This window comes from Ammospiza caudacuta, chromosome 5, assembly GCF_027887145.1.
Source record: "Ammospiza caudacuta isolate bAmmCau1 chromosome 5, bAmmCau1.pri, whole genome shotgun sequence".
Lineage (NCBI taxonomy): Eukaryota > Metazoa > Chordata > Aves > Passeriformes > Passerellidae > Ammospiza > Ammospiza caudacuta.
In genome coordinates, this window is record NC_080597.1 from 39,368,781 (window position 1) to 39,498,370 (window position 129,590).

At 38.5% G+C, this 129,590-nt stretch overlaps 1 protein-coding gene across 4 annotated transcripts; it reads left to right on the top strand.

The window, feature by feature from the left end:
- Positions 1-7,481: 7,481 nt before the first annotated feature.
- Positions 7,482-120,515, top strand: PPP1R12A (protein phosphatase 1 regulatory subunit 12A). Of its 4 annotated transcripts, XM_058804530.1 has the most exons (25): positions 7,482-7,784; positions 52,100-52,230; positions 70,727-70,845; positions 76,965-77,124; positions 78,921-79,065; positions 81,236-81,310; positions 81,745-81,833; positions 81,962-82,119; positions 86,226-86,347; positions 88,828-89,043; positions 89,828-89,922; positions 90,905-91,027; positions 92,390-92,551; positions 92,992-93,168; positions 96,797-96,887; positions 98,320-98,517; positions 98,694-98,862; positions 100,841-100,959; positions 101,616-101,681; positions 104,850-104,866; positions 105,628-105,769; positions 106,424-106,528; positions 107,419-107,466; positions 111,903-111,953; positions 118,365-120,515. In XM_058804530.1, exons 1-25 carry the CDS (start codon positions 7,548-7,550, stop codon positions 118,449-118,451), a joined length of 3,102 nt encoding a protein of 1,033 aa, XP_058660513.1. In that variant the 5' UTR covers positions 7,482-7,547; the 3' UTR covers positions 118,452-120,515. The 4 variants fall into 4 exon arrangements, with proteins under 4 accessions (XP_058660513.1, XP_058660511.1, XP_058660510.1 ...); XM_058804528.1 differs by lacking the exons at positions 104,850-104,866; positions 105,628-105,769; positions 106,424-106,528; ... (1 more) ...; positions 111,903-111,953; positions 118,365-120,515 and having other exon boundaries at positions 98,694-98,814; positions 101,616-101,705; XM_058804527.1 differs by lacking the exons at positions 104,850-104,866; positions 105,628-105,769; positions 106,424-106,528; ... (1 more) ...; positions 111,903-111,953; positions 118,365-120,515 and having other exon boundaries at positions 78,921-79,062; positions 101,616-101,705.
- The last annotated feature ends 9,075 nt before the right edge of the window (positions 120,516-129,590 follow it).

Here is a 129,590-nt window from a genome sequence, read left to right on the forward strand (position 1 = left end):
AATGCACATAACTAAAAATCAAGGAATGCTTAATAAAACCAAGCCAAGTGTCTGATCTCAGCAAAATCAGTGCTTTAGATCTCAGTTAGAGCTTGAAGTAAAAGCACACCCTAAGTGTTTCAGTCACAAAGAAGTATATGGTATATACACTATACCTGTGTAATAGGTACACTGTCCCAGTGCTGTAACAGGGAAGTGATCACAACGCAAACACACCTGGGAGGAAGAGGCAGGTGAGCATGGGAGATGAAGAACAGCACAGCCTGGCTGTGCTGGGGGATGTTTCTGCTGGGGTCCTGGCTCACTTCATGCCACCATCGCTGTACACTCAGGACTAAGTGTCTGCTAAGTGTGTGTCCCCTCATGACTGTCAGTTTTTAAAATTAAAAGACTGCCAAGAATGAGAAAGCTGTTCTTATAATTTAACATGAAAATGATCTTGCCCTGCACTCACTGCCATGTTTGCACAGAATCCTTCTTTCTGGCTGCTACATGGAAGGAAAGAGAAAGTCACATGAAACAGGTACATTACCTCCACAGAGAAGACAAAGACTATGCTCACTTGCCTTACTCAAGTTAGTGCATTTATTTTCCACATTCCAGAATCCAGGTCCAAAGGACACCAAACCATTAAATAAATGTTTCCATACGTGCAAAAATAATGGTTTAATGGTCACAGCTAAAACTACAGGTGAGATTTCTTGTGATGGTTGAGCCCACATAATGTATTCCTGCTTCTGAGAGGAGTCATTCTGTCCTTCCTCAGGCCTGGTCACATACTCACAAGTCTATCTAGCCTCCTGTCACCCTTTGATGCATTTGTTCTGTTTGCTAGAGCAGCAGAAAACTAGCTGAGCCAAGAAGTAAATAGTCTGTTAGTGTAGCCAACTCATTCAGGTGCCAAATGAACACCAAAGCCTGGGAAACAATTGGGAAGGGCATCTGTGCATCCAGAGGTAGGGAATGGGCAGTACAAAAAAAAGACACACTTTTGTGTGTCAGAAACCTGCCTGAATATCTTCATTATCTAGTGAAACTTAGCCTAGGTCTCCAAGAAAATGCTGGATGACATGTCTTTCTCTCAGGCAAAGAGAAGGCTGAGTCATATATCCAAATTATTTAGGGAAATAAAAAAAAAAAAAAGGCTAAAATCTAGAGGTTACAGCCTTTTCCTCATCTTACACTAAGTGGCTAAATAATGCTTTGGTGAAAAGAAGATGGTTTTGAGTTACACAAGCATCTGCTAAAAGGAAAATTCATTTTACAGGTCCCTTCTCAAGTGTTTTGAGTTACTGTGATGAATGGGTTGCAGGCCAGCACGCCACTACTGGAATGGTTAGGAAATGTAATTTCATCAGATGGGGGTTGAAAGTCACAAACCTAGAAGCCATTTAAAAAGATCTTAAAGCATACATCTCTGCATTCATGATATAGATGTTAAAGTTTCTGGAATACCTTAGTGTTACATTAGCAGCTGTTGTATTTTGCCTCAGATTATTGTCTCAGTTAAGTAACTCTTCTTTTGAACTTACAAGATGAAGCAATTCAATTTCTTAACGGCCTTGCGCTAAGGAAAAATAGGAGGCCACCAAAGAAGTCACTTGATGGTTTGGGATGAAGTCTGATCAGTTGAGCTGTAGTGTGAGAAGTTACCTACAAAAGTAGATTTCCATGGCAAACAAAGGGCTTGTAACAAATATGGGGGAGAGAAAACCAGTAGAAATGTTTATTAGGACAATGAACTGCTAGAAGAAGTGATTTCTGAGCAAGGAAACTGCTTTCAGTTGATTGTTTCTGTTGTATTCAGAGCCACGGGTCTTTCTGAATATTCTTATAAATATGCATTGCTACACACTAACAGCCAGTCCTCTTTCTTTAAAAAATCCTATTTTAGTGGCTGTCTGAATAGACCAAAGGATGACATTATTTTTGCAGTGATATAGGTGTGTCACTTCTGTTAGTACGTGGCTACGACTAATCATGATGTGAGTGCACAGTTATGCCACATGCTGTAGGCACCCTGAGCAGCAAGGCATACTCCTAGGATCCCAAAATCCAAGCCAAGCCAATTGCTCAGCCACATATAGATTTCAGTATTTTTAATTTAGAGAAATAACACATTCATACACCAAAACAAATATTTAAAAGGAAATTCATATACCTTCTGGTAGCAGAAAGGCAGAAATGTCTAGGATGTCACTAACCCTTGAGTGCATGTACATTTGCATTGCGAGTGAGAAGCTAGAATAGGATGTCTTTCCTTTCTATTTGTCCAAAACATTCTCCTGCAGTCCTGGAAGTATGTTTCCCAGCTGTGATATGTTCAGAATGCAGTTCACAGGGAACAACTTGAATGCATTTCAGAGGGATAGGTCATTCCATTCCCCCTCAGTATTTGAATTGTATGTTTCAGCTGCATGCTCCTTGACTCAAGCCACACACAAGTGGGAAAGAAACACTTCACCTTCAGAAAGGTGAACAGGGGTTCATAAAAGCTACTATAAGGTTATGTGGCCTTTAAGACAGCAAAATAAATCAAAGATAGTTGTTTTCAATATCAAGAGGACAAAATGGACAACGGTCACAGCAGTGTCAAACACTGTGTCTGCATCCATACATTTGTATAGATTGGATAGAAACAGAGCATCTATATTTCTGTTACACAATGTATGGCTCAGTTCTTTTTTTTCATGACATGACTAGACAAAACTTAAATTTAATTGAAAGTAAGAATGATTTTATAAAGTCAAACTTATAAATAAGTATATTTTCCTATTTTTAAAGGACATGGTGTTACTTTTTACTAGCCAAGAGAACTATTTTTAGCTTAATCCATGTACTGTTGAGATTGTCCATAGAACAAATGCTAGTTTAACAGATGGGTACAGATAAAAATATGTGAAAGCATCTCTATGTGAATCAAGTTTAAATGTTAGCTTGCATTGCCATTCAGGAATACAGAGACACCAATCTGTGTAAAGCTCATGGAAGATGCTGGGAGAATAAACCCCTGCAAATCCAATTCAGAACTGCATAGTTTATAAATCTATGCTCTGGTTGCTATGGTAGTTTTAGTTTTGGTTTTGGTGACTCAGGATTATGCAGCAACAAAAAGTAACCCACCTTGAAATGTGAGGTTTCTGTATAAGAATCTTACTCAGAACTGACTAAGACCCAGAAGTCTAATTCTTATGTAGTTTACTTGAAAATTTTGATAGCAATTTGTGCATAGTCCTCTTACCTCTTTTTTTCTGGATGAGGATTGTACCAGAGATTTCACTGTTATGTGTGTAGGTGTGTCACACAATTAGGGTAGAGAATGCACCAGATTTAAAGACAGAAATGACTATGACTATCAAGTAAAGCAATGAAAGAAATGCCTTATTCTTATGATAGGTATGTCTGTCATGGTGTTTTCATGTGAAAAGGTATTTTTATATTTTGTTATCCCTTCTCTCATTTTACCATCCAGAATTCTTTATAACAATCTCTTAAATTTATTAGAAAATTTTGTGTCAATATATATGTATGCAATATTTGTCACTCTCCTTCAAACTACCCTTTTTTCCCAGAGCTGGAATTAATGGCATTAACTTTGATATATTCGTTTTCCTTCAATGGGGAGAGAAAAATGTTAAGACAAAATTTTTAGAAGCCTCACTGTGTGTAATGCTGTTCAAAATGAGAGACAAATCAGCAATTAACCAGTTGGAGGTCAGAACAAAATTCTACATCCCAAAAGATGATGATTTTGGGTAGTGCAAAAGCTTCATCTGAGAACATCTGTTGTCTAGGATGAAATAGCTTTGAATAACGGTTGTTTTGCTTTTAAGAAAAGATAGAAAACCAGAAAGCACACTGATAGTAATCTCATTGCTAAATCATTGTATTGATCACTTGAAGCCTGTTGTTAAATTAACTGGAAATATGTACACACATAGATGCTATCTCTGTAAAATGTTTACATCATTACCTCTACAGAAAAGTAGCCCTACTGAATTCAGTGCTAATATTTGTATGTGGAAAATTACATACTTAATCACCTTTAGTGTTGTGTATATACATGCAAACAAGGGATTTAACACCACACCTAGTGTGTTGAGTAGTCTGGTAGGAATACATCAAAAAAGCCTGATAAAACTAGGTCTAACTTAGTATGTTCTTAAGTTGCACATATAACGTAGCTCACATGGTTAAGTGTCTCTTGCTAGCATGCTGTGATCATTGTACACACACATGCACACTTATGCAGTTATCTGATTCACTCTTGTGACTCTTGCAGTACTGACTCTTTCAGAATTAATTTGATACTCACTTTTAATATGGTCTTCAAAGACAGCTTTAATACATGTTTGCTCTAACCCTCTGCACAAATGAATTTAACACTCCATGCTTAGATAATGGGAAAACAATTTCATATTTCTACCAAAATTATTATTGGTATTTACAGATGTTTATCTCAATTAGTATGGAATTAGAAGCTGTAGCCTGTCTCATCTTCTCTCAGCTACACTGAATTTACAATGAAATGGAATGACGTTAGACACGGGGTAGAATGGCATAACAATGGGGTAAAGAATATGGCCCAACATGCCTTTGCTAATGAAATTACAAACATTTATGGGAGATTTGAGATAGGAAAAAATTAGAAATTAAAAATATTATTATAAGTAGTATTATTATTCCTGTCTTGAAGAGTGAACACTTGCAGAGATTAACTAGTTTACATGAATGACAGCTCTACTTTTTGCTTAAGGAAGACCATATGCTTTCCTAGATTTAAGTGCTACATATAATTTCCAGCAGAGCACACAACTACCTCCAAAAGACATTTATATTCAATGTATATGGAATATGTGAGTTTCAGCTGACTGTACAAATGAATTATATCTTGCCTGTAGTGTCTGCAAAACCCTTCAAACATATCATAACTCCCAACCATGAGGTGCAATCCAAAAAATTAAAAATTCAAGGAAAATAATGTCAAGAATGTGGAACATACAAATAGCTGCAGTGCATGGAAAAATATTTGCTGAAGTTCTCTGAAAAGCTGGAGCTGAATCAGTGCAAAAACTTTCCTGGAAAGAAGAATAAAAGGAAAGTATGAGATCTGGTTTTTAAAACCAAACTAACTGCATGATATTTTAGAACAAAACTGAGCTGTAGAAACTCTGCATTTCACTAACAAGCCAAGAAGAGCAAGTTGGAGTTAAAAGAGGATCCATGACCAGAAAGAAAAAGCTGAGCTGGAAAATGGAAATCAAGGAGTGGGGACTGGAACTAATGAAAACTTAGAAACCTGCTCCATGACATTGAAATTCCTGAGAGAGTGCATTTTGAACATGTGCCTATCAATTTGTCTAGAATTACTTTGTTGCTAATAAAGCACTCTATTTACATATTGTGTGCTGAAATCAAGCATTCTTCAGATACGAGGATTCTTAAAGAGTCAAATTTTCAGACAGCCAGCTGAGAGAGCAGCAGCATGATGGGGAGGTGACTTGTAAAATATCTGAGACATTTGGGGCAGGGGAATGCAGCTTTTAACTTGCATTACCTTTTTCCAGGTTATAGTTTCCAAGTTCTTAGGAAATGGCTCTGGGTTGAGTCTGTCCCCAGGGACTTTGCCCACAAGGACAAGACCACAGCAGGAGGCTGGAACCTGCACAAATTCCCTCCTTAGACATGAGTCGGGTGCTGCAGCCAAGCTGCCAGCCATGCTGTCCATGCCATGCTGATGGTACCAGTGCAATGCCAAAGCACAGCTAAACCACTCGTGGCAGTAATAAACAAAGACTGGCTTTGAGCTGTGCTTTGCAGCCAGCCACATTTTCAAACCCAGGAATGTAACATGTACCCCTGGATAATCACACAGGCTGCCAACGGGAAGGTATAAATTAGGTGCCAGGTAATCTTTCATCCACCTACTTAGACTGCAATTCTTTCTCTGGCAAATCTTTCATCTTGACTACCAGATGTTGTCTTTTGTTCTCAATCACGTTACGCCTGCAAACTGTCAGTGCATGTATCCCATGCACTGCTGTATGAGTAAGTCTGATGGATATTATGCAAATATCTCCAGATGAAAATCTGTTCTGAAAGACATTAAGAACAGCACGTTGCTGCAGGTACCTTGCAACTACTACTTCTTGTGAAATGTCAGACATCTTTATCAATATCAATGGAAATAAGAGCCTGAGCCGGCTGCACGACTGCCCACCATAAAACGGAGAGATTGAGAGATTGCAATTAGAAAAGCACAAATCATGCAAAATTTGAAGTGTATGAGGTTTGGTGATCCTCTCAAACTATACTTTGTTCCCTATAATTAGTTGAAAATAAAACTTATTTTCCAGTAGATTCAAAACCACATTTTATCCCCAGAGATTATTCCATTTAAAGCAAAATACATATTGCTTTTAGCTAAAGAAAACAGGCTGTGCATAGAAAAAACTTTATTATCTGTTATAGCTTGGTTACTAGAAGTTGCAACTCTGAACAAAAACATTTTAGTCTTCGTATCTTCAAATGCTGCGTGGTTTGTAACTATTTGTTTTCTCCCAAGAGAAAGGATGGCTGTGCTACCCCCCGGGTTTTGACATCATGGAAGTGAACCGTAAGTGAAACGGACAATAAGCACAGGGCTTTGTCCATTGCCATGTAGAATGACAGAATCATGGAATATTATGGAGTTGGAATGGATCTTAAAAATCATCTAATCCCAATCCCCTGCCATGGGCAGTGACACCTCTCTAGACCAGGCTGGTCAAGGCCTTACCCCAACTGGCTTTGATCACTGCCAGGGCTGGGGCATCCACAACCTCCCTGGGCAGCCTGTTTCAGTGCCTCATCACAATAAAGAATTTTTTGCAAAAATATCTAGTGTAATTTGTACCCATTACTCCTTGTTCAATCACTACAGTTCCTGACAAGGAGTCCCTCTCCAGCTTCCCTGGGGCCTCCTGAAGTGTAGAAGCAAATGGTAGTTGGTGACTTCGTACATCAAGCTGGTCTGAGGTGGTCCTGTCTAACCTCCCAAAACAAAGGACCCTCAAGCAGGTTGCTCCATTTATTTCCTCTTTTCCAGTCAAGTGGCTGCATGTTGGCGACCGCAGGCGGAAACACCGACCTCGCCGCAGGTGACAGAAGTCGCAGGTGGGAACGGGCAGCGCGTTCGGCGAAGGGGACAGGAGGCGGGGCTGCACTCCCACCCCCACTGCCCCCTCCCAACTCCCATTCCCCCCTCACAACGCCCCCTCTCAAATCCCAACTCCCACTCTCCCCTCACAACTCCCATTCCCCCCTCCCAACTCCCACTCCCCGGCCCGCCCGGCCCGGCCCGGCCCGGCCCCGCCCTGCTGCCCGCCCCCCGGCAATCTCGCGGGATTATGCTAATGAGCCGCCACCGCCCCGCCTCTCCGCTCCCCGCCCGCCCCGCGCCCTCCCTGGGCGGTGAGCGCGCGCGGCCGCGGTGCGCTGTGGGATAGTGGCGGTATAAAGTGTACGCTCGGCGCGGCCGTGGCTGAGGGGGCCGGCGCGAGCGGGGTATGAAGATGGCGGACGCCAAGCAGAAGCGGAACGAGCAGCTGAAGCGTTGGATCGGCTCCGAGACCGACCTGGAGCCGCCCGTAGTCAAGCGCAAGAAGACCAAGGTGAAGTTCGACGACGGTGCCGTCTTCTTGGCCGCCTGTTCCAGCGGAGACACCGAGGAGGTGCTGCGATTGCTGGAGCGGGGCGCCGACATCAACTACGCCAATGTGGACGGGCTCACCGCTCTCCACCAGGTCGGTGCTGGGCCGATCGAGGGACCCCTAGCCGGACTGGGGCGGAGGGGGGGGGACGAGGCCGCCCGAGTGCCCCCCCCAGAGGAGGAGGTGGAGGAGGAAGGGGCCGGAGGCGGCTGCGCTCCCTCCGCTGGGGGGTGTCGGGGCGGGGAGGTGGCGGCAGGGTCAGCCTGGGACCGGCCGGGGGCCGCGGGCCGAGTCCCGGGGCGGGCGGCTGCACCCCCTCCCCGCGGGCAGGGCGTCGGAAGGGGCGGATGGGCCTCTCCTGCGGCGGGAAGGAGGTGCCGCTGACCCTCTTTCGCTTTCCCCTTTTGGCAGCGCTTCCCTCGGAGGGCTGGGGGGAGCGGGCCCTGCCCCGTGTGGGCTGGGGGGGCCGGAGGCAGGTGCCCCCGGCGTGGGAGGGTGACCGCAGGTGAGGAGAGCGGGCCGCCCTCGGGGGGCGCTTCAGCCGCTGCCCCTTGCCCGGGATCCCGGTAGTAGTTCCGTGCTTCCCTCGGATTCCCGGTTCCGCAGTAGTTTAGCCGATTAAAGCCCGCTCCTGTGTGCGGGCGGCCGTGTTGAGAGAGGGATCATCTATTTCTCTCCGGTTTCTAGGGGAAACCAGTGTTTTCTTCAGTATATAGAAACGCGTATCAGGAAGGGGCTGCTTGTTTTCGTTACCGATGGCTCCCGCCGCAGTATGAAAGCTTAACTTCAAGGGGAGCGGGGATCTTATTTTTTTTTTCGTGCGTTGTAAAGTAGTGAAAAACCCAATCCATATTGCTTTGTTCTGGTGTGGGTATGTGGGACGGGAGTTGGTGCCGAGGGAGGTAACTTTCACTTGGGCCGGGGGGGGAATGGACGGGAAACTGGCTGTGAAGTTTCCTCAAAATGGATGCTTTGTGCATGTTGAACTTCATAGCAGTCTGATTGGAATCTCAAAACGTTAGCCAAATAAGGAAAGGCTGTGGCAATCCGGAGATAATGCGGGTTTGCCTGAATGGTTTTTTCTCTAGAAGGCCAAAAGCTTCCACACAATATTGGATTCACTGAATATCTGGAAAACAAAAAAATATCTCTGACAGGCTAACTTCTTGTTCTTAAGTTTAGAAGTTGTTCAGTAGTTTAAAAAAATATCTTAATGGTTTTGTGTTGTAGGTTAATCAAGTAGAAATCTTCCCAAAATGGTTATGTGAGGTGGTTTCTTACATTAAAAAAATGAGGTGGTGAATTTGTTTTCTTCATCCTGTATAGGTTTTTTAAGGATGTGAGGCTTTAGAAATTCATAAACTGCCTTGCAGAGCTGGATAGAATCCCCTTTTGAGCATGGGGTATAAAATTTTATGACTCTTAGCTCTGTTTGCTGTGTCTGAGTTGTCACTTGCTCCCCTGTATAGGGTGTTGGTTTACTTTCAGTTGTGAACCGAGCTGGAAGAATGAGTGTGTGTTGTGGTTGAGCTTGTCAGCGTGTTACTGCAGCACGGTTACCTGACTGCAGGCTAGCCTGTCACTTCGCTGCAAGCTTTTCTGTATTCATCCCCCTCTAATGAAGTTATGGTCGGGTCACGCTGCCAGGGAGCTCGGTGTGAGGAGCCATACCTTAACTGGTTAGATCCTTGGCTCTGCAAGTGCTGCGCTCCAGCCATTGGTAGGGGAGGATGACGCTTAGTTGAACTCTATTGTTAGAATGAGAGGTGGCGTTCTTGCCTTCTGATGTCCAGAAGGCATTTTCAAAATGTCTCTGATACTGTACACCAGAAAGCTCTCATCAGGGTAATTCTGAGCATATTCTCCCCCTTTTTGTACATTGTAGACAGCTTTCAGTTTGGAAGGGCAAAGTCTAAAAGAACAGAGGTAAAGATTTACATCTGCTAAAATTCTTGCTCACACTCCTCCTTCCCCCTCCCCTCCTTTAGTGATACCAAATGACCTTTTCTGATTTTATGATACTGGAAGTAAATAAGATCAGTTGGGAAGTTATAATCCTCTTGAGGCGGTACAGTAAGTGGAGGTTACCTGTTGCTATTAAAAAAGCCATAAAGCAGATCCATGCCTGTGACGACTCTGAAGGGTTTCACTTCATTATTAACACAAACTCATATTTTCTTCTAATATGCCATATAAAAGGTGCAAATCACACATGATGCAGTCTGTAGCATGAATTAATTTCATCAATTTTGGCTGCAGCATGAAAAAGCTGTATCTGTTCTCAAAGGAAGCTCTTCAAAAACTTGTCGTTCTTCCTGACACTTTTGACTGACTGATGGTAGTTGTGTTCAAGTCCATATTATTGTGTTTGAGATTGCCATGGAGTGCTGTTGCTGTGTGCTTCTTTGGTTTGTTGGGGTTTGTTCTGTGTTGTCTGTCAGATCCCATGTAGAAGACACTGCTCTTCAGAGAAATAAATTTATCTCAGCCAAGGTAAAATTACTGTAGGTTTTTGGGTTGTATCTTTTTTGTCCTCCATCAGTTTTTTCAGTTACTGACCAAATGCTTATGTCTGAAATAGCAATAGAATTAAATATTTAATGTAATATTTAGCCTTTTTTTCTGCTACATATGGCAGTTATAGGGAGAGACTTCAGCTTTTATTTTTCGCAGCACAGGTAGTTGGAAATGCTGAGGGGAAGTACCATCAATTCTGAAATTCTGGTGAACTTCAGATCTGGTCTCTAATGGAGGATCAAGCTTTGTTGCTGAGGCCATTAGCTAAGCTTTTTCTCTGAGTGGGGTAGAGTGCCATCCCCATCAGAGAGCTGCCTGTAGAATTGTTTCTGTTCATGCGTACGGGAAGGAAAACAATTACTTGACCTGGTAGCTGAGGGGAGGAAAGCAGGGAGGATATATATAGGTACTTGCTGCAGCCCTTGACAGTGCCAGTGAGCAGATTTTGTTTTATATCTGCACGTGCACGAGTGAGTGAACTTGGGTGCATCATATCTGAGGACAGATGAATTAAATTCTTTGGTATCTTACAGAAGAGGAAAAACTGTCATTAGGTTGTGGTTATTATTCCTCTATGGAATTTTGAGTTCAAAGCTTGTTTTAAGAACTTTTTCTACACAAGTCCTCAGGTTAGGCCTTCAGCACAAAGGACAAAAGTGTTATGTACTGTTTTCCTATCTGAGATATATGTGCAGTGTAGGATATTGCAGCAGGATACTGTGTTGTGCTGCATGATATGCATTATATACATATTGTGTGTGTGTATCTGTAAGACCAGAAAACTTCTAGATGAGAACTTTAAATTTACAATCAGATGTCAATGCCATTACTCCAGTGGAGGTGGGAGTTTTGAATGTTGCAGTCTCAGACAGCTGTTATGCAGAATGAACTCTAATTTGAAGTGCAGCTTTTTAATCTGCCTTAACAATGGAATGTAAGGGGAACTTGAGAAAAGAACGAAGCTCAAAGGTGAGCTGTGACCTTGCAAATTATTTGTGTCTCCAGAGTGGGGGGATAGAAGTGACATATTCCAAAATAATCTTGAGAAGAGGCTATATAATCTTTTTAATAAAACCTGATCTCGTCTTAGGCAGACATACTTTTTCAGAGTGGGATTCAGTTCTCTCGTCCCGAAAGCTTAACACCTGTCATTCCTCAGAGTTTGGACTCTCTTCTGCTTTCCTTGGCTTTCATGGAAGAGAATTTAGTTCACTAGCTCTGACTGGAATTTATTGCTTAAATGGCTGAAAGTAGTTTGTCTAGAAGTTCCATAGAGCTTTGTACAGGAGAGTGAAGCCCACCCTTTCTGGACAGCACTACAGAAAGGCTGCATGCAGTGGGGAGGGAGCACGATGTGGCCGGTTTCCTGGAAGGCTGCATTTCCTGTGCACGTTGCTCCCCTGGGAATATCAGATGTGCAGTGTGCAGTACCTGCACACACCTCAGCACTGGCTGAGATTAGGCTGTGGTTAGGTGTCACAGTTTGTGCAGCCTGCTTTTTGGCTGCCCTTTTTCTCTGACGCTGCTCAGACTAGGGGATGGCAACCTTGTTTTTGGCCTCGTTCTCTCTGGGTGAGGAAGGTGAGTGCTGTAGCCCAATTCCACCACACAGCATGGAAAGAGCATGTCCTGCTGTGCTGCTCTTACCTGTTCTGGGGAGGGCGCTGCTTTTGAGGTAAGATAAGGGGAATTGTCCTGGCTCTTTGTGCCTGGGGATCATTGTGTAACCCCAGGGGATGTTGTTGGTGAAGGGCCCAGCTCCTGTTGAAGGATTCATGTTGTCTTTTTTTTGTCTGTGACAACTACACTTTAATCAAACAAAGTTCCTCAAAGGCTATCTCTCTGTTTCAAATTGTGGCTTTTTGCAATTCTTTAGGTGCTCATTTGAATGTGAAGGTGAGACTGTTTTACCAACATTATAGTTACATACTAGTTTGCAGATAGAGCAGTATGTGGTAATAAATAGAAATTTTGATTTGCTGCCACTGTTGTAGGACTATGCTGTGTTTATCCCTGAATACTAATTAAGATTGTGTGTTTCACAGAATGTTTGCTTACCCTTTCTGAGTAAGGACAGTTATTGCTGTCATTGCCCGTGGGTTCTATGAGATTTATTTCCTAGATAAGAAGTACCTTCCTTTGCAGAGGTTTTTGCAACCGTTTATGTGAAAAATTCTGTCAGGCCTTTGGGTGGCATATTCTCAGTACCTGACATGGTAACAAGTGTGGATACCTTTGGCACCAGCTGTGTTCTTGTTACAACACCCTTTCAAACTGCAGCCAGTGATGCAAAAGGAACATAAAATCTCCCAGCACTGGTCCCTTTGCCTTAGAATTTGATAGAGGGTGTTAGGGCTGCCCTGTGTTCCTTGTGATGAGTGGTAGCCCAGGTCATGTGTTTGAGCTGGGGCTGCAGCACATCAAGCTCTAAGAGCAAAGACCAGGTTGCCAGTCCTAAATATCTAGAGTGTTTGCATCATAGCAGCAGCACCCAAAATCCAAGGGTAAGGGAGGTATGGAAATAGCTCAAAGCTGTCCTAGTAACCTCCTGGCTATGACTTCTGCCATTACTGTTTCAGAGAATGAAAATACTGGTGTATATGGTAAACTTGTTAACTTTTCAAAACTGTTGAGTAGGAGGACTTCATTTCGTACTGAAAGGTTGGTGCTCAGTTGCAAAACTGATGTTCAAGTCTCACTGTTTGGATAGGAACCAAGCTGCTAATCACCAAACCTCCTAATGCTCTCATGGTGGATGGTCTACCGCTGAGAATTTTGGGGTAATTTGTTCAGCTTGTTTTATTACTCTTTTATAGTGGCTTTTTTTTTTAATCTATGTTTTAAGATAAACAGAGAAAATGAGTCCAGAAATAAATGTAATGTTGACTTCACTCAGTGATCAGACTACAGAGGCATATTTGTTTAAATTCTCTTTTGTGATTGGTTCTTGTGTGGGCCACAGATCTTTCTGTAGTTACAGTAGCTAGGTTCAGATGGTACAGTAAGTACTTGTTAACTTCCTACTGATGTTGTCATCCAAGATTTTAATTTTTTTTTTTTACTCTTTGAAAGGGAGGCAAGAAGAGAGGAAAAAAGGTGTGATTTTCCATAACATACTGTGAGTGTAATAGTGGATATTTAAATACTGTATTCAAAAAATTGTATTCTCCTTGGTGTTTTATGAAAGAAATGAGTAACAATCTCTTTACCTTTTTAGGTTTATTGTTTCTGTCAAATATGAACCTGGGATTTCTATGTATTTTCATTGCTATGGATATTTCTTGTGCACAAACAGAATAACCCAAGTGAATTCTAGCATATAGAAATTACTCAAAGTATTTAAAGCTAGTTTTCATGTTAGTGTAACTGACAGGTTGCTTAAACTTGCTAGTCATGGAGGAAGAGTTCTGCATTCCAATGTAAGGATGAATTCTTCAGGTAGGAGTTTAGTATTTACTGAAGCTAATATTCAGGGACAATTTGGTCTCTAAATATGAATTTCACTGTAGCATTAATGCTGCTTTTACAGTACAGCTTTGTCTGTGGTTTTCTGTGTGTTCTAATATATTTTTGGTATTATTAGAACACTTTCTCATGATAGGTCATCAAAAAGCACCTTGTAAAAGTAGATGAGGTGTGCTTTTATATGTATGAATAAAATGGATATGAACACACTTGATTTAAGGCCTTTATGATTTTGACATTGTAGTAGCAAGAATGCTGTTTTACTAAATTATTGAATTTCAGTTGTTAGCTATATCTGAGGCTAGGAGACAGAAGCAGTCAGTATAAATCACTAGTAGATTTACCCCTCTGGAGGGATCTGTATTCCAGGCTTAACAATATGTGCTGTGTTGTAGTTGGAACAGATGGTTTGACAGGCTCTTGTGCAGTTCTTTACTTGTTTATCCCTTTGCTCACGCTCTCAGTTGCTCCCTTTCTCAAAGTTATTACTTAGGCTAGTAAGACACTTAGTGCAATCCTCTCAAAAACTGAGAGCCCAGCAAATTGGTTCTCTGTCAGTGTAATTGTGTTTCCTGAGGCTGCAATCAACAGCATGTGGAATTGAGGAACATGGCCTGTCCTAGCACATACTGGTATTTTATCCAAGGATACGTCCAGATGGGTTAGACTTAGATCAATTAATATGCTCTGAACGCAGTGTGGAGGTAGTTTTGAAACTGTGGCATGAGTACATCACCTTTCTGGGATTCTTGAAGCCAAGAATCTGTAAATTATATTAAATACTGCTGTATAGTAGTGTAAATATAGATCATACCAGGTGAGATATGTAGCATGTGAGGGCATTTGCCTAACAAGTGCTTTGTCAATGCCCAAGAGTATATTTTTCTTCATTGATCTTGACAAGTGTAAAATGCAAACTGGAATGCAGCTGTAAGGCAGGGGAGCCGTCCCTAAGCTGGTCAGCCTCTGATGCTGCTGCCTGGGTGGAGACATTCCGAGCTCCTTTACTTTCCTATATGCATTCCTGAAATGACAGTCCATGGAAAGCACGACGTACGGCGTAAGAGTAGCAGCATTCCTCAGCTGTTTCCAGTCACTTCAAGTCTGTGAGACAGGATACAAAAAGGCAAAAGATGATCGCAGTACTTGGTGGGGGGAAGCATTGTTGAAATTTTTTTTTCCAATGTATTGTTTTGTCAAGACCTGGTACCCAGGTCTTGTTTCAGTTATTGAGCACTGAATCAGCCACTGTGCTTATCCTGGAAACCGAATCTTTGCTGGCTCATTAACAAAACCAAAATTAGAGCAATATGATGAAGTCCTTGAACGAGACTGTTTCCCATTTATGCCTGAGTGGTGTTAGCACTTACCCCATTAACAATATATTTGTCAGGCTAATGGCTTCTAAAGGTCTGTTAAACAGAGAGAAGGGTGGAGTTGGCTTTAAGAAGAGGGTGAACCCTCTGAGAATCAAATGTAGCCGCATTTTGGGCCTACACATTTGGGCCTAGGTTTATCTTCAAGATCGCAAATAAATAGTTCCTATACTACTGTAGTTTCTGAATGCTTAAATTTGGTCTATAACTGGCACATGACCATTGATTCTGATACTAAATTATCTGTAAGCTATTGTTAGAAATGGTTGTAGCCCTAAAACATTCAAAAGGGCCATGTCTCTCACTGATTTTTTTTTTTAATTATTTTTAGTTCAGTCTGAAATATGCTTTGATTGATTTTCTCATGTTATGATTGTAGTTCAGGGCCTTGAGTTGGGACTGACACCTTGCTTTGGTGTGATCAGATAGCCAGCCAGTGGTGATTATTAGACAAGTTTTAGTTCTGGGGTGATTATTTAGTTTTGGAATTTGTTTTACTGCCCTGATTGTGAAGCAAGAAGAGTAATGGGAATCATCTATATTGATCACTTCTTGAGTATTTGAGGTTTCTTGTACATCAGAGAATTACTTGCAAGTGTTAGCTTTGTGTTGTGGATCTGATAGGGTTTTCTTTTTTTTGTTCTTTCACTGAAGGACTGAGGTGAACGTTAACAGGAAACCTGTTTGTTAGTAATTCTAACAAATCTCCAATCTTATAGGATGAACTTACCTTACTAGTTTTTCTTAAAATTCACACTTGAAGCAAGTATTTATATTGGGCAAAATAATATCTTCATCTGGTAACCAAGGTGAACAATCTGACAGGCACGTACCCTGTATGTGTGTGGTCAGTGCTGCCTTCTGGAGCAGTTCACTTGGATGAAGCTTGCACTGAGGAGCTGCATTCCTCTGCCAAAGCTGGGATCCTTGTGGGCCCCTTTGGAAACTGGAATACCATCTCAGGCTTTGAAACTTTCAGTTTACAAATGTCCTAAAATTTGCTTTAGTGCTCTTGACTGAAAACCTACACTTTTCTTACTGAAGTGGAAAAGTTGTTATTTTAAGGCTGCAAAGCATGTTGTCCCAAGTTTTAACAAAAGTGTTGTTGCTTACAGTGTGTTTGCAAATAGATGCAATTATGCTTGAATAAGTAAGCTTAAGTGAATAGATTTATTTTGATAAAATTATTTTCTAAAATTGTATCTCCCCACCCCAGAGATGAAACAATCTGAAACTACTTGTGTTATTTCCTCAATCAATGTGAATTATAGCTACTTGTCCTGTATTCTAGAAAATGTAAGTAACCCTGCTTATTGTTGTTGCAGCATTAAGTTATTTTTTTATTTTTATTTGTATTTTTATGAAAAGTCAATGCTCTTTTACTTGTTTTTCTAGTCTCTTTCTTGGAGATGTTTTTAAACATGGTGCTTGAACCTTCTGAAACTTTGGGCAAAATGAATTACCTTAGGTTTTATCCAAAATGAAGACTGAAAATTGAGGTGCAAACGTTGTGTCTGCAGGCCAAATGTGCACTCCTCATAAGTAATAATCTCATTTTTATCCACTCATATAAAACAATGTCTCCAGAAAGCTTGCCAAACTTCACAATTTCCCACCACCTTTTATTCAGCTATTGTAGCAAATTGAATTAAGTCCTGTGTTTTTGAGGAGCCTGCACTTGATCTCCTCAGTAGAAAATAAGTTTAGTGCTTACCTCTGAAAGAAGAATTTTTGTGTAATGTCAGTTTCTTGGTTTCTGAGTGTAACAGAGCAGAGGGGGCGAGTTGTGCTAGCACTGGCACTGTCAGTGGCTTTTTGTTCATGAACCTCCCTGGACGTGGCTTTTGGTCACTCGTTGTCTGCTTCCTTGCAGACAGCCTGGCCTGCTAGCACCTGCTTGCTTGGCTCTCTGGGCCTGTGTGTGTACGTGTTTAATAGCGATAGTGAATGCTAATGCTGTATGTCACAGTGCTTATCAGGTGTTTGTGCACTCGGGAAGAGAAACAGCTTTCCTGCATCCCTGCAGAGGAGTAACTTAACAGGTCTGGTGTCTCTTGTGCTTAGCACTTCTAATAGACTTATTCAGTATTGAAGGTGGACTGCGGCCGGATCTGTCAAATGTGACTCCTAAGAAAGCTCACGAAGTTACTGTAGAAACCAGTCTTATCTATAGCTCTAGGTAAATACAGCACTGGTGATTCAAAAGCTACCAGTTTTAAGGAAAATGGGGAACATCTTGATGTGAATTATATATTATAAAGCGTTTTATTGCTTACTCATGTGGGATCTGGGAGTGGGAGAGCTCTTTCTCAGTTGTTTTCTCAGCAATTGAGGAGGTTGCTGTACTCTGTAATAGTAAAATCATGTCAATTGTATTATATTAAATAGCATTTTTAAGCTCAAGTAGCTGTTAAGATGTGACTGCTGGAGATGAGCACTATTAGAATTTTTTCTGCAAGAAGCCTAATTTTGTGAGAATCGCTGTAACTTTCTGGAGCCTAATTGTTAGTAGGTTCTATGGCATGAGGAACAGGGAAACAAGAGTTTTTCTGGATGTGTATGGAGCAGTTTCCAAGGGAAGATAACAGCTTCAGTTTGAATTACAAAGACTTTGCAAGAGCTAGGAAAGCCTACTTGTGATTTTTAAGATGTCAGGCTTCAAAAGCTGTTGCTGCAGTTATGGTTTGGCATCCTTTTTTAGGCTAAGACACCTGCTGTGTTAGGTGCATATGCTGGATGAAAACATAAAACCAAGAAAGCTCTGGCATAGAGAAGCTTGCATTATAGTAGTCCTATTAAAAATACTTTTCCTTCAAGTTTGTTTTTAAGATTTTTGTTACGGCATCTTGTGTGTGTTGTGGATTTTTTTTTTTTCCAAAACACAATATATAAATAAAAGCACCACTGAAAGCTGAAGGCAGGCAAACTGGAGATTCAAATAAAAGACTAAATAGGACTTAAAAGTAACTTTCTGTTAAGAAACCTTGGCATCAGAGCCATATCCTCTTCAGTGACATCATTTATCATCAACTAAACAGAGATATGACTGCAGTGTTTGCTTTAAGAGCTGATATGTAATTTCTCCCTTTTGGGAGATCCTCCAAGGGCTTTGTATCTCAATAGTTTCTTACCTGCACATATTTTAACCAGTACTTTGTCTTTTCAGGACAAGCTCTCATGACAACATTTGAAAGATGTTGTTCTTTCATTTCTTGTAAGAGTTTGGGCCCTTTTGATTTTTTTCTCTGTAATTATCTAATTTTATTTTATATTGCCAAGTTAAATGACTTAAATATGGGAGAATTTTTGTGGTGCTTTTTTCTCCTGTTCATTTTGCCTTGTCATTTTTCTCTGCTGATAATGCTGATAACATTCTTTGAATTCTGTTATTACTTGAAGGGTGCTTATGCAGAATTTAAACAATTGACAGCCTAAGTCAACTGATTGGACTGCTTCATTGCAGCTTAGCTGCAAATATTACTTAGGTTTTAAACTTAAGTCAGAATCCTCACTTTTTAAAACAAAAATGGCTTCAGCTGTTCTGCTGATGAACTCATAGTAGGCTGTAAAGCTGAGGAGTGTCACTTAACTAGGAGTGACATCACTAACTGTTTATCAATGCACTTCTGTACTTATCTTTTTGTAGCTGTGATTCGTGAGACCCATATTACTCCACACAATTGCATAAGTTTCTCTTTTGAAGAAGTTCTGTGACCTAGATCAAAATGGGCATTGGGAAACTCAGGGTAAAAAACAATCTTCTGATCCTAAGATAGAACAGTGATGGAGATAGGAATTTTTTAAATCCAGGTAAATTGCCCCTCTTTCTCTTTTTATGTCCTCCTGTCTCCTTGGTCTACTCATGTTACAGAACCTGGATTTTTGACAATCAAATCCATCTGCCTTGTGGCTTTTATTAAATAAGAAGCATTGGTTGGTTATTGGTGCTTCTAGATTTATAAAAGCAGTGTCCAAATTCAGGTCTTGCTCTGTAGAGACCTTAACAAGGTGCTGGTGTTTACAGAAATCCAGTCTGGGCTCTGCTTTGATTTCTTTCTCCAAGAAAGGCTGATGATGGTTGGTTCCTTTAGTACTATCAGCATCTATTGAGACACATGATGTGTACATGTCTGCTTTTTCTCCTCCTTGTGAGGTTACCTAAGATGACTCTACAAACACCCAGACCAATGAGTGCACTATAAATTTCTCTCTCTGGAATGTTTTAACTTTGCTTAATTGCAGAATACATGGAATTGTTCCTGTAAAGCCAAATATGTAAATCAAGGGTTTCCATATACTTTGGCTTTTGTCAGCCTCAGAGTGTAGATTGTGAAATGCTTCTGGCACTTCTGATGACTCTTGATTGACTGAGAATATTATGACTCTGTTAAGGTATTTATCTCCTTAATCCCAATTATTTTTCGTATAATCATAGAGTATTAAGGGTTGGAAAGGACCTTAAAGATTATCTAATCCCAGCCAAACCCGTGCCATGGGCAGTGACACCTCCTGCTAGATCAGGTTGGTCAAAGCCTTACTAGAACTGGCTTTGAACACAGTCAGGGCTGGGTCATCCACAACCTCCCTGGGTAGCCTGTTCCGGTGTCTCACTGCACTCACAGTAAAAAAATTTCTTTAAACATCTAGTCTAAATTGCCCATCTTTCTATTTGTACCATTACTCCTATTTCTAGCACTACAGTTCCTGACACAAAGTCCTTTTCCAGCTTCCCAGTAAGCCCACTTCAGGTACTGGCAGGTTGCTGTAGGGCCTCCATGCAGCCTTTCCTTCTCTGGGCTTAACAGCCCTGATTCTTGCAGCCTGGTCTGCCAGGGACGTGCTCCAGACCTCTTACCAACTCTGTGGTTCTCCTCTGGGCTTGCTCCAACACTTCCATGCCCTTACCTTGAGAGCATCAAAACTGTACACGCCACTCTAGGTGGGGTCTCACAAGAGCAGAGGAGAGGGGGAGAATCTCCTCCCTTGACCTGCTGACCACACTCCTTTTGACACAGGGTATGGTTTGCCTTCTGGGCTGTGATCTCGTGCTGACAACTCATTCTGAGTTTTTCATCAAACATCGCCCCAGTTCCATTTCCACAGAGCTGCTCTCAGTCATCTCTCTGCCCAACCTGTAGGTGTGTCAGGGTGAAGTCCAGTTTTAGTAATGCTCTGGCTTTAGAAGTGGCATATGAGAATCTTTCTTAAAGTCTTAGGTTGAGATGCAGATAGTACATCCAGTTTAAGCACAGTGAGGTGGTGGGGGGTTCTGCAGTCTTCTTGCTTTCTGCATGTAGGACTTCAAGTTCTAGACAGTGCAGTGGTTTGAATTTTATCAATTGGTGTGTGGGAACTCAGCACATCATTCCTGATGTGCAGAGTCACCGAGACAACCCTTGGGGGGGCTCGGAAGTCCTGGAACGTTGCCAGAAGTGTTTGGTGGCTGGACTTTGATCCTGCACAGGACGCAACACCTGTATGAGGATGGGAGGATCACATGGGGATAAATGGTGAAGGAATAGGTTAATTATAGAGTGAAAACACAGGTTTTGGAATCTTGGTACAGGGAGGTTCTAGGAGACAAGATGGAGGAGTTAGGGCGTGTCCTGTCCTTCTTCTTCTTGTCATCCATCTTCGGTGGTGATGGTGGCGCTTTGAGATCGGTTCTTACTGAATGTGCACTTGTCAATAAGGGTGAAAGGTATTGGGGAGAAAAGGTAAATATCTTACACGTAGTTTTTGGTATAAAAATAAGCGGCCGCCCCGAGGGAGTCAGAGTGTGCTCATGACTGGCTTGCTGTGTGGATCTCTGTCGGGCCGGGAGAAAATATTGTAGATAAGAATTAATAAACAACACTGAAGAATTGAAAAACCTGAGGACTCCTTTCGTCCTTTGGAGCGCGGGCTGCCTCAAGGCCATCCAGAGCCTTACCAGGCCATTAGAACAGCCGAGACGGGACATTGGTGGAACCTGACTCTATGATAACAAATGCTTGGAAAGAAGTTATTAGTCATTGTAGTCAATATTGCAGGAATTTGTCAATTTCTTTGAGGATAAATATGATTCTCTCCTTGCCCAAAACACTGTATGCATACAAAAGCAATAGTGTTGCCAGTTTAGCAGAGAATGAGGAGTGAAGTTCTTCCTAATATATGATCACAACTAGGTTGGAATCAACTTGGTTGGAAAAGACCTTTGAGGTCCAGTCCAACCTATGACCTTAAGCCACCTTGTCAGCTAGACCATGGCACAAAGTGCCACATCCAGTTGTTTCTTAAACACCTCCAGAGACTGTGACTCCACCACCTCCCTGGGCAGCCCATTCCAATGCCCAGTGACCCTTTCTGTGAGCAATTTCTTCTTAATGTCCAACCTGAACCTCAGCTGGTGCAGCTTGAGTCTGTGTGCTCTTGTCCTGTAGCTCCTGTCTGGGAGAAGAGACCGACCCCCACCTGGCCACAGCCTCCTTTCAGGGGATGCAGAGAGTGGCTGGGTCTCCCCTGAGCCTTTTCTCCAGGCTGAACATCCCCAGCTCCTGCAGCTGCTCCTCCCTGGGCTGGTGTTCCTCACCCTTCACCAGCCTCACTGCCCTTCTCTGGACTCGCTCCAGCATCTCAACATCCCTCCTGAAATGAGGAGTCCAGCCCTGGGCACGGCACTCGAGGTGCAGCCTCACCATGCAGAGTACCAGGGACAGTCACTGCCCTGGTCCTGCTGGCCACACTGTTCCTGACACAGGCCAGGGTGCTGTGGCCACCTGGGCACGCTGCTGGCTGCTGCTCAGCTGCTGTTAATCAGCACCCCCAGCTCCCCTCCTGCCTGGGCGCTGTCCAGCCACCCTGTCCCCAGCCTGCAGTGCCACCTGGGATTGTTGTGGCCAAAGTACAGGACACGGCACTTGGTCTTGCTGAACCTCGAATCATTGGATTCATTCCATGGATCCAGCCTGTCTGGGGCTTCTGCAGAGCCCTCCTACCCTCCAGCAGATCAACACACACCCCCAGCTTGGTGTTGTCTGTGAATTTCCTAATGGCAGACTCAATTCTCATCAGTAAAGATACCAAACAGGGCTGTGCCCAAAGCTGCTCATGGGGGATGCCACCAGGCACCATCCAGCAGCTGGGTGCAGCACCATTCACCACCACTCGCTGGGCCCAGCCATCCAGCCAGCTCTGACCCCAGTAAAGGGTGCCCTGTCCAAGCCATGGGCTGCCAGCTTTTCCAGGAGTGTGCTGTGGGAGATGGTGTAGCAGAGTGATGGGGTCTTCTGGAATAACTAGGGAAAGGTAATGTGTCTGCCCCGATCTCTGCAAGGGGGATGGAGGGAATGAAGGTAGCTTTTAATTTGCAAATTACACTGGGCACAGTGTCTAAACTGAAAAATACAGCAGGGCTGTAATGTACTGGCTGAGTGGACTGGTCTGTCATGATAAGAGACTCTTCCCTCTAGCCAGCAAGGGGTGAATTTTACAGTTGAGTCAGTGGTGTGGCTGCTTTGCTGTGTTGGATTTGAATGTGTACTCTGAGGCTTGTTTAATGTGAGACTTTTGACTTGCCTTCAAGTGTACCCCTTTGTCTCTGTCTCAGGTAATGTCCAGAAAAGCAAGAATCAAGAGGAAGTGCTGCATCTCATCAAAATAGTGCAAAAGATCCAATTGAACTGGTTATAGTAAAGGCTGTAGGACTTGCAGTATTGAGGAAAGCTTCCTGGAAACCTCTTGCTGGAGATGCTAGTTACAAGCAGCTGTGGTCAGAAAAAGTTGCATTTTTGCTACAGGAATAGCTGTTATTTATGGGCAAGTATCAAAAGGTTCTAGATTAGAGCAGCCTCATAAGGGCTTTGTTTGTCTACTTAGCTTTAGAAGTATTGAGATCTCAGACTTTTGTATCTGTTTCACTTAAACAGGTTTTCATTTCTACCCCAAGGAGTGGTAGCCTGTTTTTAAACCAGGCTGCTGTGATGGCTGCTGTCTAACTCTATATACTTTTCTCCCCTGCCATTTCAAGTGTAATTTATATTTTATGGTTAATAATTCTTAACATTGAGTGGCTTTTCTTTGCAGCTATTAAGAGGTGTCTTCATGTCACATAGTTTCTGTTGATTGTTTTGGTGTCCCCTGTGTTCAGGATTGAATAGACAGGTGTGCTCTAGAACCTTCAGATGTATAGAAGTGATGCAATTAGTCTGCAATATCACCATGTCTTCATACTGTTTTTAGAGTTACTACAGTTGCTTAGCTGATTGACACTGCTCTTCAGCCATAAAACAACAAGCTACAATTTTGGCTTTAAATCTCTGAATCCTTGATGCAATGAACTTTTACAGCATTCTTTTTGAGCTTGGGAATTGAAGCCAATGTCAGTAACTTTTTTCTTTTCTTTTCGAAGATTGTTCAAATTGACAAGCTTTAACTTTCAAGTGTCTACTTTAGTCTTAGTGTTGGGTTTGACCTGTGATTTCAGTGTAAGTGTCACATACAATTAAATAATTCTGAATTTTCTGTATTGCCATAATCCTTTCCTATATTTTGCCAGTAGTTGTAACTACTTGTACTTCCACTAAGCACCATAAATCACTGATCCTTTTTTTCCCCTGATTTCCTGCAAAGGACTCTGGGGAAGGAGAAGAATGGATGTTGTGCGTTTGCTAATTGGTAAATGTATGAGTTGTTCGTGCCGCTGAATTAGGAGATAGAGAAATCTTTGAATGCATGAAGCCGAAATCCTGGCTCTCCATCACTGTGATATGGGCTTATTTAGTTTGTAATTTCATCCAGCATTTGAGCTAAAACTGCTAGTAGATATTAAATTCTCCACCAGCAGTTGAATCTCAGGAGTAAGGCTCAGGGCAACTTTTGCCTCAGTTGATGAAGTTCTAGTAAACTTGCTTTGATGAACTTAGATTTTATTTTGTGCATGTACTGGCACAGGCAGCTCCTTCAGCTTGTAACCAACTGTGATGTGTAATCAAGTATAGCCAGATTGCTCTGACCTCCTGCAAGCTGGTCTCCTAAAATGGAAATTATCCATTTTGCAGATGGAAATTGGAGCCAAGCAGCTGTGAATTCCAGTAGACAAATACTGAAGCAAACTCATAACTTTGGTCTTCTATTCAAAAACCAGATGACAGTTGAGCCTTGCATTTGCCACTTGCTTTCAGTCTTTTCCCAGGAAGTTGGGGAGTATTTGTATGAAGGCACTGCTTAATAGACAAAGTTTTTTGTTTCTTTTTTCACATAAGTCTTTTCTTTATAATACTTACTTTCCCTCACTTCCTCTCCTAAAACAACAAACTCTTGCTATTCCCCAACCTTTACTTCCATGACTGCTGTTTTAGGGAGTTAGTGATTATTTGCACTGAATCAGCTTTTACTGATTGAATGGCTGGAAACCAGGCTAGGTTGACAAATATGTACATTTTCATGCAGCAGTGCTGCTGATCACCTGCAGTTGTAGAGGTTGGTGTGGAATTGCTTAGCTATATAAAGCCTACTGAATGTAGAAATGATAAATTATATGGTTATAAGGACATTTCCATGAATCTGTGGCTCAGAATAAAATGTATTGCCTGGATGAAAGATCTACTGTTTCATCCTTAGTTTAGCTTTGGAAATTGAAGACAAAAACTGGGTGAAATTGTAATAATTGCTAGTGTTCTGTGCTGTTCCCAGGGGGCTACTTATTTAAACCTATAAAACCATAATTTAACTGTTGTAGAAATTTTTAGCCTGTGTGAAAGCTTGCTGCATATTTTAGGTTTTTGTGGAGGCTTGCAACTAGCACTACTTCAGATTTAGTTTTTGACAAAAAATCTGACTTGTAGGCAGAAGCAAAGCTGGCATTTAATATATGCAGGCAAACCACAAACAGTTCTGTTAACATGTTCCCAAGGGTCCTACATAAACTGGAAGAAAAATTATGCAGCCTCCTTAATCTGTGTTCCTGGTAGCCGTACTGAAGCTTTGTCTTTAAAGAAGAAAGGCTTTTGTGGTTATGCCCTAAGGGTGCAAAAAACCCAACTAATGCATTGAAAGGTGCAAAATCATAAGAATCTTTCCAATAGCCAGATCACAGTAAGAATTTTTTTTTGTGGTAAGTGCATTTTGAGTGATCATTAAGAAGGTGAAAGACAAAATAGAGCGGTGGTTTGTTAAAAATGATGTAAAAGAGAAAGAAAAACACAACCAAAAAACTTCTGCTGGTCCTTGAAGACAAAAAACTGCTGTTGCAGTTTTACAGCCTTTCTGATTTAGCTCTCAAGTGGTAGATGCAGTGGGCACGGTACTGCTTTCTGTTATGAGGTGGGCTGTATTTAAAGTATATAAAGTATCTTTAGATGCTGGTTGTTGAGTGTCTGGTGGAAGGGCTAGATACTTCTGCCACTGAAGTATCTGGGGGACATTTGCTTAGCCTTTGTCTGCTTACTTTTAGGTGAAATAAAAATGAGGGATTTTCTTCTACTTTAAAGACTCTTTAATCTGAGTTATGAGGTTTTGATTTTTATGGTCTAAGGAATTCTGACTTCCTCAAATCCTTGGCCGTTAAAATCAGGTACATAACTAGAGATTGTTCAGTAGATAACTACAGTAAAGCATCCTATCTTCTGCTTCTTGCTGTATTCTCATGCCTTACTTTTTTTCTGTTCCTAAGGTTACCAGAAGGAGTAAAATTATTTTTGCTTTACACATCTTTTTCCTATGTGCATTTAGCCAGCAGTTTTCAGAATGCTGTTTGATAGCATGTAGTGTGGTCTTTCCTGGTTTAGTCAGTCCAAGCAAGGAGTTTCTCTCCAGTCTAAATGCAAGCATACAGGCTTGAGTCTGCTGAACAGGGATGTCTTTGCTCAATCTATTCCTGGATCTCAGAGCTTACTTTTTTTGGCAAGTAGGTAGGCATGTGTTGTAATCTTTCCACCTACTGCAAAGTTAGTCTGGACAGAAGTGTGGTCTTAATTCCTGAAAAGCATGGCATAGGAAGCAGAGAAATGAGTGGAATAGAGAAATTGTTGCAGCATACCAAGCAGAAAAGGTTTGTTGCAAAAAGAGAGTAACAAGTTCTTTTAATTGCAGGATGTTCTTTGTTCCACAAAGCAGAAATGTTTGTTGTTATGCAGTTGTTAACTTTAGTGCTGTGTAAGCAAGCAAATGTTTATTTAATACATGGGTTATCTTACATTCCTAGAGTTTGCCTTATGTTGTCTTTTGACCTTTTTTTTTTTTTAATGACATGTGAAGGGGTGACTGAGAGGTGCCAGAGTGTACTGGCTTGATGAGAAATAAGTTTCAACAGAAGGTATTTTGGGGTGTGGCTTTGTTTGTTTGTTTAAATGAAAGTATGATTTAGATTGTCTGCTTTGAATAATGATTCTTTTAATTGGGTACAGAAACATAGATGCCCAATATAGTTCTTCAGGAGTATAGTCTGGGGAGATCAGGACTTTTGTTAGTGTCCTAACTAGTGCTTGTCTGTCTGGTTTTCTTGTTTTGGGATTTTTTTCCCCTTTTTGGAGACACTGCTGGCTTTTTCTACACTCCAGTAGCTTTTTGGCTACTGAAGCAGAAATCTTCTGCAGAAAACCTGAATTACTCCACAGATGTGGATGTAGATCTTTCTCGAGATCCTGGTCTGATTAGAGCTATTAGTTGCTACAGAAATATGAGAATTTATGTGGCAACTGCTGTATTCCATGGCTTTTCTCTCATGATGGGCCTGACACAGAGACACAGCAGAAGTTCCTCATGAAGCAGTGGCTTCACTCGTGCTGGGCCGTGCGTGGGCCTCTGAAGACATCTTTCCTGCTCTGCAGTGCATCAGAGTGGAAGATGTGTGTGAAGTTTGGGGAGGAAGAGCACCATCAAATACACAAAATATGCTTGCTTGCATTTTAATATTTGATTCTTTTTGAAGAAAAATTTTAACTTACTATACCATTCTGTCAAACATAGATTGTACTGTATTTGTATCTGTAACTGATCAATCAGTAATTGAGGGGCCCTATAGTAGAACTGGGGGGATTCTTGACATTTCCTGGGCTGTTTGGTGTTTGCTTTGTGGTGTTTTGGGTTTTTTTTCAAACTTACCTTATTTAGTTGGGTAGACATAAGTTACCCTAAGGAAACTGAAAAATTTACTTCAACCTGTAAACATTTTGGCATTTTTTGGAAACAGGAATGCTGTCATGTGAAAATATCTGATCTTGCAAATTGTATTTTTTTTTTGTAATAGTGTCTTCACACATGTAATGTAATAGCTATTAAATAAAAGAAATGCTGTCTTGCTGTTCAGACACCTTATTTCTAACATGACAGAGAGGATCTTTCAACAGTCTCTGATTTTTATTAAGTTTTCATTTATAGAAAGCAGAGATCCTAAAGTAATAATTTAAAACTGCACAATTGGTTACCTTCTTGCATATGAGACGGTATAAGTTTAGATCTCTACTGGTAAAAAGATCTAAAGGTTGGGTCTCTAAAATCAATCCAAGAGGTGATAAAACTGTTGCTATGTACTTGAGGGCAAAGCAGGAATGGGTTAAATTTTGTATACTGATATTAAAGTAGTTGAAAGATTTTTTTAAAATAAATGTGCTGTAACTCTTGCTTCAAGCTCATTTGAATTGTTAATTTCAGCAAATTTTATCTTGCTTTAACTATAGTTCTGTAGTTGTGATGTTCTGAACACGCTTAGACTTAAAGCATCCAACAAAAACAAAGTAGCTTGCTTGCAGTAATGGAAAAAATGACTCAGTCCAAGTTGAGAACAGAAATTAGCTAAAAGGCAAACAGTAATTCTTAAAACAGAAGCTAAGTTTAAGCACTTCATAAACGACGTTTGGGATCATCCTGTACTTCTGGTTTTCCAGTTACACGAGTTCTTCAGCCATAGTGTTCATGTGCCACTTTTAGTAAAATTTCCTGGTTTTGCCAAATAGATTTCATACTTTGGTGTGCTAGTATGCTGCTAGCTTAGCTCAAGAACCATGAGACAACACGGTAGAGTCATCTGAGATTAAGGTACTGTTTAACTGAGGAAACTCAGGCTGCTCACTTATACATGACACCTGAAGAATAAGGGTGGTATCAGTTTGCTTGAATTCTGCCAATAGCTGTTGGCTTCTTGAGAGTCATGAGGAGGTTGCTGGTGACACAAGGGCCATCAGCTGTTCAGCTTCTCTGGTACTGGTGTGCATGCCAGAGTTCTGAGATGTAGATCCATTTGCAAATGAAAGAAATAAGCCATTTCCTTATGAGCAAGACAAATAATGCATTGCAGTTCCACATTTAACCTTCATTTAGACCTCATATCTTCAGTTCAAGACCTTAAGTACAGGGTAATTTTGAATATTAAGCTTTAATAGAGAAGATTGCTGTAATTAGGGAGTCATTACTTCATAGTTGAATGAGGCTAGCTCAGAGATGTCTCACATAAAGAATGATATTAATCAAATCAACAGAAAGGTCCTTCTTTCCTTGGATTCTTGTGTAATTCAAGCTCTTCCGGCTATACATTTGCCCAGGCTAGAACTAGTGAATAGAATATTCTTTCTAAACTGCATAGCCATATTCTGCAGTGTGATGTTCTTGCTAGGCCTGTAGTTAGACATGTGTAGGTACCTACCGAAGTAGTACTTGGGACTTGTGTTGTAATGCACGTTGCAATTGGGTAGACATTTATTTTAGAGATACTTCTTTTGTTACCTCAGTGCTTTCTGAATAAGTGTATAAATAACATGGCAGGAATTAACTCCTGATTTTATGACCTCCAAATTAGCTCCAAATTACAGGAAACTGGCTTTGTTGTCAGGTTTCTCAGGGGGAAGTGAAAATTAAACACAGAATCACTTCTTTTTCAAGGTGATAGTTCTGAGTTTTCCTTTATTTACCTTCCCACATCCAGTCTTTGCTGCTGGCTCTTGCATGAATGCTGTCCCCAGTATGCAGATGGCTTAAGACATGAGCCTGCTGTAGACTTCTTCCCTAGATAGCATTAGCTTCCCAAATAAGAATGGGAAAGTTCTGGAGCAAGGGCTTTGGTGTGCCTTTATAGGCACTGGCCACATTTCAGTCCAACAGTTTTCTGATCTCGTTAGACTCCACAGACACCTGAACACAGCAGTTTAAAGCATAAGGAAAATTACCACCATGGGCCCCTTTTTTGTTGTTTGTGATAACATCAAGTCACATTACACTTGAGAACTTTTTTGCCAACTGTTGTTGATCACTTTTAAGAACATTATGAATCAGTGCCTGACACCTTAATCTGAAAACCTCAATTTTCAATGCTTGTGTAAGAAACAATAATTAATTTCTTTATAAGTCTTTATACAGCTCTACTATAGAAGTAGTGAGAAACAGACTCAAGAATTGGATCTTGCTTCTACTCCTGGAAACACTTAAGCTTCTGTAGATATCACAACTTCAGCAGAATTATCTGTAAGACTTGCAGATTTGTGGCCAAACTCTACAGCCCTTGGTATACTTGGAGCATCCTTTTTTAGTGCTGAAGTTGAAAATGCTGTCTTCTGGGTTCTCCAGAACTATAGCTATAACTGTAACTCATCCTCCTAGATTTTCCCTTCTCTGTAAAAATAAACAACTCTTATCCAAGCACAGGGTTTGCATCTGTTTTAGCTAAATGAGTTACTTAGTAAAAGGAACTATCTATGGTAATACCTAAACCTGTTTTACAGCAGTACTTATCAAAGTACTTTTTCTGGTCTGTTAGATAATTATATGCTCTGCTTTTGGAATAGTGTGGTTAGATGCAAACCCTAGAGCAGCAAGATGGTGTAAGTGTATTTTGTGTCACCATTGTTTTTGCTTGCCATCTTCATGTGGGACAGCTCAGCTCAGTTTTATTCAGCTTGGTTAATGACCTTATCCATTCATAAATGTGTGGGTGTCCTGTTGTTTTCATTAAGGCTGTGGGAATAGATTCTCATAACAATCTTAAACCTTTTTCTTCTGAAACTAGATATGTAGGTTGATTTTAATGCAAATATATACATATTTTATTGATGAGTATATTAATAAAATGATGTACGAAGATACAAAGAACAGCTGTAAAGTTACTGGAAGTTTCTTGACTAGAAAGTGACTTTATTTGGATTCAGGTAGTCTGGATCTGAACTTCTTCAGTTTGAATTCAAAAAGTGAGTTTTGCATTCTGCCACATATCTTCTTTCACAACTGTCCTCTGCACTTGAGATGCAATTTTGTGACTAAAATGAGGGTGAGCATTGCCCCAACATGTGTTCAAGGTCAGCTGTTTGTAGGTTTTCAAAGAATGCTTTACCTTTGTGATCTTACTAGGCTTAAAACTTCAAAATCACATATTAAAACTTCTGATTTTCCCTGACCTGAATTTCCATTCTTTTCCTAAATGGTTGTGATGACTGGTGGCTGAATTTTGTTGATAATCAGTTACCACCTCTTCTCACTATTCCTGGGCAGCAGGAGTGGAATGGGGAAATGGGAAGATATGAACCGATTCTAAAATTTTTAGGTAATGACTGCTAGTGACTGGATAAGAGAGCCCAGAGCGACTGTGCAGCATCAACTCCTGTTTGTGTAGAGCCCCACATCTTGTGCACTGCAGCTTAAGATGTTTAATTGCAAATTAGGTGACCCTTTTAGCAACTTGTTCTGTCTCAGACATTAGTGATTTCCATGGGAAGAAAGCAAACTATAGCCAAGACTGACATGGAAAGGCAAAAACTCACCCTGTCATTTCCTTCTCCCTCTTGCTCCCTAGCGTGTTACAGAGGAGTGCTTGTGACACTCATATGTCTGCAGCATGCTGTAGTTGTGTTGTCTGTTGCCTAACCTAATTCAATCTAATGAGTAAGTCCTCAGCAGAGCAGTAGTAGTAGGCATTTTCTGTGCCATTCCTAAAGCCAGGAGAGTTAATGCTGTATTTATTGCTTCAGTTTTACTCAGTGCTTTATATTGAGTGCAGGACTGAAAAGGAGTGAATTTGAATTTAGAAGTGTATCAATACAGTCCTTTCAAACAAAACCTCAGCATCCCAGCTGAGGCATCCCACAGAGGCAGTCTCTGCCCTCAAACATTTCTTCTAAGGAGAGCTCATATATGTGGCTTTTTGAGTCTAAGATCTTGTAAAATGTGCTTTTAGCAAATTGATACCCTGCAGAGCAAAAGTATACTGGTAGCTACTCTGAAGTTGTCTGAAGTAGCTTGGTATAATGGCACATATTTCTGAACTAAGAATGCATTTACTTTAGATAGGGGTAGATATTGTGAACCACATGCTGTTGTTATTATAGACTAAATGCCTACTTAGGCACAAGTAGGCAGCTCCTGTGCATTCCCATATCCTGTTGACAGCTCCTGTACATTCCCATACCCACTGACTCTTGTGTGGGGAAGTTCAATTTGTTGACTTGGCAAGTCAGTGTGATAGATGAGCTTGCAGTTGGACAGCAGTAACTTCTAAAATACTGATACAAGAACCAATTGAGCAGTCCATTAAACTGCTGCTTAGGTCCACCCAGTGGCATGATTGAGAGAACTAGTCTTAGCTCTCCTCTGTGGATAAAATTACATAAATCTACAGCTTCTTATGGAATGTTTTTAATTTGGGGGAATGTTAGCCAAATGAATTCCAAACTTGAGTAGAGATGGCTCCTGATTCACAGTCTGGCGTATAGGCTTCAAATGTGTTTAGCCTCAGGGTCAAATTTAAGATCAGACTAAAGTTTCATCATTTACACAAAGGTAGTGGTAATTTTTTTTTTTATTTTTACCATGGTGACATATGTACTCAGTTTCTATAATAAAACTGGTTCTGGGTCTTGTTTGGCTACACACTGCTTAGTTTTTCTGCTTTGTTTTTTGTTAGTGTCTTTGTTAGACAGAGTATATTTGCTGAGGTGCAAAAAGGCAGCTAGATCTGGCAGCAGCTAACATTTACTGGAAGGAATAGTTCTGTTCAGATTGTATTAATCTACAAGCACATTTTTTTGTCCTTAGGAGTCAATAGGCTATTGAAGAATTACATTCTAGTCCTACCTAAAGTAGGCACAAAATGTTCTACTTAATTCAACAGATCTGGTAGTCTGGTTTTACTGTGAGGTTTGGATATCTGTTTGAAGAGGAAAACCAGTATTAACTAAACTATGCATAGTTTATTAGCAAAATTGACCTTTCATAAAGATCAATTGTGAAATTCTTATCTAAAAAGATTAATGCAAATATTAAGGGGAGGTAGTATATAAAGAGTATGGCAGAGTTCTCTAGAAATTTTGATCCTGTGTTAGAAGTGTTGCTTCCCAATGTTTAAGTGCTTGATTCCTTCTGAAAAACAAACCTTAGAGCTGAGAAGATAACTGTTGTCATGCTGGCACGTACCTCTAACTGCAGCTTTTTGTATTCTTGTATTTATATGTCTAATCCTGAAGTTCATACTTACTTCTTTCAAGCCCCATCTTCTAGGCTGACGTTTCCTTCCATTGTCTTGAAAAGTCCCTTGCCCTTCTCAAGTGGAAGCCCTGCAGTCCTTTCTATTTTACATCCCTATCTGTTCAAGAATGTTGCTTTCTTCAGTTCTCTCTGTTCTTTCTCTGTAGACTGTGTATTACCATCTCCTTATAAGCACTTGCTCGTTAGAGTTATTCTTGCTGGAATCTAGGCTACAAATAATCTTTCCATGCAGCGAGTTTCTGCCTCTGATAAATGCAGGCTGCAGCCAGTAGCTGACAGTGAGATTCATTTGCTGTCAGACCCCTGAATTAGGCTTTTCTGGTACTTTTCCTTTGCACCAAAATCAAGGATGTTGTGTTTATGAATGCTCCCTGCAGTTTTGAAATTGATCTGTTCTTAATATTATGTAAAGAAGTGCATTCAGTTGAATGTTAAGCTGTAGATTCTTTTGGAAGGCTATTTGCATGAGCTCAGTTAAGGCAAAGTTATGCTATATGTGTAAGATTTAATTCTAAAGTGTCTTAAAAATATACTGCAAATGTTCATCTTAACTGTGATATATAAACTAAATAGATTTCATGGATAGATTTGTGTAAGCATTTTCCATGGGAATCCCAGTGCCTTATATGGTCAACTTGCTTTGTAGTGTTCCAGTGAAATGAAGGCAGCCATCCAAATACAGGGGAAAAAAAAACCAGCCCAGCTGTCTTTAGCTTTGTCTGTAATACCCTCTTTCTTGGCCTCCTTCAGTAGCACAGTAGCTAATTATTAAAACTGAAAATGTGGCAAGAGCCTGTGTAGCTGGTAGAAGAAATTTCTTTTGTGGCAATGACTTTATATGAAAGACTAAATTAATTTAATGAAGGGTAGTAGCATATTGATAATACTGCTTTATTGCATAATGCACTTTTGCTGTCATGTAAGCTGTTGTGCCTCTACCCAAGCTTGCTGTAAACTGGTTATCATTCCAGTAGCTGTTACAGCCAGAGCAGGGTAGAGGGGGAGAATCACCCTCCTTGGCCTGCTGGCCACGCTTGTTTTGGCTTTCTGGGCTGTGAACACACACTGATGGCTCATTTGAGTCTTCATCAAACGTCAGCCCAAGTCCTTCTCCACAGGGCTGCCCTCAGTCACTTTTTTGCCCAGCCCTATGGGTGTTTCTGGGATTGCTGTGACCCAGATGTAGGACCCAGCACTTTGCTTTGTTGAACTCCATGAGGTTTGCATTGGCCCATCTCTCCAGCGTGTCCAGGTCCCCTGGATGGCATTGCATCACACGGCGTGCCAGCGAACGTGCTGAGCGTGTGCTTGGTGCCGTTGTCAGTGCTGCTGGCAAAGATGTTGAGCAGTGTCTGCCCCAACTGCTGAGGGATTCCACTTGGCACTGGTCTCCATGTGGACAACAGGCATTGACCACAACTCTTACATGCAGCCATTCAGTCGTTTCTTTATCCACCAGGTGATACATTCATCAAATCTATTCATCAGATCTTTCCAGCTTACAGGGAAGGATGTCATGTGGGACACTGTAAACCATTTGCATGAGTCCAGGTGGATGGTGTCAGTTGCTCTGCCCCATTGTATGCTGAGAGTTTAAATAAGTGCCTTTTCAGGCTTGCATATTAAGGGATTGCTTCAGAGGGATCTGGTTCAGGTTCCTCTGGAAAGAGCATCTGGGTATAGTAGCACCAGTGAGGTGAGCTACCCTGTACTTACTCTCAAGTGGTAGGATGCACAGAAGCTTTACTGTAATTCTCTGTGTGGTAATTTATATACCTATACTTTAAAAACCCCTCCTGAATAGAGGCTACATTGTTAAACTTAGTCATATCTCTTTATTCAGATACACAGAATCTTGTTGAATGCGGGAACAGCATTACCTTTACTTGTAGTCCTAATAAAAAAAACAATTTTCTATTGCAGATAAGAGAAAAAAACAAAGCCCTTCATCACTTTCCCATTCTGAGAGGTATCAGTAAAAATGCTGCAGTATAATTTAAATTGTAGTTAAGAGGGTTTTTTCCTCTATAAGGGTCTGAGGCCTTTAGCATTCTTTCAGTTAATCGTACAGTTGCAGTGTCTGATTTGTGTGCAAAGGAGAGGCCAGGCTACTGAGACCAGTTATAAGTCATCTTTGCTTCTGCTGATACGTAGCATTCCAATCAACTCTCAGAAGAGTAGCTTTTGTTTCTTCATGTCTTTTGGTTGCAGATTCTACTAGCTTCATGTAATGACTTGAACTCATTGTTTTAGCAGAAATGGCAAACAGATTTCTCTTATTACTGATTTTTAGTCTTGTGACATGGTTGTCAGTGTCATTTTGTTCTAGGCCAAAGAGTTCTGCCTATTGAGTTATTTTTCTGAGAGACAGTCCATCCCTTTGACCAGGACTCTGGATCTCTACAAGTTTTCAGCTATGAAGCTGTAAAGGAGGATGGATTTTTTTAAAATACTGGATTAGATTGCTAGAAGCAAAATCTCCTTGGATGGATCTATGTTTTAATATTCTAGCATTTTGCAGTGCGATAGGATTTTTCAGAAGAAAACCTTTTTTCAAATATTTTCAGGTTTACCAGAAGAGTGCTTCAGGGAAAAGCTAATATCCAATAGAATATACCAAGATCTAAAAAAACCTATAGTACCATACAGTGATAGATGTATGTTAATTTTGAGTATGATAATTCAGAACACAGCAGCTGTACAGATGTCAGTGTGCTGTGGACTTGTAAAATTCATCTAGACTTGGGCTGGTTCTATCTGTGCTGTGACCTCTTTGCCTCCATTAGCACAGAGGAGGAAGCTGTAAGATTCAAAAATAGAGTAGGGGCGTAGGAGTGAGTCAGAAGAGTGGAGGCAAGAGCAAGCTGTCAGATGTGGGCTGGCTGTCAGGGTGAAACTGAGAATTAGGAAAATTAGGTGATAGTGTGGAAAAGAAAGACTGATATTGGGAGTACTGAAATAAAGGAACTTGGTTGTTGGTATATTAGATATGAGGTAATTAACATGAAATCTGTACTTGGACTTAACATGCATTAACCTTTTAATACTGTATTACGTCATCATACCTAGATTATGGGGCCTCATAGATGATTTGCTCTTGGGAAAGCTCAGGACATGTGATAAAAGATGCTGTTGCTCATCGAACTTTTGCTTTATCAGTGAGGGGGAAAAGAGGAGAGTGGTGGATGAGGTAGGAGGGAAATCTGCAGGAAAATCTGTATGCATTTGTAAGTGTAATCAAAGGAAGCTTTCCTTTAGCCCTATGAAGTAGTGGATATCCTAAAACCTCAGTTCCATGGCATTTCCAATTGTATGGTTAAGTCAGGGGACACGGCTTATGATGACCTTTTTGTTTGGTTTGTTTGTTTTATGATCTCTAAAGCAGTAACTTTGGGATGGAGGTTTTATGAATCCTGCTTATCTACCTAAATGGTTGTCAAGTGGCAAGTAAGAGCACATGAGAGAGTGAGCTCTATTTGGAACAAGATTTAAATAGTACAGGCTAAACACTCAGAGATAAAGAAAAATCCATAATTTTGAATAGCCACACATTACAAAAGTACTGATCATCTCACAGATTGAATGAAACAAATTCATTTAGCCACAGGGAAGTAGAAATCATGTAGGACTCTACGCAGGTCAGAGGTTTGTTGGGCAAATTGCTTTGGCTTAGGCAGTGTTAATCAAAGCATTTCCTAGGCCTGGAATATTTGGCTGTTCAGCCTTACTATTGCTTATATATAGGTGCATAAATGAATATTTAATGTCAAAGTAGAGTCCTTAGGAGAAGCATAAAGGTCTAGCACTTTTTTTGCCTAATTTAATAGTGAAAATTATGCTGGCAGAACAGCTTTCCCCTCCAGAAGTTTTTTTGTACATGTGTGTAGAGTAGGAAGAGCAAGCTCAAGACATCAAAGGTCATCTTCTGGAATGTCAGGAAGTGGGTTTCTCTCTTCTGTACAACATGGAGTCCGTTTCTCCCCAAGTACTCTGAGGCATTTGGAGTATGGCCCCTAGCCTGATGGATAGAGCTTTTGTGAAAATTAATTGAGGACCAGTTTTCAGAACAGTTTGCATTGCAGGAGCTTTTGGTTTACAGCATGAACAGTGGATGATTGAGTAGTAGAGAAAGTCACACAGGCCTTTGTTCATTTGTCTGAAATGTGAAAACTTGGAAGTCTTCCCTGTCAAACCATACCCCTGTCCTTGCTATTGCTCCTCCCCTTCCAGGGACACTGGGTGGGTACCCACCAAAACTCTGCAGTGCTTGGACTTCCCCCCTGCTCAGGCAGTGTGTGTGCTTTTTCCATAATGTTAAAGCAATTTCATTTTTTGTGGGTTTTTTTTCACTTGTTTAGCATTTGTTTGTAGGTATTTGTGGGGGAAAGGCAGTCAGTAAAGCCAGTGTGCATTTGTATGGCTGACCTTGAAGCCAATGTGCTTTTCTGCCAGGCTTTCATTTTTGTGCTCTTTAATAATAATCACCTTTAACTAGTAATCTGATGTACAACAAGCAAACTTCAGAACATTTGTGATTGATTTTGTGATGACATGCCTACTGGTAAGGTCAGGTAAACAACAGACTTCTGGGCTTTTGTTATTTCTTTCAAGCTGACAGTCCTGGTAAAGAGAAACTTCAGTGTATTTTGTGTCCTGTTGTAATTCAGATATGTCAGCAGCCTCTCAGAAGTTAGAAGTCAATATAAACGAGTTAGTGCATAATTAGCAATTTAGGCTTTTGTCCTTTTCTCTAGAATCCCTTTTAGACTGAAACTGAAGTGGCTGCAGCTCCTGCAGGTGCAACTGAGGCAGTACCCTACTTTGCTGCCTTGAGAGGGTGTGCTCTTCCTCCCACCATGCTGTTTCCTTTCCCTCCTCCTTTTTTGTTTGTTTCAGTGGGTGGGGAGGAAGAAAAGGTTGTTTCTGCCGTGCTGGTTAGTGAATTGGCTAATGGAGAGTCTGACAAATGCTTTTGGGAGTGTGCAGTTGAGAATGAGGAGGAGAGTGGGACCTCCCTGTTTGTCAACAGTGAACTCGTGTAGAATCATGCCCTGAGTGATTATGATTAGTGTATGTTAGCTCAAAGGAATTAGGGTTTTCTGGTTTTATAACACTACCTCCTGCAGGGAACAGATTATTGCTTAAAAGTCATCTTGAAACATAGGCATATTATTGGATAGGGATGGTGTTTATAAGAACTTTGAAATGTTTTCATTGTCTGAATGTCATAGAATCTAAAGCAAAATATTCAGATGGGGATCCAATTGCTATCAACTGGGATATGGTTTTTGTGTAACTGCCTAAAATCAAGTGTAGCAGGAAAAGAAGATCATAAAAGCTCAGTTTAAATGCTTTCTTAAAGTGTCTGTTTTCATCAGCATTCAAGAACTTTTACCAAAGGTATATTCTCCATTATCTCTTAAAAGTGGTACTGTGTGCAGCTACAGTGAAAAAAATACATCACTAGCAAGTTTCTTTAGTGCCTTTTCTCCTTGGAACTCATTTCTGAGCTTCCAAAATTTGGCATGCAGGACTGAGAGGCTGGAGGTGAACTGCTGCAGCAGGTGTATGAAAGTCTGAATTCCTTGTTCTGTGACAGAAGTGCGGAGGACACCATGATTTTGTCACGCAGATTTTGGCATGTATGCTGTGGGTGACAGTTGCTCATCTAGTTACAGTATTTTACTCTGGCTTGCTTGCATAGATGAAATTATTCTTAAGAAGGTTAGCAAGAACTACAAAATTCAGCATTGACTAGTTTACAGGTTTGCCTCTACACACAGAGATAACTTGATTTGTGAGGATTAAAGGCTCTGTAGAGGATGGGGAATATACAGGTGTCTCCTTGCCCTGTCTGTAAACTCTTCCCTAGAATTTGTAGACACTTAGGAGATAGCAGGCATGACCTCTTGAGGCACTGCAGGTTCTGCCACACAAAATAGGCATGACCAGAGCTGTGACTTGGAGAGTCATTAAGTCGTGCCGTGTGAAATGCTGCAGATCCCCTGTCTTACGTGTTTGGTGGCAGTGGTGAAGGTGGTACAGCCTGCATCAGAGCATGCAAACTAATGCAGAATGAGGCTTGAGATGGTGCTGGTGCTGGAGCACACACAGCAGTTTGACGAAAAAGAAGCTGCTTTTTTTGTAAGATACTGACAAAAAGTATAACATTTTTTGTATAACAATGCTTCTAATACAGTGAGGAAAAGTCAACATATATCATTCTTGACCTCTGTATCAGAGTAAGTATCAGAGACTGTGTCAGAGTCTGGTTTGCTTTGTAATGCCATGAAGAGAACAACAGTAACACTGGTTGCAGATGCAGTGTAGAGAACTGCTTCTCAAAAATGCTCAGTTTGTTCTGGGTTTTCATGCACTGTGTGCCGAAACAGCACACATCAGAGTTAATCTGATACTTCATATGGTGAGGGTATACTGTGACAGAAAAAGAGAAATCTGTTGTAACTCAGGTTTGGGGAGACATACTTCAAGGTGTCCTCTCCTGAGGAAGCCTCTTCAGGCTCTGCACCGAAGGTGTCTCTGCTGGTAAGCTTTCATGAGCGTCTGTGAACAGTTGGTCTGAGGGGGGTGAGCTTTCATCTGGCAGGGCTGCAAGCTTGAAGAGCCTCAGTGGACCCATGTTGATTCAGAACTGTTTGCTCGTGCCCCAGATCATAGGAGTGAGTGTCAGCTGCATTCTGGGCCCATCAGGTCATCAGGCTCCATGGTGCGGAAAAAGCAGTGCTGCTGGTGGTGAAGCTAAGCAAAGCTTTTGGGACAGTATAACTGTGTTGACATGGTATAGCCTTCTGGCTGATAAACCTAATGAACCTCGGTTATCTTAGAATCTTTCACATGGATTATTTTTTGTTTGTTTGTTAGTTAATTTTTTATTTATTTTATCCAGTATGGCTGACAAGCTAACACATTCAAGCATTCCTGTTGCTGCTTTGCAGTGCTGGTACGGTGTTATCAGTCCTTTGCTGTTTTGCACGTATTTCACAATCTCTTTAGAAGACAAACGTTGGCAACCTTAAAGCGACATTAGTTCTTGAAGAGTGCTTAGGGAGCTACCCAAGCACACTTGTGACCAAGATCTACTAAGTTAAAATAGTGGTCCATGGGGTTTTAATATTCTTCCTTATTACTAGTAGAATAGAATGTATATCAACCTCATTATGCAAGATAAAACTTTCTGATTCTTTCAAAACACAAAATAGAAGTATTTGTTGACCAACTTTCTATATTTATTTATTTATGCCCTATATACTGTTTGTGGGTTTTTTCCCACTCTTAACATATCTAAAAAATGCTTTAGTATTCCTGCCCATGACAGCTGTGTTTTTCATTGATGTTTCTAACTTTTCCTTCCAAATCTCTGCTCTGTTACTGAAAGTTTATACTATCCATACCCATTTTACTTCAGATTTTATCTTGGTTGTCTCAGTTTTATTTGTTAAAAATTATTTTTAATTGCTACCATAATTTTGCTTTATTTCCTTACTACTGTAGCTTCCTAATAAAATTGCCTTTTAGAAAATGGCTTCTGGTTCATGTGACACCCATTCAGAGGATTAAAAAAAAGACTTGAAAATTGGCTCTTTTAAAATGCCATGTATCGTGTATATATAGTGACACATACTGTTGTGGGTGGGTCTAAGTAAGCTCAGATTATTTTACTTGTTGGCTGTTGTCTTCCTGACCATTTTTCACTGTAATTGGGATGTAAGTAGTTTCTTAGGAACTTGTGACTACTTGCAGTTTCGTTAATCTGTCATAATGAGTTTCTAATGGGACAACTGTACCAAAGAATTTCCTGTTTATATAGACCAGAGGGAATCCGATGTCAAAGCTGGTACTTTTATCCTGCTCTTTTGGGAGAGAGAGAGGGTTCCAAAGTGGATTTTGTGGCTCAAGAGAAATCCTGGATGGCCTTCCCTGTTAGGAAGTACTCACGGCTGTTTTCTCGCGCCAGTGAAAAATTTGGATAGAATCCAAGGCCAGTTGTTGAGGTGGGACTGGGGTTGCTGCTGGGGCAGAGGAAGGGCCCACATGGGAGCGCCCCCATCTTCCTGCAGCCAGTGAGGAAGCTCGGCAAGTTCGCGGTGTGGCGAGCCTATTGAGGGCAGTGTTAAGTTACACTGTGGCAAAAACGCCTTTTTTAGAAGTTGCAAACTCTGTGTGCGCAGTTGAACAGCTGCATAGCTGGCCTTTGAGAGAGAGGGAGTTTGGTCTTGAATATTTCTTTTTATTCTTTATAATTGACAGAGGCTTGTGGTGTGTTTGATTATTATCTCTTTATTTGTTTGAACAAACAATTTTGTTAAACATTCTGAAGCGCATACAAATTATTTTAGAGGATTGCTTAGCAATGGGACACCATGAAAACACTATTTTTTAACTTCCAAAGGTTTCTTTAAATTACTTGTCTGACTTGAATTTTGGCTTTAGGTATATCCTGATGTCATTCATCTTATAATTGAAGAGAATTTGAGTCTTGGTGACTCTTGTCTGTTGTAAGTACCTTAACTTTTGGAGACCACAGGGACATTTTTTTGTTCAGATTAAATGAGAAAAAAGGCTTTGGACAGGCTCTTCCAAATGATGCTCTGTGTGTTCCTACAATGTGGAATATGAAAATGTATATGGAAATTACCTGACACCAAAGTTTTTAGCATTGTCTATACCTTATGCACTCCCCTGAGTAATTCCTTCAAACTTTCAACAGAACAGAAAGCAAAGCAGGTCCCAGTTTCTTCTGGTTTTGTTCTGCATGTATTTCTGAAAGCAGAAATTAAATGAGTGATTGTAAAATGAAGTTATGTATATATGTGTGTTCCACAGCCATTGCAGAAAATTGGAGAGCTGGTTCCTGGGGTTTTTAGTTTTTTTTTTTTTTGGTTGAAAAATTAAGTTAAAATGCATAGACATCACTGTTATGTGTAAAACACACCGTACTACGAAGATTGTTCTGGAGGTTTCTCAACACTTCTGTGCTGGCCTGCCTCAGAGCAAGGCCTGTCCTGAGGAGCATTGAGGTGTTACTGCTAAAACACCAGGTACAGGTATTGTCTGACACGTGCAGAGTTGCAGGGACTGGAAGCTGCAGGTTTCTCTCCTTATTACCATCTGAATAGAAAAAAATCTACATTAAAAATACAGTTTTGAGAAAAAGAAGCTGTTTGATATTTACTGTAACAAGTTTGGCTGATTTGCTTTTGGATAATTTCACCTAAACTCTGTTTAATTGGTTTTTTTCAGAAAAACCCTGGTTTTCTGCTTACGTTTGGGTGAGCCTGTCAGAATACTTTACCTTCATCCTGAACCTGCTGATTCGCAACCTAAGTCATCTTCAAGACTTAGTAGCATTTTTGAAAAGCTGAAAATTATTTCCAATTTATCTAGTCAATTCAATGAATCATAAGTTTGATCACAAATTGAAGAATTTTCTGGGATTTACATGAGAGAAGAATAGCTTTTCTTTTCCCAGTCTAGGAACAGAAAGTAGCAGGGGCAAGATATTCTTTCCTTAGAAATGGAAAATTGAGAAACAATTAATTTCCATGTGTATATGTCGTCCTACTTTTTTAAAGTGGCTTTGTGCACAGAATGCAGTTTTGATAAACAAATATATTTATCATATCTAACATTATCTGATTAATGTTTAAGCAATTTGAAATGCCAGTGTTGGTTCTCATTTTATTTTTGGTTCCATCCATGTATGAGTTTTTTCATTCAATTGGATGATATTCACTTTTTACAGGTAAAATGCATATAAATCTAACTGATTTATTATTCATACTTCACACGTACTTTTTATTCTATGTTAAATTGAGTTATACAAATTAGTCATTTATTTGCATAGATTCCCCTGCTTAGGGAGTAAAAGAGCCCTGACTGATACCACCCCTATCAGCTTACTAGATCTGCTTTTACTACTCATATACTCTATAATGCTAAGGAGAAAACTGCACATGGCAAGTGCTAATTGAATGAGTGTCTTACTGCCTTTTTGTATCTGTAATCTTGGGGTTTTTTTCTGTTAAAGGCCCTTTTTATTGTCAGAAATAAGGTGCAGTAGGATCAGAGCACAGAAAGTCTGTCTTGATTACTCTGGGATGCTCTATCACCATGTAAATTTTTCCCCCTTGATGGTGTGAAGGGTTATTATTGTTTTTCTTAAATTCGATGTTATTTTTTTTATTCTGCTCAGTTCTGCCACTTCACTTAGCTAAAATTAGAAAGCAGGGAACACTTCCCCTGGATCCTGCTAATACAGAAGATTAGATGTCAGCTGATGACTGGAGTACAAACAGCCTATGAGTTCAGAGGAAGGCTGATAGATGTGGTTAGGTTTGCTTTCTTCCAAGGCACTGCACTCTTCCACTCTGAAGAACTCAGAACTGTATAGAGGTGATAGTCAGAAGCAGAGGGGAAAAAAGAAAACTTGGCACTTGTTGTTTAAATTTAATAGAAGGAACATAGAAATGAAAAAAAGCTATTTGTTTATGTAAAGAGGTTCCCCTGCAAAGTTTTCTTGACGCTTTTTTGTTTTGCTAGATTATATTGGTTAAGAAAGTGCATTAGGGGATATCAGGAGGTTAAGTATTTTAAACTGAAAAGCTATTTTGGCCCAAGAACTTGATTAGACACCCATATGCTAAAAGCAGGTTATGTTTACTCATGGAAAAAAAAAAACCCTATTTGAAATGCAATTGGCTACTCTTTAATTTGACTGGGACAAAAATACATGTTATTGCACAAAAATATATGACATTGCTTTCTCCTTCTGAAATGTAATATCTACACATTGTGTGACCATGAAAACTAATTGCTATCTGCCAAAGTTGTAGCAATAAATGCTTAGTGAAAGCATTACTGTATAATGGCACTGTATTTTTACAGGATGCCAGTTTTGTTTACTCGTGAACCTTGTTTCTTTTCCATACTTGTCAGGAGGTAGATGTGGAGGGTTGTGTTGTCTTTGTCCCACTGACTGTGGTGCATCAAGCACAGGGCCTGTTCAGCCTTGAGGAAAGATGAGTGAGAGGGTGCCTGGTCCCTGTCTGTCAGTATCTGAAGGGAGTGTGTCAGAGGAGGTTTCCAGACTCTTCTCAGTGGTGCCAAGCAATAGAACAAGAGGCAGTGGGCACAAACTGATGCACAGGAAGTTCCACCTGAGTATGAGGAGGAACTTCTTTACTGTGTCCTGGAACAGATTTTCCAGAGAGGCTGTGGAGTCTCCCTCACTGGAGATACTTGAGAACCGTCTCAAGCACCTGTGCCATGTGCTCTGAGGATGACCCTGCTTGAGCAGGAGGCTTAGGCTGGATGGCCCACTGTGGTCTGTTCCCACCTGACCCATTCTGTGATTCTCTGATCTGTTGAAATTGCCTCAACAGAGGCCAGAAAAAAGAGAAAGCCTTCTGTGGAACAACAGAGCTTGAAATTCAGTTCTGGATGCAACTCCCACATTCACTGATTTTTGGTGTGTGCTAAAATGAGGATCTGTCATATGTAATTTATACATACTTACCTGCCTAAGCCTTCTGGGTTCAAGACATCTTGTGAATTTGCACATTGTACCAGCTATAATACCATGGTGTCAGTCAGATCTTCATTTCTCCATTTTGCTTGGTAAACTCCTGTTCTTTCACTTGGCCTATGGTTAAAAAGCTGCTGAAAGTTCATTTGTAAGCAAATTCCACAAAAAGTACTAATTTTCTTTTTAAATTGAAAGAAATCAGAAGAAAAAGCAGAAGTTGTTTCTCAGGCCACAAGTTTAAGAAGAAGCCTCATTTGTGTGAACGTCAGACAGAGATTGCTTCGTAGAGTCCAGTCTCTTACCAACTTTGTCAATATGTTGAGCCAGGACAAAAAAGACCACTCAGGCAGATAGAGCTGCACCAGCATCAGTAACTTAGTCTTTCAATGCCATTTGGTTTGATCTCTTCCAAAATATTTTTTTTCCATGACATCTCATTTTCCAAGGATTATTTGAGGGGTTTAGGCAGATGTTTTTGGCAGGTTGTCCTGAGATTTTCCTTTGCGTTGAAGTAGATGAATACCATTAAAACTTAATACTACATATTTAGTATGGTGGTTTTAATTAAGAGATAACTTCTGGTATGGGAATTTCAAGTGTTCCTGAAAATAGATTTTCACAGAGCTAAAAATGAAAACAAATATTTATTTGAAGCACATTTGCATTCAATACTAGGTAGCCTGGAATAGTGGGGATTATTTCAGCTAGAACAGGAGCAGACATTAGACTGGGTTATTTTGTCCATATAATGTCTGTCAGAATGAGTCTTGATCCATTGCTGGGATTGGTAACACTCAGGGTAGCATCTCTGGTTAGAGTAAAAAACGTTGCAGCAGCCAACTCTCCTCCTTTTCTATCTTGGCAGGAGGTTAGAGGGCAAGAATAGTTCTATCTTTACTTGAAGCACTCTGAAACAACTCAAATGTTGCAGTCCTGATTAAGATCTATGGTTAAGCATTCATTAGGATTTAAATAGTGGAAAATCCCTATGAGATCAATTTTTTAACATGTTGATTATATCAGTATCAGCAGCGATAGATTTTAGAATTTTTCATTAATTGTGCCCATAATTAAACCTGTGGCTTTAACTATAAGTTACAAACTAGCAAAACTTAAAGGCATGTAATTAAATTTGTAATTCAGTGTAGCAAAGAAAACATGACAGAATTGTAGGATGGAAATTACGTTGTGCTCTTACTGCATATTTGAGCTAAACATTTACTGACTTCATGTAGCACCTGGTTTTATCTTGGAGCTGAAAGAAAATCTTAAGTGAACTTTTGTTGAGATATATTCATGTATATATATTCATGTATTCATCTTAGAAAACTTTGACAAGCTGTTTACATGAAGTGGAAATAATAGCTAGAGAAGTTTGAGTTCTGGAATGATTTGTCTATTTTTGTCAGTGTTTGACAGTTCCGTGGTATTTCAATTAAGCAAGGATAGTTAATGGGTGCTCAGTTTCAATAGACTCTGCATGCCTTCCCCATGAGACTTGAACGGACATGAAATGTTGTATCATCCTCAAGTAGTGGTTTTTCCTTAGGAGAAAGTCTCTTTCTTACCTGCTTTTGCAGATGTCTAAAATGGTTCTCATTTTCTGCGCTTAAAAGGGAAGTGTTTCCAAGAGATTTCTCTGGAGAAGATTTTGCTGTTGCTTGCAGAAGCCATGAGACACTCTTGAAGTACTTTGGTAGTTTGAATTATCAGATAAAGTAATAATAATTTTAACTATTTCTTATGGGTCAGTTCTCCAGGATTTTAAATAGTAGGCCATTCTTACCAAAACATAACACACAAGTGTATCATAGGCACAATATTTACAGGCAAGCTAAAGAAAGGAACGCTAGTCTAGCAAAAGAGTAATATTACTAGTTTAGCAAGGATATTTGCATTGTAGGCCATACCATTTTTGCTAGAAAGCATGCTTTAACAAAGTAAAATATTCAATCCTAAAATTAGATTTTTTCAGTAGGCTAGGTATCCAGTACCAGCTCAGTGAAAAATAGAGGCTGTGACTTGTGGCTTCGCTAAATGAACGCTTAATTTCATAATTGAGCAACATTTGTCATCTGTAATACTAGATTAAGACCTGAAGTTCTGTTACAACACCAAAACTCTTCTGTTTCTTAACATAAACATGCACATCAACAGCAGCCTCTTCACCCTATATGTACTGTATTAAACAGAATGCTTGGCAAATGTAAAATACCTGCTTTTATAGTGATAGCTTGAATGGTAAATAGGTGTAGTAATCACTAATATTTCATAACCTCATTTGTTGGTCATTCTTATTACCTTTCATCCTGAGAGTGTTCCAGAATACTTATTGAATCTTAGGATGTAGTCATAACAAGTATTAGAACTTTAGGATGTTATACTTGGTATGAAAACATTGAATTAATAGCCGAGTAAGAAATTAAGGTGCAAAAAAATTCCTCCTTTGTTCTAGTGGCAGTAACTCCCAGATTACTTTGACTCTGTAACTTGAAAGTTAGATAAGGCTCATGTTTCATTTCATACACCTTACTGCCACTTCATTTGTTGGTATTGCATTGTTAATGTGCAGCATAAATATGTAAGTTATTGAAAAGTGGAAAGTGTTGCTTGGACCTGGTTTGGTTCTTTTGACCAAATTTCTTTTTAGACTTTCTCCATTAGTGGTTTATTGACAGAAGAAAACGTCTAAGAATTGCAATATGTGAACTTATTCTTTTTTTTCCCAGTGTCAGTGAAGATGAACAGAAGATGTGATTAGTGAACTGCAGTGTCCTCTCTCCTAAGAAAACCTTTCCTCATGAGGGCAAAAATCATTGCAGAGTGAGACCAGCGTTCAAACTGTGGGGGTTATCTCATGGTGCTGTGCTCACTGGGAGGGCAGCACGAGGACTTGGGTGGGAGCAGGAATTGTTGAGTTCACACTGTGAACTGCTCTGTGGCGCCATTATTTCAGAGGATTCATGGTTAACCACCTTCTCATGACAGCTGGTGAATTTAGTTCTCTTCAGCCTCTGTTCCTGTCTCAGTTTGAGGTGGAACTGCTGAGGAAGTGTAAGGAAGGGAGGGAGGACAGTGAGATAGACAGTGAGTTACGTGATTTCTGTAGGAAGGCTGTATAAGGCCAGGTTGGATGGGGCTCTCAGCAGCCTGACGTTCCTGCCCATGACAGGCATTTGGATATAGATGTGTCTCTTCCAACCCAAAATATTTTATTTTTCTGTGAAATACTTACAAACAAGAAACTAGGCTTAAATGTGTTGTAAATTCAAAAGTACAAGGGGTAAGAATCAGTTGCTAATTTAGAAATATGTCTTTCAAAAAGTGTCAGTTTGAAACAAGAAGCTTTAACACAGGCTTTATAATGGGTGAAAATTCAAAGGGCAACTAAATTTTGTTTCTTTGATAGTGGAATTAGAACATGAAAATGAATTTCAGAACAATGCTGCTTCTCTGAATACAAAACCCATTTTAATGTAATCCAAGCAAATAATTCTGCTTTAAACATATAAAGATAAGATTATTTTTCTTTCTTTTTCTTATTTATTTCATTTTAAATTCTAGTTGCCTTTCTGATCCAGTTTAGCACAATGTGTCAGCATAGCTGACATAGTAAGGAAGTGTGGTATGTGATGGCAGAGGAACAAGCAACCCAAGGTAAAGAGAACAGGAGCCATTTTTAACTATCTCTGCTGCTTTAATTTGATTCTCAGGTGCATTAGCGCAGATGTTCATGTCCTGCTAAGTCCCGTTGGACCAACTGGAATTACTTCACTGGAAAAATTGAAAGAGGGGACAAACTATACTCCAGACCCACTGTGTGAGGTCTTCTTCGTGTTTCCAGTATTCACAAGGCAATTCAGAATGGCTGTTGGACTTGTTTCATCCCTTTAATATATTCTTCTGTGTTCATATTCTTGACTCTTTCCTGTAGCAAGAGTAAAAAAGGAAAAAATTAAATGTGATGGCAGAGGTGTCAAACAAAAAACATTTGCTTTCATAATAGATGCAAAATAGTTTATGGACTAGATCAGAATACTGATCTAATCAGTAAAAGGGTAGATTTTAATCTGTTTGTGGAGAACGGAGACAAACTTTACCAAAACTCACTAAAAGAAGTATAATGTCTGAATGCCTAATTTAGATGGCGTTACCTCTTTAGATGTTAATGAAAATCAGTAAAAATTGTAGCCCCATGTAAGGTGCATGGTGTATGGGTCTGCTTCATGGAAATGGGACAGTGCTCTAACAGACTGATTGCTTCTTTCCCTACAAGATTTCTGATTTTTTCAAAATAGTTACAGGCTTGTTCTTCCTGTCTTTTGGGTGAGAGTGCTGTCTGCTGAATTCTTTGGGTGCTTACTCCCTGAAGAACCAAGCATTTCTGATGTTTCTTTTAAAATTGCTTCATTTTAAGGCTACTGACTAAGTTGTATTTCCCCGTCACCTGCGTTCTTAGCGCGTAGTATCAAGAGCCAGCAACATCACCTGCCACTTGCACTGAAATACGAAGTTGTGGCAGACAGTTTATAGTCTAGCATGTTCAGCAGGTATCTGGTTGTCTCCTTTTGGGTATTTATGGGAAAATGTTAAAATGTTGTTACCAGCACAAGCTAGACCTACCTAGGACTGGTCTGTGTGGGAGCCAGGTGCTGTTGATTTTTGCTGGTCTTTGTAGTCCAAGTTTCAGGTTGTTGTACAAATGGAAAGTGGTTTTCTTTTCTGGACTTCAGTGTACTTCCTTTTTCTTATCAGAAAAGGTAACCAGACTTTGTATTCTCAACTTTGCTTTGACTTTATGACTGATTAGCCTAATTTCTAAATTGGTTCTCAAAGGAAACAAGGTTTGTATGATTGCACTGGCAGCTGTCGTTCTGTTTGAGGCCCGTTTGCTAGGTCAAATCTGGCAGGGTAATGAGTGCTTCATGTGGAAATGCCTTTCTGCAGTTGGTGAGGGGTTGAGGGAGAGAAAGCAGTTCATGGGATGAAGGGTATCTTGTGTGTGAGCTCCCGTGTTCTGCTTGCCCTAGGAGCTGGCTGGTGTATGTGCTCTGCAGATGTGTTTTGCAAGCACTTGGAAAGAGCTTCAGGATGACCTGTGCTTTCACTGAGTGGTTTACGGTGCTCTTGGTGTGAATGTGGGCCATGGAGGGAGAGACTGGGAATAAGGGCAGAGACTGCAAAGAACTGAGGTGAGTCTTGGAAGGGCTGTAAGAGATGTGCAGAAGGAAGACCTGCAGCTGTCTGTATCCTGTGTTCAGATTCTGGGACAGAAATAAAAGTGAGAATTTATCTTTCTGAGTTACTGCAGCATCAGTGGAATTCTAGTTATTTACATCTTGCATGAACATTGCTTTTCCCTTTGTAATAACCTGCAGGCTGAGATCTAGAAGGGCAGTCTGTTCAGTGACTACTGCTTTAAGTTTATCACGCTGCTCTGACAAGCTTTCCTTTTGTGGTTGAGATGTCAGTCTTTAACAACAGAGGCACTTCTGACACTTGATAAATATTGCTTTTAGAAGTGAACAGTGCAGTAGAAATGGAAAAACATTTAGATAAAATTTCTTTTATAACATTTGTTTCTTGGCTTTCTGTCTTAAGGTACCTGATGATAGTGAGAGTGCCTTTCCTACAGAAAGTGCTGAGAGTGATAGGATCTATGTAACACCTGCCTGTAGTTCTGTTAAGAAAAAAAAGGGCACATGGAGACATAGGATGCAATCCATTCATGTTTTTCAGCAATAGAATCAATTGCAATTTGTTGTACTAGACTTAAGATAGGTATTATCTTTTTGGAGACAACAGCGAGTTTTTAATAAAATATTTTTGGTTATGAATGTACAGTTTCTGATAATATCTGAAAAGTGTATTTGAGCTCTCCTGATTATTGCCATGTATGGCACAATAAACTGCCCAAATTTGGTCAAATATTTTTAGCCACTTAGTCATATGTCTTTTAATGTGCTGCATATGTAAGCTTTTGATTCACTTAGCAACAGCACTTTTATGACTATGTCTTGCCAGGTTTTCTCATGTGTATTTGAAAAATAGGCAAGAATTGTTGAGTTGTGTCACAATCAGATGGTTGGGTTTTTGTTTTTGGGGTTTTTGGTTTTTTGTTGGTTGGTTTTTGGGTTTTTTGGTTAATAGCAGTAATCAGTTTTAAGACAGCTTTTTTCACAGATAATGAATTTTTTTGAATTTTAAGATCTTAAGCATGCATCATATTAAAATTTAGTATTCAAATACCTGTGTTGGAAAAAATGTTTCTGATATAAATTTATTTTTCCTTATAATTATATGGTGAATATTATTATAGATGTAGAATATCAGTGGTTGGACAAATTGAATATCCAGAAAAACTGGATATATGGCTATATATGGTTGATATTTCTGTTAAGTGTAGACATCTGAGTTTCTTGAATTTCTTTTCCTCCTAAACTGATTAACCATATCTTGTGTTTGGACTCTTTATCACTAAGTTACAAAATTAAGTCTTACAAAAAGAGGTGATTCTCTTCTTTCAGAGCTTGTTATAAGTGTGTAATCATTGTACACTGTTGATAAGTGGGAGAAATTGAAGACAAATATGGTTGACAAACTGGTAGTCTTTATTGTTGGAGTATGTTAAGAAATTATTTTATTAGGGATGGATATGACTAAAAAGTTTTCAAGTCAGTTTTCAAGAATACCTGAAAAGAAAGGGAAGATTTCATTTAAGAATGGGGTTATCTTTTTAACTGAAAAACAAATAATGCAAGCAGTGTATTGCAGTCTAGTTGCAGTCTAGCTGTACCTAACTAAAGCAAATGGAGTTAAAGAAGGATGATTTGTGGCTGGTTTTCTTTGGCTCCTTACACTGGGCAGCAACATTTTCCTCATGGTGTGGCTGTTGCCTCAGCATTGCAGAATGGAGGAAAGCTTCAGGATTAATCTTTGAGCATGCAGTTGCTTAAATAGTGATATCCGAGTTGTTTTCTTTCTGTAGTGAAACATTATGTGATTTTGGGAATTTTTCAGAAGTATTCTGAAAAGTAAAATTTATACCTTAGTTATATTTCATTAGAGGCATAATTCCCTAGTAGGATTTAGGAGCTCAAGAGTAGAGGTTCTCATTTCAGCCATGTGGCTATGTAGCATTGTTGATTTATTAAGCTGAAAAATTAATACCAGTCTTGTGGGGTCTAGCTGCTTGGAGTTCTTGCTGCCCTGAAATGCAGAGGGACTTTTCTCTCAGTTGCTCTGCCCTTTTAAGGGCAGCAGGATAGAAGTTGGCAGGAAAACTCACTGAGCACCCTGTGAGAAAAATACTGGAACACAGAGAAGAAAGGCAAAACAGGAGTCAGCCAAGATGGAGTTCTGCAGAATGGCAGCAGTTCTGCATCTGAGCAACGCTGTTTGCTTGGTAATTAACAGATGTGGGCTGATGATAAGATTTTTGCAACTGCCTAAATGATACTCAAATAAGTTTACAAACAGGAGTGATTAATAGACTGTTATAAGATTTATGGTGGTATGGAATATACTGCAGTAGGAAACAGTGGGGTGATGTTAAAATACTATGCAGCATCCCCATTGTACCCCACAGTTTCATGAACATTGCAGGTAAAATCACATTATGGTATTGTTTTCAAAGTGTTTCCCTTGCTCTTAGTCACAATTCTGCTTCATGGTGTAGCTGTTTATTCAATTTTAATATCCACTCAAGTGGCTGAGCTGGACCTGGGATGAAGGGACGGCTTGAGGAACCATTTTATACTGGACAATAAGGGTTCAGTGGGGTTTGTAAAGGGCTTATCAGAAAACCAGAATGCATTTACCTGAGAAAATAATATTTTTTTGCTTTTTTAAACTAATTTATTTAAAAAGTTTTATAGATCTGGAACACCTGTTGTTTATCTCTCAAATTCTTCCTGTTTTGCTGTCAGACCCCAACAAAGAAACCCTACTTCCTCCTCAGAACTGAAAATACTTACGTTTTCTCCCAAAGATTTTGCTTAAAGATGTCCATTGTAGAACAGCTTTGATATGAACTTACTTCTTAACTCTTTCTTTCTTTGTAGGCTTGTATAGATGATAACGTAGATATGGTGAAATTTCTGGTGGAAAATGGAGCAAATATTAATCAACCAGATAATGAAGGCTGGATACCTCTACATGCAGCTGCTTCCTGTGGATATCTTGATATAGCAGAGTAAGACTTTTTCCTCTATTTTTAAATCTGTGTATTTTGCTCATACATTGCTAGAGAGACAATAGAAGCAGATGGTATTCATAAGTTGTGTTTTTAGTTGCCTCTGGGATGTGTAGTGAGGAAGAATGCTTTGATATTGTGTGTTGATTGTGAAGTGTGCTACGTCTATAACTTTGTGTGTTGCATTTTCTATTTCTAGTTTTTTTACATTGTATACTAGGTAGATACAAACAAACATAAGACTGCCTATGACTGGCAGATTATTTCTTTATATTATTTTTTTTCTGTAGAAAGGCTTTCTGGGGGAAGGCACAGGGACAATGTTCCAAATTACATTTATTAATAGTCTGAAATATTATCCTCAGATAAGTCTGTATGTAGGAGATAAGTTTTACAGTTGTATTTGCAGTCTTGAAACGTTTGTTTTTCAGCAATGGTATAGAACAATTGGCTAGTTCTTTTGGCTGTGGAGCAAAAGCCTACAATAAAAACTGGATGCCTGTTTCAGTGTTAGTTAAAGCTTACTCACTACTGAGTTCCAGGAGTGGTTTTACTATTTTTGAAGTCTTTTGAGGGCCACTGAAGGTGTGCTAAAATTAAAATTTTTCATAGCAGTTAATAAAGTCTTTTTTAAAACCCTTTGGGTAAACACAAAATTCATTAATTTTACCAAATTCATTGTGACATCTGATCCAATGTAAGATTTGGATAAAATAGAAAGCAGTATTTTATCATATAATTATGTACTAATTGCAGTGGTGAAGAATGAAAATTGTGAGTTTGTTCTGTGAGTCTGAGAGTTTTACTTGCTGCAGTCTAGAGAGAAGTGAAAAATTCTGGAGACTCTGGTATATCATTTTCCCTGGATTTTTTTTTGAGATGTTCACAGAGGGACATCCTTTGTATATCCTTTGTATAACCTGGGGCACTGTGTGGCCACTAACTTTGTAATCTGCCTTTCTACGCTATGCTGATGTTTGATGCTGTTGTCCCCCTTGCATGAGTACTGGAAGTGTTTACTTCTTGGCTATACTATTATACTGTACTTGGCTAAAGAATTTCCCTGCAAATTGAGATAATATAGGCCTTTCTACAGTTTAGTGGAAGTAAAACACCTGCCTTTATTCTACAACAGGAAAAAGTTTAGTTAAATGATCTTGATTTGGCATTGCAGCCGAACACAGGCACTTAGTTGGGAAAGAGTGAGCAGTGTCCCTTGTCCACTGAACAGTTTTTCACTATTGACTTGAATATCTGAGATCTGTCTGGTTCTTGTTCTCTCAGATTGGGGCAGAACACCTCTGCAAATTTTCTATAGATAGCCTTTAGAGAAATGGGGTTATTGAACTGTAGTCCTTTGGGATGTGAGAATCTAAGATGTTGGAAGAGCAGTGATTCTGAGGTGCGTGGAGTTTCGAAGATAAGCTGTTGAAACAAATTTCCATATACAGCTGAGAAGGAGAACCTGATGTGAATGGAGCAGTATTTATAGCTGATGATGCCCATAGAGTTTAGATCTTCTTCAGACAGCTTCTCCACAATCTCATCTTCAAATAATTTACAAAAATGAATTCTAGAAACCACAATTTACAGCTGAAGCAAAACTGAGTGCTGTGTCCAGTTCTGGGCCCCTCAGTTTGGGAAGGACGTTGAGACGCTTGAGCGCGTCCAGAGGAGGCAACGAGGCTGGTGAGGGGCTTGGAACACAAACCCTGTGAGGAACAACTGAGGGAACTGGGCTTGTTTAGCCTGGAGAAAAGGGGTGACCTTATCACTTTCTACAGCTTCTACAGCTTCCTGAAAGGTGGCTGTAGTCAGGTGGGGATTGGTCTCTTTCACCAGACAGCAGTTGACAGTATGAGAGAACACAGTCTCAAGCTACGTCAAGGGGAATACAGGTTGGATATTAGGAAGAAGTTTTTTACAGGAAGGGTGATAAAGTTCTGGAATGGTCTGCCCAGAGAGGTGGTGGAGTCACCATGCCTGGATGTGTTTAAGAAAAGATTGGATGTGACACTCAGTGCCATGGTTTACTTGAGGTGTTAGGGCATGGGTTGGATTCAATGATCTTTAGGGTCTTTTCCCACCCAGTGATTCTGTGAATTCTGTGAGGGAAGGTGAAAGGATGATACAATAAAATACCAGAGATTAGAAATTTTGTTTTTATTTAATCCATAGTATGTGTTGGATGCAGCATCTCCTTTAGTGAGGATGCATTCCTGGGAGGCATGAGAATGTGTGTGTGCATGTTTGTGACTGAATCTGATGTATTGTACTTTTAACACCTATTTTTGTGCAAGAGAGAAGACACTCAGGGAATGAGTTCTGTTGTTTTCTACCTTTATTAATAAAGGGCTGGAGAAAGTCTGACCTGTGCTTCCCTTTCTCATCTTCCCGTGGAATCGCCTGTTGCACAGCTTTGTAGTGCTTCTCAAACTGGGGACTTGGCAATCTTGTTTCTGCTTCTTCGGCTGCCATCTAAAGTTTTCTTAGGCTTGCCTTCCTTCCTTCCTTCCTTCCTTCCTTCCTTCCTTCCTTCCTTCCTTCCTTCCTTCCTTCCTTCCTTCCTTCCTTCCTTCCTTCCTTCCGCCACTTCCTTCCGCCACTTCCTTCCGCCACTTCCTTCCGCCACTTCCTTCCGCCACTTCCTTCCTTCCTTCCGCCACTTCCTTCCTTCCTTCCGCCACTTCCTTCCTTCCTTCCGCCACTTCCTTCCTTCCTTCCTTCCTTCCGCCACTTCCTTCCTTCCTTCCTTCCGCCACTTCCTTCCGCCACTTCCTTCCGCCACTTCCTTCCGCCCCTTCCTTCCTTCCGCCCCTTCCTTCCGCCACTTCCTTCCTTCCGCCACTTCCTTCCGCCACTTCCTTCCGCCACTTCCTTCCTTCCGCCACTTCCTTCCTTCTTCCCTTCCCTCCCCTCCCTTCCTTGTCTTAGTTGAAATTTACTTATTGAGATAGCGCAACTCTTTTAAATCATCCAAATATGGGAAAGATTATTTCAGGCTTGCATGTCTCAAAATCTAAAATGATATTTAAGAAAGCAACTGAACTAGGAGATTTTAATTCTAATCCTAGAATTACAGAGTATTTGAGCTGGCAGAGACCTTTCGTAGGTCAACTAGTCCAACCCCTCTGCAGTGAGTAGGGACGTCTACAACTAGACCAGGTTATCCAGAGCCATGTTCAACTTGGCTTTGAACAATTCGAGGAATGGGTGATCTACGACTTCTCTGGGCAAACTGTTCTGGTGTTTCACCATAAAATCATTTGTGTTGGAAAACACTTCCAAGATCACTGAGTCCAACCTTTGACTGAACACCACCATGACCATAAAGCTGTCCTGTCCAGTTGTTTCTTGAATGTTTCCAGTGATGGTGACTCCACAGCCTCTCTGGGCAGCCTGTTCCAATGCTTAACTGCCCTTTTCAGCGAGAAAATTCTTCCTCGTGTCCAACCTGAACCTCCCTGGCTCAGCTTGAAGCCTTTTCCTTTTATCCAGTCCCTGTTAGCAGGGAGAAGAGACCAAGCCCCACCTGGCTACAGCCTCCTTTCAGGGAGGTGGAGAGAGGTCTCCCCTGAGCCTCCTTTTCTCCAGGCTAAACAACCCCAGCTCCCTCAGCCACTCCTCACAGGACTTGTGCTCCAGACCCTTCCCCAGCCTTGTTGCCCTTCTCTGGGCATTCTCCAGCACCTCAACGTCCTTCTTGCAGTGAAGGGCCCAGAACCAGACACAGGACTCAAGGTGTGGCCTCACCAGTGCCAAGTACAGGGACACAATCCCTGCCCTGCTCCTGCTGGCCACACCATTGCTGATCCAGGCCAGGATGCCATTGGCCTTCTCGGCCATCTGGGCACAGCTGGCTCATGTTCAGCCACTGTCACCAGCATTCCCAGCTGCTTTATCCCTTGGGCAGTTCCCAGCCACTGTCCCCAGCCTGTAGCACTGCATGGGGTTGTTGGGACCAAGTGTAGGACCCAGTACTTGGCCTTATTGAACCTCATCCAGTTGGCCTTGGCCTACTGATCCAGCCTGTCCAGAGCCCTCTGCAGAGCCTTTGTGTCCTCCAGCAGATCAACACTCCTGCTGAGCTTACTGACTGAGGGTGTCCTAGATCCCCTTGTCCATATCATCCATAAAGATAATAAACAGGACTGGCCCCAGTGCAGAACCCTGGGGAACACCAACTCCCAGCTGGATGTAACTTGTTCACCAGCACTCTCTGGGTGCGTCTATCAAGACAGTTTTTTATCCAGCAAAGAGTGTGCCTGACCAGGCCATGAGAACCCAGTTTCTCCAGGGGACTGCTGAGAGAGAGTGTCAAAAGCTTTTCTGAAATCTCAGTGGACAACATCCACAGCTTTTCTCATCCCGTTGATGGGTCATCTGGTCACAGAAGGGAGATCAGGTTGGTCAGGTAGGACCTGCCTTTCCTAAACCCATGCTGTGTGCACTTGATCCCTTGCTTGTCCTGTAGATGTGAAGATTTTCTTCTTAATATCTAATCAAAACCTTCCCTCTTTCAGTTTGAAGCCATTTTCCCTTTTCCTGTCCCTGCATGCTCTTGTTAAAAGTTCCTCTTCAGCTCTCCTACAGGCCCCTTTAGGTACAAGAAGGCTGCTATAAGGTCTATATATGACCTGTAATGTACACTTTACTTTTAAGTAGTCCCTGCTGCTACTCAGATGTTCCTCAGTGAGTGCTCTCCATGTGCTGGAGATCTGTGAGAAGTACAGAACATGGAGGTGGTAGGAAGCTTCTCTGGATATCTCAGGGAGCCATCACTTCAGCAATATTTTTGCCTTGGTCCCATGCTAATTGCTAGTGAGCTGAGTGAATATGTGACATGGCCTCCCACTTGCTGGGATTTTATTTTACTCTGTACTGTCTGGTCAGTGGGCTTGTCATTGCAGGTGTATTTCCTGTCCCTGTTATCATCCCCTGGGCTCACCACTCCTGTGACAGCTTCTCCCAGCAGTATCTCCTGTGCCATTTCAGTTTCCTGCTCCTTCAGAACTGCCATTTTTTCTTGACTATGTTTCCTGTCTCTTCTAAAAAAATGCGTCTTCCACTTTGAGAAATGTTTGTCTTACAGAAGGCCACTTCAATTGAAGAACATGGTTTAGTGTGTAACAATGTGTCAGCTGCTTGCAAAGGGGGAGTCCTGCTGTAAAAGTAAAATTTCTGGTATGGAAGGCAACTGCTTCTGTTGTTTCTGACATTTGTAAATATTGAGTGTTTCAGCTTACTAGAAATTCTTTGAATACTTTAATTTTAGAATTGTCTATTTAGATTGCTGTTCATCTAGTTTAAGATTATGTAAATCACCTTGCAAGCAATTGTAATATGAACATGTTTTAAATCAAAATTCTTCAACATTTCCATAATAGGTGGATTTTGTATAGTATGTTCTCTTTTCTGTTCTCCTTTTTTTTTTTTGTACACAGAAAGCTTTACCCAAGCAAGCTTTTTTTTCACTAATGTATTAGTTTAAATTAAGAAGTCAACATGAAATTCTTTGTAAAATTGTAGTTACGTGAAAAGAAACTAACTTGAATACAGGACTTAAACAGAAATTTTGTGTGCATTCTTTAAGATGCTATTTAATGGGTAGGACTCTTGAATTTGCCTTTATACAATTGTTTTCTTGTGTATAAGGAATTATTTTGTCTGATAGAGCTTTTCTGTGGTTGAAAAGTTCGTATATTATTTCAGTATCAGGGAATAAACAACTTTTTTTGAATGCAAAATAAGTAATGGGGGAGGGCAAAAGTGGCATTTAAGAAACAATTTTAAAATGCTTACTTTTTTATTTCTCTGCTATGTATTGCACCAGATAAAGAAAAATCTGAAGTATCAGAAATTTCTCTTTTGTTCAATAATTAGTCTGTGTTAAAAATTACTTTCTTGTGGGGTTTGTAGGTTGCCTAGTTGTGAGTTTGTAGTTGATGTATTTTGAACCTTGTTTGCAACTGTTCAGAGGCTACTATGCAGTTTTACTACTTAAATACGAATGCTTTTTCATTTTACCCAGAATGAAAGATGCATCTTCAAAGAAGTATAAGAAAAATGTTTTTCAAAATTAACATAATTAACAGTGACAGTTACAGTTTTGTTGCAAAAAACCACCCAAAAACTGAAGGGGGAGAGAGATGTCTGCTGAAGGAAGAATAGCATTTTCATACCTTCATGCAGTAGGTATTACAAGCAGTTTGACAAATGTTGCTGGAGATACTGAAATTCCTCATGGGTTCAAGGGATGACAAATCTATGGAGGGTGGATATGTTAAAAAATATTAAGGCAGGATACATACATACAAATGGAATCTGATTGAGGAAGTCTATAGCAGTAGTTGGAAAGGTATTATATGAAAAGTAGCATGTATTTGCATTTGCTCTCCTTTATTTCTCCTTGGAGATCTTATGTTTGGAGATGGGCTTGATGTTAACTGGATATTTGCACTGACTCTTTTAGGTAGCTTTTATGTTTGAGAAGCATGTTTGATACCTGTAGTTTGATACCCATACTAATCCTAAGACTTAGCCCAGTTTCAAAATATACCTTCTTTATTTAAGAGGTTTTGAAGGCTGGAGCATATGATTACAGTCAGAAACAGAAAAACATCTCAAGTTCAGAGTCTCCTCAGCTTATTTAGGAAGAGAATAGTAGCTTGACCAACTCTGTTGCTGTAAAATACAGACTTTTCCTTTCTGCCCAAAGTTTCCTATGTTATATATCCCTTCCTTCCCCTAATATTTAAAGCAGACTTTAACAGGCTTGTGTGTAACCACAGGCTTGCTGCTGACGCCCATCTGTTCTTCCAGACTCCAGACACCTGAAAGTGAACCCAGCCAAACTTGTTTGCTGAAGCCTTTGCAAACCATTGTCCCAGGATCTCCCTATTTTGGTAACAGTCCATTAAGACTAAATGAGTGATCCTTGTCTGATAGACAGAGGACTTCGAGACAGTCCTGCACACCTGTAGTTGGATATCTGTGTGTTCAGTGATAGGTGGTTTTCTTACAGCTCTAATTGCCTTGGGGGGACTGCTGTGGGTGCTGCCTGGTAGTCAAGAGAATTCAGTGAGTTTGGCAACATGATTAGACTGATCTAACTTGAGACTATTGCAGAAACAGGCAGATACTCACTTCCTCCCTTGGTTTTGCCTCCTCCACCTTCCCTCGTGTTATCTAATGATCACACACCAATGTGGGAGCTATATGCATAAGAATAGCCTTCAGGGGCTTTGGAGGCTTTATTCTCTTCTGGATCACTGAGCTGACCTGGCTTGCCAGCAGCACTTGGCATAGATATGCAGGTTAAAAAAAAAAAGTCTAAGCTGCTTTTCAGACATATCTTCTACTTCTGATTGGAAGCCCGGCTGAGTAGAGCTGCCTGTTCAGTGGTGGAGTCCCATGGTTCATCTCCCAGCTCATGAGCCTGAACCAGTTGGTACTGTACAATGTTCTTTCATGATATCTGAGGGTGTTAGTGCCAGAAAGTATGTTTCAAAGCAGTTGTTTTTAATCCATCTTCTCCCAAAGTCTTAATAACTTGATCATCTGAAGCTATTTCTTACTTATTAGTGAGTTTTTAATCTAAGCTCTTTTGCTGTAACCTATTTTAATCCTAAAGAGCAAAACATTACTTAGGCAAAGCACACTAATAAAAATGTCAGGGATGGCTCCTATCTCCTTCAGCTTGGTTACAAGTTATGGTTTTAATTGAGTAGGAAGTGATATTACTAGTGATACATTCAGATATGGATCTTTGGAGAATAATTGGAAATTTGGATTTTTGAACAACAAGGTGAAGCTTGTGGTCTGAGGTAAACCACATGCAAACTGATGATGCAAACTGGTATGAGGTTTGATCTTACAGAGAGGCTATAAGGTGAAAGGATGTTTTTGTCAGGATCCAAAGTGTTTATTTAAATAGTAGGAAATGCTGACTGGAGGTGTAGAATTAAAAGTAAAAGGAAGCAAAGATGAAACATCATACAGCCCACTCAAGAAAATGAGAAGAGGACTTCAGAAGGATAAAACATATGTGATAAAATAAAAACAGGGAAAGAAGATATATTCCCAGCCAAGGAAAAACATCTCTTCTAGAAGAATGACTGACTCTTACAAGTTGATATTGGTAAAGCTGCAAGTGGTTTTTTTGAGAGCTGGGAAAAGGTCGCTGCAGGCTTTAGAAGATTGTTACAGTTAATTTCCATTTGTTGCCTTCTTTGTGAAAAAACAGATTGGGGAAAAAACGTGTCCCCTACTCTCCGCCCCCAGTCAAATTGTGATGCTCTGTGCAACATAAAAATTCCTTCTTCTCCAAACTTGCATTAATTATCTACAATGATAAAGCTAAATTCTGTTAGATAAAATAGTGGACAGACTGGGAGAAGATCACTGGGGTACTATCAGTTGGCATTTTCTTTTATGAAGATGTACTGTGGTAGTGTCCTGTTTCCAGCATGTTTTTGCTGCATGTAAGTATGTCCTAAGAATAATGAAATGCTAATGAGATTGTTAAGGTTGGTGGTGAAGTTCCCTTTTTGAAATCATGTCATTATGTGGTAGAGTGTAATCTTTTCTACTGTGTAGCTGTGATCTGATGTGTGGATAAAACCCAGCTGATGGAAATACACAGTAAAATATGGTTGATGGGTTAGAGGAAACTATAGCACTTAAGTGATTTTCATACATGTTTGTTCAGGTGAGGGAGTCAAGGAGAGCTGGTCACTGTAGTATGTACAAAGTGTGTGCTCTATAGCTGCCTTTCTTCAGATTGGCTTACTGTGTGCATCTCTATTTGTGACCCTAAATATTTTTAGTTAATGTATTAGTATTTTGTAAGTGTTCCTGTTCTTCTAAGGGTAAATGTAATAGAAATTAGGTTCAGAGATATCTTCCTCAGGAACACAATTTAATGGGAAATATCTTTTTTTAATACAGTTTAGCAGTTCATTCAATCTAATGAAAGTCAAGGAACTGATGCCCATTGTAATGCTCTCTTAGTATTTGGCTGAAAAAGAATTTGAAAATGGAGCTGATGTCTAAAAAACTATTATGCATTGAGAAGTGAAATAGGAGAGATCTTACTTATTTCTCACAAAACATTGGTTTTATTGGTATTCTGAGAACAATTCAAAGTAGATGCCTTACATCTAATTCTGAAGCCGAAGGTGGTACATAAGGAAAAGAACATATACAGAAGAGTGATAGATATGGAAAATGCGAGAGATTGTATAGACTCACAAGAAACAGCACTCAGATCCTTCCCAGCTGATAGATTGGAACTGCCCGTTGCACCAGTAAACTCCTGTTTCCTAGGTAGGACTAGAACATGGGAGAGCAGCTCTAGATATATTATATTCATGGGCAACCAAGTTCTGAATTGCACAAAGGCTTGGTGAGTGTGGTGTACTGTCACGTGTGAGGGGCCTCATCAACCAGTTCAAGATTGCTGGATGACAGAGGCAATGATAGATCCTCTGTACACTGTGGAATCTATGGAATTATTAGTGCTGTTGACCACTGAATATAGTATTTATTGAGTTATCTGATATAAAAATAATTTAACTTGCAACAAAGTTGGTTTTGAGGATTGTGTTCTAGGAGAAAACAAGGTTGTGGTATAGATTGCCACTTCTCTGCATCTCAGTTTTGATTTTCTTGCAGCTTTTACTTGAGTGGTTTATCTATTGCAAGTTTGACCCTATTCTGTCACAATACAGTAGACTTTCTAGTGACACCAAAACAATTTATGACCTACCTATCCTGTCTTAAAGCCACGTCTTTTGTTGGCTATCCTAAACTGTGTCATTTCAGTGCAAATGACCATAATCTGTGTGTGGTTTTCTAGTCTTACCCCTGACTGAGGCAGGGTAAAAGATGTTTGAGTTCTCCTAAAATGCATGTAGATGTAGCCATGGTGTCTCTAGACCCATAAGGGCTGCTGTGCATTGATGAAAGTGGGTTATTTGGGTACAATTCAGACGCTAAGACACAGAAGTATGAGGGTTTTCTATAAACAGTGGATTTGACAAGAAGAAGGTATAGAAAAGTAATTATTTGAAACCTCTTTATTACAGACAAGATACTGCTCATCAAATGATTGAGACATTTGAATTAAGAGTAGGATTTTATTTTGGAAAAAGATTGATTTCAAGGAAATTCAAAGCAGACTGAACATGTAAACAATTGCCATGAAGTGCAGATTGCTGGTATCTAAATGGGGGTCAGACTAAGTTCAGTACTACTGAGTGATGCTAGAAACTGCAACTGTGATAGTAGCGTTGCTTTACAGAGAGGTCTGCTTACTATATTGTTATGTAATATAATTACAAGTAAGATAAGTTCTGTGATGTAGTAGTTATGTATATACTGATCTTTTTTAACACAGGAAATTAATTTATCTTGGTTTAAATTTTTCTGATATAAATGCAATCATGTGGCTGTTGGAGCAAAACAAGCCTGTTAAGTCCATACTCATAACTTCTGCTGAAATAGAAGTCAACAGATAAAATCATTATTTTTGATGCTGCCATACCCAAATATAGCAATGCTGCTTTTGGCAGTAAGGCTGGAGGGATGGTGAGCTCCTGGTGGGATCACCTCTTCTTAGCTGAGGAAACTGGGAAGCAGCATGGTCTTCTTTCTCCCTCCTCCTCTTCTGCCTCCATGCTGCTGTTACCTCTTCTTCTCAACCCCTGGAACTCAATCCCAGTTGTTCACCTTGATGATGGTTAGGTAAATCACCACAAATGCTTGGAGACTTGCTATAGGAAAGCATTCCAAGCACGGTGTTTTCAGCTGCAGTTACAGTATGACCTCTGCAGCTGCAGTGAGGCATTTTTCATACTCAGCCTTCACTTTTGCACAATATGCTGCAAGCTTCAAAATGAATGCTCGTTCATGCAGTGCATCATGAAAATAACATTTGATATGCACTTTAAAAATACTTCTTGTTTTCCTTCATGTCATTCCTGCTGAAATTTTTGCCCTTTATTCCTCCTGGCAATGTCAGGATCCACTTCAGTTTTTTCTTGGGTGCTGCTTCATTTGCAGGTTTTTTTGTGGTAGGTTGGTTTTTGGTTTGTTCTTTTTTTGGAATAGGCCATATGTTTCCCTATATGGCTTTCTTCGTGTTTTTGACTTTACTTGCTTCGCTCACTGTTTATTTTCACCTAAACATTGCTCTGCCACCTCTCAAATGTCTTTCCCTCTATATGGATAAGGCATATGTGAAGGCTCAGTTGCTTTTCAGATGCTGCAAGTAGGAATTTTTCCTTTTCCATCTTTGTGTTTTAAGTTTAGCTGGCCACCTACGTACAAATATTTCTAGAGCTGGCTTCTTTCAGAGGTTTCTTGCAGCACAAGAGGACTAAAACTAACCAGATACTGTTATCTACACTGTTTCTTTTATGCTCCTGCATACCAAAAAGGAAGACTGATGACATTCTACTTAATGTGCTTCCTTGGGCATACAAGTAGCAGTGGAGGCTGGGAACAGCCAGCTATGTGCAAAATTCAGGGATGTGTTGGTATGTTGTGGAATGTTGGCTTCCCAATCATAAATGTATTTTTTCTATAGGTACAATATTTAGGAGTGATAGAAAGTGATGTTTACATAGGAAGATTTTTTTGTTTGTTTGTTTGTTTGACTACTTTGATAGCTTTGGGAGTATTTGACAATTTTGAAGCAAAGATGTGTGTCAGTCCAAGATGCTTTTCATAAGAGCTTCATGGGAGAGAATCAGAAGCTGGATTTGATGCTATCTGCAAGAGCTATTGCATATTGAAGGACATAAAAATTGTCTTTGAAAACTGGCTAATTATTTAGAAAAAAAATACATGCTTTAGTCTGGATTATCCTGATGAAAATTGAAAATAAATGTCTCCCTTCTATTTGCTTAAAATCTTTTGGCCATTTGTTTCTCATCTATTTTTTTGTTGTTATTTTTTAAAGCATCTCTAGCTATCAGAAATTCCTGGGGTTTGTGTTCTGCAAGAGAAAAATCAGAAATTTACCTCGGGTCTCTTGTTGATATTAGCTCTCTTAAAATCATCATGTATTTCAGAGTAAATAATTGTCTAGTTGTGCTAAATAACCCTAATTGGTCTGATTTAACTTTGTGTTTTGCATTGCTACTAGCTGATGGTATGCTTATGGGGGGAGCATTCCTTTTTAAAAAGTGCTGCAGCACTCTTTTTTCAGAAGAGGAAGATGTGAGTGAAAGTCTTCTGGATTTTGCAAAGCAGCATAACCTTAGAAGTGCATGAGTTTTTTCATTATTTGATTTAAATTTAACTGCCATCACAGAAGCCTGTCTTTCTTGTGCCAGTCTCTATTCAGTTTTAAATGCTCAGAGGCAGAATGTTGAGGCACAGCAGTGAGTGACAGTGTGGAATGGCATTTTGCAGAGTGCCTGAATAAGACATCCCTGCGAGTTTGACTTTGTTTTTCAAGTCATTTGATTTGATCTCTTTTGGTCTTAAAATCATGCAGGAGAAAGGATTCTAGGCCCACTTGAATTTCTGCAGTTTTGGTTCCAATGCTGAATTTGGAACCTTCGTGTTCTTTTATAAATCCTAGATTCAGAAGAGAGAGCTGCAGTAGTAGCTTAGCTGTGGGGAAGGGGGCTTGAGGGAAGTGACCTGTTGGATTTCTCTGCCGCGGGTGAGGAGAGGCCCCGGTGGGGCAGAGCAGGGGGCGCTGTGGGAGGGTCCCTGCCCCGGCAGGCCGGGCTGCTCCGCGCCTGCACAGACCTGCTGTTGCCTGCCCCCCGCTGCACACGTTTTAACCCTCTCCACCAAATGCTTGTAGGGAATACAACATAGGTTTCCAAAACTGGGAAGTTGTGGCTTTTTGTCATTACATTTATCTGGGGTTTGAATTACATGTTCAAAAGTGAGTGTAACATTGTGAGGGTGCATGAGGGAGTGATTGAGGGGTAGCTGTACCCAGGCTGTTCGTACCCGTTCAGCCAACTGCATGTTTTCCGTGGGGCTTGCCCGCTGACACAGGGCATATTTATACCGTGTACCACAACAGAATTTAGCATAATGTTACTCTCATGCTACTGGATTTGCTTCAGGTTTGTATTATTTTAAGACATTCCAGAAAAATAAAAATACCAGGACTTTCTGAAATATTTTATTTTGAGAAGTACATCCTTATAATTCAAGAATCACATGGAAGTTATAATCCTATCTCTCAATATGTTATCCTACAGGTATGTATACCTTTTCTTACCTGGCCTATAAGTGTTATTTTTGCTGAAAGTTAAACACCAAATAAAACTCCAAACTGATAAAGCCAGACCAAAACAAAACTACATTTGGAAATGACAAGTAATCTTGAGTTAGCATTTCTACCATGTCTGAGTTAATAAGAACATTGTTAGGAGACCAGAGTGGAACTATTTTACAGTTAGAAAATATTTTAAGAAATATTCCCTGACATTTAGAGTAATAGAAGGTCTGAGAAGAATCAGGTTTTACAGTTTCAGTATACTTCAACTTTTAAAAAAACTGAAAATAGTAATGTTAAAATTTTATATTTTTATTTGTTAGGTGTCTCTTGGAGGCCTAATTGTTTGGCCAGAGTTATTGTAAATGTATTTCTACCAGTTATAGGGATGTTTTACAGAGATGTGCTTTTACAAGTGCATTGATACTTTATATTTAAAAAAAATAAACAGTGAAACAATTCTTAAAGGCACTTAAAAAAAACCAAATTAAAATACATATTCCAAAATTGTCAGTTTTTAATTTTTTTGCTTGTTTGTTTCTTCAAATAAGGGTTTACACAGCTGCATGTATACAGTGATACTTTTTCAGTCTCTGGCCCCTTTTTGTCATTCAGTTAAGATACTCATAGAATTAATTTGAACTCCAACATGTATGGATTTTTTTAAAACCAGCTGGGCTTAGCTGAAATCTTAAATGTTAGCTAATTAGTTGAAAGTTCTTGGCAGTGGTGCTGTTAGTTGGGCCGCTCACTGGCAATTAGGCCTTGTTTCACGGGAGGGACACACTGAGCATGTTTATTTAATATGTATATGTAACATTGTTTTAGACAGGTCCCTCTCATCACATTTTAGGAGTCAGGATCTGCTGTCAGTCTTCTGAACAGTCTGAAGGGACCCCTTGTTTGCAGCAGCGAGTCTCCAGTGAGCTCAGTAAGCAGTTTGTAATGGCCACTTGTGCTCTGCCCTTCCCTGTGCCTTCCGCCCTTCTGGTGACCTTCAAGTTCAGCCAGTACTTCAAGTTAATTACATCGGTAATGCCTTTGCAAACTTGTTTCCAGATACTGTGAACTGGGCCAAGGTTCCAATGTAAACATATGCCCCTCTTTCTGGTGCTGAGATAAATAATATGAAAATGCTATCTGCAGTGTATGCTGCTAGCCAAGTTTGAGCATCTTCCAGATTCTTGAGTTCTAAATTCAGAGATATGACTCAACTTTGTATACAAAGTGTCTTCAGAGAGAGGTTTTCCTCTCTTTTTGTCTATATATGCATTTTGTTAACAGATGTACAGACACACACAATGTTCAGTTGTAAGGGATTTTTATTGGTTTGGGATTTTTTTTTTTTAATTCAGAATGTAGGTCACATTGCTAGTTAAACTTTTTTTATTTCCAGTTCCTGGGACTGGTTTTGGTGTGGACTGTTTGGCTTTTGTACAGTGACCTCAGGGTTGGTTTTTATTGTTTCAGATATACTAAGATTCCAGCTCTTTATTTGTTACATAAAAATATATTTTTCACTAAAGGATGTGAGAGTATATGGGTTTCATAATAATTCTAGAAAAATAAATGTTTGCTGCTTTTTTTTTTTTCAAAGTAGTTAATTTCAGTTTTCAGTAGCTATTGAGGAGTATACATCAGTGACTCCTAGAAGAAAAAATTCAGTTAGAAGTATATTTGCCCTCATAAAACAATGGTATTGCAAAGCAAACTACTTCTTCTAGTCTTACCCAGACTGCATAATCCTTGTCATGGAAATATCAGGACAAATTATTTTCTTTTCTTTTGCTGCTTTTATCTTTCCTAGTATTCCTGGGATACTTACAGTTCTCTATATTTAGATCCCAAGAGACTAAAGGTGATACCTTTAGCTTGTGTTAACACTTGAAAGTTTTAACTCGATAAAACAGGACGGTATGAATCAAGCTACTGTTTCTCTGTCATCTAATTAGATTTAGAATGAAAATTTTCCAATACATTATACAGTTTATCACTGAATTTTCGGAATTTTTCTTCTGTAGTTGTCTGTTTAACGTTACCATTTTTGAACTCAAAACTTCAAAATTTCAAAAGACACAAATTCAAGTGCTATACCAAAAAAGTTTAGTAGGTGATGGCGGAAATCTTACATGTTTTTACTTTTTCACTGCTTCCAAGTTTACATAAAGCACATTTTATAGACATGGTGTCAAAATGCATGGGTCTGGACTTTTTATTACACAGCTTCAATTTCCTTTTCACTGTATACATGTAGCTGTATAAATTAAGTATCAAGGAAATGAAGTTATATTATGTTTGCTTGCATAGGAAAGATGAAATTTTAAGATGAAGGTATCATCTACTTTAAAAAGGTAAAATTCAAGCAGTTGTTTGTATACATTGTTTGGGTTTTTTTCCCAAAACATGGAAGTGTTATATATGCATACATACCTACATACAATAATACATGGTAGCATGTGAAGATTTTAGTATATGGCACCAGGGTAACTAAAATGTCAAATAAACCTTTGTTTGAAGTCATACTATATAAGTTTTAGTTAACATTTAGTTTGAAATACAGTTCATTCGAGAAATATTTTTCTTATGTAAACAGCAAAATCTTTGCATTCTTAGGATTGTTCTGGTACTGTCTTCTGCTCAGTGATGCCCTATGAAGTCAGGGCATCATTCACCTGGTCTTGTTTACCAAATCTGTTTCCTTTGTGTATGCAATGTAGAGTCAAATTATCTCCACATGGAAAATGATTGCTTTCCTTTCCACTGGTAGCACTAAGTTCCTAACAAAATTACTGATTCTGTAGGTAGCAGGTTGACTTCATGTACCATGTGAACCCTGTCATTGCTTGCTGAAAGTAGCTGTACTCTAAGTAAACAAATGCATCATACACTTTTACAGGACGAGGGTGATCTGAATGATATGGAAAACAGAACAAATGTAGATTTCATTATCAGGTGAAAAAAGGTTACACATTAAAAGGGGTCTTTAAAATAGTTGGAATTTGAGTTACTTGGTTTATCGTAAATAATGTTCTTTCATTTAATTTTCCTGAGAGGATCACTGTTAATTTTTCGAGAGGGATAGCAGTGGAGGAGCCTAGTTGGGGTGGCTGAAGGAAGGCTGGAAAAAGTGTGTTCTGTTCTCACTTCTGTGGCAAGAAGTGTGCTGCCTTTCACCTTTGTTGTGTTTCTTCCATTCCTTTAAATCCTGTGAACTCGGAGCAAGTTCACCTATGCTTGCTTTGCTGACCCAAGAAAACCAAAGCCCTGTAAGCACCTGCAAAAGGAAAATCAGATAACTGTACTTCTCCAACCCTACTAATCCCCTAGCATTGCTGATCTGATTTTGATCTGTAAGCAGCTTCATTTTGAAGTCTGCTTTAAAGGATCAATTGATGGTGAAGTTGTCCATCTATAAAAATAATAGCTTTAAATGCTATACTAGCCTTTTATTCATTCCCTTCATTTTTTTATGCATTCCTTCTTTTGTCATATCTACATTGACCCAGTGATCAAATACAACTGCTTCAATGAGGTAAGTATTTTCTTTAGAGAAGTGGTTTAATTTTCTGCTAGAGGTATTCTGTGGAAATACGTAAAAATGGTCTTTTCCTGTCTATAATAGAACGTAAACATTGAAAGAACATTAATATTCACTTGGATTTTTAAAGAAAGGTATTTTTGTAAGTGGTTAACTTTATTTTGACTTTGTAAGAGAGTTGATTTCCCCAGTGCTGTTTTTGCCAGTTTAGCAACCCCTTGCATAGCGATTACCTGATCTGTGACCTGGGAGGCTGTTTCACTGTTAATACAGCTAGTATTGTTGAGAAACATCGTTCCTCTGTATTATTGTTTCATTCCTGCAGAAGTTCAATCTCTTAAAAGGAGGGAGGTCAGAGTTAGAGCACAGCACTCTTTCAAGAAGAACAGTATAAAAACAGCATGGTTTACCAGCATCAAAGTTGTTGTTAGCAACTGATGATGGATATGTCAGGAGATAATAGTTGCCTTTCTGGGAATTCGTTTTCATTTTGTGATCTACTGGTTCTTAGCACTTCTTGACGTAATTACAGAGATTTAGTAACAAGTGCTAGTTAAGTCATACATTAAAAAATACAAATATATGAGAGTATTAGATTCTGAGTTATTGATTAAAGATAAGAGATTCCAGCTATCTAGGATGATAATTAATTGGCAGAAGTTAAGGCAGCAATAAAGTACTTCAAAGCATTTGTATTAGTGTTGGATTAATTTTGTGATTGTCTCCTGCATAATTTGGCATTATGTAATAGTGAAGGTAGGAAAGCACTCTATTTTGTACACCTTTTATGACAGATGATTGATTCTTTGGTATATTCTGAATTTTTTTCTTCTCAAATATGTGGAATATATGAATTAAGCTGTGCAAGACAGGTGGATTTGCAGCTTTTTCTTGTCTTAACACCTGTCATGGCTCAAAGTATCGAATTTTTTAGGTTAATAGAAATATTATGGTCAGAAGCTGCAAGATTATTGATCAATTTTAATTGTTCATTAACTGTAGCTTTTCAATAACTTGGTAGGCTTATGGTTTAACACAGTTGAATAATACAATACTTTTGTATTATATTGACCTATTGTTGGATTTGATACTGTGACATAATTGGAATTTTGGGTTCTTGACTCCTGAGACAGTAACATATTAAATAAGAAAACATAATGGGATTGAAATGCGTAAAGTACTGTTTTCTTTCTCCCCCTTTCCTCCTTCCCCACCAAAAGCTGACCTTATTGAATATTTAGAAGGAGATGTAGTTCTGTTTTTATTGACTTTAAGAATCTGCCGGAGGGATCAGGGATCATCATTTCGGCAAATTGTATGTGCCACTGAGTTACAGGAAAAGTGGTTTAATTAGAGGAGGTCACAGGAATTGGTGGTTCCATCCCTGTTCAACTTGTCATCACTTTTGGTCATTATCTAGCCATTTTCTTCTTTCAGTTCTTCAGGTATGTATGAAGGGTGTCAGGAGTCTTTGTGGCAAACTAACACCAGAAGGCTCTTTATATTAATGGGTATTAGGATGAAGAGACATGCCAGTATTCATAGGCTGGAGACAGTCTAAAGGGTTTGTATTTACACCCAATGTAAATGTTTCTATTAATTGTATGTGTGCATATGATAGCCTAGTGGCTGTTATGTTGTTTTTTTGGTTTTTTTTTCATCAGTTTTGCTGTGTTATTTACGGGCTTTTTTTCTTTGTCTGTTGGCAGATATTTAATTAGTCAAGGAGCACATGTAGGAGCTGTAAATAGTGAAGGAGACACTCCATTAGATATTGCTGAAGAAGAGGCAATGGAAGAGCTGCTTCAGAATGAAGTAAATAGACAAGGTAATTTTGAATACAGAAGGGTGGTTGTATTTATGGACACTAAATGTATTTTTGAAAACTTGGGCTAAATTGTGACTGTTGAAGTCAATTTATTTTCTAAAGAGAGTTGGTCACTATAGAATGTATGGTGTTTAGGTGTCTGTCTCTTAAAACAGATTTACCTAATTTAACAGTAAACTGCTAATTGTCTCTCAGGCTTTGCCCAGTTTTAATTTATATGCTTAAACCCATTTAAAGCCCAAAGCAAATGGTGAAAAGAAACTGGAAGACATGATCTGCAGGGAAATGAGAGATACCTACTAAGATTAGAGACACGCAGAAGTAGAGTGGATTTGCAAAGGCTTTGATTCCGTTAATCGGTAGTGTTAACAGAAATTTGATTAGCCGTTTTTACAGTTAACACACAACGAACATCAGATTAGACAGTTGTATTTTTTGTCAGTATTACCATTTCTCTATTTTAATTGGTTGTTCTCTTTTTCTAACAATACTATCAGTATTGCTTGAGAGTTGTTTCTAGAATTCACCTCAGCCTAGATTTTTTAAGGTTGTTCTTGAAATGCTTGGCTTTACTGATGTGTGATACTAAATGACTGCGGTAGCTCTTTGTCAAATTGGAATTGTTTGGGGAATGAGCTCCTCCAAAATCTCTTTTATATGTTACTGCATTTTTTAAAGAGATATTTTGTTATATAGGATTTTACATACATTTTTATAATGTGGATATTCAACATTACAAATTACAACAACACTAATTTTTATTCTTTTGCAAGTTTAATTATTTTGAACATCCCAATTGTAAAATCAGCATAATGCCACAGTACTGAAAATCTCAGTGAGGTTTACATATTTCACAGTTGAAGCTTACTGTAAACTGTGTAAGGTACTGTCTTTATAAATCTGAGAAGAAGGTATGTGTTCCCACACCATAGCTATTAGCTTCTAAAGGAATAATGTAGGTTGTTTTAAAATACTAAACTTCACTTAGTATGGACAACCTACTTTACTTTTGCATTTTTATGGCAGCTGGTTTGCTTGCTTGTTTCACAGAAGCAGGGAGGAAGGCATTATCCCTCCTTCTAAACTTGTGTGTGAAGAAATAAGAACTGAGGGCTTTTATGTGCAGAGATTAAATCAAAGGAATTATTTCATGATTGTGGGTGAGAGTGGACTAGGAAGGGTATGAATCTGGATGTGAACTTACAGTGGATATCTTACTAAATCTTGAGACTGTTGTCTCAGTACTGATATTTTAATTATGCACCTTTGATGGCATCCTAGCTTGCATATAGATATTACATAAATTTGTGTATTAATGTTACATTAAAAAAGGATTATTTGGTCATTATCAGAATCACTTAAAAAGTGCATAATTGTGTTTGTTGTGGCTAGAGAAGTTAATAGCTATAAAATAGGAACCTAATTGTTTCTCTTAATGGGCAATTAATAGTGAGGCATTGTGACAGTTTCATCTTTGGCTATTCAGCTATGTGTAGCTGAGTATAATTATCCCTCTAGCAGTGAGATAATTCCATATGATGCACTCCTTCATATTAAATAAAACATTGCCACAGTTTTGATAATGCAAGTTAACAGTGGGGTCTGCGGAATAATCAGCCCTGGCTCAGTGTTAAGGGTGATGGAAGACTAGCCTATTTATTTTGAAAATAAACAAGCCTGGGTGACAAAATATCCTATCTCTGTGTAGATAAAATATGCAGTGTGAAAATTAAATAGGCACTTTCCATAACATTTTTGCCTTGCAACCCTTTCATGTATTCATTCCTGTGTTCATGGTAGCTTCATTTTTGTGTTGTGTGTTAATGCTGTAAATTTGGCTTCCTACAGATTAGCAGAGTTTGGTGGCAAAAAATTGCTTGGAAAGATCAGTCAGGTTCACTGTGATTTCAGATTTAAGTGATGATATTTGATGTTTATTCCTGTTAGAAATCCAAGAAGAATCATTGGTTATGTCTCCTTTTTTGCTGCTTTTGCAGGCCTTTTGTCTTTATAAGAAGTGTCAAAACAGACTACCCAGCTACTCAGCATTCTGTTAATCATCAATTTGTACTTGGGCCCATTTTTTAGCAGCTATCAAGCTGTATTTTAAGGACATGTCTTATTACAGGACAAAAGGTGGAAGCCTCTAGAGACACTAAATGCACAAAAATAAATCACAGAATACAATGCAGTTCAGTTCTGTGTTACATTACAGGCTTAATAAAAGGAAGGATCTTCAATGTTTCCTCATCCTATTTTAGTATTCAGGCTCCAAGGTCTGATCTGACTAGAGAGGAGATGGTCAGTTATACAAAATAATCTTCTTGTTATACAGGTTCTATTGTTATGAGTGTTGGCCATTAAAGAATAAAGATTTTCTAGTATTATTATGCAGTGGCTGTTTTTCTTTAGTCATTCAGATCCCCACTGGCTACAGCTCTAAATTGCACCAAGGGTCAGGTGCCTTTTCTGTGCCTGGGTCTTCTTGTGTCCTGCTGAGCAAATAGAATGACTTGACATAATGGACTGTGCAGGAATTGTGAACTAAGGAAATAGCTGTCCTGTAACTGAAGCTCTACCACTCTGATAATTAGGAAAATGTTTTTCTGCCCTAATCTTCAGTGGAGAATTATTAGCTTAATTATTTTTAAGCTTAAAACCTTCCTTAGTTTTGTAAATTCTGAGAAGGGAAATTACATGCTCAAGTAAGGTGTAAAGATTTTTTTGACCCAGTTACAAACACTTCACAGATAACAAAATCAGGTGTTTAATGGAAATTATTCCAGAGTAGTGCTGAACAACTGTTCTGTTTGCACTCCATATGGTTAAACTATTTTGTGTGTTATAAAAGCTCTTTTATCAAGGACTTTTGTTGGTCCTCCATATGACTAATACCTTTTGCATTGGTCAGTCCCATGTATATATAAGGGGCCACTCCAATTCTCAAAATCATTTACCTTCATCAAAAATATTATTAAATTTCTCATTGTGACCTGTCATGTTTCTACTCTGCAGTGTTTCAACACAGAGTTGTGGAAGTTGTCTTTTACCAGTAAAGTTTTCATTTGCACTGGTGAAAATCAGCAGACTTGGAAGAGATGTGGTTTTAGTCCTGGCCAGCCCTGGCCAGTTTTAAATGTTGTCTCTCCTCAGGGCTCGAGTGGGGTTACGTATAATGATTTGAAGTGACTTTTTTAGCTATTGATCGTCAGATGGCCTCTTAAAATTATTTTAACTGCTTAAGCAGTTATTTTGAATTATAGGAAACATTCTCACGAGGTGAGTTAGTGGGGAGAGGTGATGTGAGGTGAATCAGGGGTGCAGTGTAGTAGCTATTTATTCAGTAACTATCAGAATGGTCACTCCTGTCCCAAGGAGAAAAACATGTTCCTCATTCTTAATTATAGGTGATGTAAAAAGACTGTCCCAGATGTATTGCTTAACTCAGATTTGTTTATATGGATAAAATGCGAACTATTACATTTGTATATAAACATTCACTTCATGAAGTAAAAAGTGGGTTGATCTTCCCTGCAGTATCTATAAAACATGCCTTTATATGGCTGAGTCGTCCTGAAACAATGATTCAGCAGTTACATTTATGCTGAATTTTCATTAAATGCTCACTGAATGGCACACTGTTTTCAAACCTGATTTGGGCTGTTGAGTAAAACTTGTTGATCAGGAAAAAGTGGAAGCATTTAGCAATAAATTATTAATGCTATAAGTTGTTAGGCTGCCAGAGAGGTTAAGTGCACTGGTGGTGTGAGAGAGTGCTGTGGCTGAGGCTGAGCTGGGAGGCAGCACATTGCCATCTATGGGCCGTCGGGAGAAAGGGTTGGAAACAGATGATGAGCATTTTCTTTTCCCCTGGTCTGGAAAACAAAAGGAACGAGAAAAGCCCATACAAGGTATAATAAAGGCTGTTTACATTCCATTTTCTGTTGTTAATAATGGGAATTGTATTTATCTCAGAACACAACTTTTTTCTGTGCCACAAAGTTTAATTCCCATTTTCACTCCAGTTATTAATGTGGAATGTTTTATTTAGATTGACAAGATTCTGGTACTTTCTTCTGTTGAAATATGACCAGAAATTAACTGTCTTGTAAAATAATGTATTGATACAGCCATTACTCCTTTGTAACCATTATGTTTTGTTTGGGCTTCAGAAATGCAGTAGTTTTTGATATTAATGGAAGTCTGTATTGAGTATTAGTTACTTTATCTGCAAAGCATTGCTGTTTTGACATAATAATCTGGGTTGTTAGGGCTGTCTGGAAAGTAAACTTAGATGTGACCCCTTAGAAGCTCACAAGATCAGGATCTGGAATGAGTTTTTACTCTGCTCTTCCTTTATACCAAAGCTCCTCAGCACGAACAGCTATGTAAATAACAGTTTTACACTGATACGAGTTTGTTCAGATTCTTCAGGTGGAGAAGGTTACTCATGCTGATAAGGATTCACAGTTGGACTTTGAGCATACAAAAAAGGGAATGGACATAAATGTGACTAAGAGATGATGGAGCATACACTATTTATTATCTAGTAGTATTTTGCAGGCAACACTGACATGTAAATGACTGTATTCTAGAGTATTTTGCCAGAATCTGGTCGTCACTGCTGTGTCATTCTGAAAGGAAAGCAGATGCTCATGCCCATGAAGTTAGTAGTTCATCTATCAATATGTAGGAGCTTCCTGAGGAATGACAATGTGTGACTATCAATGAATTATAGATTCAGAGTTCCTGGTCTTCACTCTTCATATTTGTCATACTTGGAAAGTTTTCTAGCTTTTTCCTCTGCTGAGTCCTTCAACAGCCTTGTATGTTTTCCTGCATCTTGGAGACTCAACATCCAGATTATGGTTTTTTGTCAGTTTCTGATAAAATGTACTTCTATTAATTTTTTACCTAAATTGTCAAGATTAAAATGGTTTTGCTGGGCAATTTGTTGAATGAGTCTAGGGGTTTGGTCAAGTCCTCAGAACACTGACTGTTTAACTTGCTTCAATTACTTTATGGTACTTAGTGAAGTTTTATCTTTTGATTGTCTTTAGCATTAAGTTTTACAGTATATATCTCTTAAGTCCCTGCATACCAGTGTGTAAGATTAGAGAGATCATACACATGAAAACATTTTGTTGAAGGTTGGGCCACTGATTTTCTGATAGAGGTCAACCCAGATACAGTTTGTGCTCTTGATGATCAGAGTTTCTAAATTGCTTTTCCTTATGAGTTGTCACCTTTCAGCCATCATTGCTAGAATTATGCTCCTGCATAGTTCAAGATCTCTTTCCTGCTATGTTTTTAAGTAGTACTTACAAAAATGCTTGCAAATAATGTGTTTGTATTACCCTTCCAGGGTCTGGAATTTATTTCCATTTGTTTAACCTGATGCATATACTTGCAGGTATTATGATGATAGACTGTGTTTCTCCCTTTCCATCGGTGTATAATTTAATTTTTTTTTTGTGAGACATACTGTAAAAAGTTTTCAGTGTTTTGGATGTTTTTTTAGTAGAGCTATGAAAGTGTAATATCCAAAGTGTTGTCTATTTGTGTCAAAGGTTTGTGATTCATGCTTTAGAAAGTATAGAAGGTATAGCTCCATTTTGTCACCACTGTTAAGAGAAGCAAGGTTGTTTCTCTTACCATAGAGATCTGTTTGTAAAACAACTTCAGCAGTTTTCTACTGTGTACAGCTACACAGACTTGGTAGCTGGTGCTTAGAAAATTAAAATATAATTTTTCTCTTTTTTATCAGGTCTCTTCAGTAGTTATTAGTGTGATGGTAGACATTCTTAGAAGAATGAGTTTGAAGAGTTTGACTAGATTGGTTTTATTATTATTTATTTCTAATACTTTTTCCACCCAGCCCTTCCTTTTGTTAAAAAAGGCATTATGCAAGCTGTCCCACAGTGTTGAATGTTTCCATAGCCTTGGAATTCATCTTCCAAAAAATACACATATCTAACTCTGAACATTATTCAGGTTTAGGGGCTTTTTAATGTATCATATAAATGCAGCATAAAATTTGTTATATAATTGAAACAAATTATTTGAACTAAAATATTTTGTGTCTTCTCTTCCCCTCTCCCCCTCCCTGTCTGAATTAGGGGTTGATATAGAATCAGCTCGCAAAGAAGAAGAACGAATAATGCTCAGAGATGCAAGACAGTGGCTCAACAGTGGCCATATAAGTGATGTCAGGCATGCAAAATCTGGTGGTACAGCACTTCATGTAGCTGCTGCTAAGGGCTATACAGAAGTCTTAAAGTAAGTGTGGTTTAGCTTTTTATATTTTATTGTCTTGATGTAATGCTGCTTGGAATTGGGCACTTCTAACATTTCGGGAGTGTATCTTGAAAATCCCAGTCTCTAGAACAATCTGTGCTCAATGCTTGATTTGATGTTTTCAAGCACTCATAAATCATGATGTGGCTAGCTTTCTATTCTAAGTCATTCAAAATATGAATATAGTATACATGTTGAACTTAAATACTTACTTGTAAGCGAAGAAAGTTGATTAAAAACTTCCCTGTCTCTAAAGACAGCTATGTAAAAAAGCTTAAGAGCTTTTTCTAATGCCAGTTACCATCCTGGTTGGTGCATATTTTTAGGACACCATATTTGTTTCCATACATAAAGCAGAGTTTGTAATTCAGGCTAAAAGTTTTTTCACTTAAAAACCAGATAATTTAACTTTGCGTTTTGATGATGTTTTTAAAATTCAATTCAATGACTCTTGAAGTCTTCCCTGGAAAGCTTTAGCCTCCAGATGTTCCCTAATTCACTGCTTTTCATTAATCTAATATGAGTATATCGTAACATATTTAATTTCTTTTTCATCAAAGCTTTACTTTTTTGGTAGTAAAGCATAATTAGTAATACATTGCTTTAATGTGATTGTAAATTTAATTGACTGCTTTAGCAGTGCTAGAAGTTTTTACAAACTGTAACATAAGTGAAAATGAGCACGCATCCTGACTGTGAGTATTGATGCATTTAAGGTCTGCAGAGCATATCTTGAATGGGAGTTCTGTTCAAAAAACCCTGATGCTTCAACACGATGAAGACAAATTATTCTGTTGAAAAAAAGGAATTTTTGTTTTAGAGTGGCAGGTGTCTGTAAGGGAGTTGTATCTATAACTGTTTGGATATTTTTTAGCACCCTAAGTTACTGTGTTTTTTTGCAGTCCAGTCTGTATATTTCTCCTAGGAGAGGCAAAACCTATGTGCAGGCAGTTTTTGTGATTGCTGTAATTATCAAAAATGTGTGCTCTGTATTGGATGCAAGACTGCAGGATTTGCAGCTCAGCATGTGTGGAAGTTGATTCATTGGAGGATATCACTATAAGTATATTGGCTCTTGAGAAACTCGAGAGAATTTTTTTGGAAAAAAATTCTGTTCTTACGTGATTTCTAACAATTATGAACAGTGGTTCAGACAGCTCTTTACATAAAAATACTTGTTGGGTTAAGTGTCCTCTGTCACTTTGATGCTTACCTGAGAACCATGATGAATGTGAGTCCTGAATGCAGGCAGAACAGCAGGTCCTCTCTTTGAGGAACTCTGCTCCCTCTCAGAGAACAGTTGACGCATGTAAACGCTAGATTTTTGCAAAAAGTTAATGACAGGAAGTGAAAGTTTCAAACAGCTATTTTTGGAATGGAAGGAGGTTTTAATAGTTTACTAATAAGAACACTGTATCTAACAATTTTTTACATTTTACAACTCTTTTCCTTAAAAATAGCCTTTTGCCTATTACCACAGGTACAAAGAATATCTAACTGTAGAGACAATGGTCTTTGGAGAGGAAGTGAATAGAGTAGAAAACGGAAAAGGCTGTTTTTCTTGAATTTTCCTTAAAATATGTATACACACCTGCTAAACAATGAAAAGGCAGATGTTTCTGTGAGAAGTCAAATTAATCAATTGTCAGTAGCCCAATGAAAATATCTATGAGGAAAAAAAAGAGAAATATATTACCGTAGAGCAGTTTTACAATTTTTATGAAAATTTATTTATCCCTGTCAGCAGTGTCAAGATCTATTTCTTTTAATTTCTTCAGGCTTTTAATACAGGCTCACTACGATGTAAATATTAAAGATTATGATGGCTGGACACCACTTCATGCTGCTGCTCACTGGGGTAAAGAAGAAGCATGTCGCATTTTAGTGGAAAACCTATGTGATATGGAGGCTGTCAACAAAGTGGTAGGATTTTTATGTAATCCTTGTCAAGATACAAAGTTCTGGTCTCTAAAGTGACTTTAGAAGCCAGGGTAAGAAAAGTGATGATAAACTGCTGTTTACTGTCCGTGGAGCTTTATATAATGCATGTGTTGTCAAAACAGCATGGTTGTGTTCAGAACTAAATTCTCTGATTGTCTAAATTAATTTAAAGGCCAACTTTATGCTTAGCTCTGTGTTAAATGATCCATTCAATCTTTGACATGGAGATTAATAATTGAAAGAGTTTGTTGGCATTTCAGAGGTGCAAAATTAGTGACTTGATGGATTGCATTTCAGACTTTTATTTGATCTCTGGAGATGATGATGGTGCCTTTGGATAGAGATTTAACTCTTAAAATCAGTTTGTGTTGGTATATTGAGGAGTTGTCACTATATTATGCTGATTTGGGTGTGATAGAAGAAAGCTGTAGGCAGCTCTGCACCCCCTCGACATAACCTGAATGCTTCCTAAGCTCTATTTTTTTGACTTTTCATGCAATGGCCTGTGTGGCTTGCTGATCCTGCTCCCAGTAGACATAAATATGTTCACGAGTTCACATAGCCATCAAAAGGATCCAAACCTTTTCTTTCAGCCAGTGCTGAGCTCTCATTCTTCTCTTCGTAGTGTGTTTTACGGATAGATTCTGTTCTATTTCCAATTTATGTGTTAGATTTTTTGCTGGGGTTATGCACTAGAGAGCACTCTCTAGTACGTTCAAATCCACTGGAGAAGAATAAGCAAAAAGGAGGCATAGAGACCTATCAGCTTTTTTTCATATGGAGTTGTTTCTGCAAGCTAGGAAAGATTTGCCTGTTTCTAAGTAAGCTAGTAAGCATTATGCTTTCGGAGATAGGGGGATTGAAAGCTCTGGATTTCGTTTCAGTTGTATGTGCTTAGCATCTCAGAGAACTCAGCCATTATTGTTTAGGCACCTGACTTCAGCTATCAGCTGTTGCAGATTTGATTTTAGATGTAACCTTCCAACTGCAACGGTTTCCTGCAAAGTGACTTTTTGTGGTCATAGTAGGTCTAACTACCACCTAACAGCTACCTGAAAGTAGAAGGCCACATTAAAAACTGTAGTTATAATGCAAATATAAACTTGTGCTAATAGTTCACGTGGTAGAAGATCTCAAGCTGTTTTGGCTAATTCTTGTTGAAAGGTGCACGTGCTTCTGCTCTATGATCAGAATTAGCAGTTTAAAGGTTCATCCTTTCTAACCAGTTAAGATAGTCTTCACAGTGAAATTAGGAATAATTTGCCTTTAGTTAACATCTTGAGAAACTGAAATAAGCACAGACAAACAGGAGCACCTTTCATTATTTTTATAAGCTGCTGAGGCCACATTTAAATGACTGCGCTGTTTTTATTACTGGTTATTGTATAGAAGTACAATATGTACTTCTTTACATATGAATTACAATGATCTTGTCATGATCCCCCCCAACATCTCAGTAAGCCCACCCAGCATGTTGATGCGGCTGCATTTATGCCAGTGAATACAGGACTTTGCCTAGATTCCAGCCTTCAAGTATATGGCCATGGAAATCATACCCTAAGGAGAAATAAAAAGTGGTTGTAGCAGATCTTTTATAAAGTAGAATGTAAATTGTAAAATAGAGTTTTGCTGTAAACTGTGAATGCATGACTGCTTAAATTTAGTGCAACTCCTTTAAATCATTAAAACTTCAAAAATCAAGCTATATATGATAGTCTAAGATGGGCAGGATACCAAACTGCTCAGGATCCATCGATTCAACTGCCATTGTGAACATTTGTTTGGCACTAATACTGTGAGATTATATTCATCAATCTACTTTTCATTCGTGGTGTTCTTTTTTTCCTTCAAATGATAGTAAAATTTTATTGTCATGTCTTTTACCACTTAAAAATGTGTTTACTCATCAGGTATAAGTGTTTTTTTTAAATTTCTCCCCCCCCCCCCCCCCAAAAAAAAAGTGAATATTGCAAAACTGTTTTCAAGTACTGACAGACTAACAGTTTGCAGTAGAGCTTGATTCATATTTTCCAATTTCTCTCTCTAAATGTTCTCCTTAACCTGCATCATCATGTGATGAGAAGACATCGTAGTCCCCTACATTTAAAGTCTGTTGTACAATTATGGTGTTTTACTTCTTCCCTTTCTCCAGGGCCAGACAGCATTTGATGTGGCAGATGAAGATATTCTAGGATATTTAGAAGAGTTACAAAAGAAGCAGAATCTGGTAGGCCTTGTGCATATGTGTGTGTATGTATGTTGCATTTTAATATACATATGATTATGGTATCCACCTCAGGGCAGGATAAAAATTAAAACTAAAGTTTTAAATTCAGTGCTTCAATTCAGGTGATGCCACAGTCATCTCAAAAGGTCTTTTATGCCTTTACTTGTCACCTATGGTGACCAAAAAAGCCTTGGAAGAAAAAAGGCAATCTGCAACTTGCCTTGTCCAGTGGGCATTTGATGATCCAAGGTATCAACAATAAGCATCTTACTTGGAATAACAGTTTTTAAGATTTTTATAGCTTTGAACATTCATACTTTTTGAAATTTTTACACATTCTAGTGTTTGTAGTAATTAGAAATTCCCCTCCATTTGTTATTTTGTCACACTGATGCCATTCTAACAATTAAACTGCATCATTTTCTGTTTTGAAGCTTCATAGTGAAAAACGTGAAAAGAAATCTCCCCTAATTGAATCCACAGCCAACTTGGATAATAATCAGACACAGAAAACATTTAAAAAGTAAGTAAAAATAAAAAAAAATTATGAAGTCTTTAAAAAAGATGACTTTACAACTGTCACAAAGTCCTACTTAACAGGCTTTAGTAAATTTTTCAGTACTTAGTAAATACTTTTCTTTACAAACTCAGTAAGGAGACGCTGATTATGGAGCAAGAAAAGAATGCATCTAGTATAGAGTCTCTGGAGCAAGAGAAAGCAGATGAAGAAGAAGAAGGAAAGAAGGATGAATCCAGTTGTTCTAGTGAAGAGGAAGAGGATGATGACTCAGAATCTGAAGCAGAAACAGGTATGTTATTTGGAGCATTGCATTTCTTTAAATATTTACTTTATAAATTTACTTGTTTAATATCGACATGATACAAAGTTAAGTATCTTAGATTTCTCTTATTCTTCTGTGTTTCACTAAGTTTCCAGTTATTTGAAAGTAAGTTTGTATATGTCTAAAGTTGAGTCATAACAGATGTATCCAATGGATGTCTGCACTGGTAGCTACTTAGGTTAAAGCTATTAGCCAGCTTACTTGATTGGCTGCTTAACAAATAGATGCTGTTAATTAGATAGATAAAACAATACAAGCCTGAAGTAGCATGTCAGAAACATTGAAAAAGTTAGAAGGTCAAATTAGAGAGGAAGAATTCTTAGCAGTATTTGCTTGTGGAACTGGTGCAGTGATTGAATCAGAAGAAGTGCAAACATTCTCATTTGTTCTTACCATCTTGAAGTAATTACTACTTAATCTGGCTCAGGTATTCATAAAGTAGTAGTGCATATATTTTCAGTGTGTTCTGAGATAAACTTTTAAATGTATTATTTTAATGTTGACTGTTAATTCATATATAACTTAAAGAGGAATGTTCTTTTGAAAAGTTTTGCATTTGTATTTTTCTCCTAAGAAATAGAATTAGTGGGTTGTTTTTTTCTTGAACAATTATCAGAGCAGTAAGTACTAATTAAAGAGCAAAATGTGTATTTCCCTTTCAAACCAGAAAACAAGTGTCTGACAATAAGTGTTTAAAGCTATATGTTTAATCCTAATAAAGAATATTAGAATTGCAATGCAGCAGTACCTTACATAGACATGGATGTCATTAGAAACAGCCTGTTAATATTTTATACATTAACTTTTAAAAATAACCGGGTTTGGTGAGCTGTCAGTTTTTATTTTAATACATTCTAATTTCTACACCTGAAAAGGCAAGATTAATAGTGTATTTCAGAGCTAGCCAATTTATCATAAGCATTTAATGTAGATAGAAGTAAAAATAACTTGTGAAACCAAACTTTCTGTTGTGGTTTTTTTTTTTTGTTTTTTTGGTTTTTTTTTTTTTTTTGTAGTTTGAAATAATCCAGCATTTCAATATTAAGCTGAAAAAAAATGTCTGGCAGGCTTTGTAATTACTTTTTTACCTTAGTGTACTTGCATCCATTATTTACTGAGCTTTGCTAAACTCAAACTACTTATAATATATAACATGTAGTAATTTCTCTGTCACTGAGCTGACTGTAATGTCTGCTGGACTTTATGAGTCTGGTAACTGTGTTCTCTTCATTGCCAGTAGTTCGTGCCAGGAAAATTTGACTGTGACACAAGAATTAATTTATGTAAACTTCAGGGGTTTTAATATCAACAAGGCTTTTTCATACTTTATTTGGCAAGATACACTTGAAGCTTTTCCCTGTAGAGCTACATCTCTTAAGTTCCAAGATTTTACTTTCCCTTTTTTTTACCATTATTCAGCTTAAGGTAGTGAAAGATTTTTCAAGTGAAAAATATTATTATTATAAGGAGCATTCTGGTTGTGGAATATTTTAACATATTTTAATATTAGTGTTCTGTATTCTAAAGTTGTAGAAATGGTGATTTCAAATCTTTTGGGATAATTAAAAGGTTTTCCTGTGTTTTTGTTTCATTGGTTATGTGAGAATATAGTTTAAATATAAATACACTTCTGTCTGTAAGACCAAGAAGGAAAACATGAATATGAAAGTAGCTTATTGCAAAGGACAGGGAAACAAGATAAAAAATAAAATTTTCATAAGTTCAGGTTTTGTAACTTACTCTTTTTGATGTACTCTAATTTTTTTTTAATTAGTCCATATCAGCTTAGTCATGCATACAACTGTGCTCTTGCTGCTCTATTAATAATTTCAGAATACAGTTGTGAAAAATCCATTTTTTCCTTCCATGCTTTCACTCCTGATAACTTTTTCTGATGCCTTGAGAGGCCACCTAGAACAGAGGCTAGACAGAGTTAAAGGAATAAAGTAGGTATTTATTAAAAGGCCTTCAAAGGATGAACCTTGGGCAGTACAAGAGCCTGGCCAAGGCTACACCCAAGATGGACAACGGATCACGAGTTTTTAGACTTTTATAACTTTTGGTCCATTTACATATTAGGGTTAAATGTCCAATTACAGCTTCAGGTTATGAAGTCCCATTCACCCAGATTGCTCTTCTCAATTCACTGTTTATAACTTTTGGGCCTGAAGCTGCAACGGTGTTCTTGGGTCTCGGGCTGGAAAGGGATTGTTTTGTCTAACTAAACTGTGAGGAGAAGGTGCTAACACTGTATGTGAAGTTCAGAGTTATGTACTGCTGCAGTACAGAGCCTGGAAAACTGAAAGCTAAAATTTAAGGAATCATTTTTGTGTATTTTAAAGATGTATTATTTACAAATTTCTATCAGATCTGCCTGTGTATCATCTCGAATCATACTGTCAGTCCACATTGCCTTGTTCAGCTTTTTATAACCTAGAATTTTACCACCCATTTTTTTCACTTGTGTTTAAAAAGAACTTTCCATATAGGGCTGTTGGTCATGTAAGCTATTTATATTTGTATTTGTTTACTGCTTAACTAACATTCAAAACATCTGTTCAACTATGTCCATAACTAAAACGAGTGTGTAACACCAATACTGTGAATTACACAACTTGTAATTGTATATCAGTACTTTATTGAATTTAAATGTTAGTTGTAAGAACACTGCATGAAAACCTTGTATACTTTCTAAATAAATTGCTCCCAGGCTGTATGGGTCACATAGATGGAAAGATGTGTCTCTAGTAGGCCAAAACCATTGGGGATTGAACCCCCATGTTGCTTCATGCTGCACTAACAAATAGGAGGCAACATCCAAGCATGAAGAAAGTGCAGTTCAAATACACGAAACAGAAGTGAGGTGTAACATTATGAAGCTCAAGCAAAAGCAGTGACAGCAGTTGTTGTATCTCAATCATGACATTTTCTGTGAGTTTGTGTAAGAAGGGTTAAGGTTTATGAACCATGGGCATAGGAAGGAATTTGGAGAAAGCGGAAGAGACTAGGTAGATAGACAGTGAAATGTGGGTAAGAAAAGCAAGGGACAAAGAAGGAATGAAGCAAATGGTAAATTGGTGCTCTGGAAGGCAAGTCCCTGTCTCAGGTCATTCTGGTGACCAGAATTCCTGATGTGCTTCTCTGTACAGTTAATTATTTCTTTGAACTCAAACATGCATAATTAGCAGAGAATAAAGGTTTCGTTTTAAATTGGCCCCTGCCTTCTGTGCTTAATTAACTGTTACAGAGTCACAGAATCAAAGGATAGTCAGGGTAGGAAGGGAGCTCTGGAAATCAAGTCCAACTTTCCCTGCCAAGGCAGGGTGACCCTAGAGCAGGTTACACACAAAAGCAGCCAGGTGGGTTTTGAATGTCTCCAGAGAGGGAGATTCCACAGCCTCCCTGGACAGCGTCTTTCAGAACTCTTCCACCCTCAGTGTTCTTCCTCATGTTGAGGTGGAACTCCGTGTATTTTAGTTTATGGCTATTGCTCCTTGTCCTGTCACTGGACAGCACCAAGAAGAGTCTGGCACCATCCTTGACACCTGCCTTTGAGATACTTATATGCATTAATGAGATCAGATGAGATGCTAACAGATCTCCCACTGTTTCAGTTTTTATGGTCATTAGCCAGATACTGAAATACAGGCTGTGTGGGGAGACTGAAATCTCTGTCTCCAGAGGTTTCAAAGATGTGACTCATCAAAGCCTTTAGCAACCTGATTCATAGGCAGTATTGACCCTCTCTTTGAGCAGAAGGGTGAGTTAGGTGATCTCCTGAGTCACTTTGAACCTGAATGATTCTGTACCTCTGTCTCTGCATCTCTGACTGGTAACACTTGGTGAATACAAAAACATTGTTCCATGCTGTGTGCTCAACTGTTTAGGAAAACAAGGTGGACCTAGCTAAGATGTAAAGTAGGAGTGAGGGAGAAAACACTGAGGAATAAATAATAAAATGCTGGTCATAAAGTTAACTGTGAAATTTCTTGGATGAAAATTCAGTTAGGTGTTGTAAAGGTGATGAAATTGTGAATGAAGAATAAAGATTAAATCTTGTCAATATTTTGCAGATAAGACCAAAACCTTGGCAGCTAATAATGCAAATACCACAAGTACACAATCAGCATCAGTCGCTGCGACGGCACCCTCAGTAGCTGGTGGCCAAGGGGCACCTACATCCCCTGTTAAGAAGGTAAAAGAAAATACCTTTTTATTTTTTATTATATTGTAATCCTATGATTTTCTCTTTCTTTTTTCTGTGTAAGTATATATTTTTGATTCTAGTGTAAATAGTTGATTTGATTGACCGGTGAATTGAGAAAAGTATGCACAGATTCCTAAAATACTTTATGTTCTTCCCCAGATGCTGTTAATTTTTTTTTAATTTTGAATGACTTCAATTCTGCACAGGGACCTAAAATACAGAGCTATTAAATAGCTGAATGTAAAATCATTCTGAAAAAGAAAATGCTGTTGCATAGTGAGTAGAGTTCTTGTATTTTCTGAAACTAAACTTCATCTTTTGAAAGTCTTTTCAATGTCAAACTCCTCCAGAATTTCTAGAACCTACAGTTCTTGTGTTTCTCAGTACCTGTATTTCTGATGCACTTAATTCAAGGGAGGCAGGCATGACCATGTGACTTTTGGAGTATTCAGCTAGTACTTTGGCAGAGAAGTTGAAAATTATACCTGAAATAAGAAGTAGAAAATTGTGTGGGTCTCATCCTTGTTTTAATATGGTTAGGACCTTGTGGAAGAGCTAGGTAACAGGGACACATGATTTATTCAATGCATAGCTCAAAGCCACACCTAGCAAAGCCATATTGCTTGCTGGAAGCTTTTACAGCTTGTAACTTTACAGGAAAAGTTAATTTGGATGAACTTTAGTTTTACTTGGTTAGGGGAAGATAGGTATCTTGGGTAAAAAAATTACAGTAGATAAGAAAGCATAGTCAGAAGTCCAACTTTTAGAATATCGGAGCAAGCTGGGTAGTAAGCCAGTACATCTTCATTTGTCATTCCTTACAACTTTCCTGTACACATCATCATCAAAGTGTAGCCCTGTACTAGTGCATCTGAAATGCATGTTCAGGAGAAGTGGTAACCATGATATACTGCAGCCACAGTGGAAGGAAAAGACATACTACTAGGACATACTACTCTGAATTGTATTTTGCTCCTGGGAGCTTACTGGGGTTATACTTCCATATTCCCAGTAGAATCTAATAGTGGTTCATTTTACAAAGTATACTTTAGGTGCAGGTATGTGATTGAATGCTATGGGGGAGTATTTTCATAAGAGAGGAAATAAGCTTGATTTTAAGCTAAATTACAAGCTTTTATAAATCATCAATACACTTCTGATTCTGTTATGCAGAAATTAATGGTTTATATTTTGGTCTTCTAGGTAAAAGGTACATGCTAACAATAAACTGCACTTATCTTCCTATTACTAGGAAAGCTCAGGGCCTTCTGTAGCTATAAAATAAATGCACTTTATATCAAAAATATTATCTTGTAACATAGCAGGTACATGTGATCTAAAGGAGCAGTTACAGCTCCTGTCGATAAACAAAAATGCTTTAAACTGTTTTTACCAGTGAAGGTAAAGCAGCACTCTGTGTGATCTTGCACCTGCCTTTTTGGGTCTGCACCATCTGATCTGCTGTAGCTGCAGTTCTGCTTTTACATCACAGATGGCCAAACTAAGAGGTGCAGATGCAGTATACTAAGCTAAAGTCAGGTTTCCTTCAGTCTGCTGCTCTGTGACTGCAGGTACTGAAGGTAAGGCAAGTCTGGGAGGATAGCCATGCTAGCTATTGGCATGTGGGATGTGATTCAGGGATACGAATGATACATGGTAAGAAGATGAGGGATATGTTAGTGTGAATCTTCCAGTACTCTCAACAGTGTGAAGATTTAGGCCACAGACCTTGTAAGGTCACAGGCTTTGTTGTTCTTTTCTATGCAAGCTGTAATTCTGTCTCTGAATGAAGTAAACATGCTGTGTTACATTTAGTTGTTATCTGTTACTATGGTTTTAAGTCTCTTACTGCTTTTTTGGTATTTTTGTGTTATAATGAAGAGTTACTTACTATAAACCTAGGAACAAGCTATATGGTGTTAAAACAACTTTTGGTTTCTCTTTTCCTTCCTTTCAATCTTCATCTTTGTCTTGTCTGAATTGGCTTTAGTATGATTTCATTCCTCCTATCATGCCTGTCGTGGAGTCAGTAGATCCTGCATCATGGAGGCAGGGCTTGCGCAAAACTGGCATTGTTCTTGTGCCCAGTAAGGGTGAAAAATCTATGGTGAGGTTCTTGCGTGCACAGGTTTATGTACAGGTTGCAAAATAACATATTTAATCGAAATGTTAATACCAGATTTGCATGTTTCTAAGTTTTTATCCCAAGTTCACAGCGTGTATTACAAAGTGTGAGTTTTTGTAAGCTAACTTTTGTAAGAGTGGTATTCCTTGACCGGTCTTATGTTTCTCATCCCATTGACTAATTCAAGAGAAAAGTGCATAGGTTGCCTCTCACTACAACTTCCCTACAAGTTCAGCACTTGTGATTATTAAAAACAGTTTTGTTCTCGAATCTTTGCAAGGAGCCTGAATTACCACAGATAACATAAATTAATAATGTAAATTCATTGTCATGTGTTTTATAGTTTCCAACATCTACAACCAAGGTTTCTCCCAAAGATGAAGAGAGGAAAGATGAATCTCCTGCTTCATGGAGGTTGGGTCTTAGAAAAACAGGTAGTTATGGTGCACTTGCAGAGATTACTGCTTCCAAAGAAGCTCAGAAAGAAAAGGACTCTGCAGGTGTTATGCGTTCTGCATCAAGTCCTAAACTTTCCTCTTCGCTGGACAACAAAGAAAAGGTAATAATTTTCAGGATAAAACAACATTTTGAGGACTTCTTATACCTTTCTTAGTATAGATGTTAATGATATATTATAGAAGTAAGATTGTAGTACACATCTGTTCTTTACTAAAATTCCAAAAAGTTAAATTACAGAGCTTCTTTATAGTATCTCTCAAAGTGTAATATGCTCCTTCAATGTCTGGTGACCTGGTACATAGGTCTGGCATTTATTCCTTTTTAGGACTTGCAAAGCTAGTAGTCATTTTTGCAATTCGGGGACATGGGAGATTTGATAGCACTTGCATCACTTGCAGAATTATGCTAAAAGAATCTTACAAATGAAAGAAGTCTCTTTTGTATTAAATTTCATTTTGTAGTGATTTTTTATTTTCAAAAATTGGTTCTGTAACTAAACATGGATATGCTAAACCAAGTGTTGTTCCGGTACCTGAACAAAATAAAACTTGTGCTTCTGTTTTAAATACAAATGTTTATATGATTTAAAGATTAAGAATAGTAATGTACTGTGCTATATAAAAATACTGAACCAGTTGCTTTCAGGAATCACTGATGGAAGTGTACTGCAGCAAAGTAGAAAAAAAAAGTCATTGGCATTACTAGAATGGAAACATTGGCAGTTTCATTTTCTTGTTGTAGTCTTTTATGATATTTAACTAAAGCTTTAAACTCATTTGTATGATCAGACTACAGTAAACATGGTCAGAGTTGGCATAATGATCCTTTTCCAGACAAGATAATCAATAATAGTAACAATTAACAAAAAAACTAATGTCTTTCAGGAGAAAGATGGAAAAGGAACTCGACTTGCATATGTTGCACCTACAATACCAAGACGGCTGGCCAGTACCTCTGACATTGATGAAAAAGAAAACAGGTGACTATGAAGTTATATATCATTTAATATGAAATTAAATAAGATTTTAGAGTGACTGACAAACTTTGATGTTTTAAAACTCTGCTAATTTATAGCATTGTCTGACTGTATAGGTTATGCAGAAAACCAACTGTTTGCAACTGCAGAAGTGCTAACATACATTATCATGCAAAAAGAGGTACATTATGATGGCCAAGGGTATCTGAACATAGAATACATCTTTTCAAAGTTTTGTTTTATTTTGCCTCCTACACCTGATTGCCTTATATATAATTTTGTGAAAGACATGTTTTATTCTTCCTATTGTCTGAACTTCAAATTTTGGGCTGGTATTTTTGTTAGAAATTCAGTTTTTGTATGTCAGTTTTTGGGATAGTTTTTCTAAGTAGCTTTTTGCAAGGTCATTCCTTGCTGCTATAAACCGCAACAACAGCCTGGAAATTCCTTATGACTGAAGTCATGTCAGCTAGTGATACATGTCAGACCCCTCAGGAATGGCTACTGCAGGCCTACTTAGGCTGGTCTTAGAGTATCATGAGTTCTAAAGGCTTGCCAGCTTTTAAACTTCTTATAACATCAAAGAATGAAAAATGCCATCAAAAAAAAGCCAAGTAGATTTCCCCTATTGCACTGGATAATCTCAGGAGCAAACAGAAATACATCTTGTTCCTTTTTGGAGAAAAACAAAGCTAGCAATGACCACAGATAAAAAGCAACAATTGATTTAATGTTGATTAGGTCCTCTTTAGCAGTTTTCTTATGATGCTACTTTCTTCTTATATTTCTAATTGTGTTACTATGAATGTAGTATTTTTTCACACAGGCTTGAAAACGATTGTCCATAAAAGCAATTTTATTCCTTATTCAGTTATGTTTATTTTAAGTGTGTTATCCAGGATTTTAATTCAACGTTCCTGTTCAACTCACATCCAAGAACAGCCTTCTTTAATGTGAGTTTGCTAAACTAAAATCTCTTTTACAGGGATTCATCTGCTAGTTCAATACGTGGTGGCAGTTCCTACACCAGGAGAAAATGGGAGGAAGATGTCAAGAAAAACAATTTGAATGAAGGTCCTGCATCATTAAACACAAGTTATCAAAAAAGGTGTGGGATTTTTCTCTTTTTTTTTAATCAAAATAGGCTTAAAAGTTAACAAGCACTGAATCATTTTGTAAGGACAGTTTAAAACTGAATGGTGACATATTGCCATGTTTATTATAATTGCAAAGTGCATATTGCAATGGTTGTGCTGGTTTTAAACATGCAGTTGTATGCTGATGGAGTGCTTGTGCTGATTTTAATCTATATAATTAAAGTTAGATGCTTGCTTTTTCCTGTGGTTTATTTCAGTTTGGGGTTCATTTGACACTTTACAGATTAGTTCAGTAGTCAAAGACAATTTTTCAAAATGTTGCAATAGGTATAATTCTGCTTGCTATATGAAAAGGGGGAAAACACTGTCTGTTGAATTCTGGTTATGGCATGATAGTGTTGGAGGTATTGGACTGCTGTCCTTAATTGTAAATTATAGCCATACCTATGTTGACTATCAGCATCATAGAATACCTAAAATTCACTTGAATGCAAAGTAAATTATGAAAATACGAGAATAGTTCTCAGGTATGCTGGTTCCTAACTTGCAGAATTTTCTTAGGAGGAATCATATGCTGCACATATACTACATGATTAACTTTGCTGCATTGTGTAGTTTCAGTGTAGTTATGTGAGTCAAATTCTTCATTGTAATTAGTGGGGCAATAAATAGCTAAAATGAATAGATCAAGGAAAAGAGTCGAATAACTAAGCTGCATATTGGTACCTGCTGCTGATGTACACGGTACATACTTAGCATTGAGTCTTGACATTGATGTTATCAGTAACCAGGCTGTCTCATACAGCATAATGCATATTAATTTCTTGTAAACCATTGGGTCTGCTTTATAGCTTGAAGAGCAAGGGAAAAACCTGAGTGGGAGGTTATTCTTCCTGGGAATGATTGAAGATTTTTTTTTAAATGGGGCAGTATATTTAATTGCTTTCAAATTATAAGAGGAGTGATATTGATGACATTTTCTTTCCTGACAAGCTGTGCAGTAAGGTTCTGCATTTTCTGAGGTATTCAGTGTGGGTGAAACAGCAGTTTAAAAATGGGACATTGGGGGCCCTATATGAATGCTTTAGTAGATCTGATCAAGACATTCTTATATAAATGAGTGAGATTCCATTCTTTAGCCTTTTTGGTGAAGAAATGGTTGGGACTAAGGGACACCTCTGCTGCCCTCCAAAATCATAAATTAAAAGTCCTAGCCAAGGAAAAACTGGAAAAAAGCTTCTTTTGCACCAGAAGTTTCCAAGACTTAACTGAGGCACAGAATACATGGGCAGAAGTTTAGTAGATTGCTTGATGATATTTTAATGAGTAAATATCAGTAATAAATGCCATCATTGTACATGTCTCTCCTTCAGTGGCTCCTTTGGTAGAAGACAAGATGATTTGATAAGTTCTAATGTTCCAAGTACTGCATCAACAGTTACCTCTTCTGCTGGTCCTCAGAAAACGCTGTCTGCCAGCACAAACACTACTACGAAGAGTACAACGGGTTCTACTTCAGCAGGTGTACAAAGCAGGTAATGGCACCAGCACATTTTGTTCGTTTTTTTTGTCAGGTCTACTGTGTGCTTATGTATGTGCATGCGTTCTTGTTTAGTACATCCTGGGGCTCTGGATTTTTTCACTTTACTGTTAAATTTGTTCTGATTTTATTCAATTTGGCTCAAAAATTGTGAATGGCTTTCTACTGTAGCATGAAAGCCATGTTGGTATAAAAGAATAAATCAAATGTTAGAAGGGTCTGGAGAATAAAAAATCCATTATTTTGAACTGGTAATTTTTAATTTATTCAATTTAATAGCTCAAGCTGAGCTTTCATAGTAGAGACCTTTCTCACTTTGTTTCTTAAAAAAAATCCATCCCTCATTTTACATGTTATTAGTTGTTTAGTAAAGTGCTTTCATTGTTTAGCTGTTTCCTTTTCTCTTTTTTTGTGTTGCTACTTGTTATGCTGTAGTACCTCAAATCGTTTGTGGGCTGAGGATAGTACTGAGAAAGAAAAGGACAGTGTTCCTACAGCAGTGACCGTTCCTGTTGCACCATCAGTTGTAAATGCTGCAGCCACTACTACAGCCATGACTACAGCTACTTCTGGCACTGTGTCCTCAACATCAGAGGTCAGGGAGAGACGGAGGTGTGTAAAGGTCCTAAGAGTAATGTTGCTCTTACCCAAAAGTTATACTTTTTATTTATTATTTAAAGGAATGTGTTGGTTACCACAGATTTGAACAGTATGGGGTGTAAAGCAATGTTGTTTTCTTGCTGTGCATTGAAACAACTGGTACCTCAGTTTATCTAAGAGCTTAGTACTAATAGAGACCATTAATGAAATTTAAACTGTGATATTGTATGTTTTTGACTGGCCTTGGTTACTCATATGGTATATGGTATTTTCAGATTTTATTTATCTTAACAGATTAAATGAGTCCTCTTAGAAGTACCAGTAATGCAACTCTGTAAAAACACCAAATTAAAAATAATTAAATTATCAATTAATTAATTAATTGCTACAATTACATGCTGCAGACTGAGGTAGTGTGCAATTGGCAGTATGCTAATAAGTCACAGCATAGTGGTTTTTCAATCATTTTGTATGCTTGACATTATTGAGAAGAGAGTATTAAACCAAACACATTCTGTTTATTTCATTGCATGATTTAGGGTCTCTTCTACTTGAAAGATAGTCATGCAATTTTAAATGCAATGCTTTAAGAGATATTCAGTATGAAGAATGAGTAAGAAGCTGATGTAAATCTTATTTTAAGAATATGGTGGGTTTTTCTGTTTACAGTTCTATGAAGGATGACTTAAGATTGGTGCGTATTTGTTTCCATAAAGAGTTGTTTCCTTCTATTTATGGAAGCAAAAATAAGATTTCAAAAGACTGGTAATTCATGTTAGCTTTCCTTTGTTCTTCTTTTTCTGGGTACTTATAAATGTTTATCCTTTAGCCCTCCTGCTGCAAGTTCAGATTTGTGTGTTGCTCCTGTAGTAGGTTCAAAATGTACTTTCTGTATCAGTGCCAGATATGTGTATCTCTGTACGTTCAAGGAGGTAATGAAGCTGTTCTTTATTACAGGAGAAAATTGTATTCTTTTGGTTCACTTAAGGCAGCAGCATTTAAAGATTACTTATAGAGGCCTAATTAGGGTAGTCTGTTTTCTGTAGTCTGCCTTCCTACCCAAAACTGAGATGAAAAATCTTCTATGATAAGTGGATTATGTTTTTATTATTCCCCACCGTGATTCAGGAAGGGTCCACATGTGCTAACAATCAATTTCAATAGCTACAGTAGTCAGAACCTGCATTTTCCATAGTGAAATTTGAACCGAACCCAACAAATTAAAAGCATAATCAACAAAATGTGTATTTTCTTGAGAGTAATTCAGAGTAGTTCAAATTCTAGAATTCAAATGCTCTTTCAGTCTTATATCTAGATAGATAGCTATATCTATCTTACATAGCTAAAAAGGCAAGGAAAATTAGAATTAGGCTTTTGCTGTCTCATTTGCTCTAACCGGTGTATGTGTAGTAATGTGCATATAGTACATATGTTTTAGATACCTTTTTTTAGATAGTTGGCCTGAAATGCTGTGGTTTTCTCTGACTGGGCTGATTGTGTAATATACTGTTGCAGATGCATTCTTGATGGCATATTAGTATATCCATGAATCTTAGAAATCAAAATTGGAATAATTGCTGCATGCATTTGAGAATGTTGTGCTCTAAATATGAGCACAGGCATATCTATCTGTATATATACAGATAGATACATTTGTGTGTGTATCTACATATGTTTCTATGCACATGAAAAAATAAATCTATATTAAATATTACATGCTATATATTAAGTAATGAAGTCAGTTAATGTGTGTATTGACTGAAATTGTATATTTAGAAAGTATGTTTGCAAGACTTATTTCAAAGATAGTTGAAAGTGAGGAATAAAGTACTTTATTGATGAAGCACATAATGGTGCATTCTTTTGGAACAGCTGAAGAAGCTATATTCTTCATTTGACTTTTAGGATTGGTTTAGAGAATCAGGGAAGGAAATGACAAACTTGACTCTCTAAGTCTTTGTATCGTGAATAATGCAGCGTAGGTAGCTGTGTGTGACACATGCAAGGGATGCTAGGGAAGAGCACTTTCTACTCTTGACTGTAGCTGCAATGTGCACCTGAAAAGCTGAGACTTTTCATTTTTTCTCAGTGCAGTTTAAAGTATTTCAGATTTGTTGGAAGGTAGGTGCAGGTACAGCAGTTAGTAAAAAGAAAGTTATGGAAAACAGTTTTGTAGCAATTTTAAGCCCTAAAGATGATACCTGCTCTGCAGTCAAGCCCTCCTAGGTAGGTGGTGGTTCAGGTCAGGTTAACTAAAGCAGCCTAATGGCCTAGAGTTTTGGGGAAGTAGAAGGTCAATCAAAAATGCTGCTTGCAAGAGACCCAATAAGAAAATCAAATTTACATAGTGTAGATTTTTTAAGATGCACCATAAGATGGAATTTGTTTCAACATTTTTAAGTATAGCAGTAAGTTGTAAGTATTTTAATGGGGTAGAGCATAGGTTGTAATCCATAGGTCTGTGTATATGAAGTTTTTTAAATCTTATGATTGTTTCAGAACTCTTTTTAGTATGTGCTTAAGGCTACTAAATATATTATTAGGTGAGCAAACTGCTCTTTCCATACATAAATTACTTAGGTGTTAATAACTGATGGCATAATCACTAGCAAATTATTGAAACTTTATCCAGTGACTCTTAACTATTCTTAACTAATTATATATAAAGAGAGACAATCAGAAAATATTATAGAATCTGATCTAAAGACGCCTCAGAGAGGTTTTAAACAGCCTTTAGGCAACCTTTTGATTTCGCTTTTTTCAAATTTTTTTTTTCACTTTTTTTCTAATTTTAGCCAATTTAAGGATTTAAAAGCTGTGTGAAATTATAGCAGCTTCCCAGAGTATTCTGCCATAGAAAATCAACAAATGCATTAAAATATTTTAAGTTCTTTAATTATGGGTTTACATATATACAAATTTATGCCTTTGTGCATGTATCTATTTCCTGTTGGATTTTTACTTGTTATCTGGATTAGAGAATTTCTTAAAAAGAATCCAGACTTTGTATCTACCCTAGTAGCCTTTTATCTTTGATTACACTTATCTGCTTATTCTGCAGGACTGCTGTGGGTTTCATGAGGATTTATTTTTAAGCTCATTTTTTTCAAAGGGATTTGGATTACTCAAAGCGTGGATGATTAATGTGAAAGTATGGTAACCACCTCCTCAGGGATTCTTAATTTCTAGTGAAATGGATGATACAATTAGATTTTCTGCATTAACAGTAGATTTGGCTTTTTCTGAAACCTTATAAGTTATGTTAAAAGGTAATACATACACATATTTGATTATATAAATGTCTAACTGGCTGAATCTCTGAGCTCTTCTACCCCTGTGTTAGTAGACCAGTGATATACCAAATGAGCTGAAGTTAAATTTGTAGAAAATGGTAAAAAGAAATCTAAATTAAGTAGGAAAAGTGTGTTATTTAATTGAGTTCTAAAGCTACTGTCTTGATGAATAAATAGATCCAGTATGATGTGAATGAAATGTCTAAAATGTAATCTATCCCATATAGTTAAATATTTTCTTATGACTGCCTTTGTTTTCAGTCTGCATTGTTGGGGGGGGGTTGACCATTTAATAAATTTGTGCAGAAATTATCATGTGCCAATTTTGTTTGTAATTAACTCTTTAGATCATACCTCACTCCAGTACGGGATGAAGAGTCCGAGTCCCAAAGAAAAGCTAGATCCAGGCAAGCAAGACAGTCTAGAAGATCTACACAGGTATAGTATTAGTAAAGCTTCTACATGTTTGAAAACATACCCATAACATCATTCTTCAGAAACAGGCATAGGATACTGCATTTGCATCCATTTCTAACCTTTTTTTTCTGTGCAGGAGCTATTGTAGATAATATGATTGAGTTGATCAACATGGATAGCTAATAAGATTCATAACATTAAAAAATACTTTTAGTCTTATTTCTCTGGAGAAGGAAACATACTAAAAGAGAGGTTTTTATTATGTGCTAATAATCTAGTATCTAACTGCATATCTCCTTGCAGCATTTCTCTCTCTGAGTTTACATACTGATATATTTGGAATTTCTTCCCAGTTTTTATCCTTATGTATCAGCAACTAGCAGAGTCCTGTCACAGGGAGCAATGTGGCAGGAGCAAAATAGGGTATCTCTAATGGTACTTGAATGCTCTTTGGGCAGTGGATTAATTGCCAACCGCTGTCTGCCAGCAAACTGAGAATTATCAGCAAACAGTCCCTGGATAAAACAGCACAAAGTACTGTAGCCATTTTCCTTTTTCCTGTTTTTAGGCTGAGTCCATAGCTACATTGCTTACTGATGTTGCTTTCTAATCTTTGCAGTTTTAAACCCCTCATATACTTCTGGTTAGCTTTCCAAATGAGAGATCTGTACTGCTTGATACAACTTCATTGTATAGGACATATTTTTACTTTGTAGTACTAATTCAGAGCCCTGAATGATGGTCAGGCTACAGGCTAACTATTGCTGAATCCTTACAGTGAAGAAGCTACCAGGAATTACTGGATTAAACTTTATCAACACTCAAAGCAATTCGTAACTCATAAGATGCAAAGTTGGCTTTGAAGAGTAGATTACAAAGTGTTTTGAGCAATGTCTCAGTAAGGCATCAGCTGAAAAGTACAGTAGAAAAAAACTGTCTTCATAAAATTGTTCGCTTTCTAAACTTATTTCGAAACTAGTTTATAGCCTAAAAATAACAAGAGACTTTTTAGTGTTGCTGACCTAAAAATCCAGTTGGAAGAAATTAATTTGTAAAGTATTAACCTTTCTGAAAATATGAGTATTATATTTTTAGGGTTCTTTCAGAAATATTTACTATGCTCTTGATCATATTAAAAGCATCTATTGGATTCTTAAATTATTTCTATAGGATCTTCTATGCAATCTCTACTAGTTCAGCTAAAAATTGGCTTGCTGGAGAGTCTGTGGTAGATTGCATTACAGCAAACACTTGCCACGTATCAGAGGGATGTTTGATTCCAAGATTCAAGAGGAAAGCTTATAGGTAGAATATGTAGGTAAAATTTATTTCTTAATAGATAGATTTAATTTTCTTAAGTTGAATATTTTCTTTAAAATATTTATGTAATGTGATCATCTCCATTATGTTAACGTTACATTTGAATGGTGTTTCCTGACTGCTGTTTTTACAGGGCGTAACACTGACAGATCTTCAAGAAGCTGAAAAAACTATAGGAAGAAGTCGTCCCTCACGAACCAGAGAGCAGGAAAATGAAGAAAAAGAAAAGGAGGAGAAAGAAAAGCAAGACAAAGAAAAACAAGAAGAAAAGAAAGAATCTGAAACTAAAGATGATGACTATAAACAAAGATACTCCCGAACTGCTGAAGAGGTATTTTCATGATGAGTCTCTTTAGGTATAGAAATTATATGAATCTTTACTCCAACAATATTATATTAATTTTGATAGTACTGTAAGAATAATTTATATGGTTAAATGTTTTCATATCCCGTGGTTTGTATTTGTTAATCTTGGTAAATTAATTCTGACATTTTTCTGTTGAATAGCCGTATCATCGCTACAGACCAAGTTCAACTTCGACTTCCTCATCATCCACCTCTTCGCTCTCTACGTCCACTAGCTCTTTATCCAGTTCAAGTCAGCTAAACAGACCAAACAGCCTTATAGGTATAACTTCTGCCTATTCTCGGAGTGGAACAAAGGAAAGTGAGAGAGGTAGGAGTACTGTTAGGAAGGAGTTTTTGTTATTTTGTTGACAAAGGACAATTTACATTCCTATAGGTATGTCAGAATGCGGTGAGATACGTAAGACCACTGGGAATGTACCTTGCTCAAATCTTCTGTAAGAAGTTTCAAAACTTTCAGAGAGGAAAAAAGATTTTCTGTATTTGGTGGTGTTTCGTGGCCATGTGATTTTTTTCCATTCTGTTGGGTCACAGAAATTTCAAATATACTCCCATAAATACCCACATAATGCTGTAATTTCTACTTTAACACAGTCCCTGTAATAAAATGCTATATTTCAGGGCCTAAATACTTTCAGGTATTAAGAAGGAATTTTACTTTATTAAATAATTGCTAAATAACTAGGGGTTTGTTTCAGTCCTTCCACACTGAAGGACTGAAATGATGCTTTATTTCTTTAAGGACCTCTCAGGGTTGTACCAGCAGCTGGAAAAGGAAAGGGGATGTTTCCCTTTGCGGTTCAAATGTAACCATACTTCTGTATGCTTTAACTGGTTTATGTAATCTTAAACTGAGGATTAGATGCATGATACAGAGATCACAAAATGTTCTCTGATGTCACAGAGATTTTGCCTTCATTTCAAATGTGAGTCCCCTGATATAATTTTGAGAGATGTGCCTGATTCTTTGCCTGTCAAATGAGGAGCCTGTTAACAGTGTGATCTCCTGTTCTTGGACTTGACACTGTTGACTTGAGAGAAATACTTTAATTCAAGTTATTGATCAGTAACTTCAGTGGGGTTTAGTGATTGAAATTGATCATTTTGTTCTACAGAGGGTCAGATAAAATGATCCACTGACAAAATCTCCACGAACTATATAGCAGTATTGCCATAGTTACTGGGGCTGGATATACTTTCTGATTTTTTTCCCTTTGTCCTAAAATGAACTGAAACTTGGATTATGATTCTTTTGTAATGCATGCTTACTCTAGGAAACTCATGCTAGATTTTTCTATGGAAAATATTTTCATTTGGTAAATATTAGCTACCAGAGGTTCTGTTTTTTTTCAAGTTATGACATTTGAAGGAGAAATACACTATCATTTGAAATCCCAGAGGTAAAATCCTAGTTTATTACATATGGAAAGGTGTATGTTCACCACAGATATATTTCCCTTCTTTCCTATTTAATTTTTGCTTCACTCTAAAGTGTTTATTTACCTCTGGAGACTAGTGATGATAGTTATTAATGATTAGTGATTCTTCTATCTGGACTCAATTCTGTGATTTCTTTATTTAATAAAAGAACATCAGGCTGAACAAACTGCATGATAATAAGCAAAGAACTTTGGTTTGGGCAGGTTTTTTTAATGGGGTTTTTTCCACAAGTTGCTTGTGAACACATAGGGCAGCAAACACCATCCTGAGTTGTTACATCTATTTTCAATTGCCATTATGTTAGTTTTAAAGAAGGATATCTGTAATACAGTAATAATCTAATCTAGGAGGTCCCAATTTATTCTTCCTTACAGCAAAAATGGAGGGGACTGTGGTGAAAAGGAGGCATCTAAGAAGGATTGGTAAAAGCTGGGGTTTTTTAGATACTGCATCCTTGATGTATGGGGAAAAAAAAGCTTGTTTGAGGAAGAATGGTAAAGGGTTACCTTTCTCTTTTTGTGTACTTCTATACATCTGCTGATACAGATGCTTCAATTATTATATGACAGTTTTGAAAACTGAATTGTAAATCCAAGTTGTGTTGTATTACTGTTACATTAAGACATTCTGTTTAGGTTATTGATGGGAAATTAGTATTTACAGTATTTTAGAGCTATGTGTTTTGGGGAGTGTATGTTACAGCAAACCCTGTATGTGGTAAGAAGCTCTTCAGTGAATTTATTTCAGGTAAAAAGAATTTAGTGTGGGCATTTTAAAGACTGAGAAGAAGTATTTTAGAAAATTAGGTTGTGTTATAATTCAGTGAATGAGAAAGTTGTTCTTAACAGAAGGGGGCAAAAAAGAAGAAGAAAAGGAAGAAGATAAGTCACAGCCTAAGTCTATAAGGGAAAGACGGAGACCAAGAGAAAAACGACGATCTACAGGAGTTTCATATTGGACTCAGGATGTAAGTAAACTTCACTTGTAACAAAATGAAATGTGTATAGTGTACCCTTAAAATAGAGAATTGTTTAGAGTAATTCAATATGTAACTCACTGCTCTAGAAAAAATTTAAATATTCTTCGGTTTTGGTTTGATGCTTTCAGGAGCAAAATCAAAATTAAGTTTTTTCATTTGATACTGCTAACCAGAATTATAGAACACTGTAGTAACCATAACTTAATAGGAATTAATCACAATCTAAGGAAAAGAAATAAATTACTGAACAAATCTTTTCTGTTGTATGTGTACCAAAGATGTAAAAATGAGATTCTTGATTTGGCACATTGCAAGTAATTATGTATTTAACAACTTGAAGAACTGCTGTCAGATTAGAAAGGTTATATTTGATGTTTCTGACTATTCCTTTTCCCTTTTCTTTGTCACGGGATCCATATGTAATGTAAAAGCCAGATTTTCATGTGTCAAATGCAAAATTGTTTCATCTCCTTCTAGTACTGAAAACATGTACCTGTTTGAGAATTTTCTTCATATATCCTGTATATTCTTTGTGGAGTATTCTTCTGCTCTTATATTTTCATATTCAAAGTGTAGAATGCATTAAAATTTTACTAAGTTTTCAACAGTTTTAATTATTTTTCCTCTCCTACCTCTTTGACCAGAGTGATGAAAATGAACAGGATCACCAATCTGATTCAGAAGAAGGAACAAATAAGAAAGAAACTCAGGTAATTTAAGAAAGAGAATTTATTCATTACCTTTTAAGAGATACATTTTGTTGTAAAATTTTTGTTACAGTTTAATTTACATATCAACAGTGGCCATAAGTGACCATTTTGACTTCCATTCTGATTGTGTAGAAGTAGCATCCAGAAAATGGAGATTCGATTTTTGACACACAGGTCAGGGACATGATGCAGCAGGTTACTGGAGCAAGCATTCAGTTTCTGCCCAGCAAAATTTTTATTTCACCTACATTGTTATTTTCAGATAAATTATGGCAAATTACATACACACACAAATTAAAAGCTTAGAAAATTAATCCCAGTGCTGTCATTATTATAATTAAAAAATAATATGCAAAGTTAATTTAAGGAAACACAGAAAATTGAGGAGCTCAATGTATGTAATTTCTTCAGTGAACAAAATGGTTTTCTAGATATCCTAAACAAGTATTATTGGTCTTGATAAAAAGTCAGTGGAAATCTATATAATAGGCTTGATTTGATGGGAAAAGTTCTTGAAAACAGAAAGGTATTTGGCAGTGGGATGAAGAGGTGTTGAAAGGGATTAGTTATATAAGCTGAACTATAAGAAGAATGTATTTCTTTTGACCTGAACCCTGGAGTAGCACACTACAGAATCATATTCATTACTTAGGAATAAACCTCAAGTGATATTTCTTTCTTTTTTTTGGTAAAAGCTTCCATTACACATCTGTTAAATATTTTAGTTAAGAGACTCATTCTATGCCATTTTGGTTTGCTGTCCTTTTTATTTCTGTGCCACATTAACATAACTACATAGTCCTGTTTCCTTCCCTTCCAGTGGTACATATCATTATCCTAAGGTCTGTAATTACTTCACATTCTTTTCTGTAGACATTAATTTTGGTAGAGCATTCTGTGTGGTGCTTCTGATAGAATTAAAAACATTACAGTGAAATACTGCTAAATCAGTCCCAAAATCATGAATATTATTGAAAGGGTGAATGTGTTGGGCTGGACTGGTGAAGTATACAATTGACTGACCAAGAGTTCTTGGACATGTGCACTTTTTGCTATGTGCCTAGGGCAAGAGAGTGGTGGTGAATGGAATTCCGTCCAGCTGGCACGTGATCATGAGTGGAATTCTGGAGAGTTCAGTGTTGGGGCCAGTCCTGTTCAATACTTTCCCATATGACCTGGCTGAGGGGATCTAGGACACCCTCACTCAGTTTGCAGATAACACAAGTTTGGCAGGAGTGTTGATCTGCTGGAGGACACAAAGGCTCTGCAGAGGGCTCTGGACAGGCTGGATCAGTAGGCCAAGGCCAACTGGATGAGGTTCAATAAGGCCAAGTACTGGGTCCTACACTTGGTCCCAACAACCCCATGCAGTGCTGCAGGCTGGGGACAGTGGCTGGGAACTGCCCAAGGGATAAAGCAGCTGGGAATGCTGGTGACAGTGGCTGAACATGAGCCAGCTGTGCCCAGATGGCCGAGAAGGCCAATGGCATCCTGGCCTGGATCAGCAATGGTGTGGCCAGCAGGAGCAGGGCAGGGATTGTGTCCCTGTACTTGGCACTGGTGAGGCCACACCTTGAGTCCTGTGTCTGGTTCTGGGCCCTTCACTGCAAGAAGGACGTTGAGGTGCTGGAGAATGCCCAGAGAAGGGCAACAAGGCTGGGGAAGGGTCTGGAGCACAAGTCCTGTGAGGAGTGGCTGAGGGAGCTGGGGTTGTTTAGCCTGGAGAAAAGGAGGCTCAGGAGAGACCTCTCTCCACCTCCCTGAAAGGAGGCTGTAGCCAGGTGGGGCTTGGTCTCTTCTCCCTGCTAACAGGGACTGGACAAAAGGAAACGGCTTCAAGCTGAGCCAGGGAGGTTCAGGTTGGACACGAGGAAGAATTTTCTCGCTGAAAAGGGCAGTTAAGCATTGGAACAGGCTGCCCAGAGAGGCTGCGGAGTCACCATCACTGGAAACATTCAAGAAACAACTGGACAGGACAGCTTTATGGTCATGGTGGTGTTCAGTCAAAGGTTGGACTCAGTGATCTTGGAAGTGTTTTCCAACACAAATGATTTTATGGTGAAACACCAGAACAGTTTGCCCAGTTTTCTACAAAATCTCTTAATTCTCAGCATTATTATGGTCTTGACAGAAAATAGTGTTTTGTTAGAAGTGGTTAGGCTATAGCATCTGTATATAGCATCTGATAGCTTTGATATCCTCTGTGCAGTAAATACACTTCAAGATGTCAAAGGGGAAATTGAGTGTATTGTGGAGAATGTGCCTGTTTACCTATGTACATTGAAAAAATACAGTTTCCTTCTATAAAAGGAAACCAAGCAAGGCCCATCAGCCCCCCTAGAAAACCACCTGTGGGGAAGGTTTCAGCCACTGCTAGGAGAATAACATTGGAGGACATCCAGGTGATGATATGTCAGTAGAGTTTCTTGACTGAAATGTCTTCACTTAAGATTAGAATAATAATTGGAAAAAAAATGAATTTGTAATGACCACTCAGAGGGGCAAAAGGTTTGTATGACTGATGTAATACTCAGAGGACACTCCCTCACTCTTAAGTCATTACTTTTAATTAAGTTTTGCTTGACAACTAAAAGGAGTTATTTTTTTATATTGCTTTCATTAATTCGTTCATTCATTCCAGGTGAATCCACAGGGACAAAATTTACTGTAATTAAGTCTAATAAGTACTTCCTTATGTTGTTGGTGTAGTAACTTGTTTCCAGTCACACTGTGTTGAAACAGCGATCCTGTATCTTAATATATTGTTTTGGGCTGAAGTCCTTATTTTCAAAACATTGTAGCTGATGTTAAAGAAGAGAAAGAAGGAACAGTGACTTTGAGGAACACTGTTCTGAAGCCTTTGATAACCAGGAAGCAAACCCAGAATGCACCAAGTGCTGAAATAACTCCACTGTTTAGGACACTCCAGACTTTTAGAGTGTTAACGTCCTTGTAAATCATATTTTGTCAAGTGCATTCTAGCACATATTTATTTTCTTTTCCAGACATAACAAAATTGAAGCTTGACACAGTTCAGATAATACATACTGGTAGATAGCATGCACATTTGACCTGATTAGTTGTGTTTGTTCACAGATTGTTATATATTTTAATCAAATTATTCACCAATCCATTCTTTTTCTCTCTTTTTACCTCTCCCCACCTCAGAGTGAGAGCCTTTCAAGGTATGTGCAATTTAAACAAATTAGAATTGTTACACTTTCTGTCATTTCAAGTTGTTTATGTACAAATTCAGCTTTAATCCAGTGGTTGGATTGAGCTTTCAAAGGCTGTGATTTTAATATTTTATTATGTTTTGATTGGTGAAAATCTGTTATATAAAACTGCTCTAACACATGATTAGTGAAGAGTGAACAGTGTGAAATTGCTCTTAACTTTATTAATACAGGGTTTTATTGAGTTATTAGGATAAAGACTGCTAAAGATTTGTTTCATCAGCTGTTTCTGTTGAAATACTAGAATTCACAACACATAGTTTTGAAATCCTGGCTGCTGTAACAAAACTTAAAATTCATCTAGGCCATTCATACAGTGTTTTTTAAAGGACTAATATTAAACTAATATACTTTTTTAAAAATGTTCTTTATAAATAAAGAAGAATTAAGCTATCTAAGCCAGTTTTAAAGTATTTTAAGACATGTAAATATTTGCTTGCATTAAATAATTTAATTACATTTAAAATATTTCTCTGCATGCATTACTCTGCAGACTGAGCAATTTGAAAACATTTTCATCCAGAATCTTGAAGTACTGGAGAATGTAAAAATGAAATTTGCATCAAATTAGGAAGTGGTAGTCTAACAAAAATACCTAATTGCATTTGGTTGTTTACAGCTGGGTAGCAGCAAACTTAAAACATTTGATAAAGTCAGGGGTCTCAGTTTGGCTGCAAAGGCAAAGAAAAACCAGAACTTTTCTTTTACAGATATGATTCGGGATCGCTCAGCATGTCTGCAGGTGATCGCTACGATTCAGCGCAGGGGCGATCAGGGTCACAGAGTTACCTTGAAGATCGAAAACCATACTGCAGTAGACTAGAAAAAGATGATAGCCCTGATTTTAAGAAGGTATTTGATTCAATAAGTTTGGTGCAAAAATAGGATTTCATTACTGCTTTTCTTAAATTGTGTGAAAGTAGTCTCACATTGCATTCAAAATGCTGCCTGAAGTAACTTAGCGGAATGGAGAAGCACAGCAACCACTACAGTGGGGAAAAATATACATTATGAAGCAGCTTCTGGCTTTTGTACTTTTCAAGGCAAGGGAGAAATCAGAAGAGCTGAGATACAGTCAAATTTTAAAAAATAATATGATAGTATTTATCATAAGGTATTATTAAAACTGATGTGTGTATATGTGAAGACTTTATTAAGTGTTTGCCAGCTTACATAGATATGAGGTAAAAATATGTTTAGATCTTGTTTTAAAATAGAGGAGGAGTTTGTTGAAAAGTTTACTGTGGTGGGGTAATCTGTGGAGTCAGAAGAAAAAAAGATGGCTTAATTATGTGTAAGGTAAGTTGTGTGCTCCCTATACAAAGCTGTTTGTTTCTAGAAATATTTAGTAACAGTTCCTTACCATGCTTGCTGATTTTAAACTTCATTATTTTACTTCTTAGACTGTTAATGTATTTTTAATTTTACATGTGCTTCAGTCATACTTCTGAAGTTTTTTGGCTAATCTCACCATTATCTGATTTTTTAACAAATATTTTCTCTTAGCTTTATGAACAGATTCTAGCTGAAAATGAAAAGCTGAAAGCACAGTTACATGACACCAACATGGAACTTACAGATCTTAAGCTACAGTTGGAGAAGACCACTCAGGTTTGTAGAAAACAAAAAAGCATGTACTTAACCAACAATGTAGATAATAAACCAGACATAACAAAATTGAAGGGACAAACCCCAGCCTATGGGCTGCTCTTCACTAGGCATCAGCTTTGGTTTTTATCCAAAGATGGGAATGGACAATTTCTCTTTCTAAACAGAAAGGAGTGCAGGATTCTGGTCTTCAACTGTGAACAAAACATGTGAGACTGCTTCCTGCCTACTTAAGTAGTAGTGATTCTTGCCAGCATGTATCTGCATGCAGCTTTTTTGCAGGGTAGGAGTAAACATTTTCTACACTGTCAAGCTCATATTTAAACTGACAAGTGGGACTGATGGCAAATTGGCATAACCTGCCAGTTCTTCCTGGCTGGTTAGGTAGCTTTATTTTGGAAATGAAGAGGAAATAATGCATTCCTGTTACCAATAACTGCTGTCAGATAACAGTGCTGCATACAGTTTTACAAGACACATATACTGGAGTTAGATTTGTCTAAATTTGTCTGCTCTTGCTGTAGAATGTTTCATATTGTCAGATCACATTTATCACAATTTACGTGTACTTAATTGTCTTTGATGCATACCCTGCAAATGTTAGTGAAGAACATTTAAAAGATGCCAGTTTTGTAATGCTTTTAGATAGAAATACTGTGTTTTTTCCTGTTAGCCAAAGGCTGTGTAGTGATTAAATAACAGGGATGGTCACAAAAGAAGTGCATGATAAATCCAGCTTATTCTTTATTTCAGTGTTACTTCCCTGAACATACTTTAAAATGGTTTTGATTACATACTTCAGACAGAATATTAAAATGTCTAATTGATTTTTTTCATCAGTTCTGTGTTATGTCAAAGCACATGTCAATGTCTTCATCAATTTTGTGTTTCAGAGACAAGAAAGATTTGCTGACAGATCACTCTTAGAAATGGAGAAAAGGGTGAGTTTCTTCCAAAGAGCTTTTAAATACTCCAAGCTTTGTTTTAGCTTGTTTTGCAACCCCTGGTTTGGATAGATTTTAGTAGGAATAGCAGCCTTTCTTATTGTTTGCATTTTTTAGAGGATTTGGGGATTTTAGGTTTCAAAGTGGCAATGAATGTGAGGTGGGAATTGCCTTTAGTTTGCCTGTTCGTTCATGATAACCAGTTTCTAAACTCTGCTGCCCTCCAGGGATCTGCCATTTGTTCCATCTCATCCAAAACAATGTTGGCATCCCAAAGGATTAAACAGATTCATTGTGTCTCATCTTTTAACACATTTCCAAGATTCAGAGAAGTTAATTTCCTTAGAGCTTTCCAGAGGCACCAGTTATTGTTGGTAATGAGATAGCTGTTTCTGCCTCAGAAACATGGGACCTTAAACCTGCTAATGATATAAAATTATCTTTATCTGCCTCTTTCCTTGCACTGTAGCTGTTTCCAGAGGAATATGATAGTGGGGTAGGAGGAGAAAGTGGAAGAATGAGTAAGCAGTGCAGGAAGAGGGGCATCAGAGTCAGAGACAATCCTAAACTGAATGGGAAAGAAGTCATGCAGTGAATTCATATGTGAGATAGACTGAAGGAATTATTTTAGAAGTTGGACACCTGATAATTTTAGGCTGCAATTTCATGCTAATTAAAATCCAGCCCTATAAAAGTTTAGTTTCATGGCAGTGTAAAGCAAACTACATTGATTTTGTGGTGGTCTTGGCTTCCTTCATGACTCTGAACACCATGTGTTCTTTTCTTCTCCCTTGATCCTGGAATGACACATTAGAGACAAACTGGAAAAAAAAGTTAGACTTTGACAATAAGAAGTGATGTGGTAAACATTTATTAATCCCTGGTAAATTTAATATTTACTAGCCTTTTGTATTGATTTTCCAATATTTTAGGTTTTAGTTATACAAAACAAGTTTTAGTTACACAAAACTGTCCAGTATATAAACAAACTTTACAGAAGCACATGGAGATGTAGAAATGCTCTCAAGCACTTCCTGAAGATTCATTATTTTTATCTTAATAGTCTCTGCACTTTATTGCTGCCGTTTAGCACATATTTCTCTCTTTAATTTTTTGGCATCCTAGTGTGGACAGTGATTTCATCAGTAGAAGGGTTTCAGCAGCAGTTAATTGGTTTCTTGCTTGCTAGCATGGCCACACAAGTGGACATTTATAATTTAATAGATGGAGCTGTATCCATTACTGTGGGGGTTCATAGGTAATGCACGGAGTGCTGCATAGATAGACATTATTTCAGTGTTGAGTTACTGCTTGGCTTTCTCCCAAAACAGGCCATTGCGTTATGACAACTGGCCTTTTTTAGAAAGTCTTGCACTTTTTTTAAGGTATTCGGTCCAACGGCAAAATATCTTTCAGAAATGTTATTTTCCCTAAATGTTATTAGTATTAAATCTAGTGGATAAAATAATTAACTTAGTGATGTATGTTTGTAACTTAGGTGCTGTATGGCTGAAACAGGGTTTACACAAAATTTGTACATCTGAATCTTGTTTATAATTACCCACTTTTTTTCAGATAGGAATTTAAATGAGGAATATATTTATGATTTTTTTTGTTGTTATTATTGTTTAAATCTGAAGCTTCACTTTGAATGTGACTGAAGCAGGATTCTCAGCTGCTAGTCATCAATAGCTGATCTCTAGAAATAAGCTTATTGAATTCAGCATTAAAAATAATTTTTAAAACACCTTTTTAGTCTGTAATGTAATGATAAAAATGTAAAAATTAAGAGAGATTGTAGACCTTTTCTAAGTATACTTCTCCATGTATATGACTTCACTAAAATAAAATATAAACCTAAAGACTTTTTATATAAATTACATAGAGAAGAGGAGAGGAGAAAAGTAAAGTAGTGAGGAAAAATTGTAAGGAAAAAAAAAGCCAACAGAGAAAGAGCTGAAAGCATCTTTGGACTGTGATATTTTCCAGCTGAAACCTACCTTTTCAGTGAAGAAAATGAGAGTATATATTAGGCCTAGATTTGCACAGTAGTAAAATTCAGAAAATACTGGCTTTTGATTTTATTTAAATTCACCCTTCAGAAGTGGGTTTCCATGATGTGACTTTGTGATACATTGTGAATATTGTTCATTTGAAAACTGTTTACCAGAAAGGGCTATTTCCATGGGGATGGGGGTAGAGATGAGAGCACATGTGCAAGGTCCTAGCAATACATGAGCAAAAATGAGGGTTTCTTTAACAACCTGTCACTCTGCCAAATATGCAACCAGCCCTTTGCAGAATTCTGTATGACATGATAATAAGACTTGAAACCAAAACTCAAACTTACAGGTTTCAGTCTGGATGAGAAAGCAGTAAAATGTAGGTGCCTTTAAACAATTTCTTTCCCAAGAAATTGTTCCCTTAAACAATTTCTTTCTTCAGCTGGAAATTTGAATTGTAGAGAGGTGTATTTCTTTGTATTATTGATTATGCAAGTATATGTAGGCATATACATGTGGTTTTGCTTCTTAAAAATTGTATAGTGCTGGAGGGGTCAGTTTTTCATATGTGTATATCTGTGTATGTCTGATTTTGTTTCTTTTTTTTGTGAGTTACAAATGTTCCTTGACAGACCTTACAGAGTTGAGGAGTTATATAATAAAATTTTAGTCCTCATAGATTTCAAATGCTTTCTTTGAGTCCAGGAAATAATCAAATAAAACTGGCAAATCTTCTCAGTGACACTGCAGTGCATTATTTCATTGGCATCCCTCAAAGCAGTTCCTAAAAGAGTAAGCAGTTCAAGTGAAAGAGGAGCATAGCTTCAAATAATAGGGACAAAACAGTTCTACAAAGACTGTTATTCCTATACCAGTCTATTTGTATATTTTGTATAATGTGAAGTATAAAAAGTCAGTTAAAGATTTTACTGAATAGGTTTTTATTGCTAATAGACAAGTTCAACATGCTAGTTAAGCAAATGCTTTCAAAGTATTAAGAATTTCTAGACATCTGAAATTTTGAAATTTGTTTGATCATTCATCTCTTGGTAATAGAAAAAATTGTTGAATATTGCTTAATATAAGAACACATCATATATGTTATTTTGTAAAACTAGTAGGTAACAGATTAAATTCTAAGTATTGTAAGACAGTGTGGTATTTTTGTTAGTTAATTGCAACCCTTTAACTCACTGGTACTTATGTTCATTACAGTCATTATAAAAAAGTCTTATTTTGAAAGAGTTAAATACATTAAGTAGTAACAACTGCAGTAATATATTTATTACTTTGATAAAAATTAAAGTTGTTTGCTATAATGGGAAAATGTTGGGGTATAACTGCACTGTGATTAAACTAAATTCAAATGATTTATATCTGAAAGGTGTCCGGCAAGAGTCAGTATCTACTGGGCGGTATGATCTAACCAAAGTTTTACACACTCAGTCAATGCTGCTTGCTGTTTGCATAACACCATTGGATGCAGATGCATATGTCCACTTCGCAATAATCTGTTGCTTTTGCCTCTCACCCTCTGGAAAAAAATCTGAATGTAGAGTACTGATAACTGCAGCTGCTTTTAAATGAGATACACTGCATCGTCTGACACAGGAAAGCAAGCAATCAAGCTGTAAACCCCAGAGTCTATTGCTCATCTGTTAGATGTGTTGAAAAATAGGTTTAAACAAAATAAAAATGTATCTGCACTGCAGACTGCAGTGTAGTATAGAAAACCCTAAACTAACTTTCCATAAGCTGGCTTGTTATATAGTCAGTGTAATCAAGTTCTTATACAAAGGATAATTTCTCCTGCTTCTCAGGTAAAAAGGGAAATAAAAGGAAAATTAAACTATATGAGAAATGCAGAAAATATTCAAGAAACATTTTCTCAAGAAGCAGCTGATCTCATGTAACTAGATTTCTTTGGTACTGAGCTAAGTCCTATAGTGTCAGTTGTATCAACTGTTGCAGTTTGGAGTGTGGAGAGATCCCACTGAGCTGAGAGAGATGTTTCAGCTACCTTTGTTTGCCTGTGAAAGCTTATGCTTTTGTGCTTATATCTTTTAATATTCTTGTTTGTTTCTGATAATTTTCTGCATTTCTTGGATATTAAGGTCTTACAAAAGCCTAGCTCATGAAAAATAAATCCAAACAAGTTGTATACTTAAAACCTTTCTAAATTAGTGAAAAGGAAGGGGTATTTTTTGTAGGACTTCATATGAATTTCTCTATCTCTTCCTCTTTGGATATTAAAATTCCATATTGACCAAATTTCTATGTATCACTGCCGTCACAAGTTTTCTGTCCACACTATGCTTTTGGTTGTATGATCTTTGAAACTTGAAGTATTTCACTGTTACCACAGTATTTACAAGCTGTAATTTTTAAAACATTGTATTGTTCAGCATTAACACACATCTTCTGATTTAGGAAAGAAGGGCGCTAGAAAGAAGGATATCTGAAATGGAAGAAGAACTGAAAGTAAGTAAATTAGTACAATATTAGTTACAAAGTGTATTACTATGTCAGTAAGACATGTAGTCTTACTGGTATTTTTTTATTATTATTATTATTATTATTATAAATTACCAGTATTACTGGTTTCTGTAATTTCACCAGAGAATGACTAAGTTGCAGCTGCATGTCAGAGTCACTCCTGTCACACAGCTTGTAGCAAAGCTGTGGTCTGGCATAAGCAGCTGTACGGGTACGATTGCGAAGAAGGTGCTGAGTTCATGGCTAACAAGAAACATTCAGAGGTGGTTAGGGTGAAACATATCTTAAGCTAATCAAGATGGAATAGCAGTCTACAATTTTGATGTGATACTTACTCCGTAGTTTTATTTATAATTACTATTATTAAAATCCATTATTATTAAATAGTGGTAGCATATACTTGTATAGATATTTAAGCATTAAATGTTGTTTCAGTCTTTATCTCATGCACTTTATTAATTAGATGGCGTGTTACAATGTTGATAGAAAATCTCTTGTTTGTGTAGTGTGAATCAGGTTTTACTTAGAAAATGCAGTAGGTAGATTTGAGCTGTTGACGAGTGATACTTACCATATTGATTTCTGCTTTTTTCACCTATGTATAAAGTGAATCTCAGAAGCAATATTCTTTTTTAAATAAATTACATTTCTGTTTGTTTGCATTTTTTAACCAGTCTTTATCAATGTTAAACCCTCTGATATCATTAAGAAGGTTGAGAATTTGGGTAGGTTTGCTTTCTATTATGTCCTTTTGTGTAAACATTGCATATGGCCTACAAAATTCATAGAATTTTGGTGGAATGTGAAAATACCATTATTTTGACATTTGATATTTGTCAAATTTGTACTGCTTAATAAGAAGTTTCCTTTTAAGCTCATTTTTGAGCTCCCTCTGGTGCTTGGAAATGGCATAAACTTCCAAATACTTTCCATTAAAATACATGCACCAGGTTCTGTTGAAGTAATTGAAGCTGACAGGCAGAACAGCAACTCTGATGCCTCTGGCTCCCTTGGATTCAGGCCAAAATAGTTTGCTGTGAGGCAGGACACAACGTCCGTGATTCCTTGAAGGGTCTTCAGAAGTGAAATACAGAAAAAACAAACTATGATAGAGGAAAATAATGGTCTGCCTAAGAATAGAAGACAGGATGTGAGCTTCTAGGGAAAGCAGGCCTTCTGATAAAAATAGAGAATACAGATATATTCCCTTTTCCAAAAGTTTGCTTTCAATAAGCAAGAAGTGAAAGTTTTGAATTAAAGATTAAATATTCTTCCCATAGTTTGTTGCATAGTTGTTTAAAAGTGTCTGTTAAACGTGTCATTATGTACAGGGTTTTGAATAGGAGATTCAGTTTGTGCAATTAGGATGTTAAGTGAAGAATTCCAGGAATAGCTCTCATTGTTAATGCATCCTGAACTGTTTTGGAAAGCTGTGACTAATCACTACTGGTACTTAGATTGCTTTTCAAGAATGTGCCACTTGTTTGATGCTTTCCTTTCACAGCAGCTTATTTACTTCAAACAGGACTGTTTCTTCTAAGTTTTCTTTCAGTTCTGCTCATCTAATATACATGTGGGGTTTTTTCTCATTTTCACTCCTATTTCTTTGATTCCTGCAGAAGCTGCAACAAATAAAGCAGATTGAATCTTTGAAACACATAAATGAGCGACTGGTGACTGAGAATAGGGCCTTGACCCGAGTGCTTGCCAAGTTGTCAGGGTCCTGTAGGCAACTGCGCTCTGTGGACTTGTAATTTCTTCCTTCTCCTTTGTTTAGCCAGGCAGGTGTTGACATTCAGTTTGTGCTTGGGCAGAGTTTTACTATTAACACTTGTGTGTCAGAAACTGACTCAGTGTTGCTCGGTTCTTGAGGTGTGGCTACAGCTAAAGCATGGTGCCCAGTGTACAAGCTGGAGGTGTCGAAGATGTGCTGGAGTGGTGTGGTATTGTCCCTGCTAGCACTGAAGCTTGTCCTTGAAAATAAATTGGCAAGCATCTAGGAGACCTTTGACATGTTAAAATCTTGGCAACAACCGAAAGGATTTGGGTTTGTATGAGGATACAATAAAGTCAGTCTCTTGTTTTGATGTTTGTGTAAATGCTCAAATAGATTTGCCTCTAGTTTCTAACAAATTGAAATTCAGATTTGAGCTTTGTTTCTACAGTTTGGTTTAAGTGCATAGAGTTCATAGAAGTTTAGTCTCAACAAAAAGAGTGTTTGAGAACCAGTTTCAATACTCTGCATTCCTGAATGGCTACATTAGCAACCATTTTTCTTACATTTGTGTATTTCAGTGTTTCAGTGCGGACTAAAGTATTGTTTTTTTAGAAATGTATTGGAATTTCAAGGTGATTACTGTTTTCACTTGAACTTCCCATTTGAGTCTTGCCAATACTTATTTTTACATAGACAATTTAAAACAAGCAGTTCTAGCACAGAGTTAAGATCATTGATTTATATTGCTGTACATATAGGCATCCCAGTGTGGATGAGAGTCCTACAGTGCATGGACTGTAAAATCACAGACACAAAACAAACTCTGCCTAGTGTGTCAGATTGGTTCAGATCCCTTCTGATAAGAGTATGAACTGCTTTGAGTTTCGTCTTGGAAAACAATGCTGGTCTGTTATTCTTAGTGTTACTTCAGGGATGTTACAGAAAGCCATTGAAGATTCAAAACTTACATAAGGATAAAATGTGGTTTCATTCTAAACCAAATCTATATGCCTTTTTTCCTCTTAAATATAACAATTGTCTAGGCTGGAGTTTACAGTGAGCTTTTAAGATGTGTAGTTGAAAAAAACAAACCAGCCTTCTGCACAGTGACTCTTGCTAAACTGCTTCTTTTCATCTACCCCCCTTCCCACTTGGAAAGGAATGCGATGAGCGTGCATTCTGCTCAGAATCTGATCTCGGGTTTTCCCCACTAAGAGGCCATGAAATGAAGAGGTTTATCCTTTTGCTTGGTGTCTTTCTGGAATTGGACTAACATTAGGATGTGGTGTTCCTCATCCAGGCCCTGCATTCCACAATGCTCCCTTGTGTTAACCCTTCTGAGGAAGTGAAGTCAGCTCGCTGACCTGGCTGAAAACAAATCCCTTTGTTCATAATAGTACTTGATCCATCTCACCCCAGTATTGTTGGATCACTACATTAACTGTGCAGAAAGCAGCAGGGGCACACTGCTGCATGAGGAGGCAGAGCAGACCCTTTAGGGCTGTCCATCTTACACCTGCCTCAGCAAACAATGTGGTTTTTCAACACAGGTGAGTTAATCTAATGGCTGCTGTCCACATCTACATATCCATACTGTCTTTTTTTTGCTAGCAGTGGCATTCCTTTAACCATGGTAAGCCATTTGGGGTGTTAACCAGAGAAAACCATTCAGTATTCCTCTCCATAGCAGGAGTTTGCAATGGCAGATGGTTGTGGAGCTTGAGTAGCCTGACCAGCAAAAGAGAAGCAGTGGACACACATCAGGAGCCTTGACAGTATGGTGCTAGGCACAATAGCAGTGTGCCTGAGTAATCTGAGCAGGTACCTGAGCAGTTCTTTTGTAATCGTTATAATCAAGTTGTTTTGTATGTACAAACTGGTAAATCCTCCAGCAAACACAGACATGATTATTACTTTACAGATCTGAGATGGCTCCACATATATCAGATGATTATTGAATCATGATTTGCTAAATTATAATACTGCAAAGCTAGTCATGATACAGACAGACAAAATAGTGCATTTTTAATCAAGTCTTATCACAGGAAGATACTTTGCTATTTTAATGAGAAGCAAATTGGAATTCAAAGTGCAGTGTGTTACTGTAATTTTATTGAATTTGCTACAAAGGCCCTTTTTCCTCCCTCTTGACGTTAAAGGTGTGTGGTGTCACCTCACGAGAAGTTTGAGTACCCATAGAAATGCACTGCTCCAAGAGATTTGTTTAAAGTATGTGGGGATTAGTATTGATGAGAAGTGTAAGTATTTTAGGTTACATGTGCTTATCCTTCCTTATGAATCTCCTGATATTGACAGAACTGTAGAATTATTTAGATTGGAAAATACCTCCAAAATCAAGTCCAACCAGTGCCCCAGTCCAATGACCCCTAAACCATGCCCTGTGTGCCACATCTACACATCTTTTAAATGCTGTCAGGGATAGTGACTCCACCACTTCCCTGAGCAGTTTTGCTTGACAGCCATCTTGGTGAAGAAATTTTTCCTACTATGCAGTATAAACCTCTCCTAGTGCAACTGAATGCCATTTTATCTTGTCATATAACCCTTTTGTCTCTTACAAGTCTTCCCCTATGCTCTAGTAGACTCACAATAAAAGAGAATATTTCCTTAAGACCTATTCTACCTATTAATTGAATCAAGATTAAAATCTACCTACAGAGATTTGCAGATATATAATGGTACTGGATTATGTTAAAGTTCTAATTTTGAACAGTGGATTTTGTTAAAGTAGTTCACCAGAAAATCTACCTCTCTGTGGGTCTGTCTCTATGTAATTAACCATTCTGGGCTGCAGCTCCCTCGCTGCTCAGTAAGTTGAAAGAGGACTGTGTCATTCCTGGGTTTACTTTGAGGTTTCATTGGAATGCACACACAATGCTACTCAAGGTACCTATTTAACCAGTACAAAACCAGACTGCCTTGATTCCATGTGCATGGCTAGATGATGGTTGTTGTGGTTTCACCCAGTACCTTTGGTATGAAATCTGCAGCAGAATGGAAAGGAGGAAGAAAAGCTTTTGGTTGGTCTGCCTGAAGAAATGTCTGTTCCATTTTTTGCAGACGCATGTTGTCTGGATATGACCCCTGTCTTGGACAACAGTTATTTTTTTACAGCTTAGACTTTAACAATAATGCTCGACAATTACAAAAAGATCACTCATGTGATCTTTTCAATTTCAAACATATTTACATAGTTTTTGAAAGTAATCAGCATTTTACAGCTCTTTTTGTTCAGAACACAGCTCTCACTTGGCTATAACGAAAGCTTCCCTGTGACTCTAAAGAGCTCAACTTCGGTGGCTTTCCCTTGGCTCATCCATAAAACAGAGTTGGAATCAAGGATACCTGAATGATTTTTGACTACTCTAATTGTAGAAACCACCTTTTTTCTTCTTATCATCTCCTGTCAACTTCCTTTCACATACTTTGGTATTTGCAGGGAAATAAACTACAGGGAGATCTACAAGCTCAGTAGATTCACTTTGAAAGAGTCTGCAGTTTAGTGAAGTGAGTGTGGACAGGAAATGTAGAAATGAAACCTCTAGTGCACAGTTAACTGACCCTGCATTTTTCAACTTCTTAGTTCTTTCTCTTCCATTATAATGTTCTGAATATAATGGGATTGAAAGTATAATTTTGCTTAAATAAAATGAAAATAAATAGTGCCAAAAAAATAATGAAGAAGAAGGTAACAGGTGTCAGGTAGGTTGGTGGCTGAACTTCCTGCATACACTTGCACTTGAGATTACTTAGTGACTGTGCAGGAATAGGTGTTACCTCCTGTGTGAAACCCCTGCTAGAATCCATAGGTGTAATTTAGCTGTGAGTGTGATAGGTCGTTTGTTATCAGTGTGTGAATGTAGATATAGAGAACTGCTGAGATAATTTCTGGTTTCTCTGGAAGCTGAATTCTCCCAGTACCAACTTCTGTGCCCTGACTTGTCTTCCTTTCCTATCTGATCCTGTCCAACTCTCACCTCATTTGGCTTCTGCCTTGCAGCTTTTGTGCTTGTGTGTCACCTATCTCTTTTGGCAGCCATAACTTGCCGATCCCTAACCTGTCTGCCTGAGTGTGTAGCCTGGTGTTGCTCTGATCTGATCTTGTGTGAACTATGCTATTCAGGGACATGATCTCAAATTACAGGATGTGTGCTTCAACATGACTTTGGAAGTGGTTGGAGGATTAATGCTATGAACTAACAAGCTGAATCACACTGTATCTGATCAGGATGAAATCATCCAAGGGCACAGTGGTAGAGATGCTTAGCCACAGCATGTTTTTTTGAAACTCTGCAAGTGCAGTATAGACAAGCCTCTTTAAATTGTTGGTAGTTAATTTCCCTCTGCCCCCCTTCCTCCCCCCTGGAATTTGAAGTATTTCATTACTTTCCTCATGCTGCTATAAATGCTTTTGTCAGAGGCTGGTCATCTGCACCACTGAGTTTTAGTGCATCTAGTTGAAGCAAATGAAAACTTCTAATCTCTAACCCTTAAATGTATCATGCTAAAAGGGGAGATTTTTCTGAACTGCTGATATGAAGTGTGAGAACTGCCAAGATAATTAAGCTGAATAAAGATTTTTACTCACAGTCCTTGTCTAGTCTTGCTGCTTTTTCTTGAGGTGTAACAGCAAATAACCACCGTTTCATTTTTCATAGATGCTACCAGACCTGAAGGCAGACAACCAGAGGCTAAAAGATGAAAATGGGGCCTTGATCAGAGTTATAAGCAAACTTTCCAAATAAAAGGTTTACTACAGCAGCAAGTAATGGTATTGCACATCACTAATAACTCCAGTGGACCATGGTATGGCAGTCACTGGAAGTGTGGGAAGATCCTTCGGAGACTGTCATTTTCAGATATCCTGCCAAACACCCTCTTACCTGTGTGTTTTTTTGTATCAAGATCATTGTTTCTGTTAAAATGCAGCTGCTGAGAAGATAAAATGACTGAGAAATCTTGTTTACAGCCACAGCATAATAAGGAAAGTATTCAAGGCCAGATACGCCTCAGATATTTAACCAGTAAGCCTTAGTTGTACATAAACACTTTACATCAACAAAAGCTTTCAGCTCTCACAGACGACAGTTACTCAATAACATTTTTGTTGTGCCACAATTCCCATTTTTTTCCTATACTCAGTTTTTCTTTAAGATTTAAGTTTGGATTTTTTTTTCCCTTCTAATTTTTCGTGTACCAGATTTTCTTGTACAGTGTTTTCACAGCTTTACCGTTTGCAGAGACCACACACCCTTTTAAATTACATAATTTGTGTAGCTAACTAGAATTGTGTTGTCCAACCACCTGGAACAGAGATGTTTGGTGGAACATTTGCTTTCACTGTTTGTGCAATATGCATTTACTTCCTATACAAAATGCTTTAAAAGTCAGTTGAAACTAGAAATATTTTAAGAGTCCTGTTTTCTGCCTTTATTGGTCACTTTAAAAAAAAAAAGAAAAAAAAAGAAGTTTGTAGTGAAAGACGTTAGATCCTGTAATCGTCACATTCATTTGAGCAGGTACTGAGTGATGCTGTATATATAAATGTGTACTGGTTTGATTTTTCAGACCACCACGTGGCATGCTTGAATATATTTCCCTATTGCAAATGTCTGTTAATGCAAATTAGGCTATCCAGAATAGTGTGTTTAACAAAGTTCGTTAATTTTTATGGTATAAAGAATTTAGACATTGTACATTGTATGGAGCCCTATCTTTACAAAAGGTCTAAACTATATAAAAACTTTATTATCTTTTTGTCCCATTTTTTTTCATTTGATAGTGTTCACCATAATAAAAAAATGCATAAATATAACTGCTTCACTACATTTCACATACCTATATTTATCTGAGTGCTGTCCAAAACTGTTGTGCTAGCCAAAGTAATGTACTAAATCATTTGAAAAGCATAACCCATTACACTCACAATAATGTTTATATGCACTGTTGTTGCCATGTGAGAAGGCATCCAATTTGATAACACCGTGTCAGACCATTTTATACATTTCAGTGGCCTTTAAAAACAAAAAAGTACTTAAGTGAAGATCATTTTTGTTAGGAACAGCTTTTATATTTTCACTAAACCATTCAAAATATGACATCCTATTGGCACATAGTTTATTGCCTAAAACCACTGAACAGATCAGCCATTAAAACAAATTGTACATTGTAAAGCTTGTAGTAGCTATTGTATTATGGATTATATTGTATACTATATTAAATGTGAATTTGTACCCCTTCATTTAAAAAGGTTGTGTCCTACTGCCTACTTGGGGGGGAGGGAGGGTTAGCTTTACAGGGGTGGGATATGTTTTGGTGAGGAAGACATGATGTCCTCTCTCTGTTGATTGGTTTTTTGAAGATGTAAGGTTATGCTCTTACTACCAAGCTCAGGATTTTTGATTTTAAAGGTACACGGATAGTTTGAGATATCTTATTGTAGTTGATCTGTATGAGAGGTGGGTCTGAACTGTAGGGAGGGACTTCCATTGTCTTATGCTAACATAAAGAATTGAATGGCTGCAACATATTGAGTTCTGTTACAAGACAGTTAGGCATATTCTGGATTATATTTGGTAAAGTTTGGGTGCCTGTGAATGATTAAATACGTGTTTCTAATATTTTAGTGTTTTATATTTAGGTTATTTATTCTTTATATCTAAAAAATGAATGGCTACTGTGCTATATTGATTTTATTGGTAGTACTGAGCAGACCTTGTATCTGCATGAAACTAGTTGCAAAACCCACTATTTTGGAAAAAAAATGTATTTTGACATATACAAATAAACTGAATACAAAATATTTTAAATGTGTGAAAGTTTTACTGATAAGACATTGAAATTTGTTATGAATTTAAACCATGTTATAAGTTTGCTATTTAAATTCTTTGGTGGGCATTTTTCATTCATTGCGTTACTTGGATGCAAGGTTCAAGTACCTTTCAAAGATTGTAATCAGATTGTGATTATTTGCACATCATTGTACATGCACATCTGTAAATGCAACAGTAAAAATGCCATATTTATGCAATCTGTAACAACTTGGACAAATGTTTATATATTTTACATAAACCTGTCTGTGTGCAGAATCTGAGAACCATTTTTTATGTGATATTAACCTAATCTCACAAAGCAATTGCTAAACTTGTGTCATTGTCTTATTGATCCTGATTGTGTTCAATCCTCAGAAAATCCAGCTACAACAGAGAGAAAAATGGGTCATGGAAGACTATTTTTTTATTTAGGAGACTGTTTGCATTTAAGAAGCATATTATTGCTGTCTGGTGATCCTGACAAGCTTCCTTAAATGACTAATGCCTTAAATGGTAATTCAGACCAGCAACTTAGATTTTCAGGGGACTTTTCTCAGTATGGAGAGGGATCTCTGTGTCCAGAATTAATGTCAAACACAGAGGCATGGAAGTAGCTGATGTGGAGAGTGAAGAGGCAAAGGGCCTGCCCAGAACCAGCTCCAACCCTGGAGGGAGCCATAACCTGGGGAGGAGGAATGAGTGCAGGACACTTGCTTGGGAGGAGAGTGCAGGAAGCATGGCTGCATAAGGACTGCCTGACCTTTATGGCTCCAAACAGTAGCAGTTATCTAGAAGAAAAAACTCAGGAGCTGGAATTTCATTTCTTGTCCACCTTGTCTCCTTTGTAAACAATTTCCCCTCTGAGCCTTCCTAATTCCTACTTCATACTGTTACTGCTGTTTCCTGGCCAGATCACCAAAAGCACAGTTACAGTTCATAGCATGCAGGTCAATGCATTTGTTTACTCAGCACCAAGTACAAAATGTGAATCTCAGGATTCACTCATTTAGAAATGCTGTCCTAGTTAAACTTGGATTGTGCTCACATGAACATTGAACTGGTGATAATCTTACCTGTCCAGTATTCCTAGCCACTGTTCGTCTGCTGCCATAAGAGCAATTGGGTTGCTATACAAGGGTCCTCTCATTTCTATTTTAGGAAGAGTAGTTACTTATGTATGTTTTAGACAAGGAAAAAGACATGCTTTTGGGTTTCTGAAGATACCTGCCTTAAGAGATGTGTGCTGAGGGAGAAATTTTAATTATTTCACTTGTATCAGACACAAATGGACTCCATCTGATAAGGCTCCTGCCCCTGTTAGCTGGCATAACCGTGAGGTTTATAGTCAAGAGTGATGATATAATGCCAAAATATTTTGGTAGAAAGGAAATCTACACCAAAAAAAGGGCAGGGAGTGAGTAAAAAGTATGCTATGATGTCACACTAGGAAAGGCAGGACCATGTCAGAAAATGAATGGTTTGCATGGTGACATTAGAACAAAATTGGCCCCAAGTCAAGAGTTCAAGGCCAGGCTCCATCTCGTCCAAACTCCTGAACAGAGAAATGTCCAGTGCAGCCAATAGTATGAGTTATGGCTCACTGCTGGCTCATAATACTGTTCAAAGGAGGTATTAATTTATTTCTAAATTAAGTATGAAATCATCATTACATTGACTTGATCTGGTGATCCTGGAAGTGTCTTGACTTCCCGCAGCTGGCACTTTACTGTTCTTTTATGATCACCTTGAGGTATTACTCATCTCAGTAGCACACCAGCTCCTCAAGAAAGGAACATGCACCCTTTTGTCTCTGCCCTGTTGCTTGTGGTCTTGTGACAGAAGTGTAAATGGAGGCTGCCATGCTGAAATGTGCTGCAGCTGTGGATCCTGGGAAGCTCCAGGCTGGGCCTCCCTAGAAAGAAGAGTGGGCAAGGGCTCTTGGCAGCTGAGGCCTCAAGCCTGTGCAGCATGGAAAGTGTAAGCAACTCATTTTTAGTTACACTTGAAGTCACTCTTCACCTTTTAGTGGTAGCTTCAGTTTCTCTAACTTGACATGGTACAGTGTGGCCAGTAGTTAATGACGGCACTTTAATTGTGCAACTGGGGGATTAATAATGTATTTTAGATGAAATTTATTGGCAGTTACAATCCAGAGGACTGTTAAAGCAAAGCATGACACAAATTCACTATACAATATACATTTTAAAAACCAAAAAAAACAAACCACAGCCATTACACAGTTTTTGGGGGAGGGTACTTTGAAAGAGACAGAAGAAACACATCAGTGCATTGTAGGGGGTTGCTTTCCCACTTGCTTTAAAGGTTCTTTTGAACAGTTCTGTTGCAGCTCTGCTGGTCACCTCTGTGAAATTACAGTTTTTCCCACATAGGGATAGCCAGTCTTTCTGCTAGGGAACAGAAGAAATGCTCTTAAGTTTTTCACAAGAAGCTCTTGCTATTCATGGTTATGTACACACTGTTACATTTAGCTGTGGTGATTCAGCTTCCTTAAGTTCTTAAATCGAAGCCACATGAGTGAAAAAATGCTGGCAACTGGAGTTACTTGCTTTACATTTGTTTTGATTGCAGGAATAGCAGTGGAGCTGGTTAGAGACTAGTAGCAAATAATATTTTGCTCGGCCTCAATGTAGATGTAAAATAAGACTAGAACATACGTGACAGGTGACTGCAGGTTCCTGCACTGAAGGCAGAATTAAAAAGCAAAACAAAACCTCCCAAACTCACAATTAATTGCTCACTTTAAAGGGAGACCTGCTGCCATACTGATGAGGTAATTGGCTATTCCTGCTTGTGTCAGCACCTCCCCATTTTGTATCACTGATTAGATAGGAAAAGTATGTAGCCTTTAGAGAAAGGAGGAACTGTTCAGTTCTTTCATCTGAAAACATCACCTGTTGGATGTCTAATGTTTCTCATCTGGCCCAGGGACAATTACAGCAGGGACAAAAGCCCCACATTCCAACTCTAATTATTTCGCCCTTCTTGCTTGGGTTCTACATGTCTGTTTTGCAAACCTATTCAAGCTTAGCAGGAATAGTTAGCCAAGACAGTGCGATTCATCTTCTGGTGTGGTCTCTTCCGTTTGCTTTATTTGCTGGAGAAGAAAGAAAAAAAACAATCAAGTATGGTGGATGATGGGAAAGAAGCTATTTATTTATTTGGTACCATCTTCCTGTGCTCCCCCCATTGCTCTACAGAGTCCTTGGAGCAGAGACCCACTGGGCTGAATTGCTCTTTGAGCAAAGCAGTGCCTGCTGCACTGCCTGGGGTGGGACCCCAGCAGGGCTGGCTGCTGCGCCTCCCCCTGCCTTCATCTCTCCCCAGACAGAAAACAGTCCTTGCCCTTGTTTGTGGCTGCTCAGATACACGTTTTAATGATGTCTCTAATTCCACAAAAGATAGACCTGCTCTGAGGGAATTGCTACATTGCAGCTAAAATGAAGCTTCTGCTCCCGGTATGTGGTTACTTGGGCCTATACCCCAAGTCTGACAAAAACCTGAGTTTTTACATCAGCTGGTACAACATACACATTTATGCAAAACTACACAACATACACATCTTGCCACACAGTCTAGTCACTGCCCAGAAAGATTTAATGAAAAGGTTTGTTTAAAAATAAAAATCCACATTTACATCAACTGCAGATAGTGGGGGTGATTCTTCAGCTGTTAGCAGCTCAGCTCTAATTTCAGCTGTATGAAAAGCACCAAATTAGCCTAAGTTCTTTCCTCCCACTTAACCCGTGGCTATTGGCGATGCATTATGTTAAGTAATTGCCCAGTAGTGCAGCCACAGCCACTCTCTGTGCTTTATGAAAATAAGAGAGCTCTCACTACAGGATTCTATGATGCTTCTTTATGTGCATTAAAAAGGCACAACTCAGGAGTATAAGGGGGAAGGAGCAGAAACGATACTTCTGGGGCGCTAATATTACTTTACCAGTTTCTGCCTAGAAATAATGACCCCGAGATCAGTGTCAGCCCGTGGAGGAGCTCCGAGCGCGGCAGGGCCGCTGGGGCCGGCGTAGCCGGGAGGTGGCACCAGACGGCTTCGCTTCCCCCGGGCTGCTCCGGGGCTCCCTCGGCGCTCCCTGGGGCCCCTCCCGGCTCCCTCGGGGCTCCCGCGGGACAGCGGCCGCCGTGCCGGGCAGCTGTGGCCCCGCAGCGGGGCTCGGGCAGAGCCTGAGCCCGCTCCCCGTCGGTCTGGGAGCGCAGCGCGGCTTCTGCACCTGTCCCTCCCGCTTTGCCCTCGACATCCGTGCTTAGGAATGGCTCAAACGACAGTGCCTGGAGGAAACTCTGCCTCTGATGTAAACTGAGCCTGGTCCAGTATGACCGATGAAGCGTGGCAGAGAGCCGCAATCTCAAATTCATCGATACCAGGAACGCACTCGGTTAGGCAAGGACTTCTTTTAAATATCTTATACTGAAAGCCTGCGAAAGGAGCTTGACACCCTGGGAACGGCGAAGTGCGCTTGGCTCGGCCGGTGAGCTGAAATCCATCCCTCAGGAGGCAGAAGCTGTAACCCAAGGAGGGCTGCCCAGTGGGTCTGGCGGGAGGGATCCGTGTGAGCGCGGGCAGGCGCCCCTGCACAGTGAGCGCTCCCGTACCGAGTGGAGAGACACGCTGGGAACGGACACCGGGCACCACGGGACAGCTCTGCTACAGAGAAGAGGGACAGCAAAAAAAGTAATCCTCCAGATCAAAAGCTGTCAAATCAGCGGTTCATAGCAGCACTGCACTTGGCTGAAATGCCGAAACACTGGTTAACTCCTTCTTGCTCAGCCCCCTTTGAATATCATCTGTGTGCTGCTTGGCTGTGTGACCAGAGAGCTCTGTACGCTGTGAGGTCCTTGTAGTTCTCCCTTCAATCCCTTCTCTGGTGCAGTACACCGTGGGCACTTGCATCTTTCTGACCTCCTCAGCCTTTTCTCCTCAGTTCTGCATGGATGGGGTTCTGCCCTATTTCCAAGCCACCATCTAAAATTATTTTCTGTGCAAGAGAGGGCTTTGAAGTCTAATTACATTTCCTGTTATCCCTGGAGATAGCCATAAAAGACCCCCGAAGTCACTTCCCCCGGGACTTTGAGCACTGTCTAAATTTCCCTTTGTGTGGGGAGTGGCACTCTGGATTGCTACATGCAGGCGCTGAGTGCAAGAACTCCTTCATATTTTACCAACAAGTCACTACAAGCATACCAACATGCCACAGCTGCTGGAAAGAGCAGCCTCTCCTCCATGTCCTCACCTCAGCTGTCAGTTTTCTCAGTTGCTCCTCAGTGCCACCCCGAGCATGGAAACTCCCCTTTGGACATTCAGATCCCAGCACCCTCATTCAGTCCTTGTTGTACTTGCTGCCTATTTGTGGCCCCTCAGCCACCTCCCATCCTCCTGCTTGCTTTGTGCACTTTCTGCTCATTTGCCACTTTTCTCCTGTTTCTCTCCCCTGCAGACCTCATCACTGGTTACACCTTCCAGAGCTCATTGCTCCCCAGTTCTGTCTTCAGCTGAATTTTCTGCTGTCCACAATTCCTCACTCCACAAGTGCAGCAGCCCCAACACTGCACGCTCTCCCTCAGCCTCTGTTCCTCACCCTTCCACTCCCCTTTCCTCACACTGCCTTATCCTGAGCTTCTTAGATCCCTAATGAGACCCCATTAATCTTTTCCTGACCACTGGATCTTTTTTTTTTCCACTGATAATCTAATCTTTGCCCAGCAGGAATGTCTCTACCTAACCAATGAGTTCCCACCTACACTTGGTTATCTGTAATGCAAGGGGGTGGTTTTACCATAAACTAAGCCCACTCCTAAAAGTCACCTGTTCCCACTCAATCCTGTCATTCCCTCCTCAGGAATCAGCACTATTTTTCATAGGCTTCATACCTCAAAACAGTTTCCAGAGTGAAAGGTCTTACATTTCTCTCTTATTTTCAACCCATCAAGGTGCTTGCAGGCATAATTCACTATTTCCTAGTTTTCCTTCATCTCATTTTGAGTGTCTTACAATAAAGCAAACCCATAAGGGGATGCCTGTTGGGCCCTAATGCTAGGCAATAAATAAATTGAGCATTGGCTGTGAGTTTGCTGAAGCATGCAGCTTGTCTTCTCTCAAGTAACTTTTGAACATAAAACTTCTTTTTAATATGTACTTAAAGCTTGTCATCTTGAAACAGCAAATCCTGTATTATAAGCAAATCACAACACTTGTTTTTAAGCACATCCACATTTGTTTATATAAAATCATTACAATGGCACATATATTTTGTTCCAATTTTCACAGTCTCAAACTTTTATCCTAAATGTTTATAGCATGGTCATGTAGCATTGAAATAAAAATTGTAATATAAAATATCAACAAAATGCTAACAATAGGATGCATATTTTATTTATGTTCTTTAAGCTATTTGCTTCCTTTGTAGTCTGGTTTCATACACAGTCACTCTAAACTCTTCCAAGTGCTTCCCCCTCCTCTGCTTACACTCACTGACACGTCACTGCCACTGATTGATTGTTGTTTGTGTTTGCTTTGGATACTTCCAGATGATCGCTACTAATAACTAGTACTAAATTCCTGAAATATCTGCCTGATTCTTTTTCCAAGGCAACTTCATTATGGTCTCATATGAAGCACAGTAGGCCCTAGAAGTATTGTGCTGCAGGAGAAAAATAATCTCCAAATGACGGGATAGCTCAAACAAAGCATTGTAAAAAGCCATCACACTAAATTCTGCATGCATCATCTACTGCATTTCAGCAAAGGCCAAGCTTCTTAGTCAGCTCTCTGAGGAGATCCCTCAGCCTTAACTATGATTCTTTTGGGGCATAGTTTTGTGCTCACTGCACTTTGCTACTGTGTGCAACTCATCACCTGAATGAGGTTAGATCAAAAGGATGAGGTGTAATCAAGTTCAATCAAGAAGTAGACAGTGACAATCAACAGGCCTAATTAATTTTTACTGTAAATTTGTATTGGTTTGTCAAAAAATCAAAATAGCTCTTGAGAGTTAGAGTGTTGTTAATTAAAAAACAAAAAACCCCAAACCGCAATACAACAGCCCTGAAGGATTATGAATTGTAACCAGTACCAACAAGACACAGACTGACAGTGAGCCAGGAACCACTGGATTTGGTTTCTAATTATTCATTTGCCTGCTTACATTTGGAGATACAGAAAGACAGGAACAGAATTCTCTTTGGTTCAGACCAAAAATCTGTTTAACAATGTTTTAAACTTAAGAGCTAGCTGCATAGAGGTCACAGAAGTACCTTGAGTTGGAAGGGACCCACAGGATCATTGCATCCAACTCCCTGTTTCTGCAGAACTACCTAAAACTAAAGCAGGCATATGGTCAGAGGGTGCTGTCTTTAAAAAGAATGAGTAGGCTCCATAGGTGCTGGAAACATCATCAAAAGGAGCAAAGGTGGTGTTACTCAGATAAGGCTATCTTATAAGGTAGCTTACACCTATGATATTTTGTTGTGGTGTGCTGTAATGTCCCATTTTGGCCTTCCAGGTCACTTCCCCAGGTGTGCCTATACCTCTCTCCCTTCCCCCTTGCCCCCATGCTGAGTGAGTCCTGTCAATCAGGCTTAACATTCCAGCAAGGCGTCGTGTGGTTGGTCAAGTTCAAAGGATGCCACTCAGGCCTGGGGGTCATTGGCCTGTCTGGGTGTCATCCTGCCCTGAGACCCTGCCCCTCTCACCTGGTTGGTGGCTCACCTGTACCTCCCCTCCCCCTGTCCCTGAGCTTAAAAAGGTGATCAGAACATGCGGTCAGTATTCTGTTGGAGCAGTTGCCTACATTCAGACCTCTGTAACCATGGAATAAACCTCTGGATTTAAACCCTCCAGCAGAATCCTCTCCTTTTTCTCTTCACCATCGCCTGAAGCCATTCCTCCTGAGGTAAACGGGGTTCCAACAAGCCTGGACTTGTTCAGTGCCCAGCTGCAACCACCAGCAAGCCAAGGTATCTCTGGGGTGATACACAGCAGTTGCTGCCTTTGGCCCAGCAGCAAGGGTCAGACTGGCCCAGGCACAATCCAACTGGTAATATTTGGAGCCTTTTTCCAATAATATTTTTTCTGTCACATGGAGAGGTACAGTCACCTCTTTATCACCAAGGTGATGGGTAATATCTTACATGGCACAGCAGTGGGGTAACCTGGCAGCTTCTCCACTAATGAAGATGGCCAGCTGCACATTTAGGGTATTCCAAATAACTCAGGACTCTAGAGGACAATGTGGCACAAAGACAGGGCCTAGAAAACACCCAAGGCTGGCTTACATCCTTTAAGACTAGAGAGCTCTCTCTTGTGAAGGAATACAAAGAGAGCAAAGCATCTGTTTGTTCCCAAAAGGGCAAGTCTGGAGCTGGACTAATAAACCAGCAAATGGCTAAATCCAATGGCTCTGTGTTATGCTCCATGGTATTCTTATGGCAAAGAAGCACAGGAATTCTGAAGGAGCATTTTAGTTCAACAGACTCTGTGCTGCTCAACTATCTCCAGGTGGTATTGTGCACTAGAAACCTGTCCCAACACAAGTCACTTTATGTCTACCTACACTGAATTCCATCTGCTGCTTTATCACTGCCATTCACTTTGTCAATTTGTTGTTTTTCACTTTCTCAATTTGTTGTGTTTCTTTCAAATTCTTTGATTTTGATGGATCTGTCATAGTGAAGAGCTCTGCTGCAAGATGCTCCCCTAGGCTCCTTCATAGTAGGGAAAAGCTTTTTAAAAAGTGCTCCTTTTGTATGGTGATCATATTCTGGCCCTACTGATCTTCCATGAGGGGAATTGCCTTTGGCAAACTGGTCTCCAGTCACACTTCCAGGCTGCCTTTCAGCATCCATCTTTTCCCCTCCTTTCCCAAGCACTGTGAGGCTCATCAGCATCAGCTTTTTCTCTACCTCCTCATACCTCACTGTTTAACATTTTGACTCTGTGTCTGTTTTTCCCTATTCCTTAACAAGTTGCTCTAGGGCATACTCACCTGGTTCACTGCTCAAATCTGACCCTCCAAGTACCTGTTTAGATGAAAAAAA

What these genes read in the sequence shown, in the direction of transcription:
- PPP1R12A (XM_058804530.1), top strand. Translation starts at nt 7,548, where the DNA reads ATGAAGATGGCGGACGCCAAGCAGAAGCGGAACGAGCAGCTGAAGCGT. An exon ending in GGCTATACAGAAGTCTTAAA is followed by an intron (nt 77,125 to 78,920) that starts GTAAGTGTGGTT and finishes TAATTTCTTCAG; the next exon opens with GCTTTTAATACAGGCTCACT. An exon ending in TTTCATATTGGACTCAGGAT is followed by an intron (nt 100,960 to 101,615) that starts GTAAGTAAACTT and finishes CTCTTTGACCAG; the next exon opens with AGTGATGAAAATGAACAGGA.